The 132,817-nt window shown below is 43.0% G+C and overlaps 1 protein-coding gene across 4 annotated transcripts; it reads left to right on the forward strand.

Annotated features, from left to right (window-relative positions):
• The first annotated feature begins 28,801 nt into the window (after positions 1–28,801).
• On the forward strand, positions 28,802–120,668 carry sema3fb (sema domain, immunoglobulin domain (Ig), short basic domain, secreted, (semaphorin) 3Fb). Of its 4 annotated transcripts, none has more exons than XM_035796533.2 (19): positions 28,802–29,199; positions 31,730–31,885; positions 86,356–86,516; positions 86,957–87,019; positions 88,510–88,629; positions 95,961–96,050; positions 97,883–97,976; positions 103,687–103,803; positions 104,085–104,224; positions 105,597–105,711; positions 111,984–112,053; positions 112,201–112,345; positions 112,587–112,809; positions 113,791–113,879; positions 113,987–114,028; positions 114,790–114,947; positions 115,767–115,834; positions 116,039–116,172; positions 117,863–120,668. In XM_035796533.2, the coding sequence occupies exons 2-19, from the start codon at positions 31,768–31,770 to the stop codon at positions 118,295–118,297; spliced, it is 2,382 nt and encodes a 793-aa protein (XP_035652426.1). In that variant the 5' UTR covers positions 28,802–29,199; positions 31,730–31,767; the 3' UTR covers positions 118,298–120,668. The 4 variants fall into 4 exon arrangements, with proteins under 4 accessions (XP_035652426.1, XP_052329263.1, XP_035652428.1 ...); XM_052473303.1 differs by having other exon boundaries at positions 114,790–114,946; positions 115,751–115,834; XM_035796535.2 differs by lacking the exon at positions 95,961–96,050.
• The last annotated feature ends 12,149 nt before the right edge of the window (positions 120,669–132,817 follow it).

The following is a 132,817-nucleotide window of genomic DNA, read 5'->3' on the forward strand; positions in this document are numbered from 1 at the left end:
CGTCCCCGTGAACCTTCGGTCCTTCAGGAAGTTGACCTTTTTTTTTTGAGGGATTTAGTTCAAATGATATTGCAACAGCTGTACTTCACTTTCTTGTTAGGAGAATTATTGTAACTTGTGAAAGATGCGCTCCTTTGAAGTCTGAAGGGCAGGGCCAGTCAATCAATCTGTGGAGGACTAAGTAATTACAAGGCCAGAGGGGATGGAGCAGGGAGGGGGTGAGCTGTGTGTCTTCAAGACATTGAGGAATATTCTCAAACCATGGTCCAAAGGATTGTGTACACTTGCGACACACTTTGAGTTGACCTCTACAGTTGAATAGACTCTTCCACATAACTTTCCAAGGCTCTGACATTATTAATATAAGATGTCCATTATTATTTAGAATGTCCTACAGTAACCAAAATAGACAAGTTGTCCTGCGCTCCAGGAAAACATATCCTTCAGGTATGCAAAATAATCAGGAACGTTTCAATGTCAAATAAGGGATACAATATCTGGAGGCCCAAGCAAGCCAGCTAGTGATAACATGATTAAAATAATGAGTTTCCATTTAGGCTGTTTTGAAAATCTTGCTGCCCCTTGGGTGATGCGTGACAAGGATGTGTGAAGTATTTGGCCTATTTGTATCACATTGTCAGAGTCAGTCATTCAGGATGGGACACATCTGGGTCAATGTCAACTTGAAAATGGATCATGAGGAGGTATACCTCTTTAAAAGCACCTGATGTAATATACTTTGTTTATCAGTGCATGTTATGCATGATAATGATTTGGTGCCCACAGGCGTATTCATGTATTTATGAATGTTTGAATGAATATCCCATATTTGCATTGATCAATGTCATCTAGTCAATGCTAGAATCACTCTCGAGGTTGAAAAGATGGCACTCAGGTCAACGGACAGCTCAAGGCCGTTGTTAAGAGCAGTTCATTAATGTGGAGCACTCAAGACAGCTAGGGGTGGCGAGGTCACATCTTCTCTGGTGGTTTGGTTTGACACCCCTGACTGACAGAGCCAGACTGATGCTCCACTAATAATGCCTGCCTGCCTGGCTGGCCAGAGTGTTTGGGCTCAGGGACCTTGGATCTAGTGGCTGACAGGGGGAAACACAAGCACAGCAATCAATATCTGCACATCCAATTGACAGGTGGAGGTGTAACTTCATTTACGCCTGGCCCTGGCATTATTTATAGCCACCTCGTTGGTGTGTGGGGCCTGGTGATTAGTCATGTAGCTGGGATAGGGCTCGGCCATGAGTGTGACTGAGCTGCTGGCCCACAGCTGTCCTCTGGCTTTAAGTGACTGACAAAGCACTGTAATGAGCCTGCCCAGTGTGGTCCCAGGGCGTGGGAAAGCATGTCACAGTGGGTGTGAGGGTATATATGTGTGTGTGTGTGTGTGTGTGTGTGTGTGTGTGTGTGTGTGTGTGTGTGTGTGTGTGTGTGTGTGTGTGTGTGTGTGTGTGTGTGTGTGTGTGTGTGTGTGTGTGTGTGTGTGTGTGTGTGTGTGTGTGTGTGTGGCATGGCACCAAAGCGACCATACTTAGCAGCCGAGGTTAACCCCCTGTTCCATGATGGCTATGCGTGTGCTCTTTTTCAACCCGTTGTATTAGCAACAGCCTTCTAAATTGTTAAAAGGTTCTAATTACAAGTCTGATAAATGCAACAGTTGGACAATTGATGAAGATACTCAAGGTTTTCTATTTTTTTATCGATCATATATTGAGAGAATTATAGTATATCACAAAAAATATTGTACTGGCACATACAAATAATGGAGTATTTTCTTATAATCACTCCAATATATATATACAGTTGAAGTCAGAAGTTTACAGACACTTAGGTTGGAGTCGTAAAACTCGTTTCTCAACCACTCCACAAATTTCTTGTAAACAAACTATAGTTTTGGCAAGTCGGTTAGGACATCTACTTTGTGCATGACACAAGTGCTTTTTCCAACAATTGTTTACAGAAAGAATATTTCATTTATAATTCACTGTATCACAATTCCAGTGGGTCAGAAATGTACATACACTAAGTTGACTGTGCCTTTAAACAGCTTGGAAAATTCCAGAAAATTATGTAATGGCTTTAGAAGCTTCTGATATGATAATTGACATCATTTGAGTCAATTGGAGGTGTACATGTGGATGTATTTCAAGACCTACCTTCAACTCAGTGCCTCTTTGCTCCTACCTTCATGTGAAAATCAAAACAAATCATCCAAGACCTCAGAAAAAAATTGTAGACCTCCACAAGTCTGGTTCATCCTTGGGAGCAATTTCCATACTCCTGAAGGTACCACGTTCATCTGTACAAACAATAGTATGCAAGTATAAACACCATGGGACCACGCAGCTGTCATACTGCTCAGGAAGGAGATGCGTTCTGTCTCCTAGAGATGAACGTACTTTGGTGCGAAAAGGGAAAATCAATCCCAGAACAACAGCAAAGGACCTTGTGAAGATGCTGGAGGAAACAGGTACAAAGGTATCTATATCCACAGTAAAACGAGTCCTATATCAACATAACCTGAAAGGCCGCTCAGCAAGGAAGAATCTACTGTTCCAAAACCGCCATAAAAAAAGCCAGACTACGGTTTGCAATTGCACATGGGGACTAAGATCGTACTTTTTGGAGAAATGTCCTCTGGTCTGAGAAACAAAAATAGAACTGTTTGGCCATAATGACCATCATTGGAATGTTAGGAGGAAAAAGGGGGAGGCTTGAAAGTCGAAGAACACCATCTCAACTGTGAAGCACGGGGGTGGCAGCATCACTTTGTGGGGGTGCTTTGCTGCAGGGTGACTGGTGCACTTTACAAAATAGATGGCATCATGAGGGGGGGAAATGATGTTGATATATTGAAGCAACATCTCAAAAAATCAGTCAGGAAGTTAAAGCTTGGTCACAAATGGGTCTTCCAAATGGACAATGACCCCAAGCATACTTCCAAAGTTGTGGCAAAATTGTCTAAGGACAACATAGTCAAGGTATTGGAGTGGCCATCACAAACTCTGACCTCAATCCTATAGAACATTTGTGCGCAGAACTGAAAAAGTGTGTGCGAGCAAGGAGGCCTTTACAACCCTGACTCAGTTACACCAGCTCTGTCAGGAGGAATGGGCCAAAATTCACCCAACTTATTGTGGGAAGCTTGTGGAAGGCTACCCAAAACGTTTGACCCAAGTTAAACAATTTAAAGGCAATGCTACCAAATACTAATTGAGTGTACTCAAAACTTCTGACCCACTGGGAATGTGATGGAAGACATAAAAGCTGGAATAAATCATTAACTCTACTATACGTTATATATATATATATATATATATATATATATATATATATATGTTTGTTTTACTCCATGTGTAACTCTGTGTCGTTGTATGCGTCGTTGCTTTATCTTGGACAAGTCGCAATTGTAAATGAGAACTTGTTCTCAATTTGCCTACCTGGTTAAATAAAGGTGAAATAAATAAATACATTCTTAAAATAAAGTGGTGATCCTAACTCGGAATCCTAGCATCTCTGCATGTCTGGCAGACATATCAGTGTGGATGACGGATCACCACCTCAAGCTGAACCTCGGCAAGACGGAGCTGCTCTTCCTCCCGGGGCAGGACTGCCCGTTCCATGATCTCGCCATCACGGTTGACAACTCCATTGTGTCCTCCTCCCAGAGCGCTAAGAACCTTGGCGTGATCCTGGACAACACCCTGTCGTTCTCAACTAACATCAAGGCGGTGGCCCGTTCCTGTAGGTTCATGCTCTACAACATCCGCAGAGTTGCCTCACAAGGAAGTGGCGCAGAATCCAGGCACTTGTCATCTCCCGTCTGGATTACTGCAACTCGCTGTTGGCTGGGCTCCCTGCCTGTGCCATTAAATACAACTCATCCAGAACGTCTGGTGTTCAAATCAACTGGCTTCCAGTAAATCCGCTACAAGACCATGGTGCTTGCCTAAAGGGGAACGGCACCTCAGTACCTCCAGGCTCTGATCAGGCCCTACACCCAAACAAGGGCACTTTCATCCACCTCTGGCCTGCACCACTGAGAAAGTAGTTCCCGCTCAGCCCAGTCAAAACTGTTCGTTCTGGCTCCCCAATGGTGGAACACACTCCCTCACGTCAATCACCACCTTCCGGAGACACCTGAAACCCCACCTCTTTAAGGAATACCTAGGATAGGATAAAGTAATCCTTCTCCCCCCTTAAAAGATTTAGATGCACTATTGTAAAGTGGCTGTTCCACTGGATGTCATAAGGTGAATGCACCAATTTGTAAGTCGCTCTGGATAAGAGCGTCTGCTAAATGACTTAAATGTAATGTAATGTAAATGTATGTAACGTTACGACTTCAACTCTATAAACCCCAGTCCTTATTTATCAAAAGCCTTTTCAAAGTCAGCTATGAAAACCAGGCCAGGTTTCCCCAATTTTTCATAGTGTTCTATTGTTTCCAGTACTTGTCTTATATTATCTCCAATGTAGCGTCCATGTATGGATGATGAAAGGATGAAAATTATCTGACAAAACCTTTTTAAATCTATGCGCTAAGCATTTAGATAGAATTTTTGCATCACAACACTGAAGTTTAAGAGGCCTCCACTTTTTTGGGATCTTTATATACAGCACTTGGATCCTGTTTCAATATAGAGTATATTAAGGCGGTCAAAGTTGACGCAAAATTATTTTGATATACTCAGAGGACCATTATTAGCATAATAATATATAATAATATATAATAATAATATATGCCATTTAGGAGACGCTTTTATCCAAAGCGACTTACAGTCATGTGTGCATACATTCTACGTATGGGTGGTCCCGGGAATCGAACCCACTACCCTGGCGTTACAAGCGCCATGCTCTACCAACTGAGCTACAGAAGAACCACCAGCATGTTTTAACCACTCCTATATAAATGGTAGGTTATCGGAAACTCAACAAGAAGGTCAGATTTATTTATTACATACACCACCATTACTACGTTTGGGGTCACTTAGAAATGTCCTTGTGTTTGAAAGAAAAGCACATTTTTTGGTCCATTAAAATAACATAAAATTGATCAGAAATACAGTGTAGAAATTGTTCATGTTGTAAATGACTATTGTAGCTGGAAACGGCTGATTTAAAAAATATATATACATAGGCCTACAGAGGCCCATTATCAGCAACCATCACTCCTGTGTTCCAATGGCACTTTGTGTTAGCTAATCCAAGTCTATAATTTCAGAAGGCTAATTGATAATTCGAAAATCATTTTTCAATTATGCTTGCACAGCTAAAAAGTGTTGTTCTGATTAAAGAAGTAATAAAACGGTCCTTCTTTAAGCTGGTTGAGTATCTGGAGCGTCAGCATTTCTGGGTTCAATTACAGGCTCAAAATGGCCAGAAACAAAGACCTTTCTTCTAAAACTTGTCAGTCTATTCTTGTTCTGGGAAATGTAGGCTATTCCATGAGAGAAATTGCCAAGGAACTGACCAGAATAGACCAGAATAGAAAGAGAAGTGGAAGGCCCGGGTGCACAACTGAGCAAGAGGAAAAGTACATTAGAGTGTCTAGTTTGAGAAACAGATGCCTCACAAGTCCTCAACTGGCAGCTTCATTAAATAGTACCCGCAAAACACCAGTCTCAACGTCAACTGTGAAGCGGCAACTTTGGGATGCTGGCCTTCTAGGCAGGGTTGCAAAGAAAAAGCCATATTTCAGACTGGCCAATAAAAATATTAGATTAAGATGGACAAAATAACACAGACACTGGACAGAGGAAGATTGGAAAAAAGTGTTATGGACAGACGAATCTAAGTTCAAGGTGTTCGGATCACAAAGAAGAACATTCGTGAGAAGCAGAAAAAATGAAAAGATGCTGGAGAAGTGCTTGACGCCATCTGTCAAGCATGGTGGAGGCAATGTGATGGTCTGGGGGTCCCTTGGTGGTGGTAAAGTGGGAGATTTATACAGGGTAAAGGGATATTGAAGAAGGAAGGCTGTCACTCCATTTTGCAACGCCATGCCATACCCTGTGGACGGAGCTTAATTGGAGCCAATTTCCTCCTACAACAGGACAATGACCCAAAGCACAGCTCTAAACTATGCAAGAACTATTTAGGGAAGAAGCAGTCAGCTGGTATTATGTCTGTGCTTGTCACTCCATTATAGTCACCGGATCTCAACCCTATTGAGCTGTTGTGGGAGCAGCTTGACCGTATGGTACGTAAAAAGTACCCATCAGGCCAATCCAACTTGTGGGAGGTGCTTCAGGAAGCATGGGGTGAAATGTCTTCAGATTACCTCAGCAAATTGACTAGAGTGCCAATGGTCAGCAAGGCTGTAATTGCTGCAAATGAAGGATTCTTTGACGAAAGCAAAGTTTGAAGGACACAATTCAATTTTGTCAATTAAAAATCATTATTTATAAAATTGTCAACGTCTTGACTATATTTCCTATTCATTTTGCAACTAATTTCATGTATGTTTTCATGGAAAACAAGGACATTTCTAAGTGACCACAAACTTTTGAACGGTAGTGTATATTTGTGTATCAGCTATTGTTTTAATACTTTGTGATAAAATAAATAAAATGACTGCATATGTACCTCATTTGCGTATAGGTGTATTTGCATACATGAATACATGAATATAAAGGGGTGGGACAGGGCTGCAACCACCAAAAACCTCCAATCAAAACTGCGCTGTCTAGACTGCCTCATTAATTATTCATAACTGTTGTTTTCACCTTCTCTTGCATACTTCAACAAGTGTGTCAAGAGAAGGATACCTATGCGATTTAAAATCAAAATGTTTGGCTCGAGATTACACCTATCTATACATAATTTACATTGTTTGCAAGATCAGACATAATAATCTGAATGTTCCCTTTTCGGAAATTGCTTTCATTTCTATTTTGTAAACATTTCAACTGTATTAAATTATTTGTTTTTTTAATTGCACAAAATATCAACACCCACCAAAATAACGTTATTGTTCCTCTCTTTCATGTGATCTAAGTGTGATCTGCAACCAAGCGTTGACATTCTTATAGGGGCGACGGAAAGCCATTGTATTCCATCAAGCCCATTTCAGCCAATACCAGAGTGTGTTTGACAGACCATTACAAATGTTTCCGTGATCGTAACGTTAACGGGGAAAAAACGAATGCCGCACGAGTCACCATAGTAAAATGAAAGCAAGCGATCCAGCAAGGTTTTAAGTAATAAGTGGATCCCCCCCCCCTCAAACACAGGAAATAGATGGATGAAAAGGAGAGAACCTCAGGTGGGCGGAGCCCGCGTGCTGCTACTTTCCATAGAGCAGCACAATAGAGCTGGAGGCCATGCCTCTGTTTTGGGCAAAGCCACAAGGCATGTGAGGAAACAAAGGGTTTATCTTTTTTAGCCTTCCACAGCTGTCTTGGAACTCGTAGCTCTGGTTTAATGTACTGCATCTCTGCCAGGTAAGATAAGAAATGTGATACTGGACACTGAGGTGGGAAATATTCTGTGGGGACTTATTTTACCAATATGGAAAAACATCCTATTTTTAATAGAGACATATTCCTGGCAGGGACTTCCTTAATTAATGGAGTCGTCACCCATCAGATGATTAGATTAATTAGCACAGATTAGCTTTCGCACTGATTTCACAGCTATGTCCCTTCAGGGACAAGCGGAGGTGATATCATGCCTATCAACAAGTAATTACTTAAGAAAAGTGAAAAGGTGACTGATACTTTTTAATCCAGGTTGCCACACAGCTCAGATAACTGATATCATCAGAAAGCATTGCAAACACACTAGCAATCTACATCAATTCCGTATTTGTCTCCCACAGCCTCGCCAATCATACCCTGTGGTAGAAGAACACCTATAATCTCAGACTGGGCGAGGCAGGCAAGACAGAAAGACAATATATGGTGTCACTGGAGCCTTGCTGTTCAATCCCCCAGAATGGAAGCCCCTTTTCGCCAGTAACCTGGGCACATAAAAGGGAACGGCTGCAGGTCTGGCCTGAGATGAAAGGGGACGTCACTCAGCGTACCCAACAAGCCTGTCCACCTGTACCTGCCCTGAATACCTTCTAACCAGATAGCTAATGAGATGTCATATCAGAGTAGATTAAAAGCCGCTAAGGGACACAGAAATACAGTACCTCAACCAGGTCTATCTCCAGGCCCTTGCTCTCTGTGCTTTTCTGTCGTGGAGCAGTGGCCAGGTCATTGATACAGGACAATGATGGGATTATCTGTCACCCTCTAATGCTGCCAAATGCTGTGTTGTTGATTGACCCCTCATCTACTGCCATTCTCGATGGCTCTGGGGAACAGGTGCTACATTCTAATGAGTGGCCAGAGGTCCCTGCGCCCCGTCCTTTATATAGTCTACTGATGTTTCAGATTCTGTAGATCTGTAGATACTCACTTTGACGTTCACATTTTTGTATCCTTTCTTCCAGACAACATTGTTCATCAAACTTGCACTTGGCTTCAGGAAAGAATGTCCATTATCCATTCAGCTCTTTCTTAGCATTTTAAAATGTCTTCCGAGCTAATGATTCAACAAAACAAACGTTATGTAATTCATTCTTACGTAATGATGTGACTCAGGGCAAACATTTAAAATGGCCGAACTGGTATGAACTGTACTCCACACTCAATGGACTTCACATACAGCACGTTCAGCACTGTGTACATTCTAATATCAACAGGTTTTCTCTGCTGTAACGGAATCCAAGTCAGCACCCATCTAAGGTGCCTGATCTCACGCACGCACGCACGCACGCACGCACGCACGCACGCACGCACGCACACACACACACACACACACACACACACACACACACACACACACACACACACACACACACACACACACACACGCACACACTAAGTCAGGCTCCTTTGAGACATGTCTGCTCATGGTCAGGGGAGTGTTAGGCAGCTCCTAAGATGACAGTCCATGAATAATGGCAGTTTGAGGCAGAGAAAGATCACCTCTTTAACTCAAGAGACCGTGAATTATCTCCCATTAGGAAGTGAGTATAGCCACAGTTCCACTGAGCTGTGCTGAGGTGCTAAAAGTGTGATTTTCTTTTTGTATTTGTTACCTCTGCTGTGAGTTTGTAGTTTTTTGTTATTTGTCTTATTGGACTAGTAAAACATAATTCAGTAAGTGAACATATCATGTAATGTTAATAACAAACTTAAAGTTCAATTGTGTGTAGATGATTTATTTGAGAGCATCTGCAATGAACAGATTTATTCATACAATATGAATACTCTCTCTAACAGTAGCCCTTAACCTTCAGTAAGAGATGCCAGCTATGATTACATGTGTATTGTAGCTTGTCAGTCCAGAGGTTCCAAAATAGCAATGTAATGTCAAGGAATGTCAATCATTGCATTGACTCTCCAGACATTTTACTGCTGTGCGTTCTGGCATCATGTGATGGACTCTGGGCTCTGAATGTAGTGGCTTCTGTAGTGACTCGGCATCCCAAGGTCCTTAGGGACAGCATGTCTCTCATTTTGGTGGCAGGTAATAATTCAAATTTGCTTTCTAATAGAGCTCAGTAGTCTAATAGTTTGGCCACGCAGAGCAAGCATTCCAAATCAATCATTCCCTAATTTGCTTCTGTAATTATGGTCCTTCTAAAATGAAAAATGAAAACGTAAGCAGGTTTATGGCTCTGCTCCATGCGGCACCATTCTCTGTTGCCGTGGTAGATAGCCAACAGTGGTTGTGCAGTATCACCGGTTGCTATGGACACTTCAGAGTTAGAGCTGGGCTAAGCTCAGCAGTGCTAATACAAGGTATAAGAAATGTTAGCAAGCACATGAAATGGACACTCCCCTGCCTTGCCTTCGGCTTCACCCAGAACTACTGTAGATGCTTACTTACTTATTCTAGACAAACAATTCTCACTGGGGTCCCCTCTCACCCACATGGTATGGTCTCCATTGAGACACACCCCTACGCCCTGCCTTTCCCCATCATTTTGTCTGTCATGCCTTATGAGAGTCCACTAGCCAGTTCTCCATTCCCAGTAGTACTGTTAAACCAAGATGAGGTCTTTTACTGGTTTGATCTTCCACTGGGTTTTGTTTCTTCTTCCCGTGTGTTGTTAGCAGGAGTGATATTTTGACCGACGGCGTTAGGAAGTTGAAGGGATCATCAGTGGTGTGTTCGTTTTCACAACACTCTGGGAGCTCTTTCATGTGTACTAGCATTTTGGAGAGAAGCAGCATTCAAGATTCACATTTAACACACGCGCACGCACACAGACATACAGACACCATGCGCCCAAGCCGATACAGACTCAAATTACACTGATGCCTTAATAATTTACGACCTAAAGTTCAATCTGTTTCTCTCCGTTTTAACATTTTATTAGATATTCCTTTTGCTATCCCGTTCTCAAGAGAGAAACAGGGAAAGACTTCAGAATCTTATTGTGCTTTATTCATTTTTTTTCCCCCCAAGCTCCTTGTCAGTTTGGATCAAACGATGGCTTCTCCTCAGCTCACACTCTCAAAGCCTGGCATGTCCAAAGTTTTCAAGTACTTCAAGAAGTTCGTAATTCCTTTTAGAAAGTATGGGAAGTAAGATTCTAGCTTGGACTTTGAAGATATGTCAGGAGTTTACATTCAGATTCAGGGATCAAACGGACATATGTATGCAAATAATACTTGCCAATTGAGCTAATCTGTACAAATAGCCAACACTATTTTCATTACCCTACTCATAAACACAATTTCTTTCCAAAATGAAAACGTTGTGTCACGAGGGCAAAGGAGAAGTGGACTCTCTATGATGTTCCATAAGGGTAAGTAGAGTAGTTGGCCCAGAGTGATGGCAGTCCCTTTGTCAGTAGGTCGCAGGGTCACTGTAGACAACACAATAGATCAGATGTGGAGAAACACTACATTCCATTCTTAGTGTAAGCGGACAGATCCCCAGAGCTCTCCTGGATGACATGCCCTCAGGGCAGGCTGACTGAAGAATATAATGCTCCACTTAGCATCTCCTCATAGAGAAACTTGAAAAGATCTCTGTGTGAAGGTGTCAGTTATACATCATCTCCTGATGTCTTGTGTTACCTACATTTCCCAGTCAATAGACCACCTGCGTTGTCAAGGTGCTTGTGATGCAAATACCAACAGCAGGAAACAACAGGAATATATACCTTTTACTCTCTTATGGGCCTATAGTCACCCACTCTTTTATGCTAAGCATGTGTGTGTGTGTGTGTGTGTGTGTGTGTGTGTGTGTGTGTGTGTGTGTGTGTGTGTGTGTGTGTGTGTGTGTGTGTGTGTGTGTGTGTGTGTGCGTGCGTGCGTGCGTGCGTGCGTGCGTGCGTGCGTGCGTGCGTGCGTGCGTGCGTGCGTGCGTGCGTCTGTGTATGCATGTGTGTGTGCGCACGAATGTATGCATGTGTGTGCGCACACACGTGCGTGTGTGTACGCACAGATGTCCAAGAGATTTTGTGAGTCAATCAGTGAGTTAGTATGTGAGTGTGGAAGAGAGAAGGACAACAGTGAAAACAGAAGTCACGCCAATCATTCAGTTGATGGGTCATGCTACTCACGTTACTCGAGGTCAGAGTGGTCATGTCCACTCCTATGGCACTGATTGAGAATGGATGTTGTTGTGGTAATGTTGAACGATGACTGATGGGTCAGTTTGAGTGAAAGTTTAAATGTACTGCCAGACAGGAAGGCAGAGGGATTGTAGTCGTGGTTACTGAGGTGATTATATGTTTTACAAGATAGGGTTTGGCAGCACTGCACTGTATCAAAATATATTTGTTTTATATATCACCTTATAGAAGGATTCCTATAAATGTATTGATGTTGCTTATCCTGCTTCACTGCACATAACTAACTGTAAGCTGTACCGACAGTTTGTTTTTCTGGCATCATACCAAGAAGCACGCAATAATAGATGCAGGCATGATGATGGTTGGCTAGTGTTTGTGGGTGGGTATAGGGAGGAGAGACTGATACACCAGCCTCGTTAGCTTCTCATGGTTGTGGTGCAGTGGATGTTCCTCTGATAAGGAAGGGGAGGACCATCCTTTGTGAGTTCTATAAAAATGTAAATTGTGAAACATTTAAAAAGTTATCCGTTTTAAATAAAACTATTATAAATATATTCACATCACCAAATAATTTATTAAAACACACTGTTTTGCAATGAAGGTCTACAGTAGCCTCAACAGCACTCTGTAGGGTAGCACCATGGTGTAGCCAGAGGACAGCTAGCTTCCATCCTCCTCTAGTTATATTGACCTCAGTACAAAACCTAGGAGGTTCATGGTTCTCACCCACTCCAGAGGATTTCCTCCAACCTATCAGAGCTCTTGCAGCATGAACTGACATGTTTTCAACCCAATCAAAGGATCAGAGAAGGAATCTTGTACTGAAAGCAAAAGCTGCAGCTAACATGTGGTGAGAGGTTGAAGCTAACATGTGGTGAGTAGTTGACTCAAAGCAAGAGAAAGACAATAGTTGACATTTTTGAACAAATTAATTTATTCAAAAATCAAGGAAAAGCAATATATATATATGTACAGATATATATAAATATATATTTTACTTTCACTTTCACTTACTTAGCTAGCAAATGCAGCTAACTAGTTTAGCCTACTCAAACACCCAGCTCAAACAGAGGGATGCTATGTTAGCTAGCTGGCAATGACTATCCAACACTGAAACTCTTCCAAGTGAAGGTAAGCATTTGGTTTTACAAATGTATTGCCGGGGCCCGCCGGTGTAACTGCTAAACTGCTTACTGACTGTACACTGTACTTCATGATTGCAACATATTTACTAACGTGTTAGTTATATTAACTATATTGAATGTGACGTTACTTTAGCTAATATGGTGACAACGATGTAGGCTGTGTGCAGCGGTTATGATATGTTTTTTGTCACCTGGTCACATACAGCTGATGTGTTTTGCATTGTCCACAAGTGATGGGAAAAGGTGAGAGGAGGAGATACAATGTGGCTGCTATGAAGTGAACTGTGTTTACTTGTGATCAGGGAGTCTTCATTCCGCCGATTCTGTTGAAAAATATTTCTGAAACGGAAGCAAACAGAACGAAGTGGGGCGGGCTGGGCGCAGTGTGCCGACACTCCTGTGGCGGGCTGGGCGCAGTGTGCGCTAGCCAAGGTGGCCAGGTGCACGGTGTTTCCTCCGGCGCATTGGTGCGGCTGGCTTCCGGGTTGGATGCGTACTGTGTTAAGAAGCAGTGCGGCTTGGTTGGGTTGTGTATCAGAGGACGCATGACTTTCAACCTTCGTCTCTCCCGAGCCCGTACGGGAGTTGTAGCGAGGAGACAAGATAGTAGCTACTACAACAATTGGGTACCACGAAATTGGGGAGAAAAAGGGGTACATTTTTTTTTTAAACAAGAAAAAAAAAAATAACCATTTGTGCTTCTATGTTTTCATTCATAGTTTAGGCTGTACCAACTTCATGATGGGTATTGGGCAAATTTGAGTATCATGTAGGAGGCTAAACCTATTGATACATTGAGCTGGGTTAAAAAAATATATAAATATCAGTCATCCAATATGCTGTAATAGAAATAAGGCCATGCTCATGAAAAAATATATATTGTCCTCCCTCATCTTCTACCAAATACCAAATAATCCAGTTACCATGCCTCTCCCTTTCACAGTACCAATGTGGAGAATAACAATGCAAAGCATGCTTAACATACCAAACTAAGGCCATCTCTCTCTTAGTCTTTTGTTATGAGATATTATCGTTTCTCTCTGTGTTATCTCCGGCTCCCTTATCTGCTCTGAGTGGACACTGTGTCACTATTCTGATCTCTGTCTTCTAAACCTGAGTACTGGGCTCTGTGTCACTATTCTGACCTCTGTCTTCTAATGCCTCAGTACTGGGCTCTGTGTCACTATCCAGACCTCTGTCTTCTAAACCTGAGTCCTGGGCTCTGTGCCACTATCCAGACCTCCGTCTTCTAAACCTGAGTCCTGGGCTCTGTGCCACTATCCAGACCTCCGTCTTCTAAACCTGAGTACTGGGATCTGTGTCACTATCCGGACCTCCGTCTTCTAAACCTGAGTACTGGGCTCTGTGTCACTATCCAGACCTCCGTCTTCTAAACCTGAGTACTGGGCTCTGTGTCAGTATCCTGACCTCCATCTTCTAAACCTGAGTATTGGGCTCTGTGTCACTATCCTAACCTCCATCTTCTAATGCCTGAGTACTGGGCTCTGTGTCACTATCCAGACCTCTGTCTTCTAATGCCTGAGTGCTGGGCCCTTGGCTGTAAGGCTGCTGTGTGGAATAAAATCATTCTTTCTCACCTCCTAATTGAGGTGTCACCCCCAATTCCCAGGCTGTTGAAGGTCATTTGGTTCCAGTGTTATTCAATTGTCACACCCTGATCTGTTTCACCTGTCTTTGTGATTGTCTCCATCCACCTCCAGGTGTCGCCCATCTTCCCCATTACCCTGTCAGCACTCACCTCGCCCAAGGTTCCGTTCACGTGGTCTCCAGCTGCTGACCGGGCTTTCCGGGACCTCAAACATCACTTCACCATAGCTCCCAGCTTGGTTCATCCTGACCCATCCCGTCAGTTCGTGGTGGAGGCCGATGCTTCGGATGTCGGAGTGGGGACTGTCCTGTCCCAGGGTTCTGCCCTGAACCTCAAGCTACATCCCTGTGCCTTCTTCTCCCATCGCCTCAACGCCACGAAGAAGAACTACGACGTGGGGAATTGTGAGCTTCTCTCAGTGAAGATGGCGTTGGAGGAATGGAGGCACTGACTGAAGGTGGTGGAACACCCCGTTCATCATATGGACCGACCACAAGAACCTGGAGTATCTCCGCACCGCCAAGCGCCTCAATTCCAGGAAAGCTAGATGGACCCTGCTGTTCATATGGTTCAACTTCTAATCCAAGAATTTCAAGCCGGATGCGCTGTCACGCTGCTATAGCCCCACGACTACTACCCCGCAACCTAAGGCCATCCTTGTCAAGCTCCGGCTGGTCTCCTTCAACCTCTGCCTGTCCCTCACCATCCCACATCTCCCTGGACTTTGTCACGGGTCGTCCCCCGTCTGATGGCAACACCGCCATCCTGACCGTGGTGGATCTGTTTTCCAAAGCCGCCCACTTCACTCTTCTCCCCAAACTACCCTCTGCCAAAGAGGCAGCCCAGCTCATGGTGCAGCACGTCTGCAGCAGATCCATGGACTACTAGTGGTCATGGTATCCGACCGGTGGTCCTCAGTTCTTGTCCCAGTTCTGGAAGGCTTTCTGCACCCTCATTGCGTCGTTGGCCAGCCTGTCGTCCAGGTTCCACCCCCAGTCCAACTGTCACGATTTCCACCGAAGGTGGCTCCTCTCCCTGTTCGGGCGCTCGGCGGTCGTCGTCGCCGGCCTACTAGCTGCCACGGATCCTTTTTCCTTTTCTTTTGGTTATGTCTGTTTTGTTTTTCACCTGGTTTCATTTTGGTTAATTAGGGGAGGTATTATCTTGACATTTCCTTTGGGGTTTTGTGCAGGATTGTTTTCGTTTGACTGTCAGTGAGTTTGGGTTTCCTTTTCATTAGTTCATGTTTAACAGGTGTTTTTCTCTGGGCTGTGTCTGAGTGGGATTTCGTGGCTACTGCTGTAGTCAAGGTGTCCTGTTATTTTTTGAGCTGGTTGAATAAAACGCCCTTTTCTTCGGAACTTGTTTCTCCTACGCCTGACTCCACACCCACATCTCCTTGGGGAGATCTGACACCAACGGCCAGTCGGAGCGAGTCAAACAGGCCATAGAGACTACTCCGCTCTGCCTGGTCTCCGCCAAACCCACTACCTGGAGCCAGCAGCTTGTGTTGGTCGAATACACCCGCAACACCCTTCTCTGCTCTGCTACAGGTCTACCCCCTTTGAGTGTTCCACGCTCTTCCCTAAGCGGGAAGAAGAGGTCGGCATACGTTCTGCCCAGATGTTTGTCCTCCCGGGATCCGCCCCTCTGGGTAGATCCCTCAGTTTATCGGCCCATTTCCCATCTCCAAAGTCATTAACCCCTCTGCTGTTCATCTTCTGTTGTCCCGGACCCTTCGTATACATCCTACCTTTCACGTGTCCAGAGTTAAACCCGTGTCTCACAGCCCATTGTCTCTCGATTGTTCCTGTTTCCTAGTTTTCCCGGTGTTGACCATTCTACCTGCCCTGACCCTAAGCCTGCTTGCCGTCCTGTACCGTTGCCACACCTATCTGGATTGCCGACCTCTGCCTGCCCTTCACCTGTCTTTTTCTTGCCCCCGTTCGATTATTAAACTGTTGTTACTTCGACGTTGTCTGCATCTGGGTCTTACCTGAAGCGTGATAGTCTATATTAATGAAGACTTCAACATTGTACTAGTCCCTTTAAGTGCTTTGTTTTTATGGAGGACAGTTCTGCGGAAAGACTTTGTATTACTAATTTAGCAGGGCTAAAGAGTAACTAGACAATCAGATTTGTTACATATGTTTACCCCCTTCAATAATTATAACTTTTCTACTTGGTGTGCTGGTGCTTACCTACCCCCACACACACCGAGTCATTTTCCTATCGCCGCACATTTACAAGCCAACCAATAAACTCAGGTGGGTTCTATGCAGAGAGTTGCAAGTTCAGGTGACTGTAGTTACTGTTGCTGTAGGACACTCACAATGTCGGAGTCCCCTGTTTCACTGGAGACTCACTGGTGAAGTCAAGTGACGTGCAATATGTACACACCCCTGCCAAATAAAACATTTTAAATAAGTCACCGGGGGAATGAAATAACAAGATCGTGTGAATTATAAAAAGGTTTCAGTTTACTACATAGTTTAGTTATTGTCACACTGGGCTCTCTGGGTCTGGCAGAGGCATAGCCAGTGCTTGCCAGAAAAAAATGATGAACTCCAGCATAAATCACATCCAAATGACCTGTCTGTGTTGGTTGGACACTTGTGTGTGATTCCTCTAAGCTGTAGAAAGATAACGCATGTGGGAAGTTTAAACCCCAGAGAATCAGCTCCTGTTTATTTGAATTAGACCAGAAAACCAACACAGAGTGCTCTAATGTCTGTGTTTGGAGACCAATGATTGGCCAATGAGTTAAACTATGATGGTGCCCCAGTGACATTACAGTCCTGGGATGATGCCATGAGTCGAGTTCTGGGAGAGGTGCTCTCTGAGGAACGACCAATCCTTCAGCCATGGAGCACAAAGCAGAAAACAAATCTGAACCTCTACTTATGAAAACCAGGCCAGAATGCTTAGCTATTGGCTCCGGTCAGCACTGGATAGACCTACTCTACATCAGACACAATTACTCAAGCCTGGGAGGAGGACACATCTCTCTCTAGAGAAAAGGCTATGTTTTTTCCAATGAGAGGCGTTTTTCTCCTGTCATGCAGAGTTGCTCCATCCACACTGTAAATATAGACCCGAGGAGAACAGATAGAAATGGATCCGCCCTTGGAAGTAAGTGAGTTGTGTTTCTGGGTGCATTCCTTCTGTGGCCTATTTAATGATTTGACATGTGCACAACTGTGATATATGAAGTACATACATTGTCCTCAGAACTACCTCACACTATACTGTGGTTGCATAGTTTTTTCCAAAGACAATAGTTCAAAACAAATGAGGGCACATTGATGTTACAAGGAAAGTATTTTTATAATTGTGGATGAACACGGCTTTTGTAAGTGGAGTGTGATTCATGTTCATTTGTCCGAAGGTGCATTAGGCATGTTTGATGCTGAGGGCAGAACTGCCCTGTAAAAACTCTTGTATACATATTTTTCATTTCTACTTTGCACATTCTTCCACTGCAAATCTACCATTCCAGTGTTTTACTTGCTATATTGTATTTACTTTGCCACCATGGCCTTTTTTTTGCCTTTACCGCCCTTATCTCACCTCATTTGCTCACATCGTATATAGACTTGTTTATACTGTATTATTGACTGTATGTTTGTTTCACTCCATGTGTCGTTGTATGTGTCGAACTGCTTTGCTTTATCTTGGCCAGGTCGCAATTGTAAATGAGAACTTGTTCTCAACTTGCCTACCTGGTTAAATAAAGGTGAAATAAATAAATTAAATAAATATATAACAATGCCAATAGGGCATATAGGGAGTAAGCATGGTGATTCAGGGTAGACCAGAAATCCATCTGGATCTAAAATCAAGCTGTGATGTATGTCTTAATAACTGGGTGGTAGCTGAATTGATACTTACTTCAAACATATCAATGAACTTAAGTGACAGTCTCAGGGGAATTGTAGGTAGTCCCATTGGGAAGCATCTAAACTTTATTAAACAGTTCATAACTCAACTGCGTTCAAAGGGTGTTGGCTATGGCACACAGCACTGCTAGTCATTAGTAGGTTAACTCGTTTTTCACCTGGAGCCTATAGCCCAGGAACCCTAGATAGAACCTGTGGTTTAACACCACTACTGGGTGAGCTGGGCTGGGAAGACCCCCCCTGGGATCCAGACCCTCTTGGGATCTCTGTCTGTCTGTGTGGGATGACATTTGAGCTGGATGTGTTTTCCACCAGTGGGGTATAGAGGCACCACAGTTCCAAGCCATCCTTGATCAGCTATGTCCCCTACAGAATATCACAGGATGACCTCTCAACCTGATCAAGAGGTGTGCCATGCCTGTAATTTACTGAGGAGAGTCTTTACTCACAGATTTCATCCTGTGGAAGAGAACATGCTCCGCTGGCTGTTTCTGTCAAATCCACCTTCACTCGCAGTGTAACAAAACATAGGAGCCAGTGGCATATAGGGGAAGGCAGTGGGGTCTGGTCATCTCTAGTCGCTCATGTCTATTCGATGCTGAGTACTGTAGGTATGTCAATCATTTATTGCGTCAGACATGTTCTTGATTTCACTGGAATTAGTGTTTAAAACCCAGAAAGGATTCAGCAATCTCATTACTGAATCCTCCTCAGGGAGAGATGGTAATTCATCACCAGGTCAACAGATACATTAAGCGCTCCTAATAGCACCACAAACAGAGGGTTTACATTTGCTAAGTCCTGGCATTGCGCAGCAGCCATGTGTGTTTATTGCAGGGAATGAGGGAGTTATTGAAAACATCCAGGGGTCTCTCAGTGCTCAGCCCCAGAAATGAACTTTCTGCTAGGAACATCTCCTATGACATCATTCACTCCCCAAACTTGAACCAGGCCTGGCAAAAAAAGAGAACAAAAGCATTCAAGAATCACATTTCTGGTGTCAGTGAAGATTGAGAAACGAAGAGAACTGTTGGCGAGGCAGTTAAGTTACGTGTAACAACTGATGGCGCACAGTTTTTTTAGAAACAGCATGTCAGTGACAGGCAGAAGAAAAGTTCAAGTGTTCGAGACATTCTATGAGGTTGGTGTAGTCTACGCAGAGGAGCCCAGACATGCAGGTTCCACAGTCCCTCCAGCACAGACAAGACAAGGGCCTCTAATAGCGGCCAAGGCTTCTACCTTTCCTCAACACAATTTCACTAAGTCTCTGGCTGTCTGTCACCTAGACAACGCTCAGGCAGGTACTGTAGGTGTGTGTGTGTGTGTGTGTGTGTGTGTGTGTGTGTGTGTGTGTGTGTGTGTGTGTGTGTGTGTGTGTGTGTGTGTGTGTGTGTGTGTGTGTGTGTGTGTGTGTGTGTGTGTGTGTGTGTGTGTGTGTGTGTGTGTGTGTGTGTGTGTGTGTGTGTGTGTGTGTGTGAGTGTGAGTGTGTGTGTGCTCGCGTAGCTATGTATGTTGTCTCCTGTCCAACTACTGTAGCTTCTGGTGCTGAGGTGTTAATTATCCTGAAGCAGCTCTCACCACCCAGTCTTACTCCCCTCCCGACATCAAAGGCTGATTCACCAAGCAAACAAATGCTGTGGAGTTGTTCTAAGGGAATGTTTTCAGAAAGGACGAGATTCTCATTATTTGGTCGTTTGTACTGGGAGTAGGGCTGTCACGATACCAGTATTGCGAGTATCGCAAGTGTTGTGGCAAGGAAACAAAACATTAACCAGATTTTATTTATTGAGGGAAAAAATCATTATGTTGGGGGGACACTTTATGTTGGTTGACACCCTATTTTACATAAAGCAGGTTTTTAATGAAAGTTGTAATGAATACTCAGGGAGAAAAAGGTGTAGATTCACAAGCAGAGTGCAGCAGGTGTTTATTTCGCAGAAGGCAGGAATCGTGGTCACAGGCAGGCAATGGTCAAACACAAGTAGGCAAACAGGCAGGTGAATCAAAACTAGGACTGAAGGCTATAACTGGTTCTCACAAACGAGCTGGGAAAAGGCTTAGTAGAGTCAAAACGAACAATACCTCACAAAGGGACAAACAAAATGAACTGAACTAAATAAGGAGCTGATGAGACCAGGTGAGTAACTAACACAGGTGAAATCAAAGAACAAAAATGAGAGACAGGGCTATGTTCAAGAACACAACGAAACAGAACACAAGGTTGACTAAGAATATGAATACAGAACCTTACAAAGGACCATAGAGTTCAGTCTGCTTCATGTTTTCTTTTTTGCCATGGAAAAATGTGTATCAAAGTATTGCGATATTGAGAAAAAGCTGACTGTGAGGTGGTGGACACAAACACTTGTTCTGACAGTCCCTTTTCAGACAGCTTTTGTCAATTATCCTCTTGAAGGACCTGCGTCATACATCATGACTCCAGGTTAGGGTTAGAAACAGTATGAGTCAATTAATTATCTTGGCTCCAATTGGTCGGAAGCAAACAGGTGGTTTCAAGTTGCGATATCTCGACTACTCATCTTTCCTGTGAACGATATGAGAGTGAGTTTCCATGACTTCTGGGTGGTGTGTGCATGTGGGAGTTATGAGTTATGTCCTAGAGTGACGTCTGGAGAGCACACCATGGCACATTGGAACCCTGGGCTTTGCCTGGCTTCCTGTGGGCTGGCACAGGGGAAATAAGCAAGCATCAGCAGGGAAGGGAAACAGAAACTACATGGGAGAATGTTTCCTTTATTACGAAATGACGTGATGAGGAGTGCGCCACTGTCCTGAATGACTGTCGGACGCACGCCCTTTTTCCCGAAAATCCTCATGGTTAAACTCAGCCACTTGCGCTGTCTGCCACTCACACATTACCTGTACGAATCCCCATTGTAATGTGTTTATGAAGGTTTTGAACATCATGGATACTCACCCACCGTGTTGTAGTACATGAATAGGAAGGGGGACTGATACCTTCCTCTCATAGGTCTAATGTATTCTCCAACCAGCATCCAAAGACAGCAGACAGAGCAACCACAGTCTCAACACACCTCATTGACAGTGTGAATGTTGTCAGATGGTGTTTCATTCGGGTGTGGTACAACACAGTAGTGTGTACTGTTGGCTATCTCCCATATCTAATCTCTAGTCTACTCGATCATTGGGGGTGTCACCTCAATCAACGAGAGAAAGGGGAGTGCTCTGTTTCTGCTGCTGCATTAGCTGATAGGACAGCCAGTGAGATTCTCCCAGGCCTTTTTCACCCGATACCTCTCTAGACCCTTTACTCTAGCAACCGTCATAAGCCCAACTCACAGTGGCCAGAATGGATATGAAGACAGATTCCGCAAAACAGTCAACCCATTCCATTACTACCATGGCTGTACAGTATGCAGGAGATGTTTGCATTGGCAGAATTACATATTACATACATATTACACATCCCCAGTAGGATGTTGCGACAGGTGTCACAGCCCCACTGCCAAATAGGAAGACCAATTAGACAGAGGAACCCCTGCTCTCTTATCCAGTAGGAGCCTGCTACCTTCCCACAGTATCCTCATGAAGTATCAATGTACTGGGCAATGCCAAGCCTACAGCACAATAGACCAGCTGGGGAGAGAGGCCACTGAATGTCCCAACGGTAGCTGACTTCCTTTGGCACAAGAGAGGGACTAAGTAAAAGATGATACAGAACTTGACATATTTTTTTCTGTCACTTCAAGATGTGTATCATATAACTGGTAAAAAAAAACAGAGGGTAGACAAAAATACATCAAACATGTAGGGATATAGGTTATTGGTTGAGCACAAAGTGGAAGGAAAAGGTCCCAGTACAGCCTCGTGTAAGCAGATGGTGGTGAGAAGTGAACATGCACCCTGCCCGACGGAGTGCCTGCACGGTCTCAGTGACCCCACTGACATGACCGCCTGCTCCATGGGCTGTCCACTACATGAACATGATCATGATAAGTGATTCAATGTTGTCCTTGTGGTCGTTAGTGTTTACTGCCTATCTGTTACTCAATAATACGGAAGTCTATCTTTATGTAGTGGTATGCAACCATACAGGGTGATAGTGTTTACTGCCTAATGAGCACAAGGGACCACATTGAATCATTATCATGATCGTGTTCATATAGTGGACAGTGATGACAGAGACACTGGGTGTCTGTCATCACTGGGGCTGACAGGCCCATGTTGTCTCTACCTTCTTGCCCTTTGTGCTGTTGTCTGTGCCCAATAATGTTTGGACCATGTGTGTGCTGCCACCATGTTGTGATGCTGCCATGTTGTGTCGCTACCGTGTTGTCGTCATGTTGTGTTGCTACCATGCTATGTTGTCATGTGTTGCTGCCATGCTGTGTTGTTGTCTTTAGGTCTCTCTTTATGTAGTGTTGTGGTGTCTCTCTTGTCGTGTTTTGTGTGTTTTGTCCTACATTTTTAATCCCAGCCTCCGTCCCTGCAGGAGGCCTTTTGTCTTTTGGTAGGCCGTCCTTGTAAATAAGAATTTGCTCTTAACTGACTTGCTGAGTTAAATAAAGGTTACATAAATAAATAAAACCTTGTTGTAGAGATGAACCCTCGCATTCCTCTGGGGGAGATGCAGATGTGTCCTTACATGAACCACCACCGTAGCTGGAAGTGAGACTGCGTGGCATTGGCAATGTGGTGGGGGCAGCGATGAGAGAGAGACAGCTGCTGATATGTTTTTTAAACGTACCCATGCCTCTCAGTTCCCTTCCACGGTCTCCGTTTGTCTGATGGACACACCACAATGTCAGTGTAGCAATACGATACGATACAATACGATTTTCTTGTCCAATGTAACATCTTGATTGGTCGTTTTCATCATTGGGGACAGTAGAAAATGAAAAAGGCCTGGTGATATCACAATCAGATGTTGGATTTACAGTATATTGGTATTTGCAACCGTATGGAGATTTACTCTTATTCAAATGCACTTGTTGTAAATACTGTTGACACTCCTAACGATGCCTGCCTTCCAATAACAATGCAATAATTACATAAGAGAGCATTTGACTTCTCGCAAGGGTACCAGCCAGCACAAAGCACAAGTCCACACAGTACTTGCTCTTACCTCCCTGAAACTTCCCCTGGAATGTCATCAAAGAATGACCCACCTTCTAATTGTGCTTATTTCCTTTTAGCGAAACTGTTCCTTTTCCACAGAATGAATCACCACTCAGAGTTTGGACGGATTGTTTGTTTACATTTCTGCCCCTTGACTTTAGCAGCCAAGAATGGCCACAGAATTTGAAGTTGAGGTCCTGCCCTTAAGAACAGAGGTTTATTGCGGAACATTTAGTTTGTGGGCACTGATATGTTCTCCATCCTGGCACTGTAGAGTTGTGATTTTATTAAATGACAGACTATTTACTTTAGACATATTTCAACATTGATGTAGGGCAGTCCTGGGTAAAAATTAAGTCACCTCTTCCTACACACACACACAGACACACACACACACACACACACACACACACACACACACACACACACACACACACACACACACACACACACACACACACACACACACACACACACACACACACACACACACACACACACACACACACACACACACACACACACACACACACACACATTAGGAAGTGGTCTAGTAGTCTCACTGGGATACTGGTATATTTGTGCAGCTTAGACCAGAGCAGTTTATAGTGCTACTTCCCTATTTGATGTGTGAAAGGTGGAAGGAAATCAAAGCCATTCCTTCAAATGGTTCTGGCTACAGTGGGTTGTGGCTCCAATGAGAGACTGGCAGTAAGGAAACACGGGGGGGGCTGCATTCAGTCTGGGAGGGAGGGAGGGAGGGAGGGAGGGAGGGAGGGAGGGAGGGAGGGAGGGAGGGAGGGAGGGAGGGAGGGAGGGAGGGAGGAGGGAGGGAGGGAGGGAGGGAGGAGGGAGGGAAGGAGGTATGGAGATGTGCTGCATGCAGGGCTCAACCCTCTGCCAAAAACAACAGGGGAAACTGTGGCTCAAACCCTCCAACCACATGTATGGGAAAAGAAGGTGGCCCTGTAACGTTAGTGTTCTTGTGAGTACCATGCTATTACGAGCATTCAGAGAACATTATCAATACATATCATCTTTAAAATGTAGTTGATTTCTGGCACTGGTCAAGCTGAGGGGGCAGCTGTATAAACAGGCACAGTTATGTGGTAAGAGCTGCAGAGGGTTGTGGTCTGTTGCTAAAGGGGCCATCACACGGCCAGTCGGCTTGTTCAACACTGCTGCCAGGCCACACTCACTCACTCTCTCAGTCATTCGCTCGCTATCTTGCTCACTCACTCTCTCACTCACTCTTGCTCGCTCACTTGCTTCTATACATCATCTCAGGTGGATTCATAGTGAATGTGTGTTTAATTTGAAAATAATTTTCAGCTGAAGTACTTCTGACTGTCCTTCATTAGACCTGCGGCAGGTCTATAAGTGCATACCAACGAAAATATAAACACTTTTCCAAAAACTCTCACTCTAGACACGGGTCTTTCCTATAAGCAGTATAGGAAAAGGTTTCTTCCATGATCAAGGTGAGATGCTGTCTACTGCAATATCTTCTTTTCCCATTTAAATGCAAATAACTCTGAGAACATTGACTTCACACCAGCAAAGAGTCAGGCTTTTTGTCATATCTCGTCACACCATAAGGTTAAACCTTTTCTATGGAAGCTGAAAGATTACCACATGTGCAGTCCTGAAACTCAACAGGGCAATCTCTTTCTGTGTTTAGGGTCATGAGTAAAAATGCCCAGTTGCCCATTATTCTGGCCACCATGACTAGAAGAAGAGATCTCAGTGACTTTGAAAGAGGGGTCTTTAACGGAGCATGGGGGTGTTAAAGTGTGTGTGTGTGTGTGTGTGTGTGTGTGTGTGTGTGTGTGTGTGTGTGTGTGTGTGTGTGTGTGTGTGTGTGTGTGTGTGTGTGTGTGTGTGTGTGTGTGTGTGTGTGTGTGTGTGTGTGTGTGTGTGTGTGTGTGTGTGTGTGTGCATTTTTCCTTTTGACATTGTTTCTCCCTTGGTGATGTTTGTGATTATGCTTTACCTTTAGGCTTATTGAGAAGGACTTAAAACTCTCATGAGTTTCACAAACAGAGTGTTTGTGATTGGAATTCCCTTTGTTATGACCATGGAACAGGGTCAATATTGTCCTGTTGACTTCCTGTTTTCAGGGCAGAACAACCCATGGGGTTACGATATGTATCTTTCTCTGAACACAAAAGAGGAGAGCGGAGAGAAATGATCTCTGTATTAATTAACATCAACTCACAAAACATAGCAGGAGGGGTTGAAGACTTGAAGACTCAACAGCACTATGTACCAAGAAAACGTTCATTGAAATGGCAACACAGCAAGTTGAGACAGCATGTGCCAACACAGCACATCACAACCACATTATAACCAGGTTCATATGTGAATGACAGATATTGTAAAATACCAATGAGTTGGAATTTCCCCAAAATGAGAAAAACACCACTGCTAAGAAAATGTTCATTGACATGACAACACAGCATGTGGAAACTGCAATACCCATTTCCAGGACGAACAAAACACCTCATGTTTTTCTTACAAAATGGCGAAAACATGTCTCACAACTTGCCTGAAGCATTGAGCTTAGAGACAGAGTTCAGGGCTGACAACTACACCTTTCAGCTCAGCAGCACCGACTCGAGGTGGATTCTGAACCCTGCATTGCTCAGCAGAACGCCAGCAGCACTGGATCCCATGCAGTCACAAAGAGTGGAGAGTGAGACATGCACCAGGGGTGTTACATCTCCCTACACAATAAGCCTACACAATGTGGATGAACCCTGGAACTCTGCAGTGTGGTGTCCAATGCCAGCCCTCCATTTGAGCCCCAAAGGCAGTCAGTGGCCCTGAGCAGGTATTGCACACTCCATTTGGAATGCAGCGGATTCTGCAGAACACTAAAAACAACGTCAAACACCACTTAGATAGATGTCAACAGCATCATTAAATCGTGTGCTGGCAAGATTTTATCCAAAATATTATAGTTCAGGCCCACTTAAAAAGTCATGTTGGCGGCAAAATGTGCACATGTCATGTTGTATTTCTATCAAGGAGAAAAGCACAACTCCCATATGGGCAGAGTGGAACTAGATCTGACACCCCCAACGTTTGTCTTTAAGCGTGAAGACTGGATGGGGAGAAGAATGTAGAGATGGCTTTGCAGGACTCTCAGGCTTGCTTCTCATCTCAGCCAGCAAATCCATTCTCACCCTCAGCGAACAGATAACTTGTCGGACCTTGCCTGAAGAGATGGAGAGGAAAAAGTCAACTTGGAATCACCGGGGAGATCTTTTTCATTTGACCTCTGCCAAGTGGATTTGTAAAAGGACCTTTATGGAAGGCCAGAATAGATTGGAGATTCAGGAGTATAGAGTGAATGGCATGGCTTTGTATGTGTGAATACTTGGGAGGGACAGTTTCTTTTGACCACATTGATTCCATCCTGACACTTCCAGCTAACTTCTTTCAAGTCATTGGCAGGCTTTCTTGAGAACCTAATGCATGACATTTAAAGGGATGAGGTTGAATAAGGAACTGATAATGCAGGTAGGAAAGGACGGTGAAAAGAATGAGTCTCCTTTTGAAAATGAACAAGTCTTTATAAGCAATAACTCAATGAATATATTACGTTCTATCAGTTCGGAAGGGGGAAGTAACAATTTTAATGGTCATTTCCCAATCGCTGTTAAATAAATGACATCGGCTGCCCTCTGAAAAGTACTATTCAAATGATCATCATTAAGTACGTGACGAAGATAACACTTTGTAATTTCTGACATTTGCAATGGGGTTATTAATCAGCACCTGTTAAGGTGCTCTGTCTTCAGTCGCATTAGTGGAAGTGAAAGTCAAACAATTTTTGGAAAGAGATGTGAATGAGGTTTAAAGGCTTAAAGGTCAAGTTAGTATGTGATCTCACACAGTATTCATGGCCACAGAGGTAGCGAACTGAACGTACGCAACATGTGCATTACCAGTGATTTGCAATAGGTCTTCATTTGTCCATTTTTCTTCGTACATGAAGTTCCAGTGAAAACACACAGAAAAGTATATTTTATACCACTTGTGGATTGGACAAGCATTGAAATCCGTAGGAATACACAACACATTATTAGGAAGTGTATACTCAGCCAAATCCTGTTGAATATTTCCCGTCCACATTTCATGTGAGGGTGGCAGATGGTGCGTTGCTGGCTGTCGGTGAGACGGGAGATGGAAATAATACAGACAGGCAGTTGATTCAAAGCAAACAAACACCCTCTCAATAGTCAGATTCAGACATGGTCATATAAATTCCAAAGGAGGAAATAGAGTATGAATAACCGGATTTTGAGTCATTCCTATTCCCAAGTGCTGAAAACATAAAGACGTCAGAGGTTACTTTCTCTAACATATTTCTCATATCCATTACAGTTTTGAGAACTATTTTGTAACATTGGAATACATATTTCTGTGTTTACAGGATAAGTCACAGCTGTTCCATAAGCAAGTCTCTGATTTGTTGACAATTGAAAGGAGCCAATCAAAGGGGAATGTAGAATATTTGAAGGTGAATGTTTTGTTGACCTTTGTTTGAAGGTAATCTTGTCAGTTTGTCTCAGCTGTAATAGCAATGCAGTATGCTACTCCTGTTTTGTGTAATGAAATACTGCCTATAATATACAGACCTAATGTAAATCTACCAAAAGTCTGACGTTCGAGTCAAGCAACAATATCCATTTAACTGTGTTTGAACTTCCTTCTTGTTGACGTATGGCTAGATGTGTGCCTTCCTGCTATATTGTTAGTGGCTGTCTGTCTTCATTCGAGTCCATACACCACACCTGCATTCCAACATCAAAGAAATTGTTCATGGAAGCGTGTCAAAGACGAAGAAGATGTTATTGCTGTCAGGTACAGTATGTTCCATCATAGGTAAGTGATTTAATCTTCTTAATTCCGGATTCATCTCTGATATTTTCTTCTCATATCATTATCATACAGACTAAGGCAGTATGCCCTGTGAGCAGGTAAGGTCTACACGTAGGCTATAACAATGTGTAGGCTAGTAGGGGTGGCAGGTAGCCTAGCGATTAAGAGCGTTGGGGTGCTGGTTAGAATCTCTGAGCTGGCTAGGTGATGTGTCCTTGAGCAATGCACTTAACCCTAATTGCTCCTGTCGCAATTATAAGTGTTCACTGTAATTACAATAGACGTCGATAAGAGTTTATAATATAGGTTTAAGGTCATATACATTGGTAACACACTATCAAAGAAAAAAGCCTTAAACTTATGTGTTTTTCATAATTGTGGAAGCAATCTGGTTTGAGGGCCACTGTTGACCAGTTAGTCACCACAATACTCCGATATTTTCTAAAAGCCTGCTCATCGAGATGCTGGAGGAATGGGCGGTGGCAGCTAAGGTACTTCCCGCCTAGTGGGCGTGTTTTACGCAAATGACCATTGCATCCACCTGCCAGCGCGTTTCCCCAGCAGTCGGGAGCGAATACACTTTCACCAGTAACACTGGCTGCATGTTTAGCCGAGTTTCAGACGAGGAATTCTTTAAATTGACAATTTTGAAGGAGCTGTCACATTGGACTTGTCACAACTTCTGGTCATTAAATTTACACGAGATTTACTTGGAGAGACGATATTTTCAGCTGCCCCTCATGAGCATTGGATCGGGCAGCGGTAAACACACCGGGCTCCAGGTGTATCTCTATAAGGACTCCAGCAACGGGGCCACGGCACCCCGGATCTTATACATTTTAAACTTGGAGAATTGAGGCGAACGATTCCGTGGAATTCTGTTGGTTTCTTCGATGACTTGTAAGGTTGGACTTGGACTCAAAGTTATTTGTGTAGAGTAAAGTGACAATCAGGTATGCCTAATTATTTATAACGTTAATGATTTGCATTCAAACAGCCTGCAATTGGCTCGCACAGCACTGTCATTTTTAATGTACTTTATATTACCGTGAGAGGTATACCTATGCTGTTTACTTTACTGGTGTGTTCCATGGGACATTTGGTTACCTCAAAATAACTGTGACAAAATGTTTTTAATAAGTTCTATACTGGCATTGTAACCCGTAAACATGTTAATTCGATTAGGCTTAATTAGCCTTGTGAAAACCATCATGAGGCTATTTCAATTATAACAATGAACTTTCGCATTTGAAAGTATTTGGACACTTATACTTTGTTATAAACATCGAACAAAATATTATATTTCATGTCAGTGAGTTTTAACGTGCTTTAAATTAGTATTTTGATTTTATTATATGCACTCTTGCAAGTTGCGCATGAACTCCTAACAGGTTCAGATGGTTTACAGCATTAAAATCAGAAAAATGTATAGCTTTTATCTCTCGCAGTCCAACACCGATAGTGTTGATGTGAAATTGGGGAAATATTTCTCGATATGATTAAATTCAATTGCCAGACTACTTATTCATAGCCTATTGCTTTGTTCGCACTGGAATTTGAGTGTTTTCAAAATACCATAACAATTCAAAAATGGTTCAAAGTGGTTTTGTAACACCAGGTGTTTTCTTTTAGAATAAAAATACGGACGGGATGGATTTAGTAATCCACAAAGTTTATGTTGCTGCTGGTAAAAGCGCACAAATCATTAACAGCGCACACATGTCTCTAAGAAAAGCAATGCGGTATTTCGCCTACCCACGCCTGAAAGGGAAAAATAGCTAATTACCAAATAATTGGGAACATGAACAAATGTAGATTACTCTTGGAATACGATCCCCTATAGACCGTTGAATTTACAAGCGCGACTGGACCAAGCAGGGAGGGTGATTGGCTGAAAGCGCGTTATAATAGTGGTCTTTACCACCCTGCGCTTGTAAATCGTGCTCAACATGTCGATTGTCTTGACTCTTGACTCACAATATAGCAATAAGTTAAGTTTGGCTGTCTAAAACACATGCAAGAACTGCGAAAAGACAATTGGTCAACACTCACCTTTTATAGGAATGGTCTTGATAAAAGTAATACACGAGGTACGGTTCAAAATGCCAGTGAACCCATGGCGTGGGGGATACGTTGCCTTAATGTATATGTAATGTTTATTATACATGGTTGATCCTTTGATTAGAACTATGTCAAGGCTACTGACCTTGATTCCTGTATTTAGCGCCAAATATGTTTTAGCGTGACCCACGCTATTACACTGCAACTACACTTCTTGCACTTTCTTCAAGAATGTTAAGATGAATACATTAGATTGACCTGTTTAGATAATCAAATCAAGTGGAAAGTCATCCCTTTGTGTGTGTGTGTGACAGTGTGTGTGTGCGCCTGTATGTGTGTTTGTGTCTGCCTATGTGGTGTGTGTTGAAATGTAATTTGTAAATAGTCTGTTGTTTAATTTAATTGTGTAAATATATCTGCCCTTGACTTAGAATAAACAGCTGGCCAGTTAACAAATTGCCCATAAATAGCTGAGGTTTGTGCTGATGTTTATACTTGTAAATCGCCCCTAACCAACCCGTTTGGTTCGAGGATATATTTTGGACTGTAGGCTCTGGCTCCAGCTCTCCAGCAGTCTACATGTTGAGTTTGTGTTTGTGGTGGAAGTGCCCTTTAAAATGTGCCCTCTGGCAATCACATGCAGAGTGGTGAGATGGCCGTCAAGCCATGAAACAAGACCAATTTGTAGATTTGTTAAATAACGTTTCTAGGCAACCCTCTATACCTATAAAGAAGCATGCAGTATTCTGCTTACCCTTTATAACTTGAGTTTATTGCACATTCCTGTTTGATGTGGTTGGCTCCTTTACACAATTTAATTACAATGTTATATACAGCTTCAATCAACAGTCCCAAATGGTTCCCAAATGGTTCTGGCAAGATTTTATTTATCTTCAGTACCGTATTGTCCTTTGTAGAGATGAGATTACATCAGTGACCATTTGTCACACTGAATTGTGTGACAACAAGGTATATTGCGTGACGAAGGTACGTGACGAAGGTATTAGGTGACTACAGTACATAATTACAGAGTAGTGCACAGGGTTGGTGGTCATGCAAGAGGATTGTGTTTGGTGGGACTAGGAGACAACAGCATCTTCTTGCACAAGAGGCAGGGAACAGTGGAGGAGGCATCATTGTGTCACACATACATAAAGGTCAAATATGACTCTTGACAAAAGGAATTGTATAGAAAACTAAAAGGCTGGATTCTCTACGTACGAAAGGCATTAGGTCCCAATGGTCTGGTTATAATCCCTGAACATCAGTGATGTACTTCAGATGTTCACATCTCTCACAAAGAAGCTCTCACGAAGACCAATGTTTCGAGATCTACACTCAAGGATGCTGTGTTATAATGTGTATGGCTTTTCGCAGCGGAAGTTTTTAAATCTTTAATTGTTGACCTCTTCTTTCCTCCAGCATTCTGCGATCGTTCTATTCCTGGAGGTTGGTTTACCATGCTGTTGGACAGTCTGTGGACGGTCCACATGCTCTTGGCCCTGGTTGTCGGGGCTCTGTGCAATCACAACATCATCGACCCTCATGCTGCACCCCGCGTCTTCATCTCCTTCAAAGGTAAGAGGCAAACGTCTCTGGTCTATTTCTCCCCCAACCACATCCCTATCTGTTTAGTGTTTTGTGCTAATGGTTCCTACGTGGTGTCTTGAGTTCATGCAGTGCTCTCCTCTAATAGCTCGGTGTATCGTCTTTAAAATGTGCTCTTTTCTGCTACTCTGAAATGTGTGTGTGCACCCTTATGTGTGACTGAAGAGTTGATGATCAGATAAATGGGACGATTCTGGCTTTGATAAGTGCTCTAGATTCCATAGGAAGAACTCAGACTCTCAGGTTACACTGCAGACCCGTCCCAGTGACCACTAACAAATCATCCAATGCTAATTTGCTTCCCCTCTTAAACATCCTGGCATGGTAATTCTCAGCAGCTGCTTCCACTTGACTGTATGTACCAATAATTAAAAACATAAACAAAGATGAAAAAAATGGTTCAAATTGAGGTTAACAGAGACAACATTGTATTTTTGAGAAGCCTTTTGCGTCTGGTACAGAATGCTAGTTATAAGGTGTCCTTGAATCAACATGATTAGATTCTCTGATGTTTTTGAAATTGAAAAGGAACAATCTAAAAGTGAAAGTGATGCATTAAAAAGACGTCGCCTGCAGCATATTAGCATGTAATAATAACACTATCATGGTCATTATCAGATTGGGGGTCCCTCTACAGAACGACACATCTCAGGGCTTTGTTCATGCACTTCAGTGGTCATGTAGATGAGGTGGGGTAGGGAGGGAGCAGGTAGTGGGTATTACTGAGAGCAAATTGCCTGGTTCAGCCAAGCAGAGCGCTGTCTGTCCCTAAGGTCTGTCCCACTCTCAGATCTAGCTTGCGATTAGCAGCCGGAGCAGAGCTAAGGGACTGAGCAGTGCCCCTGTTTGCTTTGCCTTCCATTTCCCTGGGCTCTCTCCACGGCACCAGTTGACTTAATTAACTGGACAGGCACAGTTCACTACTAAAGGTTCTTTCCCTTTTTAATCAAGTCGGATTTTACATGTCACTGAGCACATATCCAGAGCTCAGCAATTCCTTCATGTTTTTTTCCAAAATATTATTTACCCAGTTCTCTAGTTTAATATCTGCAAATATATTGCTTTTACTCAACTGTAGGTTGGTCTTTTCATTTTTTTTTCTCAGTTCAATGCCTTTCTTAGAATGGATGACTTTTTATTCAAATCTTTTTCTCAGAAGTATGTAGTTGACATTTTTGCCAGTTCTTTATTCACCTGCAAGACTCTAAAAGAGTCATTCATTTTTGTTAAACCAGCTTACTATAGCAGTATTGTTTAGCTGACGAGAAGACGGAGGAGTCCCTTGCTCTCTTGCTTACCTGTTTGTTTTTCTCCCCAGTCAACATGCATGTCACGGTCGACTCTGCTTTTCTCCAAAGCTCTGGAGAGAGCATTTTGCCTTTAAATATTGTGAAATGCACTTAATTGTTTTTATAATCTCTTGGTAACCTCACCTATATATCATAGTGTTTTAATACGTTGACTATTGGCCAGCAATTTAGGTTACTAGATTGTTGGCAACAAGTTTTAGATCCTCTTTATAGCACCCTTAGATGTTTTGGCTATGGGCTTTGGCACAGCATAAAGTTGATAATGATATATTTTTTGCTAGAATATACTCGTTATGAACGTGCCGTATAAAGGTGCTGTATCATATTAAACATATCTCTAATTAAAAACTTTAAGCTTTACATCCCTCTCTTGGTTACCTGATGGTCCGGTCTCTCAATATTACAAAGTTGGCTGCCTGCCAAAAACTGATTAACTCTGTTTCTCCCGAGACGGTTTAAGGACCGTGACCTCTTACTCAAGAGGCCCTCACTTCCCCATTAAAACAGGTCGTACACATGTGGAGAGTAAATCAAGAACCTCTTAATTGTTTTTTTTCTTTCCCCTTTATTTTGTGCTTCACTTAAATGTTTCCCCGGGGAATACCATCTATGATCCACAGTCTGGTCTACTGACTGAGTGTCCATTAAATGCAGATATGTTAGTTAGTATGTCTCAAGATATTCACTCTAATGCTTGATAGTTAGAAATGCTTATGTACTGCACATACAGTATGTTTTGGGGCTAAATTATGTAACTGTTGATATGAACCACAGTGAGGAAGTGTAGCCATCAAAAGGATACTCCTCTGTAGCTCGCGAAAACATGAGGTAAGAGCCTTGGAAAAGTAGACTTTGGTCAGGCTTACAACTGTCTCCGGCCCTGCAGGATCACAGCCAGGGCGAAGGACTTTGATAGCCAGAGCTGTGAAGTCTGCTTCAGTTAGGAGAGCTTATAGGAATCTGTGTAATCAATACCGCACAGCTTGTTTAAATTGCCAACCTAACTTAGGCATAAAGAGAAGTGAGTCGCCATAGATAATCAATTGCACTCTATGGGTGTAGCTCAGACAAGACTGCTGTCTCCAGAAATCTCCAAGAAGGGAATGTCTCCTCCCCTCTTCGCACGTAAGTCAGAGGGCCTGGAAAGAAAATGGAAAAAAAAACAGTGAATTTGTTTGAGCCTTTCCCCAATGACCGTATTTTAAGGATCAAAGTTGAGTTCCGAGCCAGCGGGAATTCATAGGGAGTGAAATCTGTCGTAACTCTGTGTGCCTGAGCCCAAAAATAATATTCCTTCCTACGGAACTCGATGACCAACACAGTTCTATATTTATGTAATAAATGGAGTTAAAGGTATTATTCCAGATTGGGTTTATTGCCATGCAAAAGGATTGTGTGAGAGAATACAGACCTCCAATCTGACAACTACTAAGTTATTGTTTACATGCAAGGCCCCTTGTAAATCCATTTAAAGACTACAACAGATTTATCTGTGTACTTTTACAGATTACTCATTCCGTATCACACTTTGACAATAGCCATGGAGAATGACAAATCATTTGGATGAACAAATGCACTGCTAGGCATTGCTCCAGGGAAGTTTCTTCATTATGTTTTGGTATAGAATTCCCCTGCATCACAGATAAGTGTAACCTTACTATGCTGGCCCATATTCCCCCTCTGACACATTTCTGCTCATGCGTTACGGATCTAAATTCATGCTTATAGCTCTGCTTTTTGAGGTCTTAAACCACACGTGGACCCTGGCTACAGCTGTGCTGGTAAATACGTAGCTTACTATAACTGACTAAATGCTTATTGTACTCGTATAGAACGTCAGCTTTTGTTTAATGTTATTGTAATAGGCACAGGGTCAAGAGCCACTACAGTTGTAAATAACATGACCATGGCTGTGAAGGTGACATAGCCCTCCCCTGCAACCGCCATCACTCGATACGTGCTGATAAGACCACGGAGCACACTAGTGTGTATACTCGCATATAATTGGTTGTGTTTGGTGTTGTGTTTGCTGTTTCTAGCTTCCTATTAACTGCTACTGAGAAGTTTATTCATGCACCTTTACTCTCCCTTTCACCTTTTCCCTGACGGACTTAATGACATTTGAAACGGCTGTTCTCCAGTGTAGTCCCTGGAATTATGGACCATGGTGGGAATGCCGTGACATCACATTACTCCCCCATTGGCATACAGGACCAAATCCACTGGAAGGGGGTCACTGTTACCACCGTGGTTGTGGTCGGGAATGCCAGCGGTAGGTGTCTCAGAGTAGGAGGAAGCTTCACTGAATGATTGCCCCTGTCTTTCAATCACAGTTGTCATCTGCATCCTCCCCATCCATGCCGGGGGTAGCAGCAGACTCTATTTCGGGTGCTGTTGGGGTTAAAAACTCCCCTTCAGGGCTAAAAGCCCTGCACTCATGAATGTCAGTGCCCTTGAAGTACAGTATTAATTTATCTGTAATCTAAAGTGTTATTTGCCAGTGTTTTTCTGGGTTAACGCATTAGAACCTGCACAACAACAGAGAAGGATTTAAAAACCATGAATAAAAAGCAGCTTAATACTGTTAGTACATGCCGTTTAGCAATAGTTGTTTTCCTTTAAAAAAAATCTGAGTGCCAGTTCATCTTTCAGCTAATCCCCCAGTTGTGCCCTCTCAATGTTTAAAACATTACAACATTGATACAGAATACAGACAATAGCCCAAGTGTTCACTTAGGTTAGGAGTACATTAGACAGAGTTGTCTCATCCTGAACTCCTGAGTATGTTTGTTTACATGCACACTAGTAGTTTGATATTAAACTGATTATGGCAGTAGGTCGTACACATAGAAAAAGTGTGATTTATCAAACAATCCTATGAGTGTCATACAAACATGGAAACATGACTCTCGTGGGATATACTGTCCCTGTCCATACAGCCAGGCTTCTCAGTACATCGCGCAGTCAGGAATAAAGAAGTCTTCGGGAAGAATGGTGTGATTGTGATAACATACAGAAACTAAATTCATTTTGTTCACCACACCTAGAATACATCACAATCAAATGCCAACCATATTACCTTCAAAGAGAATTATCTTTGTTTATAGTCAGAGCCGTGTATATTCCCCCTCAAGCCGATACCACGACGGCCCTCAAAGAACTACACTGGACTTTATGCAAACTGGAAACCACATATCCTAAGGCAGCATTTATTGTATCTGGGGATTTTAACAAAGCAAATGTGAGGAAAACACTACCGAAGTTCTACCAATACATTGGCTGTAGTACTCGCGCTGGGAAAACATTGGACCACTGCTACTTTTCGAAATTCTTACAAGGCTCTCCCCCGCCCTCCCATTGGCAAATCTGATCATGACTCCATTTTGCTCATCCCTTCCTATAGGCAGAAACTCAAACAAGAAGTACCCATGCTCAGGTCTATTCAACGCTAGTCTGACCAATCCGAATTCATGCTTCAAGATTGTTTGATCACTCGGCCTGGGATATGTTCCGGGTAGCCTCTGAGAATAACAGCAACAAATATATGTATACGGTGACTGAGTTCATCAGGAAGTGTATAGGAGATGTTGTACCCACTGTGACCTACCCAGACCAGAAACCGTGGATAGATGGCAGCATTCGCGCAAAACTGAAAGTGCAAACCACTGCATTTAACCATGGCATGGTGACTGGCAATATGGCTGAATACGAACAGTGTGGTTATTCTCTCTGTTAGGCTATCAAACAGGCAATACGTCAATACAGAGACAAAGTGGAGTCGCAATTCAACGTCTTAGACACGAGACATGTGTGGCAGACAATTACTCACTACAATGGGAAAACCAGCCACGTCGCGGACACCAACGTCTTGCTACCGGACTAGCTAAACACATTCTTTGCCCGCTTTGACGATAACACAGTGCCACCAACGCGTCCCGTTATCAAAGACTGTGGGCTCTCCTTCTCCGTGGGTAAACGTGAGTAGGACATTTAAACGTGTTAACCCTCGCAATGCTGCCGGCCCAGATGGCATCCATACCCGCGTCCTCAGAGCATGCGAAGACCAGATGGCTGTAGTGTTTACAGACATTCAATCTCTTCCTATCCTAGTCTGCTGTCCCCACTTTCTTCAAGATGTCCACCATTGTTCCTGTACCCAAGAAAGCAAAGGTAACTGAACTAAATGACTATCGCCCCGTAGCACTCACTTCTGTCATGAAGTGCTTTTAGAGGCTAGTTAAAGATCATTTCACCTCTACTTTACCTGACACCCTAGACCCACTTCAATTTGCTTACCGCCCCAATAGATCCACAGACGATGCAATTGCCATCTCACTACAGACCGCTCTTTCCCATCTGGACAAGAGGAATACCTATGTAAGAATGCTGTTCATTGACTATAGCTCAGCATTCAACACCATAGTATCCTCCAAACTCATCATTAAGCTCGGGGCCTGTGCAACTGGATCCTGGACTTCATGACAGGCCTCCCCCAGGTGGTGAAGGTAGGAATCAACACTTCCACTTCGCTGATTCTCAACACAGGGGCCCAATCACACCTCCAACTCAATCATTAAGTTTACAGACAAATCAAAAGTAGTAGGCCTGATTACCAACAATGATGAGACAACCTACAGGGAGGAGGTGAGGGCCCTGGGAAAGTGGTACCATGAAAATAACCTCTCACTCAACGTCAATAAAACAAAATCAAGGAGCTGATTGTGGACTTCAGGAAACAACAGAGGGAGCACGCCCCTTTCCAGGATCGCAGTGGAGAAGGTGGAAAGCTTCAAGTTCCTCGACTTTGAATTTTTTTGGGCTTGGCCCCTAAAACCCTCACAAACTTTTATATATGCACAATTTAGAGCATCCTGTTGGGCTGTATCGCCGCCTGGTATGGCAACTGCACCGCCCGCAACTGCAGGGCTCTCCAGGGGGTGGTGTATCACCGGGGGCAACCTACCTGCACTCCAGGACACCTACAGCACAAGATTGTCATAGGAAGGCCAGGAAGATCATCAAGGACATCAACCACCCATAATGTGGTTTCCATATGAAGATCATTAATATAGGGACAATTGGCTGTGTGTATGAGGCTATTAGCTCCAGGACAGTTTCCATAGCTGTTTCTCCAACCTGCCCTGATTTTCATGGCACCTCAAGCGTACACATTTAGACACACCTTTACACCGAATACCTAGCTCATAACACTCCTATGGACCACAAGACGTGTTGAATCTATGACACCAAACCGCTGTCATCTGGCAGAGATGAAAATGTTTGGCTATGTTTTCTAATTACAGTTAGCAGGCCAGTGGTGGAGAGGTAATTACTGACAAAGCATTAAAAAATATATATTACATTGGCCCTGGCCCAGACCTCAGTTTCTCCCCATAGCAGCTATATTTAGTGAGAAATGCTGTGCTCCGCTAAGTGTCAGGCACATAGCGCTCATCTGTAATATAGTTGTTAACCAGAGACAGATGAAGGCCAGTGAATATGTGGAAACACTGCCTGGTTGTGCCTTTCTCTCTGGGTTTTGTATTCATGATGCACGTGTCAAGTGTGTCACTTCTGTCAGGCAAGCAAGTCTCACTCTGTCAGATGCATATTGTTTGTGTACAAAATTGTGTGTGTGTGTGTGTGTGCGCATGAGAGACAGAGAGAGAGAGATTGTTGAAGCTCTATGCTGTGAGGTCAGTAGATTGAGCTCTTGTGTTCCAAAACCAGTTTTGATCCTCCACTTTGGTCCACATGATAGGAGGGGGTGATGGGGAGGGGAAGGGAGTGGAAGGGAAGAGATGGGAGGGGAAGTGAGGGGGGGGGGTAGTGGAAGGGAGGTGAAGGTAAGGGTGTGTAAGGGGTGAAGGGGAGGGTGGCATGAGTCCCCCGCACTTAGTGAGTGGTTGGCTGGCATACCAGTATAGCTCCATGGATTAGTAATTAACCAAAACTATTTGTAAATCTGTTTACACAGTGTGAGAGCACTAAAGGCAGAGCTGTGTTTCCTACTTGACAGGATTAGTCATGTAGAAAGCTGCCTTCATCTTACACCTACCCCTACCCCTACCCCTCACCCTTACCCCCCCACCTCACCACCGCACCACCGCACCCCCTCACCCTTACCCCCTCACCCTCACCCACATCAGGTGGTGTGTTAGAGGGATTTGTGACCCCAGAAGGGTCACACATGGGGGAGTGGTTCTGCACATACTGTCCTAAATTCAGTTGTGATATTGTCTCACATCTTCATGTGTTGGTCAGTAAAGGCACACTGTAGGTTTTATGACAGCCCATGAATTGAGGTCATTGTAGTGATGGGTTATAGAATTGCTGTTACAGAATCTTGCCAGTTGGCACTTGAGTCTGCAGAAAGCTTACAGTACAGTACCTAAGGCCATGTGGCCATTTTATTTAGTTTTTAATTAACCTCTATCTAAGCAGGGAGTCATGCTGAGACCACGTTTTTATGCCATACTGAGACCACAGCCATGAAGTCTTTAAGAGAATATGTATCAAAAACCACTTGGGTGGTCCTCATTTTTTATGCTGATAAAGGGTTCGGGCTTCTCTCTGGAATCTATTGGGGTTAAATAAGAGTTAGTAGCATTGCTCAGTGTGTGCACATCTGGGCCCAGTTGCTGAAAGATAGATGTTGATAAAGTCTGTGCTTTCATGCTTTCATGAGGGATCTGTTGTGTGGTAGTGCGTGTGTGCGGAGTGCATATGTGTGTGTGTCATTAAGTGTGTAAACAGATTTTGTGGAGGAACAGGAGACACAGGCAGGTCCAATCCCCACTGTGCTCGGCAGGGACCCTAAGTGCAGCAGGCGGATTATTCTGGGGAGGGAAACTGAAGGTGACAGTGTGTCATCTAAACATAGCCCTCCCCATCTCAGCCGCTCAGTTTCCTGGTGCAGAGCCCTCTCTCCTTCTCCCTCTCCTACTCCCACTCCCTCTCCTACTCCCACTCCCTCGCTCCTTCTCCCACAACCTCTCTCCTACTCCCACTCCCTCTCTCCTACTCCCACTCCCTCTCTCCTACTCCCACTCCCTCTCTCCTACTCCCACTCCCTCTCTCCTACTCCCACTCCCTCTCTCCTATTCCCACTCCCTCTCTCCTACTCCCACTCCCTCTCTTCTTCTCAAACTCCCTCCCCCTTTCTCTCACTCCTTCTTTCTTCCTTCTCTCTTCAATTAACAAGGGAATGGCAGTAAATGCAAAGGGAGTGGAGTGTTTGGGATTCCTGGAGTGGCAGTGGTGATCTCTTTTAGCACACACAGGAACAGAGCTGCTGGCGTGTGCGTGTGTGTGCGTGTGTGTGCGTGTGTGTGTGTGTGTGTGTGTGGTGTTCCTACACTGCTCCAACTTTCACCTGTGGACATCCTCGCTGGACTCGGGTTCCTGATTCTTTTAGAGCCTTGTCTTCATTGAAACTGAGATCGTCCCAAAAAGACTTCTGTTTCGCAGCCATGTTGTTGCATCTGTTGCTCCCTCGCCATGCTGCAAAATCCAAATCATCCAGACACTATGAATAACTTCTTCCCTACTGTAGCAGACCAGCGGGGCCTGTACACATTTGTTTTTATATTGATATTGTGAAGGTTACACTGAAACTCTTACAGAGAACGTGTGCAGACATTTCCAGTCTACAAGCAAAGTCAGTCTTCTCTCCCATTGGTAAGGAATGACATTTAGTGAACTACATGCAGCTACAGTTACAGATGGCTTGTACAGTGCCTTGCAAAAGTATTCATCCCCCTTGGCATTTTTCCTATTTTGATGCATTACAACTTGTAATTTAAAAATATTTTGGGGGGATTTCATGTAATACACATACACAAAATAGTCCCAATTGGTGAAGTGAAATTAAACAAATAACTTCAAAAATTCAAAACAGAAAAGTGGTGCGTGCATATGTATTCACCCTCTTTGCTATGAGGCCCCTAAATAAGATATGGTGCAACCAATTACCTTCAGAAGTCACCTAATTGTTAAATAAAGTCCACCTGTGTGCAATCTAAGTGTCACATGATCTGTCACATAATCTCAGTATATATACACGTGTCCTGAAAGGCCCCAGAGTCTGCAACACCACTGAGCAAGTGGCACCACCAAGCAAGCAGCACCATGAAGACCAAGGAGCTCTCCAAACAGATCAGGGAGAAAGTTGTGGAGAAGTACAGATCAGGGTTGGGTTATAAAAAAAATATCAGAAACTTTGAACATCTCACGGAGCACCATTAAATCCATTATACATTTTTTTTAAAGAATATGGCACCACAACAAACCTGCCAAGAGAGGGCCGCACACCAAAACTCACAGACCAGGCAAGGAGGGCATTAATCAGAGAGGCAACAAAGAGACCCAAGATAACCCTGAAGGAGCTGCAAAACTCCACAGCGGACATTGGTGTATCTGTCCATAGAACCACTTTGAGCCATACACTCCACTGAGTTGGGCTTTATGGAAGAGTGGCCAGAAAAAAACATTGCTTAAAGAAAGAAATAAGCAAACACGCTTGGTGTTCGCCAAAAGGCTTGTGGGAGACTACCCAAACATATGGAAGAAGGTACTCTGGTCAGATGAGACTAAAATTTAGATTTTTGTCCATCAAGGAAAACGCTATGTCTGGCGCAAACCCAACACCTCTCCTCACCCCGAGAACACCATCCCCACATTGAAGCATGGTGGTGGCAGCATCATGCCTTGGGGATGTTTTACATTGGCAGGGACTGGGAAACTGGTCAGAATTGAAGAAAGGATGAATGATTCTAAATACAGTGAAATTCTTGAGGGAAACCTGTTTCAGTCTTCCAGAGATTTGAGACTGGGACCGAGGTTCACCTTCCAAAGGACCATAAGCATACTGTTAAAGCAACACTCGAGTGGTTTAATGGGAAACATTTAAATGTCTTGGAATGGCCTAGTCAAAGCCCAGACCTCAATCCAATTGAGAATCTTTGGTATGACTTAAAGATTGCTGTACACCAGCAGAACCCATCCAACTTGAAGGAGCTGGAGCAGTTTTGCCTTGAAGAATGGGCTAAATTCCCAGTGGCTAGATGTGCCAATCTTATAGAGACACACCCCAAGAGACATGCATTTGTAATTGCTGCAAAAGGTAATAGTATTGATTTTGTTGGGGTGAATAGTTATGCACACCCAGGTTTTCATTTTGTTGTCTTATTTCTTTTTGGTTTCACAATAAAACATATTTTGCATCTTCAAAATGGTAGGCATGTTGTGTAAATCAAATTATACAAACCCCCCCCCCCAAAAAAAAATATATATTTTAATTCCAGGTTGTAAGGCAGCATAATAGGAAATATGTTAGGGGTGAATACTTTCGCAAGCCACTGTATATGGACAAACTTAGAGAGCAAGATTATATTGTCACTTTGTCCAAAAATATGATACAAAAACTGATAGAGCAATACATGGTTCTCAGAAATGAGCTCTCTTTCAGAACAGGCTTGCCAGGTTCAACCGGAGCAGTGAAACTAACATGTTTCCCTCACCTGCAGGGTTTTACCCTTCAAGGTGACTCTTTTCTAGGTGGCACAATTGGCACATCCTGTGGGATTTGGTGGCTTTTCTCACCAGTCAAGACAGAGCATTAGTGCTACCTGGATAAACAGGTCTAGAATCCTGCCTGGCTTTGTCCTGTTGTACCCGTCACTCTCTGCTCTCAGTTTGAGACCTGAACCACAGTGTATTCTTAGATGTAGTACTAAGCCTGTGGAAGATACGATTAAGGTGTCAGTGAGAATGATAGTCCAGATGGATTAGATGCCTAATAATTAGTTACGTGTGCATGCATGGATGTATCCTCCCTAAACCTGAGCTGAGGCTGGAAGGCTACCTGAAAACAGAACCCTGGTGAAAGTGAGAGTATTATAACAGGACCAACTTAAAATGCTCTGATTTACTGGAGTGGTGGGAAAAAGAGAGAATGAGGGAGGGAGGGAGAGACAGAGAGAGAGCGAGAACCTGAATGCAGTGACCCACGCAGTGATCAAGTGCATTTTGACTGAGCCTTGACCTTGACAGGCTTCTTTGTTTTGTCATTTGGATACAGGGAGAACACAGCACCAGTGCTATTCTCGTTACCACAATGGCTCATGACAGGGGTGGCAACGTAGCCTAGTGGTTAGAGCGTTGGACTAGTAACTGGAAGGTTGCGAGTTCAAACCCCCGAGCTGACAAGGTGCAAATCTGTCATTCTGCCCATTGTTCCCAGGCTGTCATTGAAAATAAGAACGTGTTCTTAACTGACTTGCCTGGTTAAATAAAGGTAACAACAGCAGCACTTGGGAAAGTGTCTTTTAAGATACGAGGTGAACATGCCAACATTGGGGATGGGTGGTTGCACAGTACATTCATGTAGTTTTAATCATGTTTTGTCCTCCATCTGTTTAAGGAAATCTCTCTCAGGGTGTCAGGGTGGGAACAAGATGGTTGTGATGTCTGCTGTCTTTCATGGTAGCTACTGTTGTTTAGTAATTGGCTAAATCTCAAACGTGTCTCTCTCTCTCTCTCAGCAGTATGGGGAGCACGTTGAGGCACAACAACCATCCTCTGAAAATGTGTCCAGCTGGATAATCTATTTATTTAGTTGATGTTTGTTGGTATATCTCAGGAGTTATGCCACGTAACATGGGGTATGGACTTAACCCATACCCTATTTGTCTTAACCAGATAGACAGTAGCACTCTTACATGTATTCATGGACACTGCTCCTTTCTCCCAAGAGGTGAGCTATGTGGGAATTCCTCCAAAAGTTTGTGCCAGCAGGCCTTACTCTGACTGAGGAGGTCAAGGGCGCTCTTCCCCTCTGATCATTCCGCCCAACCATCATTTCTCACCCTTCTGTCAGTCGGAGATTCTGTTACCGTAGTCTCTCTCTCTCTGGGCTGACACTGGGAACACCATGCAGTCACCAAGCTGAGTTATGAGAGTGGGCGAGTAAAGTTTAGACCTGAACCAAATGGGCTCAACTGAGTTGGACCTCAGGAAGAAAAGGTCATATAAGTTGGCCATAGTACGATGTTGCAAACCAACTATTTAAAAAAGAAGACTCCATGCACCATGTCTGAACGTACAGTTCTGGGCATTAAAACATTCTGTTTTATCAAAATGCTAGCTACATCATTAACTTCAGGTAATTTTACATAAAGTACACCAACTAAGTGTTTTCCAATGCATGCAACAGATATAGACAACAAGCTGGAATAATATGGATAATATAACAATATCATTTCCAGAGGTACACCTCTAAACGTCAAGTACGTTTTCATTTTTTCTGATTTAGATTAAATTACCATCAGCATTTCACCCACTCTCTCTCGGTTCTCTTTATGACTGTCAAGTCCCCCCACTCCACCTCTTCAACTGGTCAGCTGTAGTCATATCCCCCGTTTGGAACAGGGGAAACTAAGCCCTTAGGAAGGCACAATGTATGGGAAGTGGCCCCAAAGAGCACTCAGGCGTAATAGGATGCGTGTTGCTTTGATGCTTTTGTGGTGGGGCGTTTTGAAATGCTGATTTCTACTTTTCCCTTTGCTGCCTCTTGCATGTTGGTGGAGTAGGTAGGTGTTGATTGCTATGTGAGGAGATGGACTCGCATCCACATCAATTGAGGCCATGCCAGGGCAGCTTTTACCCCCTCTGGTTTTGTTTGTGGCTCATCTTTTCAAGCCCCCCTCCTTGGTGGTGCCTCCTCTCCATTGGTGAGGGAGTGAAAGGGGGGACCCCGGCATGCATTCCCCTTGTTGTTGTTGTTGTTATGTGTCGCCCACACACTCTTCCCCCTGTGAAGGTCCCGCAGGCCTCTCAAGCCACAGGGGCGTTTGTATAGGTCTGCCTCCCATTCACAGAAGTTCATTCACATTCTGGGAGACCTGGGGGTGGGTGTCAAACTGGCATCAGGCCTTTTTGTCAATGAATGCCCCGCACCGCATCCCACAGGCCTCTCTCTGTGCTGCATGTACTCTATAGGTCGGCCCCAGAGAGGATCGCTTTGGAGATGCAAAGGGACGACAGCTGCTTTGAATATGGGTGAAAAATGAAGTCCTTGGCTGGACATGGGGGTGCTTGGATGGAGTCAGAGGAGCTGGGAGGATTGTTCACTCTCTCTCCTCTGGCTGGCCTATCGCCATGTCGACATGAGCCCGGTGTTGTAATCGGAAATATCTGTGGATATTATGGGTGTGGAGAGAAAAGAGAATGCTTTTTTAAATGCCTTGGTGAATGCGATGACATAATACTCCACTCAACCCTGGGAGATTTCATTCATCTGATTTAATTTCTATTTGTTCCAGCTCTGGAGTTCTCTTATTCTCTTACCCCCCTCAGGTGTACCCCAAACCTGAGCTCATCAATGGCTTCCCATTGTTTTACAAATCTAGAAGGGGGGGGGGGGTTACAATGTTAAGTCTCTGTTTGACTTATTAACTTGGCCGCTTGTTTCGCCCGCTTCCTCTCTGAATGGGGGTTAATGAATACTTTATTGCTACTTTACTGTGTGTATCTCAGTGAGCGTATTTAATCCCCCCCCCCCCAGAGACGTCCCACGGCGTTTCCCAGAGTATCACGACAGCCTCTTTTGCATTTCCTTTCTGTGGGAAGACAAACGAACCCAGAGTCTGAGAAAAAGCACTCGCTCATACACTCCGAGAGAGGGAGAGAGAGGCAGAGGATAGGATAGGATTACACTCTCCCACTCCTCCTCAGTTAGGCTCTCCATCGGTCCACAGACAATCTCTCTCTTGGGCTACAGCATGGATCACATTTCATCCACAGTTGTTCTCTTCCACTTGCCCAGTTTTGGCATGTTTGTGCTGTGTCTTCCAGGACATGAATAGAGCGTAAGAGCAAAAGAACGGGGTGAGAGAGGGAGAGACAAAAATTGTAGACTAGCGGAGGAGGATAGGGATGGAGTGAGTGAGCTGTTTGGGGGCAGAGCGTTGGGATTTGGCTGCAGCCCTGTCTGTAACTGTACACTGTGGGCCGTGGCGCCATGCGGGCACTTCCCTGGAGTTGAGAGCTACTAGTGAGTAGTCAGGCAGGGGTCCATGTGTTTGTCACCATTGAGGTTTTATTTCTAATCCTTTCGTGCCCGTATGAACCAACTACTCAACCTCACGCTTTTTCACTGTTGGATGACAGATATCATCAGCCCCTTTGTAACGTTGCTTTTTACTCTGTGGACTAAGAAAAGATACAGAGCATAACTCTGTCAGCTCAGGGTAAATGGCATGGCACGGCGGTGATGATGACACTTGGCTATTTTAATCTATGTTATTAAGTAAATGCACCTCCTCATTTTCTGCTACGGGTGAGGAGGGTGTGTGTGACCATGCAGAGGAGGGTGCCAGCCAGGGAGGGTCTCCCTCTGGATGCACCTCGGTCCACCCCAGGACCCCTGAGCGAGCTATGTCTATTTAATGGGACCTGCCTTCTCAGCAGAAATCAGGCTGAGCTGAGCTGTAGAAACAAAACAACCAACCCGGGGGAATGTTTAAGCGGTGGGCCAAAAGAGCAGCGGCACATAAGCACCTCTTCCTGTTGTGTTAGACATGAAAGCAGCATTGAGTAAATGTAATTGATCGTAACTAATTAGCGCAGCGCAGATAAACGATGCCGAGCGGATGAGATGCAGTGGTTTTAATGACACACTGGAGGATAGAATGCACTGTGGAATTAACTCTTCAACATCCGTCCTGACACGGCTTCAAGCACAAGATGACGCTTGGTGTGTGTGTGTGTGTGTGTGCATGAGTTTTTCTCATTGCTGGCCATGCTGGTGTATGGAAACCTATGCAGTTTAGATGATTTAATTGACAGATTTTTCCAGTCTCTAACATTTATACCCAAAAGCCTTTACAAAAAGGGTTTTGGTGGAAATAAATAGAAGGGGGTTTAATAGAGCTAGGGTTTATGTCCGCTCCAGGGAGAAGTAGTGACCTTGTTGGGCTAGTTTGGGTTGACTCTCTCTTCTCTCTTTACTCATCTTGGTTTCTGCTCTCTTTACTAATCAGCACTATACCAGGTTGACTCTCTCTTCTCTCTTTACTCATCTTGGCTCCTGCTGTCTTTACTAATCAGCACTATACAGGGTTGACTCTCTCTTCTCTCTTTACTCATCTTGGCTCCTGCTGTCTTTACTAATCAGCACTATACCAGGTTGACTCTCTTTACTCATCTTGGATCCTCCTCTCTTTACTAATCAGCACTATACAAGGATGATATTGCCATGGTGAAAGCGAGAGAGGGTGTGGTTCTGTACTGACCAGACCTGTTCTACTGTTCTACTGCTCCAACCCCATGCCAGTCCCTATAACAGCCACTCCTCTCCATGTCACATGTCAGCTGGCATTGCCAGGAAGGCCCATGCAGCACAGCTCTGGTTTTGTCTAGTAGCTGTAATAAAGAATGGGCCTTCCTGAAAAGAGAATCTGGCAAGACTGTGAAATCTCCCAAACAACTCAGAAGTGACTTTATTATGGTTCCACTTGTAATGATTTCTGTGGTTTGATTTGGAAAGAGAACGTGTCTTGTGGTGGTTAAGCTGACGCTTCAGTTTAGTGATTTTAGTGTCATAGATGCATTACCAATGGGAGCTTTTTTAACACACCGTAATTACATTTTAACAGCTACGAGGGACCTGTTAATTGGATTACCGTAGGACAGAGAGAGTAAATCAATACAAGATCATAATATTGCTCTCTGAGGCGTTCATGGCCTCCTTTCAAATAAGGTCCAGGAGATGTTTTGCAATTTGCTTTTGAGTTGTGTTACAAGAAGACTTTCTTATTGTTTCCAAAGGTGTATGTTGTCAACCCCTTAGCTACGTGTTTCTAGGTCAATAGTGAAACTGAGAGTTGGTTTTGGATCACTTGATTCGTTTTTTTCCACTGTCAGGCTTCTATCTCACCTCAGCTGTCATTGTCCTCTGTTCAAAAGAACCCCAATTCTCCTTCTCAGTAACATTCTTAATTTACCTGCCAATGGCTGCCATTTGAGATGGAGAGGAGATTCACGTCCATCAGTGAAAGACAAAATGCGGTACGCAACTGCCTGCCATATTTCCTGTCATAGAGTTTCATCTCCTACTTTCCTGTATCAAACACAAAAACGGTTGCCAGCAAGATATTTTCATGCCAGATATTTCCACATTTGATTAACATCATGTTGATCTGCATCAGTGCGATATACAGAAGGCCTATGGGCATTACTTGACTGTTTTTGTCTGTGCTCTAGGAGGCTGGCACAAGTTACTACAGCAGCTGCACCACGATCAAATGTGATTAGCTAAACAACACAGTTTTTCCTCTAATCAGTATATGAAGATGCTTGTCTTGTCAAAATGCCTCTCTGTGTACAACTATGCAGTGCTTGTGGTTTGAGTAATGGGAATATACAGGAGAGCAGATCTGAATCTTGTGATTGTAGGTGTAAGGTACTCAGTTTCAGAGTAACTTAGGTTCTCACTTCATTCTTCAGAAGCTTGTGAGGAAATAGAAACGGTCTGAAGGTCGATGGTGGTGTACATCATCGGTGAAAAGGAGTTTTCGAAGGTAATGTATCAATGTCAACACATTCTGGTTTGGAGTGCATGGATAATCCAAGTTGTTCTCTCTCCATTCTTCTCAGCTTCACAGTAAACCCGATCTGTGTCTCAACATTTTTTGAATGCTGTTGAAGTCCCCACACATGGAAATGTGTTTTAACTACAGCTAGGAATGACAAAAGAACATTGCAACAATTCAATGTTTCTTTCTCTACACCCAACAGCTCTCCCACATTATCACAGCTGAGACATTGTGGGGTTGATGGATAAAGCATCCGACAAGATTGATTTAGGACATGTTAGCTGTTGATGTACCCTTCAGTGCACTTTCTCTGGCTTTGATTCAAGCCAAAGATCTTCAACGGATATTCTGTATTCTCTCCGAGCGTTCTATGGAAGAGAAACTTGCCCGGGGAAGCAGATTACCTTCTACCTTACACAAAAGCTCCGTTTTGACTTGTCTTGCGTAATTGCCGTAGCAATTAAAACTGTTTTTCAGAAACATCACGACGGTGCGATAGAGGCCAGGCGAATCGCAGAAGGCTACATCTCGATCTTGTTCACAGCTGTGCAACGTCTCTAGTGTAGCTGCTGTAGAGAAGAAAAGCTGGCGAGCAGAAACAAACAGTGGGCCAAGAATCATATCTGTGGTCCAGTCCAAATCAGATGAACAATATTACTAAGATTCCAGTAAGTGAGAGGCACCTCCTTTATCATGATATACATGTGGTTCTTTCTGGAGCTCCTCTGATATCATCTGCATTGACCTGATGCAGATGGAAGGAGTGGAGCTTGGTTGGCAGTCGTGGTAAGAGATAAAAAAATGCCAAGAAAAATCTTCATTGTAGGTGGTTCCACCCTGTCAGCAGGGCTGGCAAAATGATTGTATAATCGTGTAACCAACAATTATGGACAACAATCCGTGAACAAAATCAAATTATCGTCATAATCATCTTAATACATTCATTTTAGGAGCAGTAAAGAATAAACTTTATATTAAAGTAAATCGATTTTACCCAATAGCAGGTTTCATATGAAGTGGGTAAAATGGGTAATTATTTTACGAGCAGAATGAATGGCATAGTTGGGAGAAGTTTCACTTCCAAAAGTTACAAGCGGTCAATACCATTCGTTTTTAAGACGGTGCCAGGGTTTTCGCTGCTGGTCATTCGAGTCAAGTGCAGGAGAGCAGAGATAGGTGATCAGGTGACTTTATTTGCCAAGAGCAATAACAGACGGGCGCAAACAGCTACAACTCAAGCCAACCGGAAAAAGTGACAAGCGCAAAATACCGTCAAGAATACAACCATAAGTTTCACCAACATTTCCCCAATAGGGTACAGGCAATGCCCAGGGTGAAAAAAAACAGACTGGCACTATACAATAAACACAAAACAAAAACAATTCCACACAAAGACTTGGGAGGAACAGAGGAATATATATATATATATGCAGTGTGATTATGGAATGTAAACCAGGTGTGCAGGGAACAAGACAAAACAAATGGAACAATGAAAAATGGAGCGGCGATGGCTAGAAGACCGGTGACGTCGATCGCCGAACACCGCCCGAACAAGAAGAGGAGCCAACTTCGGCGGAAGTCGTGACAGACAGAGGTGTCACCAAAGCTGTGTTGTATTCATTAGGGATGTCGTAGCTCATTTTCAAAGATGCATTACAAGCAACAACAACAAAAAATCTACTAAAATTACAATTATGACAACCGTGGTCATTTGCATGACAATTAAATATGACCCAAATTTCCATTATTGTAATAAGCCCTTACCGGTCAGTCTCTTGCTGTGACCTTCGCACATGGGAAGTGCTGAGACTGAGAGACAAACTGAACATGAATGTACATCAAAAGGAAACAGACAATTCAAACAAGAGAGAATTAAACCAAAGGAGAAAGACCCTCACAAGAGAACAACTTGGTCGCTGTTGTAATCGCAAACACTTAAAAAGGGTTTTGTGTTCATCTGTTTCGTTGTGCCTCTTCAATAGAAGAGCACTGGCACCAGAGATGGAAGACTACTGACCCTGTACAGAACACCCGGTACCCTCCCAGCATTCAATCCTGCCTCCTCCTCCTTTGTGTATTGTTAGGTCCTCATGCTGGGTGGTCGTGGTTCTACACCCCACACAGACATTACATTTGTGGAACACCCTTTTCGATCCACCCCCCCCCACTGGATCAAATCATCTGTTTGATGTTCAAAATCCTTCCCACAAAGCCCCTTCACTATACATTCTGATTTTTTGGAAGAGTATGACTTTGATTACTTTGTATAACTCAATATGAAGTCATTCTCATACTAAGTGGATAGTAAGCACTCTCGTAAAATGACTCTGGGGCCCCCTCGTTGTGAATGATGTAACTATTAGAGACGTGCCTTTCAGTGTATCCGTGTTTCCTTGCTTGAATAGAGCCAACAATAACATGCCATATTAATTGCTTACATACTGGGATTGGGTTTTGTTCCACTTGGCACAGCATGGGGAATCCATTAATCTCTTCCCTCAAACAAGGGGATGCTCTCCATCCATGGTTTGATGCCCAGTTGATGGTTAATTGCTGAGACATGGAGGCCACAAAGGAGTGCTGAGAAGTACTGGAGCATGCTGGGCTTTTACACAGGGCCAGGGCCAGACGGAGATCTCAGCTCCACAGAGCCGTTTGGGTGCATCAAAGCATAACACTGCTGCCTCGGAGGAAGAGGAAACGCTGTGATAACCCCAATTATAGACAGACCAAAATAAGTTAGTCGCTGGCTTCCATTGTACTTGTTCCTTTACTTTTCTCTCCATCTCTCTCTGCCTTGCTCCTTTTTATTTTATAACTTCAATTTCCCCTTTATCCATCTGTGTCCTTTCCACACGGCTACACCAACAGGCACTCTGTCTGCAACCAGGTGTGAGGTATCTCATCTGTGATTTGTATGACATTTAGAGAGCACCCTCTCATTGAGCTTGTACTTGGTCCCGTTGCCTCCTCCCAACCACATCATTGCCTTACTTGCTATCTAGAAATTCACTGAGAAAAGCAGTTGGAATATACACTTCTGACCTCACTCACTACCAAAACTCCTTCAGCGATGGGCTACAAGGTCATGGGGTAGAATGCCAATTAAACATTAATACTGTCAGTTTAGACTGCAGTTGAAGATTTAGTTCCTCTGGGAGAGACTACCTGGACAGTCACCGCTGGGGGAGAGGAAGAGCCTTTATTTCACTCTTTTGTCAACCTGTCTTTTATTTACGGTGCATTCAGAAAGTATTCAGACACCTTCCCTTTTTCCACATTTTGTTACATTACAGCCTTATTCTAAAATTGATTAAATACATTTTCCCCCTCATCAATCTACCAACAATACCCCATAATGACAAAGCGAAGTATTTAGACCCTTTGCTATGAGACTCAAAATTGAGCTCAGGTGAATCCTATTTCTATTGATCATTCTTGACATGTTTCTACAACTTGATTGTAGTCCACCTGTGGTAAATTCAATTGATTGGACAATATTTGGAAAGGAACACACCTGTCTATATAAGGTCCCACAGTTGACAGTGCGTGTCAATCAAGCAATGAGGTATAATGAATTGTCCGTAGAGCTCCAAGACAGGATTGCGTAGAGCCACAGATATTTCTGCAGCATTGAAGGTCCCCAAGTGGCTTCCTTCATTCTTAAATGGAAGAAGCTTGGAACTACCAAAACTCTTCCTAGAGCTGGCCGCTCGGCCAAACTGAGCAATCAGGGGAGAAGGGCCTTGGTCAGGGAGGTCACTCTGACAGAGCTCCAGAGTTCCTCTGGAGAACAACCATCTCTGCAGCACTCCACCAATCAGGCCTTTATGGTAGAGTGGCCAGACTCAAGCCACTCTTCAGTAAAAGGCACATAACAGCCCACTTGGAGTTTGTCAAAAGGTCCCTAAAGGACTCTCAGACCATGACAAACAAGATTCTCTGGTCTGATGAACTAGATTGAACTCTTTGGCCTGAATGCCAAGCATCACGTCTGAAGGAAACCTGGCACCATCCCCACAGTGAAGCATGGGGGTAGCAGCATCATGCTGTGTGGATGTTTTTCAGCAGCAGGGACTGGGAGACTAGTCAGGATCGGGGGAAAGATGAACAGAGAAATTCTTGATGAAAACCTGCTCCAGAGCTCACAAGACCTCAGACTGGGGTGAAGGTTCACCTTCCAACAGGACAACAACCATAAGCACACAGCCAAGATAATGCAGTAGTGGCTTTGGGACTAGTCTCTGAACGTCATTGAGTTGCCCAGCCAGAGCCAGGACTTGAACCCAATCAAACATCTCTGGAAAGACCTGAAAATAGCTGAGAGGATCTGAAGAGAAGAATGGGAGAAACTCCCCAAATACAGGTGTGCCAAGCTTGTAGCATCATACCCAAGAAGACTCAAGGCTGGATTCAGGTGCTTCAGCAAAGTACTGAGTAAAGGGTCTGAATACGTATGTAAATGTGATATTTCAGTGTTATATTTCTAATACATTTGCAAAAATGTCTAAAAACCTGTTTTTGCTATGTCATATGTCACTGACCTTGATTCGGTCTTACATAGCACAATTTGAAATTGTGTTTTTTGGATGAAAGCATAGACACAGAGCTACAAAATGGTATATCATACATTGCATTTGAGGAACAATGGGAAAGTATTTCTGCTTTGAAAGTTGATGGACTTGTTACCTCACTTTTGAAAAAAAAAAATGTTGGTACCTACTGGAGAGCTCTTCTTTGTCTACACCCATTCAGCATTGTCCCTACCCTCTTTAAGGGTTGATCCGAGTGTTCAGTCAACAGTCAAGCACCCAAGCTAACTGGCTAACATTGGCTAGTTTGCTAGCTACTTCCAGACACAAATTATAAAACAGCTCACTGACCATTTTACGCACCCTAGCAGAGCTGGTTTGACTGTTTTTATGTTATCCTGAGCGTTGGTGACTTCAACTGTACTGCTGGCAACAATTCACTCTTTTTTGGCAATGTTTACTGACACTGGCCATATTCAACAGGTGTTGAGCATTTGTAAATTCATCAGTTATTCTGCTCTCTGGCACACTCAAGATGAGAATGCTCTGATGAGAGTGCAATAAACCATAATCCTAACTCTTGACGTTACTACCGTCCATGAATCTGCAGGTAGCTAACCAACCAGATACGAATAATAAGATCATACATGTAATGTTAGCTAGTGAGCCAGCCAGCCAGCTAACGTTAGCTCGCTAGCTAACAGTACACTTTAACTTTAAATGAAAAATACTTTCTGTCAAAATTAGAAACGTGTAAAATCCAGAGACAGGTGTTTTCTCCATCTCCTTAGCTATCATACTCTAATTCCACTGATTTCAAAACTCAGTCCTTCAGAAAGTGGAGAGCAACACTTATGCGGTTCTACTATACAATACATTAAAATATACGCATTCGACAGGATTACCTACACATCCTGACCAGCTCAAAACAAATAGAAGTGTGCTATATGGCAGACCAATTCGAACTAATTTCTCGGCATGTTCAGCCCACTCATTATCTAGGATTGTAATTTAATATTTTTATTTGTATTTGCAGATGGCATATACATATGTTATTAATGCACATGAATGTTCTAGAAGGCATTTATGCTAAAAACACATTTTGGTTAAAAAACTAAAGTTTGTTCAAATGGCTCTCCTGTGAAGTAGTGACAGGCGACATGTGCCCAGTTTCCTGAAATGAGTCACATATGGGGTATTGTGTGTAGATTAATGAGGGGGAAAAAAACAATTTAATCAATTTTAGAATAAGACTGTAACGTAACAAAATATGATAAAAAGTAAAGGGGTCTGAACACTTTCCGAATGCAAGTGTAGCGAACACCTCACTGACCCCAGACATAAGAGTATGAAAACAGCGAGAGACCTTAGCTTTGGTGAATGGAGGTTACTGGTTGGGTCGTCTCTGGCTCTCACTAGATATTCTCATGCATCTGGCCCTGGCCTGACCCCCGTAGGGCTCAAATGAGATTAATGTCAGGGCCCCTGGATGCTAGAGGGCTGCAGAGAGCTTAGAAGTGCTTTATTCTCGTCTCTAAGAGTTGACCCATGGATTTAGAGTGCCTGATGTGGATGACCAATAGGGCTGCAACACAACTCGGACTCCCGAGTGGCGCAGCGGTCTAAGGCACTGAATCTCAGAGCTAGAGGTGTCACTACAGACACCCTGGTTACATCACACCCAGGCTGTATCACAACCGGCCGTGATTGGAGTCCCATAGGGCGGCGCACAATTGGCCCAGCGTTGTCCTGGTAGGACGTCATTGTAAATAAGAATTTGTTCTTAACTGACTTGCCTAGTGAAATAAAGGTTAAATAAATAAGTAAATAAAATAGGCTAGCTGGTATTTGACAGGCCTACTGTGTGTTAGAACGTAACGCTTAGACCTTGAGTGATGGACTTGATTCAGAACAATACAAAATCCATATTTTATTTGTTTTTAAAGAGTGCTCTTAGTGTAAAATCATCCATATAATAATATGAATATGAAAATATAATCTACATATACAGTGGGGCAAAAAAAGTATTTAGTCAGCCACCAATTGTGCAAGTTCTCCCACTAAAAAAGATGAGAGGCCTGTAATTTTCATCATAGGTACACTTCAACTATGACAGACAAAATGAGAAGAAAAAAAATCCAGAAAATCACATTGTAGTTTTTTTAATGAATTTATTTGCAAATTATGGTGGAAAATAAGTATTTGGTCAATAACAAAAGTTTACCTCAATACTTTGTTATATACCCTTTGTTTGCAATGACAGATGTCAAATGTTTTCTGTAAGTCTTCACAAGGTTTTCACACACTGTTGCTGGTATTTTTGCCCATTCCTCCATGCAGATCTCCTCTAGAGCAGTGATGTTTTGGGGCTGTTGCTGGGCAACACAGACTTTCAATTCCCTCCAAAGATTTTCTATGGGATTGAGATCTGGAGACTGGCTAGGCCACTCCGGGACCTTGAAATGCTTCTTACGAAGCCACTCCTTCGTTGCCCAGACTGTGTGTTTGGGATCAGTGTCATGCTGAAAGACCCAGCCATGTTTCATCTTCAATGCCCTTGCTGATGGAAGGAGGTTTTCACTCAGAATCTCACGATATATGGCCCCATTCATTCTTTCCTTTACACGGATCAGTCGTCCTGGTCCCTTTGCAGAAAAACAGCCACAAAGCATGATGTTTCCACCCCCATGCTTCACAGTAGGTATGGTGTTCTTTGGTGTTCAAATGCTCTCTAGCAAACTTCAGACGGGCCTGGACATGTACTGGCTTAAGCAGGGGGACACGTCTGGCACTGCAGGATTTGAGTCCCTGGCGGCGTAGTGTGTTACTGATGGTAGGCTTTGTTACTTTGGTCCCAGCTCTCTGCAGGTCATTCACTAGGTCCCCCCGTGTGGTTCTGGGATTTTTGCTCACCGTTCTTGTGATCATTTTGACCCCATGGGGTGAGATCTTGCGTGGAGCCCCAGATTGAGGGAGATTATCAGTGGTCTAGTATGTCTTCCATTTCCTAATAATTGCTCCCACAGTTGATTTCTTCAAACCAAGCTGCTTACCTATCGCAGATTCAGTCTTCCCAGCCTGGTGCAGGTCTACAATTTTGTTTCTGGTGTCCTTTGACAGCTCTTTGGTCTTGGCCATAGAGGTGTTTGGAGTGTGACTGTTTGAGGTTGTGGACAGGTGTCTTTTATACTGATAACAGGTTCAAACAGGTGTCATTAATACAGGTAACGAGTGGAGGACAGAGGAGCCTCTTAAAGAAGAAGTTACAGGTCTGTGAGAGCCAGAAATCTTGCTTGTTTGTAGGTGACCAAATACTTATTTTCCACCATAATTTGCAAATTAATTCATAAAAAAATCCTACAATGTGATTTTCTGGATTTTTTTTCTAATTTTGTCTGTCATAGTTGAAGTGTACCTATGATGAAAATTACAGGCCTCTCTCATCTTTAAGTGGGAGAACTTGCACAATTGGTGGCTAACTAAATACCTTTTTGCCCCACTGTATTTATATATATATATATATATATATATATATATATATATATATATATATATATAATATATATATATTACACTGATTGTACAAAATATTAGGAACACCTGCTCTTTCCATGACATAGACTGACCAGGTGAATCCAGGTAAAAGCTATGATCCCTTATTGATGTCACTTGTTAAATCCACTTCAATCAGTGTAGATGAAGGGGAAGAAACAGGTTAAATAAGGATTTTTAAGCCTTGAGACAATTGAGACATGGATTGTGCCATTGAGGGTGAATGGGCAAGTGCCTTTGAACGGGGTATGGTAGTAGGTGCCAGGCACACCGGTTTTCGTGTGTCAAGAACTGTAACGCTGCAGGGTTTTTCACACTCAACAGTTTCCTGTCTGTATCAAGAATGGTCCACCACCCAAAAGACATACAGTCAACTTGACACAACTGCGGGAAGCATTGGAGTCAACATGGGCCTGCATCCCTGGGGAATGTTTTCGACACCTTGTAGAGTCCATGCACAGACAAATTGAGGCTATTTCAAGGGAAAAGGGGGGTGCATCTCAATATTAGAAAGCTACTCCTAATGTTGTGTACACTCAGTGTGTATGTATGTATGTATGTATGTATGTATGTATGTATGTATGTATGTATGTATGTATGTATGTATGTATGTATGTATGTATGTATGTATGTATGTATGTATGTATGTATGTATGTATGTATGTATGTATGTATGTATGTCATCATGTTTTCATGTTAATAAAGGATTGTTGTTGAAATCTGTGCAGTTTAAGAATTTGAACTCTCGTTGTCCAAGTGAGAGTGAGGGTAGGCTCAACGAATCCAAACTGTTCAGAGGGAAGTTTATTGTATTTGTCATACAGTTTCTGCTCTTTCTTCTTCTACCATGTTTCCTTTACTCACAGCTTGACTCATAGCCTCCTCCTCCCATACCACTCTCTGCTGCTTTCTGTTGTCATGCCATCCCAAAAGTTATAACTGAATGTAAATGAGTAAGCCTGTCATGGGTGTGCAGAGGGAGTCCCATTGTGAGTTTCAAATGTTTGGGGTCAATAAGAGGCTATCGTACACTGGGAAGAGCTATGGATGTCACATCGTGTGAGATGCTAGTTTAGTGTTTGAGATGATAACAGGAAGTCCGAGTGATGCATGTTACCACTCTTACACTGGAAGACAAAAAGATTGGAGGAGATAGAGGGAGAAGGGAAGCCCTCTAATCAGGGGGGACGTACATTCCATCCAGAGAGATGGATGGAGCTTTTCTTCTACACACAGACTGAGTGCTCTGCTACCATAAGCAGCCGCAGCGCCTCCGCTGAGTTCTAAGTGCACTTAGCGGCGGTGGAGATTGGGGGTGGCTCGTGAGAGATATTGAGCTTGGACCACTAGCTCAGATAAGCCCGGCAGGGATTGAGACGCTTCGATCACTGAGTCATTATGGGGAGTCTATGGTTATAGCTCTCTGCCAATGTACAGAGCAGGATGCTTATGGTCCGGCTTAACAGGCACTGCAGCCCAGCATCCCCCTACAACCCACTCCCAGCCTGTAGGCAGGGCATTGTGGTTCAATAGGATCTCTCAGGGATTTACTACTGATTCTATGTAAGACTGGGAATTGAAAGGGACCTCATGATACAATATTATCATGATACGTAGATGCAGATAGGATATGTGTTGCGATTCTATATGTCTCAATTCTATACAGTGCCTTCAGAAAGTATTCACACCCCTTTACTTTTTCTACATTGTTGGTGGCATTAAGGTGGGATTAAAATTGCGTTAATTGTTGTTTTTTTTGTCAACGATCTACACAAAATAGTCTAATGTCAAAGTGGAAGAAGAATTCTACAATTTGTAAAACATTTGACATTTATTGTGCTGATAAGATTAAACTATAATTATGATACCAATTGAATTTGTATTGAACTTTTTCCATTGTTTTGAACTTGAAATGTAAACATTGTTTTTGTTTCTATTTATGTTTCTGTCATGTTTAATGATAAAAATTCAAATAAAATATTTGGTATGATTCCCTGGTGGGTGAGTGGATGGATTGGAAGGAAGGGTGGAGGGGAGGGTTTGGGGTTGTACTATTTTTCTGTTCTCATATCTGAAAATCTATAAATAAAGTACTACAAAAATGTAAAAATGTAACCCAAATATATCTTGATTACATAAGTATTTAACCCAATGAGTCAATACATGTTAGAATGACCATTTGGCAGTGGTTACAGCTGTGATTCCTTCTGGGTAAGTCTCTAAGATTTTTGCACACCTGGATTGTACAATATTTGCACATTATTCTTTAAAAAATATATAATGTAATTAGGCCACTCAGGAACATTCAATGTTGCCTTGGTAATCAACTCCAGTGAATATTTGGCCTTGTGTTTTAGGTTATTGTCCTGCTGAAAGGTGAATTTGTTTTCCAGTGTCTGTTGGAAAGCAGACTGAACCAGTTTTTCTTTTAGGATTTTGCCTGTGCTTTCAAATATTCCATTTATGTTTTATCCCCCACGAAAGCACCCTTGTCCTTGCTGATGACAAGCAAACCCATAACATGATGCAGCCACCACCATGCGTGAAAGTATGAAGAGTGGTACTCAGTGATGTGTTGTGTTGGATTTGCCCCAAACATAACGCTTTCTATTCAAAACATAAATTTAATATCTTAGCCAAATGTTTTGCTGTTTTACTGTAGTGCCTTATTGCAAACAGGATGCAAGTTTTAGAATATTTTTATTCTGGACATTTTTATTCTTTATTTTACTCTGTCATTGAGGTTAGTATTTTTTAGTAACTACAATGTTGTTGATCCATCCTCAGTTTTCTCCTATCACAGCCATTAAACTCTATAACTGTTTCAAAGTCACCATTAGCCTCATGGTGAAATCCCTGAGTGATTTCCTTCCTCTCCAGCAACTGAGTTAGGAAGGACACCTTCATCTTTATAATGACTGGTTGTATTGATACACCATCTAAAGTGTAATTAATAACTTCAACATGCTCAAAGTCAGCTTTTTTTTTTACCCATCTACCGATCAGTGCCCTTCTTTGTGAGGTATTGGAAAACCTCCCTGGTCTTTGTGGTTGAATCTGTGTTTGAAATTCAGTGCTCAACTGAGGGACATTGTATGTGTGAGGTAGAGAGATGAGGTAGTCATTCAAAAAACACTATTATTGCACACACAACCTTTCTAAAAACATAATTCCAATTTGACATTATGGGGTACTGTGTGTGGGCCAGTGACACAAAATCTCAGTTTAATCCATTTTATTAAGGCTGTAACACATCAAAATGTGGAAAAGGTCAAGGGGTGTGAATACTTTCTGATGTTTAGGTTGAGAAATTAGTTTTACTGCAGCTACAGCCAAATAGTGCTAGCTAACGTTTCTTGGCGTCACAGTATTGACATAAAATAGGCAAAATATATATTTCTATACTACACTTTCTCATTTTTTCCCCCCTTCCCTAATTCTATGTCAAATATACTCTCCAGGAATAATGAGCAACGTTTTCCATGTTTTAACAGGACACTTTCTAGGACTGTGAATGAGTTTAATAACCCAACGTGCTTTTTGTTTATTTCCAGTTATGGTCCCGGCTTTACTGTGGGATGCGCTGATGGTGTAGGACTTGTTGCTTCTACCTCAGACCATGCACCGTACACAGACCGAGGGCTCAGGTAGTGCTTTACTGGGATGTAGGCCTACAGTAGTGGGATTAAAGGCCCTGCTCATACAGGAACATTGAAATCCGCTACAGATGAAGAGCGCTGTTCTTTCGGTGGTTGTTTTCACAGGCCTGAGGCAAGGACTATTACTGATACGGATTCAGTGAAGTCTGTGATGCCAATGTAGAAATGTGTTTGTTTATGTGTACGGAGGACTTGTTTTCTCTAACATCAACAGGCTTTTCTCTCCTGCTCTGTGGCAGCGATTACATTTTCGTAACCAGGACACAAACTCTACTGTGGCAGCAGTACTAGTTTCATAGTGAGTGCTGTGTAGTGTTGAGAGGGCTGTACTGTTATGTTATCTCTCTAAAAGAGCAATTCACCTGATGTTCACTGCTTTTCTGACCTCAGTCATACCGCCTCATTATGTTCCCTAAAAGGGGATATTTCATAACATTATGCGTGATTAAGAGTGTTGAGCAAAATGTTGATGCTCCCAAGTAGTGAAAAGGAGCATCCAGTCTTCCTGGTGATGTCATTGTTTGAAAGGACAGTAGCCTTTTGTTTGTATATGTCATGCATGTCCAATGACATTATGGTCAGAAGCTAGCCTGGCATGCTATGTCTCTGTATTGGCACTATCTTAGTAGAGAGGGTGACTTCTCTTTCATACCTGGGGATCAAGTGTAGGCAGGTCGGATGTAGGAACTGTTGTGGGGTTTGGTATGCTTTGGTCACATGTCTGCCTTTCCCTCTCTCTCTCTCTCTCTCTCTCTCTCTCTCTCTCTCTCTCTCTCTCTCTCTCTCTCTCTCTCTCTCTCTCTCTCTCTCTCTCTCTCTCTCTCTCTCTCTCTCTCTCTCTCTCTCTCTCTCTCTCTCTAACTAATTACCCCTCTTCTTCCATGGCCCAGTGTCCTGTTGGCTGATTGATCAATGTTGAAAGGGGATCCCTTAAGTGAAAGTGTAAAAACTCTGCAATCAATGATTGACAGTTTGGTTTTCGTCTATTAAGGTCACCCAGGCAGACAATATTAGCCTGTCAGAGCTGTAGGCCAATCAAGTAATGAGTGGAAATGAAGGTTTGTTTTGTCTCTTCTGATTCTCCCCACTGGGCACACATGAGTTGAATCAACGTTGTTTACACATCATTTAAATGAAATTACGTTGAGCCAACGTGGAATAGAGGTTGAATTGACGTCTGTGCGAAGTTGGTCTAGTACCTGAGGGAAGTAGAGAGGTGGGGGATGCAGTCAAGCAGACTAGGATTTAGTGCTATGAGCAGGACAGAACAGAACCAAGAGGGAAGAATGATTTTGTGTTGCTGTCATCTCTGCTCCCTACAAATGCAATTCAGCTTTAGGCTACAGTACTTGTTTAATATGCCATAGGCCTGATAGATTAGCTGGTTAAATATACAGCTACATGTGGTCATATACTGTATCTGATCAGTATGAGTAAATCCTAATCCCAAAGTATGTTGTGTTTAGTCATCTGAGTCATGAAATTGTACAGTTTGGCATGAAAACATGCAGAGGTACACACCAAAAAGCTATTTGCATATCACGGCTAAAACAGCTTGCACCTGCAGTTGGTAAATGCATTTCGACGTAATTCACTTTTCATTTAGTGAAATTGAGGAAATTAATCTGGGTGTTCCAGTTGAGGATCTGTTGGCCTGTCATGCTAGCAGCTCACACATGACTTTATTTAGAATAATATCCCTGTGTTTCCCCTTCAACAAAGGAGACTTGGCTGTAATTGGCTCGGCTCACGGACAGGCAGAATGAAGACGTTTTCACATAGGCCCCCATCTCTCTCTCACTCTGGGGTGGAGATGGGGTGTTTCTTAATTCAGAAAGCATATTGTCAGAGGTGCGAGGTCTCGGTGAGATGACGGGTGTACGGCGTGTGGGGGTATGGGGAGGTCACGCTGTGGTGTTTTAAGGGAAGGGAATGAGGGATACTTTGGTTTCGTAGCTAGCTGAGGTCCTAAGCACAGCCAAACTAAACACCTCACGAACCGGCCTGATACGAACGTTGCCTCGTTCACACGCTTCTTGCTTTACACTCTTTCTCTGACCTTGGTCTTTGATTATCTCATTCTTTCAATTCTAAAAGCAAGAATCATTCATTGAAACAATAACAAAGCGGCACCCTGCCTCTGTTTTGGGAAAAAGCTGAGGGGAAACCTGAGGGGTGGGCATGGAGAAATGTAACCACACTCAAATTCATAGACAGAGCTATGGATGCGAGGATTGACCATCCATGATATAGAAATAATGTCTTGATTTCAGCGAATAGGCAGAACTTAACACACTGGATTTTTTTTTAAACGCTGCTAGCTTGATTGCAAATGGAAAAACCTACAAGAATTAACCAGCCGACCAGTTGATCTCTTGTTGTCACCGTGTCAAGTGATGATGATACCAGACAGTTGGTCTAGATTCACTACTAACCCTGATCTTGATAAGAAATGATCATTCAGATCATTTTATTTTCAAGTATTTAATGGATTACATAAATTAGAAACAAATTAAATAATAACAGTAGGCTACACCAACATTAGTTTTCCATTCATACGTGTCAGGTAAATTCCCACACAGTAGATTTGCCTGGTTTAAAACGAGGAAATACTGTATTTCAGTTGTATGGACTGATTGTCAAATAGATGAATCGCCCCTTAGTCTGCTCAAAGTAGGACTAATTTATTCGCTGGGCAATGTTGGTTGCAATTTAAATCAGCTTTTTGGGGTTCTTAATTAAGTAGTACAACAGTTAAACTAAGCTCATGAGGCATTTATACGTTTTGTTCTTCAAGAATCAATGAGTATATAAAAATGGATGTAGCAACTAAGGATTCTAGCTTTAACCATTGCCCTCTCAATTTTGCCCTTTAAGCTGTTAAGAAACATGAGGAATGTTGGGGATTATTTTGGTCTGAACGAATGTGTGTGTGTGTGTGTGTGTGTGTATGTGTGTGTCAGAGAGGGAGAGTTGAAATCAGAGAAATCTTGTCCTCATCAGCTTAAAGTACTTCCCACCCCCTGTCTCGTCCTGTCTCGTCCTGTTAGCTGCAGAGAGATTACCAGTGACAAACTGGGAGGACCAAATCGGCTTGGCCAACTCCAACTCGCTGACCCTGGCTCCCATTCCCCTTATCCTGTATCTTCTTTACACCTCCACCTCACATGGACTGGGAGTAGAGCAGGTGTAGAGTAGAGCAGTTAAGTCCGATAAAGCTCTGGGGACTGCAGGAAGCCATCTGAACCATTTGTGACAGTTGTGTGTACATTTTTAAGTAGGCCTACCAACTTGTGGTCATTATTCCATACAATCCATACAGTGAAGTGGAATAATTGAGATTGTTTTAGCAATTCTGTCATTATTTATGTTATGAATTATTATTGTAATGGACATTGAGTATTGTACAGACGTAAACCACTGTCCAATAATGTGAAGGGACAAGAGCATTGACGCAAACATGACAAATGGAAAGACAGGATTTTTCTGACCAGATAGAATGCTAGTGTCTTAAGGGAGACTATTACCTCTTTCTGGTTCCCGAAGCGGATCAGACAGCCAAGGCTAGAAAGGCCCTTTAAAACTGCCATGCAGGTTTAAAGGACTGTCACACAGTCACAAACCACCATGGCTTGAGGTCAGTGACTTCTGCTCTCTGCTCCCTGAGGCTAGCTGTCTGATAGTGTTGTGCTGGTGGGGTTAACGCTGTGGACTCTCGTTCCCATGGGAGCAAGTGTTGGGGATGTAGGGTACTTCAGCACACTGCTTGGAGAGGTGGCAGCGGACCAAAAACACCATGCTGTTGGTGATGGACTAATCACCCTTATTTCAGATGAGTGCCCTCTCAAAAGAGAAAGAAAATGATGAGGCAAAATGCATGACCCTGCTGACATAAGCGTGAGAAAACACCCGCTTTGACTCCTAATCCCATTTCCTGTCCTTCCGGCATGGGAAACGGGGCACCTGCCTGGGGACTGAGCCGGGTCCGTTGCTATAGGAGGGGCTGACTGGGCCACCCGCTGGCCCAACCCCCATAACTAACCCTATCTCCCCTAACCAAACTCCATGTAAGGGGTGCAGGCTGCAACTGTTGGACACTTGGGAAGGGGATGCTGATAAAGCAATTAGTGTATCCTCCTTCATTCCTCCATCCCTAAAAACAGAACACACTCACACAAAGGGCCACACAATGCCATTCCCCTCACACTACATCCCTCCCACAGGTCAGGAAGATAAACGCTGAGGTGGCGCTGTGCAGTGGAGGCCAGGCCCAAAGTGAAGCAGCAGCAGGCTGGTGGGAGGAAGAGCCCCGTCACAATGGCCTCTGTCACATTCTGTCTGCTCTTCCTGTCCTCCACAGGATGAGGAGAAACAATAATGCTGTCCAACACTGTGACCCCACACTGGTGTACAAATAGGTCGGAAGTTTACATACACTTAGGTTGTAGTCATTAAAACTTGTTTTTCAACCACTACGCAAATTGCTTGTTAACAAACTATAATTTTGGCAAGTCGGTTAGGACATCTACTTTATGCATGACACAAGTAATTTTTCCAACAATTCTTTACAAGCAGATTATTTCACTTATAATTCACTGTATCACAATTCCAGTTTAATACACTAAATTGACTGTACCTTTAAACACCTTGGAAAATTCCAGAAAATTATGTCATGGCTTTAGAAGTTTCTGATAGGCTAATTTTAAAGTCTACCTTCAAACTCAGTGCCTCTTTTCTTGACATCATGGGAAAGTCAAAAGAAATCAGCCAAGACCTCAGAAATAAAATTGTAGACCTCCACAAGTCTGGTTCATCCTTGGGAGCAATTTCCAAATGCCTGAAGGTACCATGTTCATCTGTACAAACAATAGTACTCAAGTATAAACACCATGGGACCACGCAGCTGTCCTACCACTCAGGAAGGAGACGCATTCTGCCTCCTAGAGATTAACGTACTTTGGTGCAAAAAGTGCAAATCAATCCCAGAACAACAGCAAAGGACCTTGTGAAGATGCTGGAGGAAACAGGTACAAAAGTACATATATCCACAGTAAAAACGAATCCAATATCGACATAACCTGATAGGCCGCTCAGCAAGGAAGAAGCCACTGCTCCAAAACCGCCATAAAAAAAGCCAGACTACGGTTTGCAACTAGACATTGAGACAAAGATCGTACTTTTTGGAGAAATGTCCTCTGGTCTGATGAAACAAAAATAGAACTGTTTGGCCATAATGACCATTGTTGTTATGTTAGGAGGAAAAAGGGGGAGGCTTGCAAGCCAGGGAACACCATCCCAACCAAGAAGCACAGGGCTGGCAGCGTCATGTTGTGGGGGTGCTTTGCTGCAGGAGGGACTGGTGCACTTCACAAAATAGATGGCATTATGAGGAGGAAAATTATGTGGATATATTGAAGCAACATCAAGACATCCGTCAGGAAGTTATAGCTTGGTCGCAAATGGGTCTTCCGACTGGACAATGACCCCAAGCACACTTCCAAAGTTGTGGCAAAATGGCTTAAGGACAACAAAGTCAAGGTAGTGGAGTGGCCATCACAAAGCCCTGACCTCAATCCCATAGAAAATGTGTGGGCAGAAGTGAAAAAGCGTGTGCGAGCAAGGAGGCCTACAAACCTGACTCAGTTACACCAGCTCTGTCAGGAGGAATGGGCCAAAATTCACCCAACTTATTGTGGGAAGCTTGTGGAAGGCTACCCGAAACGTTTGACCCAAGTTAAACAATTTAAAGGCAATGCTACCAAATACTAATTGAGTGTATGTAAACTTCTGACCCACTGGGAATGTGATGAAAGAAATAAAAGCTGAAATAAATCATTCTCTCTACTATTATTCTGACATTTCACATTCTTAAAATAAAGTGGTGATCCTAACTGACCTAAAACAGGGAATTTTTACTAGGATTAAATGTCAGGAATTGTGAAAAACTGAGTTTAAATGTATTTGGCTAAGGCCTATGTAATCTTCCGACTTCAACTGTACATTTAGGGGTCATCATATGGGGTCACATTAGGGGTCACCATCCTCTTTCCTCTGGTTTGTAAATCAACTGCAGACTTGAGGATACAGCTTAAATGTTAGAGAGAGAGATATGTCCCCATGACCCTCATTCTCTTACTCAGTTGAAACCCCTGTCTCTTCTTACTTTCCTTCAGTGGTGGAAAAAGTACTAAATTGTCATTCTTGAGTAAAAGTAAAGATACCTTAATAGAAAATGACTCAAGGGACAGCATACTGTATCAGTTTTCAGGTAAGACCCAAGGGCCTACTGTGTTGAAGTAATTTATTGCAACAGGGGCAGGCAAATAACAGGTCAAGGCAGGCAGGGGTCGGTAATCCAGAGTAGTGGGGCCAAGGTACAGGACGGCAGGCAGGCCCAGGGTCAGGTCAGGCAAAGGTCGGTAATCCAGAGTAGGTGCAAAGGCACAGGACGGCAGGCAGGCTCCGAGTCAGGCAACGGTCAAAACCAGGAGGACAAGAAAAGCGAGACTGGGGAAAGCAGGAGCTGAGACAAAACACTGGTTGACTTGAACAAATTAGACAAACTGGCAAAGACAGACAGAAACCGCAGGTATAAATACCCAGGGGATAAGTGAAGATGGGCGACACCTGGAGGGGGTGGAGACAAGCACAAGGACAGGTGAAAAAGATCAGGGCGTGACATACTGTAAGTCACCAAGTAAAATACTGCTTGAGTAAAACTCTAAAAGTCTCTGGTTTCAAATGTACTTAAGTACAGTGGTGGAAAAATTACTCAATTGTCATACTTGAGTAACATTTTAAGTAAATGCTGTACATCAAATTCCTTATAAACCAAACCAGATGCCACGATTACGTGGCATCCAACACTCAGACATCTTTTAAAACTGAGTATTTGAGTTGAGTGAGTGCAAATGTACTCTTTACATTTGGAATGCTTAGCAGCAAATGGTCCCGTTCACCACTTATCAAGAGAACATCCCTGGTCATCCTTAATGCCTCTGATCTGCCGGACTCACTGAACACAAATCTTTCATTTGTAAATGATGTCAGAGGGTTGGAGTGTGCCCCTGGCTATTCGTAAAAAACAACAACATTTGTGCCGTCTAATTTGCTTAATATAAGCAATTTTTAAATGATTTATTATTTTACTTTTGATACTTAAGTATATTTAAAACCAATTACTTTTAGGCTTTTACTCAAGTAGTATTTTACTGGGTGACTTTCACTTTTACTTGAGTCATTTTCTAATAAGGTATCTTTTACTTTTACTCAAGTATGACAATTGGATACTTTTGTCTTTACCACTGTGTGTGATAGTTGTGTTGGATAAATAAGATACATGATGGCTAACGAAAATACACACGGGACCCTTTAACTCCACAAATTATGCAAATTGCCCTGTAGACTGATGAGCATTATGGTCAAATGTATTTCCATCGACTGGTATATCCATCAATGAATAAAAAGCGTTATTTTGCTATGTTTTTTTTTTTCAACGGTCATTTTGGCCGGCAACTTTTTTATTTATAATATTTTTTTGTGGAGCTGAAAGCCAGAAATTGCAAAACATGTGGCTAGACACATACTGTTAATGCATGTGATTAATAGGTAGACAAGGCATAGTAATTCATAGTCACACATTGTCTTCCAGTGAGTGGAACCTAATGGAAGACTGTTTCAAAGTGATGGCAGGGGTCACGACCCTGGGCTCAGTGAAACATGGATGAGCTTATTTCTGCCCATTCTTCTCTGTGTGTTTGGTCTCTGCATCTCTCCTCCTCTCCTGGTGAACACAGGCTCATTTGGATTCTGTGCACTGTGCAGTAATGCCACTTCACCCCAGGACAATCCCTGTTTCCTGATTCCTCTCAGGCCGGGGGGAGATAACCCTGACAATGAGTTAATCCCAGATTATACTGGAGCATGGCCGGCCACTGCTGACCACTGCTGACCTTTCACCTCTCGGTCTCAGAGCTGATGCTGGAGCATGCTCAGCACTGCTGAACAGCACTCAAAACACTGTGAGATGGAAACCAGGTCAAAGCCGGTCGACCAGAGACACAAGCCATGTCATCTCTCCAAGCATTAAAATCCACTGAGTGCCTACAACACAGATACAACACAGGAGTGTGTCTGCAATAATCATCTTAACTTTGGTTTCAAACCCCCAGAGAAAGAGATGGTGGAGGACTTGATCCAGAATGCACCTGATTAACAGCAGACTGTGGTGTAGACACACTGATGGGCTCGCAGTCCGATGGGGAAGATGTGGGGAGGGGACGTATGAGATAGGAGCAGGGTTGAGATTTGTCACTGTTGAAAAGGAGATAAAGCACATGACCACAGAGAGAGAGAGAGAGAGAGAGAGAGAGAGAGAGAGAGAGAGACGTTTTTACCCAGAGAGGATCTCCTTCTCTCTCATTCACCTTCTCCTTTTCCTCACTCTTTCTTTTGCACCCTTTCTTAAGCTGTTTCTCTGTATGAGATGGTGCTTGGACAGTGCTCGGGCAAACAAAGCAATTCCTTCCCATTTCTGCTTGTTTCAAAACAAACTGTTCTAATTACATTTAGCCTCCCCCTACCTTCTGAACAAGACGAAACATTAGAAGAGGAGAGTGTCTTCTTCATGAGAAACGACTCCCTTAGAAATCCATCATCTCCTCCCACCCATGTTGACACTGAAGTAGGCCACAGCTGTCTGCGGCTGCAACATTTAGAATGACGATAGAGACAGACATACAGTATGCCTCTCCCCATATACCTTCCCAGCCTGTATCCTCTCTCACCAAGCCTGTCCATCACTGGTATGGGGCTGGCTGGCTGCAGGAGAGGAGAGGGCTTAGGCGACAGTAATCAGAGGCCCCAGTGAAGGGCCATCACTCCACATGACAGCCCATCAGAGCTGACAGTGAATACAAATTAGTGCCTTTAGCTGGAAGGGAGCAGCCATGAGTGGGTCCTAATTATAGGGTAGGTGAGTCCCGGGGTCGGGGGTGATAATGAGGTGGCGATGGTGGTAAACAGAGATGTGTCAGAGGCATAGAGGGACATCACAGCACAACCTCTGAACTCTGTGGGGTCAGAGCTACACACTAATGATCTTCATCTGGTAATGCACATTCATGTGACACACACACACTCACACACCATGCTTTGAGACATTCTTAAGCAGTTTTGGGTTCACACCTTTTTAATATTAAGGGAGCTCTATGCAAGAAACTATCAACAGCATGCCGTGAATGCCTGGGTATGTATGCATTATTGAGGGACAGCTGGCGAGATGGGGTGGGATGATATAGTAAGTACCCTGTGCAGTTGTCAAATCAAAGATGCCTGAGGATTCGCTTTAGCATGGCTTTCTTGCTGTATATACAGGTTTCGTGCAGGAGAAGCTAGAAATTAAGTAGAGCATTGGTATTCGCACAGGCCACTAATAAAATGAAATTGCAAAGGTTTTGGTTCTAGCTCCACATGTAAGAGACAGCAGTTAGGTAACACACACAGCACAGGACACAGGCATGCTGTCATGTCTCTATTTGTTTGCTTCTCCAGCAACAAGGCGCCGGGCTGTCTCTACACTTAGATACTAAAATACAGTGTGCAGGGAAACGTGACCACACCACTGAGAAACAAAAACATGAGTTTACCACCCCCTTTACATTGGCCTCTAAGGCATCACCAAGGAAGACTGATCATACAGTATCTCCTCATTCTAACCATGAAGCCGTGCTCTTGTATCTTCATTATTTGGTGATTCATATTTGCTGTCTGATCTGACACTGCCAGCCATTCTGACCCTGTCCATTATGCTTTAACCCTCAGTGGTTTTCTAGAAGCACTAGCTCAGTAAGCAGCAGCTGCTGTATTTCCATGTCCCATGCTCTTATCATCATTCCTTTTCATTTAAGTAGCACAGCTACTCAAACCAGTGGCGGTCGGTGCTGTTTAAGAGTAGGGAGGACATTTTTGTTTTATGAGAATGATCTTATTTCTATAATCATCATATCATATTGGATGACTGTCATTCATATTCCATTAAATGTAACATCGATAGGTTTAGACTACTACGAAATACAGTTTTTAACAAATTGGAGTAATCGAAGTGACAGAGTGATTAGTCCAAAAAGTTGCAAATTCATTCAGGTTTTTATTGGAGTTTCTATTGGACAAATTCAGATTTTTATCTGTGGGTTTATCCCCACTTCATTCTGTTTGCTTCCAGTTAAGAAACATTTTTCAACAGAATTGGCAGAATGAATATGCCCCTGATCACCTGCACACAAAGTTCACTTTCATAGCAGCCACATACAAACAGCGTCATCACTTTGCTCGTTGTATAATTCCTTCTCGCATCTACACGCTTTCCTCTCACCTTTACCCATTAGTTTGTGGACTTCAGTGCACAACACAATGGCTGTCTGTGACAAGGTGAAAAAACCTTTCCAAGCCAAACCATAGTCAACTTAACTACTAGAACTAACGCGCTAGTAAACCCACTACAATCACGCAGTACAATGTACATCAAACAGTTTAGCAGTTACATCATCAATGAAACATTTGATTTCAATTCAGTTTTTTTGTTCCCAAAACTAGAATCTGTTATGAACAGAGTGGACTAAGTTTTGTAGATTTTACCCTTTGCCAAAGTAAAACAAAAAGTTTTGTTTAGAAGGAGTGCAATGGCGAATTGACTTAATGCATCTCTCACTTCACAGAGTAGGTGTTCCCGAACAGAAACATGCAAATACATGCTAGAACGCTAGCTCTTGCTTGGCTCTACACCTCTCATTGCATGTTCTGTGACTAATTTGTTCCCATTGGAGATGACAGACTGTGGTCTATCTTGGGTTAGTTATAAAAATCTTTGGTTCCAGTGTTGGATAGCCTTAGCCAGCTAGCTAACATTATTCTCAGAGTAGTTAGCTTGCTGCATTAGATAGCTAAGTAAGTGAATGTGTAAAATATACAACAGAATATAGCTAGCTCTCTCTCTCGCTCTGCTGCTTCTTCTTATTTTTTTTATAGATTTTTTTTTTTTTACTGTTCAACTATTGTCTTTCTCCCTCTGAGTCAATTACTCGCCACATGTTATGCCCTGCAGTGCTAGCTATGCTTTCAGTACTATATTCATTCTCTGATCCTTTAATTGGATGGACAATATGTCAGTTCATTCTGCAAGAGCTCTGATAGGACGTTGTCATAATTACTGTGTAAGTCTATGGAAGGGGGGTGAGAACCGTAAGCCTCGTAGGTTTTCTATTGAAGTCAATATATATAGGGGAGGATGGAAAATAGATGTCCTCCGGCTACACAATTTTGCTTCCCAGAGAGTGCTGTTGAGGCAACAAAACATTGGGTTTCAATCACTTATTTATTGACGTGATTATATTTAGAATGATTTTTATCTAAAAAGGATAACATTTTTAATGTATCACTATTTAAATTGTTCTGAAATTCACTGAGTAGGATGGTCCTTCCCTTCCTCCTCTGAGGAGCCTCCACTAACTCATACTCTCTACAGTACCAACCTCCAGCAATCACACGGGCATTCTTTTTACATGTGTCACCTCGCATGCAGCCAACTCAAAGCCAAATAACTCCTGTTAATGTTTGACATGAAGAGAAGTCGTGTTGAAAGGAGCTGTTAAAGGCTAATCAAAGACCCTGTAGGCTCTGGGCTGCTGATTAGAAGAGGCTCCCCTGTGGCTCATGTGTGAAAACTGGGACTGAGGGGATGTCAGTGGTGGTGTCAGGCTTAATCTTGTTCCACTGTAGTGGAGATCAAATCAAATCAAAGTTTATTTGTCACGTGCGCCGAATACATCAGGTGTAGTAGACCTTACAGTGAAATGCTTACTTAGAGGCTCTAACCAATAGTGCAAAAAAGGTGTTAGGTGAACAATAGGTAAGTAAAGAAATAAAACAGCAGTAAAAAGACAGGCTATATACAGTAGCGAGGCTATATACAGTAGTGAGGCTACATACAGACATCGGTTAGTCAGGCTGATTGAGGTGGTATGTACATGTAGATATGGTTAAAGTGACTATGCATATATGATGAACAGAGAGTAGTCGTAGTGTAAAAGAGGGGTTGGTGGGTGGTGGGACACAATGCAGATAGCCCGGTTAGCCAATGTGCGGGAGCACTGGTTGGTCGGCCCAATTGAGGTAGTATGTACATGAATGTATAGTTAAAGTGACTATGCATATAAGATAGATAGAGAGTAGCAGCAGCATAAAAAGAGGGGTTTGGGGGGAGGCACACAATGCAAATAGTCCGGGTAACCATTTGATTACCTGTTCAGGTGTCTTACGGCTTGGGGGTAAAAACTGTTGAGAAGCCTTTTTGTCCTAGACGTGGCACTCCGGTACCGCTTGCCATGAGGTAGTAGACAGAACAGTCTATGACTGGGGTGGCTGGGGTATATGACAATTTTTAGGGCCTTCCTCTGACACCGCCTGGTGTAGAGGTCCTGGATGGCAGGCAGCTTAGCCCCAGTGATGTACTGGGCCGTACGCACTACCCTCTGTAGTGCCTTGCTGTAGAACCTTTTGGGGATCTCAGGACCCATGCCAAATCTTTTTAGTTTCCTGAGGGGGAATGCCCTCTTCACGATTGTCTTGGTGTGTTTCTAGTTTGTTGTTGATGTGGACACCAAGAAACTTGAAACTCTCAACCTGCTCCACTACAGCCCCGTCGATGAGAATGGGGGCCTGCTCGGTCCTCCTTTTCCTGTAGTCCACAATCATCTCCTTTGTCTTGGCTACGCTGAGGGATAGGTTGTTATTCTGGCACCACCCGGCCAGGTCTCTGACCTCCTCCCTATAGGCTGTCTCGTCATTGTCGGTGATAAGGCCTACCACTGTTCTGTCGTCTGCAAACTTAATGATAGTGTTGGAGTCGTGCCTGGCTATGCAGTCGTGGGTGAACAGAGAGTACAGGAGGGGACTGAGCACGCACCCCTGTGGAGCTCCAGTGTTGAGGATCAGCGTGGCAGATGTGTTGCTACCTACCCTCACCACTTGGGTCCGGCCCGTCAGGAAGTCCAGGATCCAGTTACAGAGGGAGGTGATAAGTCCCAGGATCCTTAGCTTAGTGATGAGTTTTGAACGCACTATGGTGTTGAACGCTGAGCTGTAGTAAATAAATATAATTCTCAAATAAGTGTTCCTTTTGTCCAGGTGGGAAAGGGCAGTATGGAGTGCAATAGAGATTGCGTCATCTGTGGATCTATTTGGGCGGTATGCAAATTGGAGTAGGTCTAGGGTTTCTTGGATAATGGTGTTAATGTGAGCCATTACCAACCTTTCAAAGCACTTCATGGCTACGGACGTGAGTACTACGGGTCTGTAGTCATTTAGGCAGGTTGCCTTTGTGTTCTGGGGCACAGTGACTATGGTGGTCTGCTTGAAACATATTGGTATTACAGACTTAATCAGGGACATGTTGAAAATGTCAGTGAAGACACGTGCCAGTTGGTCAGCACATGCCCGGAGCACACGTCCTGATAATCCTTCTGGCCTCGCAGCCTTGTGTATGTTGACCTGTTTAAAGGTCTTACTCACGTCGGCTACGGAGAACGTGATCACACAGTCGTCCGGAACAGCTTATGCTCTCATGCATGCCTCAGTGTTGCTTGCCTCGAAGCGAGCATAGAAGTGATTTAGCTCATCTGGTAGGCTCGTGTCACTGGGCAGCTCGCAGATGTGCTTCCCTTTCCACATCAGAGAAGCACCTAGCTGGGTTAAAGGTCAAATCAGGGTACTGTATATACAGTGGAAGCTGGAAGTTTACATACACCTTAGCCAAATACATTTAAACTCAGTTTTTCACAATTCCTGACATTTAATCAGAGTTAAGATTCCCTGTTTTAGGTCAGTTAGGATCACCACTTTATTTTAAGAATGTGAAATGTCAGAATAATAGTAGAGGGAATGATTTATTTCAGCTTTTTTTTCTTTCATCACGTTTCCAGTGGGTCAGAAGTTTACATACACTCAATTAGTATTTGGTAGGATTTCCTTCAAATGGTTTAACTTGGGCAAAATGTTTCAAGGTAGCCTTTCACAAGCTTCCCACAATAAGTTGGGTGAATTTTGGCCCATTCCTCCTGACAGAGCTGGTGTAACTGAGTCAGGTTTGTAGGCCTCCTTGCTCGCACACACTTTTTCAGTTCTGCCCACACATTTTCTATAGGATTGAGGTCAGGACTTTGTGATGGCCACTCCAACACCTTGATTTTGTTGTCCTTAAGCCATTTTGACACAACTTTGGAAGTATGCTTGGGGTCATTGTCCATTTGGACCCATTTGCGTCCAAGCTTTAACTTCCTGAATGACGTCTTGAGATGTTGCTTCAAAATATCCACATCATTTTCCTACCTCATGTTGCCATCTATTTTGTGAAGTGCACCAGTCCCTCCTGCAGCAAAGCACCACCACAACATGACGCTGCCACCTCCGTGCTTCACGGTTGGGATGGTGTTCTTCGACTTACAAGTTTCCTCCAAACATAACGATGGTCATTATGGCCAAACAGTTCTATTTTTGTTTCATTAGACCAGAGGACGTTTCTCCAAAAAGTATGATCTTTGTCTCCATGTGCAGTTGCAAACCATAGTCTGGCTTTTTTATGGTGATTTTTGAGCAATGGTGTCTTCCTTGCTGAACGGCTGTAACGGCCATTGTTGGTGGAAGAAGGTAAGGACCAAGGTGCAGCATGGTACGTGTCCATGAACACGGAAATAACAAAATCAAATGAACACGGAAATAACAAAATAACAAAGAGAAACAACCGAAAACAGTTCTGGCTGGTGCAGACACACAACAGAAAACAATCACCCACGAAACACAATAGAAAACTGGCTACCTAAATATGGTTCTCAATCAGGGACAAAGATTGACAGCTGTCTCTGACTGAGAACCATACCAGGCCAAACACATAGCTAATCATAGAAAAATTAACATAGACAACCCACCCAGCTCATGCCCTGACCATACTAAAACAAAGACATAACAAAAGAACTAAGGTCAGAACGTGACAGCAGCCTTTCAGGTTATGTCGATATAGGACTTGTTTTACTGTGGATATAGATACTTTTGTGCCTGTTTCCTCCAGCATCTTCACAAGGTCCTTTGCTGTTGTTCTGGGTTTTATTTGAACTTTACGCACAAAAGTACGTTCATCTCTCGGCGACAGAACGCGTCTCCTTCCAAAGTGGTATGAAAGCTGTGTCCCATGGTGTTAATACTTGCATAATATTGTTTGTACAGATGAACGTGGTATCTTCAGGCATTTGGAAATTGCTCCCACGGATGAACCAGACTTTTGGAGGTCTACACAATTTTTTTCTGAAGTCTTGGCTGATTTCTTTTGATTTTCCCATGATGTCAAGCAAAGAGGCACTGAGTTTGAAGGTAGGCCCAAGCATACTTCCAACGTTGTGGCAAAATGGTTTAAGGACAACATAGTCAAGGTATTGGACTGGCCATCACAAAGCCCTGACCTCAATCCCATAGATTTATGGGCAGAACTGAAAAAGCGTGTGCGTGCAAGGAGGCCTACAAACCTGACTCAGTTACACCAGCTCTGTCAGGAGGAATGGGCCAAAATTCATCCAACTTATTGTGGGAAGCTTGTGTAAGGCTACCTGAAGCGTTTGACCCAAGTTATACATTTTAAAGGCAATGCTACCAAACACTAATTGAGTGTATGCAAACTTCTGACCCACTGGGAATGTGATGAAAGAAATAAAAGCTGAAAGAAATAATTCTCTCTACTATTATTCTGACATTTCACATTCTTAAAATAAAGTGGTGATCATAACTAACGCCTGCTACATTAGGTTAGATTTACAAAGACTGTATAGACCACATGAGGGAGGAATGTGCACAACACAACAACGAGAGGGATATAGACAGTTTGTGAATATATATTCCTTATCTACTTTGAAGAACTAGTAAAATGATTTAGTTAGACAGTTCTGCAGCATACTTAGTCAGGCTAGCCTAGCTAAATAGGATGACTAATGACAGTACAGTATGGGGATGGTTTGGCTGGCTGGCTGCTACTGCCTGAGCAGGAATGAGATGATGACTTAAAAAATAATAAAGTATTCAAATAAAAACTAAATGTAAATATTGAATGATTTCAATATTAATTTCTTATTTTTCTATTGATGTCTATCCATTTTCAATGTTTTGGCAATTTCATGTTCCCTATTGCCTTTGGAATTGCCATTAAAAAGCTCTAAAAACATTTTAATGGGATTATTTCATAAAGCTTTTAATGTTGAAATGTTGTTTTTGAAACAAATCAAAAACCGTGTTTCTTTAAAAAAATAATCGAACCGAATCCAAATCGAGCTCAAAAAGCACTAATCGCTCAGCACTAACAGGAATTCACTGTGAGAAAGTTAACAACCGGTCGTAGACATGCAGGTATCTGGAGATGGACCATATCTGTGTAACTAAACTACACTGGATTCCCCACGGTTATGGTTATGGTGGCCTCTTACCCTGGTAGGACGAGGTCACATACTCCGATAACGCTCTTAGAGTATCGCTGTGGTTGATTCAGAGGGTGTACCAGTTAACTGCCTCATCACATTTACTTTTACTGCTTTGTCCTGACACTTGGTAGTGAGGTGCAAATTCATTCACGCCCAACCGCTAAATATCACACTGCATTTCCAGAGTTAAACACAAGCTGGCTCATTAACAGCTGATTACCTCTTCCTGAAAAACTCTGATTACATACAAATCTCTCACATTATTTGAGTGGCTATGATGATTAGATTCATCTATTATTAGATGATAAATCAACCAAAACGCTGCATGCAGAATTTTCTCATATTTTTCCTTAAACTAGTTGAAGCATGTTTACAGTAGAACCGTGAAGGAGAACCTTCTTGGCAGCATTAAGCTGCCACATCATGTTTTTCTCTTACAGTTTGGACTAGACGGTGACAGAATGGCACAGTGAATGGTTGTAGCTCTGATCTCCAGATAGCAGAGCCTGAGCGCCGAGCCCATTCCCAGGTCCATCCTACCCCTGGCAGGCCTAACCAACCACTGACATTTACTCTGCCTGAGAACAACTGAGCCTTTCTTATATGTACAGGGCTACAGGCAGCAGACACTTCCTAATTATGGCAGGGAGAGAAGAATAACAGAGACGTTAATGAGAATGTCTGACTTAGACTTCCATAAGGTAATGGATGACGGGTAAATCTGTTAAACCTGTGGCACCGTTGCCTGGTTGACACATTACTGCACCTCGTAAAAATTGGACAGAACTGCCAACACGGCAGCTCATTCTGCCCTTCCTATTGGCGTTCGTTTTTTCCTTAGGTCCTAAATCTATAGGGGTTGAGACACCAGTCCACTGGTGTTGAAACAGAGTGGGCGTAAAGGAGTAGTGTTGACCACTTTGCCATTTCTATTCACGACATTGACAGCTTTAAAAAAAATATTCAACCCCAGTTTCTGACATGCACATCCTTTCATGTGAGTGAGCATGCCACTTCTCCCGCCCCCCTCTTAAACACCCTAATTATCACTACTGCCACTCCAGTGTGTGTGAACTCACACACCTCGCCTCGCTCCAAGGAGCTGAAAACGGCCTCAGGCCTCTAGTAGTAGTAGTACAGGCTTGTGTTAGTGTATCCAAATCGCATTGTTTGTTTTTCAATAAATTTGTCCCAGTGAATGAATATGGTTTAACTGGATATACTGATGTTACTGCATGTATTCTAGCCTTAAAACTCACTACAATTCCACTAAGGAGAGACTGTCATTTTTAAAACGGAAACCACAGAACCTAGATGGCTCATGTGGTATAAAACCAGATATTTTTGCAATCCCTGCCCTTATCTTCAATCTGGCAGCCCCCCCAACTATTCAGCCCCCCCCAACCCTGTTTCACTCCACTCTGCCACCCTCCCCTTCCTCCAGGCCTCTGCAGAGACACAGGCAGTCTTCATGCAGCAACATGCCCTGTTCTGTCGTTCTTTGGCAGGGCCCACACTTTTAATTTACCCAATTCGAAACCAGAGAAACACTGTATGTAGCTGGGTGGAACACACCCACATCAGGTTCATGTAGCTAATGTGAGCCGCACAGTTGGGTGCCAGAAGTATTTTTCTCCCCCTTTGTTGTGTTTAACCATACAGTCAAACATTTTCCATTATTCAATCATTCGCCTCATTCATCTTGTAGATTTGCCAGGAAAGTAAATATACTCTTAAATCATGGTAGATGCGGTAATCTGTCCTTAATGAGAGGAAGTGCTCATGTTTCTAAACCCACCACAAAACATGATTCATGAATACAGTCTAAATTATAAATCTACAAGTTCTGGTTATTTTGGTTATTTGAGTGGATTGTGCATTTATATACTTAACAAAAATATAAACGCAACATGACAAGTGTTGGTCGCATGTTTATTGAGATGAATAAAAAGATCTCAGATATTTTTCATACCCACAAAAAGCTATTTCTCTCATATTTTGTGCACAAATTTGATTACATCCCTGTTAGTGAGCATTCCTTTGCCAAGATAATCCATCCACCTGACAGGTGTGGCATATCAAGAAGCTGATTAAACAGCATGGTCATTACATAGGTGCACCTTGTGCTTGGGGACAATATAAAATGTGCAGTTTTGTCACAACGCAACGGCCACAGATGTCTCACGTTTTGAGGAAGCATGCAATTCAAATCAAATTTTATTTGCCACATGCGCCGAATACAACAGGTGTAGTAGACCTTACAGTGAAATGCTAACGTACAAGCCCTTATCAAACAATGCAGTTTTAAGAAAAATACCAACGAAAAAAATAAGAAATAAAATTAACAAATAATTAAAGAGCAGCAGTAAAATAACAATAGTGGGTACCGGTACAGAGTCAATGTGTGGGGGCACCGGATAGTCAAGGTAATTGAGGTAATATGTACATATAGGTAGAGTTATTAAAGTGACTATGCATAGATAATAACAGAGAGTAGCAGCAGCATAAAATAGGGTAGGGGAAGCTGTTTAGAAGCCTCTTGGACTTAGACTTGGTGCTACGGTACCGCTTGCCATGCGGTAGCAGAGAGAACTGTCAATGACTAGGGTGGCTGGAATATTTGACCATTTTTAGGGTCTTCCTCTGACACCCCCTGGTATAGAGGTCCTGGATGGCAGGATACTTGGTCCCAGTGATGTACTGGGCCGTGCGCACTACCCTCTGTAGTGCCTTGCGGTCAAAGGCCGAGCAGTTGTCATACCAGGCAGTGATGCAACCCGTCAGGATGCTCTCGATGGTGCAGCTGGAGAAACTTTTGATGATCTGTGGACCCATGCCAAATCTTTTCAGTCTGACCTCCTCCATATTGACTGTCTCGTCATTGTCGGTGATCAGGCCTACCACTGTTGTGTCATCGGCAAACTTAATAATGGTGTTTGAGTCGTGCCCGGCCGTGCAGTCTTGAGTGAAAAGGGAGTACAGGAGGGGACTGAGCATGCGCCCCTGAGGGGCTCTGTGTTGAGGATCAGTGTAGCACATGTGTTGTTACCTACCCTTACCACCTGTGGGCGGGCCGTCAGGAAGTCCAACATCCAGTTGCAGAGTGAGGTGTTTAGTCCCAGGGTCCTTAGCTTAGTGATGAGCTTTGAGGGCTGTGAGCCGATTGGCATCCTGACTTCAGGAATGTCCAACGGAGCTGTTGCCAGAGAATGTAATGTTAATTTCTCAACCATTAGCAACCTCATATCGTTCTAGAGAATTTCCACTTCCAGCTTCTTCACCTGACACCAGCTGTCTGACACCAGCCACCCAGACAGCTGATGAAAACTGAGGATTGTTTCTGTCTGTAATAAAGCCCTTTTATGGGGGAAAACTCATTCAGATTGGCTGGGCCTGGCTCCCAAGTGGGTGGGCCTATGCCCTCCCAAGCTCATCCATGGCTGAGCTTCTGCCCAGTCATGTTAAATCCATAGATTAGTGATTAATGTATTTATTTAAATGTACTAATTTCCTTTTATGTACTGTAACTCAGAAAAATTCGAAATTGTTGCATGTTGAGTATATAGTTTTCTTCAGTATATTATATAAGACAGCTTTAACCTGTATAAATATACAAAAGCTTGAAATGGAGATGTCCAGTTTTGCCAGGGGATCTCAAGAATATATGCCCTTGAACTCAGCATTTTCATGCTCAAAAAAAATAAAAAAGTTATCTAAACCCATGGGCAATTAACTGAAGATGGTGAGTTATAGGTAACTGTCAAAATAAAGGAAACACCAACATAAAATGTCTTAATAGGGTATTGGGCCACCACGAGCGGCTAGGACAGCTTTAATGCGCCTCTGCAAAGATTCTACAAGTGTCTGGAACTCTATTCGATGGTTCTTCCATGAGAAATTCCATAATTTGTTGATGGTGGTAGAACATGCTGTCTCAGGCTCCACTCTAGAATCTCCCATAAGTGTTCAATTCGGGCGAGATCTGGTGACTGACACCCTCATTTACTCAAGTGTTTCCTTTATTTTGCCAGTTACCTGTATGTGGTAACATGCGTGCCTGCAGCCATGGGATCTCATTGTCAGTGGCCAAGTATTCTCTCAGGAGGACTGATCCTGTTTGACTGTGGGGCTTCTGAGTTCACCCTTTGATTTCTGCCTCCCTCCTTTAGCCACCAGAAACATGGATTGGCTCTCTGGCCCGTTTCTGTGTAATCCCAGAGGAAGTCCTTATGGCTTAACCTGAACCATTAGAGATGGGGAAATCAAATCTGTGGTCATTTCACAACATAGTGAAGTGCACATATGCATTTGAACCTGTTGCTCCCTCTTAACATGTGTCAATGTGTCATGTGTGACCGTGAGCTTGAGTTTGAGCTGTATGGTGGCTGGCTCAGGAGTTAGGGACTTGGGGCATCGGCCAGAGAATAGGCTATTAAGAAACAGTGGGTTTGGGCTTCATCTTACATGACTCCAAGCTACATCCACTGACAACCTTTTCTGCTAATAGAATGGGAAGCGGGCACCATCTAGAGATATCCAGACGGCGGGAAGAGGATTGTCCCTGTTCAGTAGACTAGAGAGGAAGGACAGGACCGCCACCAACGACTTTACTGACAATTCTCAGCTCAAGCTACAACGGGATCACCTTCCTCTCTGTGCACCATTACTCCTGGGAGTAACGTTCATTTCAGTGTGTGTGTTTGAGGGATCAGGAGTACACGGATCAGGTTCCCTCGCCAGCAACAGGAAGTCTAACTTTCCCCACTAATAGAGCCATTGCCATTCAACTGGGGGAACTTGTCCACTCCCGAAACAAAGCCCCCCTCTGTCCTACAGGCCCCCCAGAGAGAGCTAAAAACCCACACGCAGTAATGGACTACTTTAAGAGCTGATCTGCCTCTAATATATACGCTCTTATGTTGCTCCAGGTCTCCAAAACTCCAAGTCTGTGTGGTGAAAATGGCATCCTGCCCTAATGCGGATGACTCACAGAGCTCAGAGGAGTTCAGGTTTTGAGCCTCTTCCTGTACTAAAACTCCCCTGACCTGCCCTGCAGAGGGCAAATTCCTGCTGCTTCACTCCCTATACTGTTGGGGATCGTGCACCTGTCCTGTAATATAGAGAGAACCAGCACTTCTTGGAATAGGCCTTAGATTGGCTATATACATGGTAGTCTTGAATGAAGTAAGAAAAAATAAGAAAAATAATAATGTGGTATGAGGCACCCTGTTCCCTCCAAACTCAACCAAATCTCTCATTCTGCTTGTCAAATGGTTTGACAGCAAATGAAGTAGCCTGGTTAAAAATCTTGATCATGCACGTTTTCCCCTCTGTCGTTGTGTGCCTTAGCTTGCTGATGGTGTCTCAGTGTTTGTCCAGTCCCTCTCCAGGCCTCCTGGGCTTGTTTCCACAGGTGGCCTGACCTCTGAGGCAGGGTGGCGTAGCTGAGCCCAGTCTCCTGCCATTATGAGCCCTGGATCAACATTTAATATGAGCACACTCCCCAGTGCTTCTGTCTGTCTGAGCAGAGGGTCGAGCAGGGGATAGGATGGGAGAGGAGAGCAGGGGATAATGTACAGTAGCTGGTAGACTTCTCCTTTCAGATTTCCTCTTCTTTTTTTCCTTGTGTATTTACCCCCAACGAGACCCAACGAAAGTTCAATTTCTGTGACTGATACGACAAGATCCCTAAGTGGCATGTTGGGTTTACAATATGAGCTCAATGCCAAATCACCGGGAAAATGGTCTCGAATGCTAGTATAGGAACAGTAGTTTCCTCTTAGTAATGCTTTAACTGCAGTGCCACAGGATCATTAAGGAACAGATGGAATATGATTTTCTACGCAGCCTAGTAAACGTTCTGTATTTGTTTAGAGAACGTTATTTCACTAACAAGGGGAGGGAGGGAGTTATTATCTTAATATGTATATCTAATGCATAACAGTATTATTATCTAAATCTGTATATCTAATGCATAACAGTATTATTATGTAGATATGCATAGCTAATGTATGACAATATTATCTAAAGATGCATATCTAATATATAACAATATCATCCAAATATGCATATCTAATGTATAACATTATTTATTTCAAGTGTTATGGATGTTTAAGGTTTTTGGTTTGTGGAAAATGAACATATGGCTAGCTAGCTATAGATGTTTAAAAGGGTCATATGTTTGGTTTGTCACCACGCTTTAGTGTACATAATGCTCCATTATCCGTCCATTGTCAGATGATTATGGGCTTCGATTACATATGTTTTGGAGCTGGATACGGAGAGCTCTATAGAGTCTGTTGTTGCTCTGTAGTGCTCTGACTCCCTCCTCACCAAACAGATGGTTACATTCAGCTACTCTCTGAAAACAAACATACGCTGAGGAGTTGCTGACAAACTGGTTCAGAAAGGGCTTAAACTGGCCCCTGGAGTGTCTCCCTGTCTGTCTGTCTGTCTGTCTGTCTGTCTGTCTGTCTGTCTGTCTGTCTGTCTGTCTGTCTGTCTGTCTGTCTGTCTGTCTGTCTGTGTGCAAGTATATCATTGGCTGTGTGCAAGTGTGCAAGTGTGCAAGTGTGCAAGTGTATGTATGTTAAACTTCACATCCAGTAGCACACAGCCAATGATATACAGAGGGGTGTAGTTTGGGGACTCATCATTCAACCCAACTCTCAAACACAAATAATCACGGGGTGAGACCACATGTCGCAGCTCTTATGCATAGGGCCTCGACAGCTGTCAATCACACAGATGACCTATAAACAGACCCTTGGCAGACACTCTTATTAAATCAAACTGTACAAATATAGCAAATCTAATGCTATGAATCGTTGATTATTGACGTAACCCAGAGTTAAATTTAGATACGGTATGGAAGACTGGTAATATTAGATTCCATGGTAAGTATGTTGAGAAACGTCTGTGGATGGAGTTTATTTTAAGGTCCTGTGGTTTGATGGGGGACATTGGGATGGCTTTCGTCTTGTCTTGGTATTCAGATAACTTCCTAAGAGACAGTCAGACAACCAGATAGGAATGTATTTTTCACCCTGTTCAAACAGGGATTGAATATAAACCAGCACACACCTTCTTTGGCTTTATGGAGGCATGTTTTTTTTCCCAGAGTAGGGTGACCAGTTTAGAAACAGGTCCTGCATAAACATGGATATTAATAAACTTATTTTTACCCTTTTGCTATATCAGAAGGATTTGTTATTTGAAACTATGTTGTGCAGGTTTTGACTTTGAAGCTACAACAGGACCATTTGAAGCTGTGATACAACAGGACCATTTGAAGCTGTGATACAACAGGACCATTTGAAGCTGTGATACAACAGGACCATTTGAAGCTGTGATACAACAGGACCATTAGAAGCTGTGATACAACAGGACCATTAGAAGCTGTGATACAACAGGACCATTAGAAGCTGTGATACAACAGGACCATTTGAAGCTGTGATACAACAGGACCATTTGAAGCTGTGATACAACAGGACCATTTGAAGCTGTGATACAACAGGACCATTAGAAGCTGTGATACAACAGGACCATTAGAAGCTGTGATACAACAGGACCATTAGAAGCTGTGATACAACAGGACCATTAGAAGCTGTGATACAACAGGACCATTAGAAGCTGTGATACAACAGGACCATTAGAAGCTGTGATACAACAGGACCATTTGAAGCTGTGATACAACAGGACCATTAGAAGCTGTGATACAACAGGACCATTTGAAGCTGTGATACAACAGGACCATTAGAAGCTGTGATACAACAGGACCATTAGAAGCTGTGATACAACAGGACCATTAGAAGCTGTGATACAACAGGACCATTAGAAGCTGTGATACAACAGGACCATTAGAAGCTGTGATACAACAGGACCATTAGAAGCTGTGATACAACAGGACCATTAGAAGCTGTGATACAACAGGACCATTAGAAGCTGTGATACAACAGGACCATTAGAAGCTGTGATACAACAGGACCATTTGAAGCTGTGATACAACAGGACCATTAGAAGCTGTGATACAACAGGACCAGTAGAAGCTGTGATACAACAGGACCATTAGAAGCTGTGATACAACAGGACCATTAGAAGCTGTGATACAACAGGACCATTAGAAGCTGTGATACAACAGGACCATTAGAAGCTGTGATACAACAGGACCATTTGAAGCTGTGATACAACAGGACCATTAGAAGCTGTGATACAACAGGACCATTAGAAGCTGTGATACAACAGGACCATTAGAAGCTGTGATACAACAGGACCATTAGAAGCTGTGATACAACAGGACCATTAGAAGCTGTGATACAACAGGACCATTAGAAGCTGTGATACAACAGGACCATTAGAAGCTGTGATACAACAGGACCATTAGAAGCTGTGATACAACAGGACCATTAGAAGCTGTGATACAACAGGACCATTAGAAGCTGTGATACAACAGGACCATTAGAAGCTGTGATACAACAGGACCATTTCATTTGAAGTTGATCCTCTGATTATGTGCAGACATACCTTAGTTCTGATATATAGTATGTAAACAGTAAAATACTTGAATTAGATCTCCATCCTTCCTATCTGTCATCGACTATTTTTTCCTGACCACAATTTAACCACTACAATTACCATAGTTGTGGCATTGTGGAGATGTTGTTTTTTGGTGGACTCCTAAATGAGTTCAGTAGAAGCTTATTGAGTAAAACTGCAATGTTTGTCAAGCAGCAGTATATGATTGCCACCCTGCTAAGCCCTACACTGTAGGGTCCCATTGATTGTTTGTCTTTGGTGTCGGGCCCGAGCAGCGGAGAGACAGTGGGCCTCTCAAACAGCACTGCCCTGTCTGTACATGGCTGCTGAACCGTGGAGAACGTATCAAACACAGTCTCACAGGGGAGGGTCCTGTTACTCTTGACACAGGAATGTCTGTCAAACTGCATTCTTAATGTAGCCGCAGAAGACCCACTCAGACCTTCAGATGACCAGAGAAAAGCATCCTTGGCAGATGTCCATGCCGGTATTTAACAGAGATATGGGGGAAAGACAGTATTGAGATGGCAACACAATGAGACGCTCTCTAGCACTTGTCACTGACCGACTGTATTGGGTTTCAGTGTTGATTAAAAAAAACATCTCATAACCCCACATGGGTATGCAGTACAGGGGTGGAATGTCCCAGTTGAGCCTGCATGTGTGTGTTAATCTGTTGGTGTACAGCAGCTGTCTTTCCCTAATGGATATTTTTGCTCTCTTGTTCCCCCTCTCCTCTCTGCAGAGCTGAGGTCCACCGGCACTGCCCAACACTTTGCCTACCTGCTCAACACGTCTGACTACCGTATCCTGCGTATGGACGAGGACCACGACCGCATGTACGTTGGCAGTAAGGACTACATCTTGTCCCTGGACCTGCATGACATCAACAAGGAGCCGCTCATTGTAAGACCTTACAGTTACTAACCCTGTATCTCTTCACCTTCCCTTACCTACTCTCACCTCTTCTCCCCTCACCTTTCTCCCCTCACCTCTCCTCCCCCCTCTCCCCTCTCTCATCTCCAGAGGTCTATGATCCGGGGTGAGGCTAACCCTTTGCCTCAGCTCTCAAAAATGGCCCCCGAGGGTCATATGTCTCATTTCGCAGCCCTGTGTCTGACATTTTGATTAGCTCGCCTACAGTTTGTATTGGACTGCACTATTTTCTGGAGACAGGGGTTGTAAAACACTGTAAAAACAAAATCTGGATATGACCATTCCAAGGGGGCTAATAGTACCCTGTGGCAGGTTTAGCCCCACATCTATAAAGTCCAGTGATGTTGAACGGGTTGTGAGATGTGTTGGGTTATTGCTATAAAATGACCTTTGTTCCCCCCTGCCTTCAGCTCCACTGGCCTGTCTCTCAGCAGAGGAAGACTGAGTGTGTTCTAAGTGGGAAGGACACCAATGTAAGTATTTCTGTTGACTTTCGATCTCCACACAACTAATTCAGGATTTATGTTTCAGATCAGGTGACTTTGTGCCACCTGTAATATGTAGTAATGTATTTTCTATATTTATCTATCTATATATATATATACATATACATTTCCCGTCAAAAGTTTGGACAACACCTACTCATTTCTACATTGTAGAATAATAGTGAAGACATCAAAACTATGAAATAGCACATATGGAATCATGTAGTAACCAAAAAAGTGTTATTTTTTTTATTTGATATTCTTCAAAGTAGCCACCCTTTGCCTTGACAAGAGCTTTGCACACTCTTGGCAATCTCTCAACCAGCTTCATGAGGTAGTCACCAGTAATGCATTTAAATTAACAGGTGTACCTTTAAAAAAATATACTTGGGGGATTTATTTTGTTCTTAATGCGTTTGATACAATCAGTTGTGCTGTGACGAGGTAGGGGTGGTATACAGAAGACAGCTTTATTTATTAAGTCCATATTAAGGCAAGAATAAGAAAAACGACAGTCCAACATTACTTTATGTCACGTTTGTCATAATGATGAGACCAAGGCGCAGCGTGAGTAGAGTTCCACATAATTTGAATAAACTGAAACTCACCTAACAAAACAACAAACGAAACTTGAATCTACTGATGGACACCAAGGCAATTATACATAGGCAAGATCCCACAACACAAATGAGGAAAATGGCTACCTAAATATGATCCCCAATCAGAGACCACGATAAACAGCTGTCTCTGATTGGGAACCATATCAGGCCAACATAGATATACAAAAACCCTAGACATACAAAAACTAGAGTACCCACCCTAGTCACACACTGACCTAACCAAAATATATAGAAAAACAGAGATATTTAAGGTCAGGGCTTGACACTTTAAGACATGAAGGTCAGTCAATACGGAACATTTCAAGAACTTAAAAAGTTTCTTCAAGCGCAGTCGCAAAAACCATCAAGCGCTATTATGAAGCCCAGTTGAAGGGCATATTTCTTTCCTTTATTTAACTAGGCAAGTCAGTTAAAAACAAATTCTTATTTTCAATGACAGCCTAGGAACAATGGGTTAACTACCTTGTTCAGGGGAAGAATTACAGATTTTTACCTTTTCAGCTCAGGGATTCAATTTTGCAACCTTTCGGTTACTAGCCCAATGCTCTAAACACTAGGCTACCTGCCGCCCCATATACCTACGGGGATTTAATTTGGCCCTGTAAAATCCTGGTTCCGCTCTGTCTGGACAAACAGTCAGGGCAGGACTGGCACCAGGACTAGTCTCACTCTTCCCCATCTGCCAGTGTAGGGTGTGGATAAATAGATTATACTGACATTATACTGGCACACTAATATATTGACATTTCCATTGATGTTAAAGATAATTGCCTCTTGTAATATGCTTTATGTTGTATATAGGTATTATCATACATGTTGATAATCCATTCATGTCTGTCTATGTTCGTTCCCATGCAGGGCGAGTGTGGGAACTTCATCCGTCTGATTGAGCCGTGGAACAGGACCCACTTGTATGTCTGTGGTACTGGGGCCTACAACCCCATCTGCACCTACGTCAACCGTGGACGCAAACCGCAGGTTAGAGCTCCACACCTTATTGAATACATTGAGTCTGTGTTCACATAATGAAGAGGTGAGGGAGCATATGGCTCTGTCTGTAAAATCAAATCAAATGTATATTCATCACATGCTGTGTAAACAGCAGGTGTAGACTGTGAAATGCTGATTTATGGGCCCTTTTCCAGCAATGCAGAGTTAAAGATCAAAATGTCACACAAAATTGAAATAGTGACACGAGGAAAACAGTCGACGTCAGAAGTTTACATAGACCTCAGCCAAATACATTTAAACTCAGTTTTTCACAATTCCTGACATTTAATCCGAGTACAAATTCCCTGTTTTAGGTCAGTTAGGATCACCACTTTATTTTAAGAATGTGAAATGTCACAATAATAGTAGAGAGAGTAATTTATTTCAGCTTGTATTTCTTTCATCACGTTCCCAGTGGTTCAAAAGTTTACATACACTCAATTAGTATTTGATAGCATTGCCTTTAAATTGTTTAACTTGGGTCAAACGTTTCAGTTAGCCTTCCACAAACTTCCCACAATAAGTTGGATGAATTTTGGCCCATTCCTCCTGACAGAGCTGGTGTAAAATGAATCAGGTTTGTAGGCCTCCTTGTTTCGCACAAGCTTTTTCAGTTCTGCCCACAAATTTTCTATAGGATTGAGGTCAGGGCTTTGTGATGGCCACTCCACTACCTTGACTTTGCTGTCCTTAAGCATTTTGCCACAACTTTGGAAGTGTGCTTGGGGTCATTGTCCATTTGGAAGACCCAGGATTTCACTTCCTGACTGATGTCTTGAGATGTTGCTTCAATATTTCCACATAATTTTCCTACCTCACGATGCCAACTATTTTGTGAATTGCACCAGTCCCTCCTGCAGCAAATCACCCCCACAACATGATGCTGCCACCCCGTGCTTCACGGTTGGGATGGTGTTCTTTGGCTTGCAAGCCTCCCCCTTTTCCTCTAAACACAACAATTGTGATTATGGCCAAACAGTTCTATTTTTGTGTCATCAGACCAGAGGACATTCATCCAAAAGTATGATCTTTGTCCCCATGTGCACTTGCAAACCGTAGTCTGGCTTTTTTATGGCGGTTTTGTAGCAGTGGCTTCTTCCTTTCTGAGCAGCCTTTCAGGTTATGTTGATATAGGACTCATTTTATTGTGGATATAGATACTTTTGTACTTGTGTTCTCCAGCATCTTCACAAGGTCCTTTGCTGTTGTTCTGGGATTGATTTTAACTTTTCACACCAAAGTACGTTCATCTCTAGGAGACAGAACGCATCTCCTTCCTGAGCGGTATGGCTAAGTGAAATGGTCATGGGACCACGCAGCCGGAGATTGCTCCGAAAGATGAACAAGACTTGTGGAGGTCTACAAAATCAGGCTGATTTCTTTAGATTTTCCCACGTGGTCAAGCAAAGAGGCACTGAGTTTGAAGATAGGCCTTGAAATACATCCACAGGTACACCTCAAATTGACTCAAATTATATCAATTAGCCTTTCAGAAGCTTCTAGAGCCGTGACTTAATTTTCTGGGATTTTCCAAGCTGTTTAAAGGCACAGTCAACTTAGTGTATGTAAACTTCTGACCCACTGGAATTGTGATACAGGGAAGTATAAAGTATAAAAATGACTTGTGTTATGAACAAAGTAGATGTCCTAACCGACTTGCCAAAACTACAGTTTGTTAACAAAAAAAAACGGTGGAGTGGTTGAAAACGAGTTTTAATGACTCCAACCCAAGTGTATGTAAACTTCCCGACTTCAACTGTATATTGTGAATAACAGTTCCTCTCTCATCGCGAAACATCTTTCAAACACTCGCCCTCGATAACCGCCAAGCCTTGGTATGAAATAGATCATTGTCCTTCTCTGATCCCACATTTCCACATAGTTTTGCGTGAGCACAGTGGGTGTGGTTTGATGTAGTTTACAATTTAAGTTATCTGCTACAGTATATTTCCTAGTTCTGTGCTCAGCTCTTTTGCCACCAGTTGCTCTCGGTGTATCATACAATGCATCCATTGGTCAGAGGAAGACATATTCATAACTAGAGTGCAGAGGCCTGCCCACCATCCCACCGTAGATGGAGCCACATCTGTGTAAAAGCACACCATTCGATCCCATAGAATCTGTTTTTCGTCAACATAGCACACTGAACATCCCATGCCATTTAATTCTCGGGAATCGTGAGAAAGAACTATATGTCTTCGTGAATAGCATCCCCCGACATATATATCGAACAAAACTCAATGCCACCGGGGTCTGACAATCTGGATGGAAAATTACTGAAGATAATAGCAGATGATTTTGCCACTCCTATTTGTCACATCTTCGATTTAAACCTACTAGAGAGCATGTGCCCTCAGGCCTGGAGGGAAGCTAAAGTCCTTCTGCTACCCAAGAATAGTAAATCCCCCTTTACTGGCTCAAATAGCTGACCAGTCTCTCAAATATAATCCAGTTAGAACCAGGAATTCCCCAAGGTAGCTGTTTAGGCCCCTTGCTTTTTTCAATTTTTACTAACAACATGCCACTAACTTTGAGTAAAGCCAGTTTGTCTATGTATGCGGATGACTCAACACTATTCATGTCAGCTACGACAGTGACTGAAATGACTGCAACACACAAAGAGCTGCAGTTAGTTTCAGATTGGGTGGCAAGTAATAAGTTATCCCTAAATATTTCGAAAACTAAAAGCATTGTATTTGGAACAAAACACTCACTAAACCCTAAACCTCAACTAAACTTTGTAATAAATAATGTGGAAATTGAGCAAGTTGAGATGACTAAACTGCTTGGAGTAACCCTAGATTGTAAACAGTTATGGTCAAAACATATTGATGCAGTAGTAGCTAAAATGGGGAGAAGTCTGTCTATAATAAAGCAATGCTCTGCCTTCTTAACAACACTATCAACAAGGCAGGTCCTACAGGCCCTAGTTTTGTCGCACCTTGACTTCTGTTCAGTTGTGTGGTCAGGTGCCACAAAAAAAGGATTAGGACAATTGCAATTGGCTCAGAACAGGGCAGCACAGCTGGCCCTTGGATGTACACAGAGAGCTAATATTAATAATATGCATGTCATTCTCTTCTGGTTTATAGTGGAGGAATAGATTGGACTTCATCACTACTTTTATTTATGAGAGGTATTGACATGTTGAATGCACCGAGCTGTCTGTCTAAACTATTGGCACACAGCTTGGACACCCATGCATACTAGAGGTCGACCTCTAATGCCTACCCCACAAGACATGCCACCAGAGGTCTCTTCACAGTCCCCAAGTCCAGAAACAGCCTATGGGAGGAGCACAGTACTACATAGAGCCCTGACTACATGGAACTCTATTCCGCATCAACTAACTGACGCAAGCAGCAGGACTGTGAAGCAACACAAACATTGGCACACACACACACACACACACACACACACACACACACACACACACACACACACACACACACACACACACACACACACACACACACACACACACACACACACACACATTTAGTAATGTAGATATGTGGTAGTGGTGGAGTAGGGGCCTGAGGGTACACAGTGTGTTGTAGATATGTGGTAGTGGTGGAGTAGGGAGCCTGAGGGCACACAGTGTGTTGTAGATATGTGGTAGTGGTGGAGTAGGGGCCTGAGGGCACACAGTGTGTTGTAGATATGTGGTAGTGGTGGAGTAGGGGCCTGAGGGCACACAGTGTGTTGTAGATATGTGGTAGTGGTGGAGTAGGGGCCTGAGGGCACACAGTGTGTTGTAGATATGTGGTAGTGGTGGAGTAGGGGCCTGAGGGCACACAGTGTGTTGTAGATATGTGGTAGTGGTGGAGTAGGGGCCTGAGGGCACACAGTGTGTTGTAGATATGTGGTAGTGGTGGAGTAGGGGCCTGAGGGCACACAGTGTGTTGTAGATATGTGGTAGTGGTGGAGTAGGGGCCTGAGGGCACACAGTGTGTTGTAGATATGTGGTAGTGGTGGAGTAGGGGCCTGAGGGCACACAGTGTGTTGTAGATATGTGGTAGTGGTGGAGTAGGGGCCTGAGGGCACACAGTGTGTTGTAGATATGTGGTAGTGGTGGAGTAGGGGCCTGAGGGCACACAGTGTGTTGTAGATATGTGGTAGTGGTGGAGTAGGGGCCTGAGGGAACACAGTGTGTTGTAGATATGTGGTAGTGGTGGAGTAGGGGCCTGAGGGCACACAGTGTGTTGTAGATATGTGGTAGTGGTGGAGTAGGGGCCTGAGGGCACACAGTGTGTTGTAGATATGTGGTAGTGGTGGAGTAGGGGCCTGAGGGCACACAGTGTGTTGTAGATATGTGGTAGTGGTGGAGTAGGGGCCTGAGGGCACACAGTGTGTTGTAGATATGTGGTAGTGGTGGAGTAGGGGCCTGAGGGCACACAGTGTGTTGTAGATATGTGGTAGTGGTGGAGTAGGGGCCTGAGGGCACACAGTGTGTTGTAGATATGTGGTAGTAGTGGAGTAGGGGCCTGAGGGAACACAGTGTGTTGTAGATATGTGGTAGTGGTGGAGTAGGGGCCTGAGGGCACACAGTGTGTTGTGAAATCTGGGAATGTATTGTAATGTTTTTAAAATTGTATAAACTGCCTTAATGTTGCTGGACCCCAGGAAGAGCAGGTGCCTCTTTGGCAGCAGCTAATGGAGATCCATAGTAAATACAAATACAAATGCATGGGCATCTCGGCCCTCACAGCTAACATCCATTTGGAGAGCATGAGCTGGGGAGTTTGAGTTGTTCAGTCAGTTTCCTCTTGATTGCAATAGCATAAATTCTGTGTTTAACAGTGTTCTCAGAATGATATTGATGTGAGTTTCTGTGCCTCTGCTTCCGCACACATTGTTTTCACCATATCAATTGCGTCCGGTAATATCAAAGTCCCTGCAATAGTGTGTGGCTTCATAGCGTAGCTGGCCTAGCCATTCACCGTGGGAATGATTCAAGTGCAACAAGTGAGGCCTTTTCCTATAAAGGCACAAGGTGAGACCCAGATGCAGACACAGGAGGCAGATGGTTAGAGTCCAAGATGTTTATTAACAATCCAAAAGGGGTAGGCAAGAGAATGGTTGTGGACAGGCAAAAGGTCAAAACCAGTTCAGAGTTCTTAGAGGTACAGAATGGCAGGCAGGCTCGAGGTCAGGGCAGGCAGAATGGTGAGGTAGGTGAGAATGGAGTCCAGAAAAACAAGCAAAGGTCAAAACCGGGAGGACTAGTAGAAGAGAATAGAAAAGCAGGAGCACTGGAAAACACGCTGGTTGACTTGAAATTACAAGATAAACTGGCACAGAGAGACAGGAAACACAGGGATAAATACACGGACAGGTGAAACAGATCAGGGTGTGACATTCCCCATGATATAAGGGCGCTCTCTGATTGTCTGATTGTCTTTTAGATTTGAATGGTTTGGATTTTTAAGGTTAGGCACATTACAATGATTTTTAGATACAAAGACAATATTATAATATATGTATTTTTTGGGGGTAGATTTTGGAAATTCACCCATGACCCCATTTTCATATCAGGTGACACCACATTGGGTCGCGATCTCTAGTTTGGGAACCACTGCTGTAATCCATGGCTTCTGGTTGGGATATGTACAGTCACTGTGGGGACGACCTTGTCAATGCACTTATTAATGAAGCCAGTGACTGATGTGGTAAACTCCTCAATGTTATCAGATGAATCCTGGAACATATTCTAAGTCTGTGCTTCTGAAACAGTTCTGTAGTTTAGCATCCGCTTCATTAAACCATTTCCATATTGAGTACTTCCTGTTAAGAGTTTTTCATGTAAGCAGGACGCAGTATATAGTTATGGTCTGATTTTCAGTTTCCCTGGATTAAAATCACCAGCCAAGTGAAAAGTCGCCTCTGAGCTGTAGAGATCATCTCCACATTTACCCTCCTTTCTCTCTCTCTCTCTCTCTCTCTCTCTCTCTCTCTCTCTCTCTCTCTCTCTCTCTAGCTGGCCTGTTTCATTCACAAAGACTCTCTCTCTCTCTCTCTCTGCTCTCTCTCTCTCTCTCTCTCTCTCTCTTTCTCTCTCTCTCTCTCTGGTCTCTCTCTCTCTCTCTCTCTTCATAGAGCCAGGCATCACCACCATGGAACTTTAAGTCTCTCTGCTATTTAATGTGGATCCATATGACCCTGTTACTAACAAAGGGCATCCATCCCTACATCTATCCATCCATCCGTCTATCCAATCATAGCTCTAGAAGCCCTGTGTGATTCTCAGTTGGCCTGCTCCCGCTATGCTCCCTCAGCCTCCAGTCCTCACCATATGAGAAGTTGAGAGCTCCCGTTATGGGGTGCCAGTGGAATGTTCTAGTTATAGTACATTAATGAGATGGCTTTTATTTTCCCCTTCATATTAAACAGACAGGTCAGACTCTTCCCATGAGTCCCCTCTCTCTCTCTCTCTGCTGGTCTGGAGTTAAGTATGGGAGCAGAGATGTGAAATGGTACACCACCATACACACAGCTTTTCCAGACAGGAAGCCAGGAGAAGGCGAAATGCTGCTCATTGCCAGAAATCTACTGTTCTCATTGTCTCATGTAGATGTATACACACACACACACACACACACACACACACACACACACACACACACACACACACACACACACACACACACACACACACACACACACACACACACACACACACACACACACACACACACACACACACACACACACACACACACACACACACACACACACACACACACACACACACACACACACACACACACACACTCATTCTCACACGTCAGGAACCTGCTTTGACATTTGTAACCAAAGACCTCCAGATATATTGTTATCAGCTTGCCAGATACCATCATTCTTTCATTTTCATGAGTTATTCAGACTCATACTATTCACTCAGTTGCAGATCATTTCCTTTCTAAATGCCTAAAGGATATATATTAGCCGACACGGGGCTATGATAGCAAGTATTGTCTTAAAAGCAAAATGTTGGTTCTTGGTGGTGGCTCAGGCCAGGATTTAATGTATGTACCATACTGTGAGAGACTGTATTGACTCAACCACATGGTACAGAACTAATATTGATGATTTTCACACCATCTGGTGAAGTTGAGCCACACAGGCATTCCTTGCACAGAGAATGTAGAGGATAAGATGTCCACACATTTTACCCACAGGTTTTCGAAATTACATTATTGAAACAGTCATGTAGTCGCATCAGTCCCAGACCAGTTTGCAGAGTTACTGAGCTCACGTCAGGTCCCACCTACTGCAGGTGCGTAACATCTAGAATGTGTCGCTGTCTCCTGTTTTAGGCCGCCATGCACCTGCAGATGCCCCAGACCGGAGGGAGGGCTAGCCGCGCGGCCCAACCAAACGATGTGTCCGAAACACTGGGACTAAAGGTGGGACGTGGGTCTGGGTCAGGTGCCCATCACTAGCATGGGCACGTCTGCCTGCCTGCCTGCCTGCCTACCCCTGAGACTTACGTTTATGTGCTGGGGAGACCCACTATGGGACGTGCCATGCCAACATGCCATGCCTCTGTCTCTCACTCTCTCTGTCTCCCTGTAGGGGAGGGCTGTGCATGTCTCCCGACCCCTCAGTTCTGTCTGTGCTCATTCTGTGTCTTGAAGCATTTCTGTTCTGTCTTTATCAGTTGAATTGTCCCACTCTGTTGGGTGTCTAGTGAAGTGGATCGCTTATCTCCTCATGGCTACGCATCTCTTCTCTAGACACTGTCCATTTTAAGTTTCATCCATCATGTTTGTGTTATCCGTTGCTCTCGTTGTTCATCTGTCCATTTTTGTGTAAGCCTCACTTTCTGAGCGCTCTCTCCCTCTCTTTCTCGTTCTCTCTCTGTGTGTGTGTTTGTTGAACTGATTTGTCAGTATTTGCGTTGCCTGCTTCTTATGCATGAGAGAGATGGAAGCCCAGCATTTTGTGATTTGCTACACAAGGTCACAGAACATGTTGATACAGTACACAATCAAATATACATGTTTCATTTGTGATAGATAAATGAGTAACTTTCCTCTCCTCCTCACATTGTCTTGTCACTTGTCTTAGAGGGCACAGAATGCCCCACCCTCCATTCCTTTACCCCCCCACCCGTCCTCCCTCTGTAGGAATGCGGGCCAACCCCTCTCACAGGTCTCACACGGTTAATGTCTGACCCTCTCACACTACCGTTGGTTCAGGACAAACACCAGTCGACTGTGTCCAACTACTAAAGCAGAAAGGAAATAATAGACCCACATAGCTGAGCATTACTTGAATGTTTGTGCTCTCCCACCATTCGCAGCACAGGAAGGAACTCTGAACCCTTTGAATGACAGGGCCATTATGTTTTCAGCCTTGTGTTTTGAATGTGTTGCATGCAACACTTAATCCTCTGTAGGGTCAAATCTTTCATAAAGGTTTAAAAACATGTTGAGAGAATATCCCTTGGCACATGTAACCGTTGGTGACTTGGTGCATGTCAACATCTGGCATCTCTTGCAGGGAGCTGCCAACACCTTCAGATTTACATGTGCGGTTGATTTTAATCAAAGGTGAGAGGGAGTCTCATAAAGGTGCACGTAGGAGCCAATGGAGAATGACTTTGGCAAGCACCTCACTTTCTCCTGCTCGGTTGTTGACGGACAAGGACAGAGATGTCTTCGTCTCTGCTCCCCTTCTTCCTCGATTGAAGAGCGAGGGTTTGGGGGATTTGTTTTGTTCTGGCTTGTGGCAAGGCTATGTCATTGCATGCCATTGGCTGGTCCCACCCGCAAATCCAAATACCTGCCAATCACCTTTCAGTGCTGCGTCTAGAGATACCAGGAGTCATGAGCAACAGTCATCCAGCCTCCATCCAGGAAGTGTTTTCACTGAGTAGGATTGCAGGTGTCAGCAGCAGTAGGGGTACATAAACAGTTATAATCAAGAGGGGATGAGAGACATTTGGCATAAGAGACATTTCTGTGCAGAAAGAACAGCCTTTTACACATTATTCCCCCAGTCCTTCTAGTGCTCTATGGATGGATTTAGAAGAGTTGCATTTACATTTTTTCTATATGAAGGAACTCTCATTATTCTATGTTTCATCCTCTGAAACCACAATGCCTTATAGGCCCCAGAGGACCTACTGGAAACATATTGCACTGCCTCATTTCCCCTCCACTAGGGAATTACTGTGACATGATGAAGAGCACTATGAATGTATCGCATCTTTCTTATGATTTTTCTATTTCAGGAATACATATGGCATTTGGAGCCGGGCAAAGTGGAGTCTGGGAAAGGAAAGTGCTCCTACGACCCAAAGCTCAACAGCGTCTCAGCTTTGATCAGTGAGTATCATCTACACTCGGCCACATGGCTGGAGAATGGCTGGAGAGGTCCCCAGTCCAGTCCCAGATCATCCAGTTCGTCCCCTTGGCTCTCTCAGTGACTCTGAGGGACCTTGAGGCCATGTCCCCTGTGTACGCCTCCTTTTATTTCCCACTGCTAGAAATGGCCACCTCCTCTATCCTCAACTTAATGGCCAATTTTGTTTTTGGCACACTTAAAAAATGTTTCAATGCCTAAGTTATGTCCAGACAGTGTCCTTTTCCATTCTGTGCCTATTTCCCACGAGATAGATCAGAGTGGAATGGTCATCTCATCTCTCATGATAAAATCCGAAGGCATTTTGCTTAGTTAGGATTGAAAGAGCTGTGGGCAGTCTGGACACATACCACTGGGTTCACTGTTTTAATAAGCCAATCCTTTCCATCCTGGTTTCGTGACTTCCAATGGAAAAATACCAAGAACATATTCACATGATTTGTTGTGGTCATTTACCTTCATGAGAAATCCAATATTTTGCTTACCTGGCCCAAGTTCGAGGAGCAATCACATGACACTTTGCAACATGTTTGGTTTCTGGTAACTTCACAATGTAATGTTTATGATATTGATGTTTATGAGGTAGTAGAGCGTTCTCCGCCTGCCACTCAAGGTCAGTCAGCCAGGGCCAGACCTCACAGTTGCCACCAATGTAAGTTGATTCTGACTCTGTGGGGTGGAATAGTCAGTATAAATTGTCAGTGTAGCATACTGCCAGCTGACCAGGGCGGAACCAGGAAACCAAGGGACTGTTGTCTTCTGAGACCAATTACCCCGCCGCCCCACCCCCCATCTCCACCAGTTAGCATCAGCTATGGGTGACTGATGGCAGGAATTGAGAACTGGAGACTACTTTGTATTAAAAATGTTTTATTGATACCAATCAGGAGAAACATTTGAGTATATATTGTCATAGTTTGGGCCATTTTTTTAAGGTTACAAATGGTCAAATGTAGTCATAGAATATGTGAAAAAAATAAGAAAATATTGTGGATGACCATAAAAAGACTTTCCTTCCCACTATTCCAGCCCAACCCCACATCCCCAGTTCCCACCCACCGGGAAGATAGTAAGACCCTTCCGGGCTGTCACTTCAGTCCCACGGTTCACCCTCCCTCCACCCTTTAGAGAGAACATAACGTCTCTCAACCACCACACATGAGAGGGTGGGGCAGTCTCCTTCCAATTCGGCAACAACAACAAAAACATGAACGCGCCAGAACGGAGGCAAAGGTTCTTGTGTCTCATTGTAGTTTTGGGAAACACAACTCTTCTGGGGTGACGCCAAAAAGATCAATCAACAGGTTTGGTGAGGTGAGGTTGTGAGTGTCCAGAATTTTTTTGGGGTGGTCAGCGTCATTATCAGCTGATTTACATGGCATTATCACAACACACAATTAATGAGTATTGTCAAAAAGAAAGAGTATTAATTAGCCATTTGGGTACAGCGATTGGATGTAACTACATAGTCATAGTCAGTCAGGCCAATACAAGGGGAAAACAACAACAATCAAACCTAATGTACAGTGGCAAGAAAAAGTATGTGAACCCTTTGGAAATACCTGGATTTCTGCATAAATTGGTCATAAAATTTTATCGGATCTTCATCAAGGTCACAACTATAGACAAACACAGTCTGCTGAAACTAATAACACACAAATAATGATCATGTCTTTATTGAACAAACCGTGTAAACATTCACAGTGCAGGGTGTAAAAAGTATGTGTACCCTTGCATTCAATAACTGGTTGATCCTCCTTTTGGCAGAAATGTCCTCAACCAAATGTTTTCTGTAGTTGCGGATCAAACCTGCACAATGGGCAGGAGGAATTTTGGACCATTCCTCTTTACAAAACTATTTCAGTTCAGCAATGTTCTTGGGATGTTTGGTGTGAACTGCTCTCTTGAGGTCATGCCACAGCATCTCAATCGGTTTGAGGTCAGGACTCTGACTGGGCCCAGGTAATTTGCAAAGGGTTCACATACCTTTTCTTACCACTGTAGATTAGCCAAAATAAAAGGTGCTTAAATGGGAACGATTACAACTTAGTGCTTGACATTGTCACAACGCACAATTAGAACGATTACGCATGTTTTAGTTGCGGACAGTGTCAGCGGCACTGTATTGTCCTCAAAGCGGGCAATAAAGTTATTTAGTCTGCCTGGGAGCAAGACATTCTGGTCCGTGACGGTGCTGGTTTTCTTTTTGTAATCCGTGATTGACTGTAGACCTTGCCACATACCTTTTGTGTCTGAGCCGTTGAATTGAGATTCTACTTTGTCTCTATACTGACGCTTAGCTTGTTTGATTGCCTTGCGGAGGGAATAGTTACACTGTTTGTATTCGGTCATGTTTCCAGTCACCTTCGCCCTGATTAAAAGCAGTTGTTCGCGCTTTCAGTTTCACGCAAATGCTGCCATCAATCCACGGTTTCTGGTTTGGGAATGTTTTAATCGTTGCTATGGGAACGACATCTTCAACGCACGTTCTAATGAACTCGCACACCGAATCAACGTATTCGTCAATGTTGTCGTCTGACGCAATACGGATCATATCCCAGTCCACGTGATGAAAGCAGTCTTGGAGTGTGGAATGAGATCGGTCGGACCAGCGTTGAACAGACCTCAGCGCGGGAGCTTCTTGTTTTAGTTTCTGTCTGTAGGCACGGATCAACAAAATGGAGTCGTGGTCAGCTTTCCCGAAAGGAGGGCGGGGCAGGGCCTTATATGCGTCGCGGAAGTTGGAATAGCAATGATCCAAGGTCTTTCCTGCCCTGGTTGCGCAATCGATATGCTGATAAGATTTAGGGAGTCTTGTTTTCAGATTAGCCTTGTTAAAATCCCCAGCTACAATGAATGCAGCCTCCGGATATATGGATTCCAGTTTGCAAAGAGCGGCCTACATTTGATTGTGAGGAATTCTAAATCAGGTGAACAGAAGGACTTGAGTTCCTGTATGTTGTTGTGGCCACACCACGTCACGTTAACCATAAAGCATACGCCCCCGCCCCTCTTCTTACCAGAAAGATGTTTGTTTCTGTCGGCGCGATGCGTGGAGAAACCAGCTGGCTGCACCGTCTCCGATAGCGTCTCTCCAGTGAGCCATGTTTCCGTGAAGCAAAGAACATTACAGTCTCTGATGTCCCTCTGAAATGCTACCCTTGCTCCGTCTCCGGAGTCTGACCAGAAGACCGCCTCGTTTCCCTCTTTTTCGAAGTCGTTTTTTGGGGTCGCCGGCTGGGATCCATTCCGTTGTCCTGGGTGAAAGGCAGAACGCAGGATCCGCTTCGCGAAAGTCATATTCTTGGTCGTACTGATGGTGAGTTGACGCTGATCTTATATTCAGTAGTTCATCTCGGCTGTATGTAATGAAACCTAAGATGACCTGAGATGACAATGTAGATGACAATGTAAGAAATAACACGTAAAAAAAAAAAAAAAAAAACTGCATAGTTTCCTAGGAACGCGAAGCGAGGCGGCCATCTCTGTCGGTGCCGGAAGTACTGTACTATGTCATCAAATAGTGTGCTTAAAGAATCAGACAAGCTCAGTGCATATAGTTGATTTGATTAAAACATATATGGAAAAATACACATTTAAACATTTTGACCAATCGATTGGTCGAAAGAATAGATGACTCCTGGACGACCAATATTTTTTTTAGTCGGGGAAAGGCCTACATCCATTAGTTTAAACAGACAATAATGAACTGAAGGTCCCATACTTTTGTCTACAAAACGTTTTGTGGTTTGCTAGCAAAGCCAGTCTCAGCCAAACTAGCCAGTGTTGTAGCGCAGCTAGTCGGTGGCAACTCAGGGCAAACTTTTTTGGCCATAGATTTCCAAGTCTTCTACTCCCCAGTGGATTTTTCTGCAAGTTCCATGAATCTGTCGGACTCCAGGGCAGAGTGCAGCCACACCACTTCTCCGTTTTGGGTGATTCTCAACTGGGCAGGGTAGAGGAGGGAGGGTCGGAGGCCACGTTCGTAGAGCTTGGACATGGCATCTTTGAGCTCAGCCCTCCTATTATTGGCTGTAGTTCTCATAGAAGCGTACAGTGTGCCCATGGTATTTCAGGGGCCCCTTCACCCGTGCAGTCAACAACACAAGGTCCTTAGTTTGGTAACGGTGGAAGCAAACAATGACAGCACGAGGATTCTGGCCTGGTCCAGGCTTCTGAATGCGGCTGTGGTGGGCCCTGTCTAGCTCCGGAGGAGAGGGGAAAACATCTTCCCCTAGGACCTCCACGAAGAACTTGGAGAAAAAAGCAGTGGGATGTGTGTCTATTTCTTTCTTTCCGGGTAAATTCACAATCCTCACATTCTGGTTCCTACTGCGCCCGTCTAGGTCCATTACCCTCACCATTAGAGTAGTGGAGTGTTGCAGTGGTCTAAGATACTGCATCCCAGTGCAAGAGGTGTCAGTGCAGTACCTGGTTCAAATCCAGACAGCATAATATCCGGCTGTGATTGGGAGTTCCATAGGGCGGTGCACAATTGGCCCAGCGTCTGCCTCGTTTGGCTGGGGTAGGCTGTCATTGTAGATAAGAATTTGTTGTTAACTGACTTGCCTAGTTAAATAAAGATTATATATTTTTAAATTGCATTTCAATGTCTCTCTTCAGCTTGACGTTTCTAGTGTTTAGACCCAGGTATTTTCAGCAGCTGCTTCAAGGTCGACGATCCGCCTTGAGAAGTAACTAGAGTGTGGTTGTTGTCCAGTTTCGCATCCATTCTAGCAAATTAAGTCTTGAATCCCTCAGCTATTACGACAAAATTGGCGGGCGGTGCCCGCCATTGTTGCCTGCCAATGCGGTTTCTCTCGCACGGCAAAGTTAGATCTTAGTGAGGTGGCCTCTGGTTTGTCAGGTTTTGGCAGTTTAGGTGTTTTCGAATTGCCACAGGTATTACAAAACTGCCTGTACTAACTGCTAGTTAGTACATACTAGTAGTTTAGTTGTTTGCCCTGAGCCCCTGTTGTCCTGATAACCCCACCCAACCAGCCAGGTAGGCTGGTTGAGAACAGGTTCTCCTTTGCAACTGTGACCTGGCCAAGATAAAGCAAAGCAATTCGACACATACAACAACACAACGTTACACATGGAATAAACAAAACATACAGCCAATAATACAGTAGAACAAAAGAAAACAATATGAGGCCCAACCAGCAACTGAAGGACCAACACCCAGCCTCCCCACTGACTAACAAGACTATGGTCCTCCTTCTCTGTACATAACTTTAAAAGGCCTGGTTAGTGGCAAACCGTGCAATCTTCCTTATGTATGATTGTGTAATATAATGTGTGTTGTTCATCTGTCTTTATCCACATTATGTGTTAAAGATGTCTTTTACACAGGCACCGTGATGATGACAGTCTAAAGATATGTATCTGGACGTAGGGGATGGAAAGCCCTGAGGTATTGGGTACTAGGGTCCTGTCAGGGGACCTGCCGGGGACTAAAGGTTTAATTATGGGGATGGGGGGTTCTGCGTAGGAGGAGAGCCTCAGTCCTTCATGCCAAGGGTGTGGCTGGCTTGATATCAAAGAGTCAAAAGTATTTGGCTCAGCCGATTTAATCTCTCTCTCTCTCTCTCTCTCTCTCTCTCTCTCTCTCTCTCTCTCTCTCTCTCTCTCTCTCTCTGTCCTTCCGTCTCTCTTTTCCTTTTCTCTCAGACGGTGAACTCTATGCTGGGGTCTACATTGACTTCATGGGAACAGACTCTGCCATCTTCCGTACTGGGAAACAGACCGCCATGCGTACAGACCAGTATAACTCCAGATGGTTAAATGGTAAATAAATGGCTTCTTTGGCACTTGAGATACAAGAGCTTGTCTATGCTATTAAGACGACTGTGCTGTAATTTATGCATAGGATGGCACGGATTTGAAAGTGCCATTTGTCAACATGTGAAACAAAACTATTGAAAAGTTTAATTATGTTTATGTTTACAAAATCTAATCCTTTATTAAACACGAAATGCAGACGGTTTGTAAATGATATTAACCAGACGTTCAGTGAAATGTATCTCCTCCTAAGCTTCCCGCACTCCTTCTCTCTCTCCTTCTTCCAGACCCGTCCTTTGTCCATGTGCAGCTCATCCCTGACAGTGCAGAGAGGAATGATGACAAGCTTTACTTCTTCTTCCGTGAGACGTCTGCTGAGGTGGGCCAGAGTCCCGTGACTCAGGCCCGCATCGGTCGGATCTGCCTGGTGAGCACAGCCTCAGAATGGAGTGTATTAATAATGAGGCCACGTTCACCTCAGAACTGTCAAATAACAATACATATGACATGCACAACATGACAAATAAACACTAGTTTCTTTAAGAAAGGGAAAGGAACCAGTTTTGTCGGGACTTCCTGGGTGTGGAACTACTTGTGTTAGTCTAACACTAACTCGCTGAAATCCACATGTCTATTTAACCTTCCTGTGTACAATGCATGCCTCTGTCCATGAGATGGTACTCTGACCTAAGACCCCATGATCCTCTGACCTTTCCTGACTGGTAGTCTTAAAAAACTCTAAAGGATGTAGTATATTAGGTATTCAGTTAACAGCTTGGTAAAGTCCAGAGCCTCTAAACCAGCCCAGCAGCCCTTCGACATCATTATTCTCTAGTGCCTGTGGTAATTAACCACACACTGTCTTAATAAAAAGCACGGCCCTGACCTTCTACCCCCAGAGCTACAAATTGAGAAGAACAGCAAAAACGAATAACAGGGAATGTGTTTGTCCCCTGTCGGGTATACTTGGAGCTTAGGATGCGTCTTTCTGGGCTTAGCTTACAAACATGGAGAGCGTAGTGTTTATTCAGTTAGTCACCATGCTCCAGTTCTTCCACAGCTCACCACTGTGTTTATTTGAATGGGTGAGGCAGTGACCCTGCACACAAACACTCATTCCCCTCTCAATGTTTTTTACACTGGTCCCCAGGGATGCTGTTCTATCATTCTCACTTCCATACACATCTGGATGCTCTTAATGCCATTCACTTTATTGGCTCTATACACTCCTCATACCCCAAAACATGAACAACTGTACAGCGTAGTTGCTCGAAAAATGGAGTACAAAGTTTGTGAAAACAATTTCAAATCCCATTTAGGGATTCATTCCAAATACATGTGTGTAGAAGGTAGTGTGCAGTATGTACAGGCCTACAACCGTCATGTGGGTATTAAAATGCTATATGTGGTGAAAACAATTTGCTACAGCAATATTTTTTAAATATATGACACGGCAGTGTGTTTTCCCCATCAAAGTGGAACGTGCTTTAAGGAGAATGTGTTGGTTAAGGAGGAGGAAACCTCTAAATCACATCTACTGGGTTTGACTGTCCCTCACTAGACTGGAATTTGTCCCTGCTCCATGACAGATGGGAGAGGCTCTAAATAAGAGGAGACAGTGTTTACCATCTCATCCCCCCACAACTAAGCATTTCTCAACGTTTTGCAGGGCTGCTCTCAAAACCGGCCTGCTTTTTAAAAGATGTACAATGTATGTGGGTGGCTCCACCTGTTTGTTTTTGGACAGAGGATGTGAGTGCGTGTGTGATGAAGACTGTGTTTTCTCCCTCTCTCTGCAGAATGATGATGGTGGACACTGCTGCCTGGTCAACAAGTGGAGCACTTTCCTGAAGGCACGGCTCATCTGCTCAGTGCCGGGGGCCGACGGGATTGAGACGCACTTCGACGAGCTCCGTGAGTTCTCCTTCGTCCCCTTTACTGTGGTTTCATCCACTATCCACATCAAAGTAAGGAACGAGGAACCAGACAGCCTGTTGAATATCTTGAGGTTTCTCATCTGTATTAAAACTGTGTCAAATAGAGACCAGTTAAAGATGATGGTGGTGGAACTGACTCCAGACCAGTTGCAGGGGTGGGCAACTCCAGTCCTTGGGTGCCTGAATGGTGTCACACTTTTTCTCCATTCCCTAAAGCTGATTAATCATATTGCATTCTAAACTGAAGACCATGATTAGGTGATTATTGGAGTCAGGTGTGTTAGCTGGGGCTGGGGCAAAACTGTGACACTAATCAGGCCCCTGAGGACTGGAAATGCCCACCCTTGATAGAGGAACTAGTTGGTGTTGCCTGTCTTTTATAACCCTGCTTGCACTATCCAACCAGGCTCATCTAAGGCCAGTTTTAGCTCTGCATACCACCACCTGACAAGTGCCTGACTACACTGCGCTGCACTGCACACAGCCCCGTCTCTGCACCATATGGCAGCCTCTTCCATTACACAACCTCCTCTCAATCCTCCCGTGGCCCATACGGCATGCTGTAATGGGAATTGCGCACACTCCGGTACTATAGTTGTTATTTTCTTTCAAGATGTCTCAAACAAAAGGCTCCTTTTTCCTTGCTGTGCAGTAAAAGGTGTGGGAAGCACTCCCATCCTGTCATAGACTGGATATGAGGGGCTTGCTGCCTCGTGGCAGACAGATCAAGTAGCCAGGCAGGACTGTCAAGCACATTACCATGTCTTCCTATCTCTGTCTCACTGCTTCCAAATAGAATGTTGGAATGATAAGAGTTCTGATTATTCTACGACCGAGCCTACAGTAGACACGTTCTAACCTCAAGAATGAAAAGCTTGTGTTACTTTCTATTTGACCTCTGTTTATAGTCCCAGAGTGCGCTCTTGCATTGTGCCTAATTGAACTACAGTGTAGGTTATGGTTGATTCATTCTGCTTGCGTGTGCATTAGTCTTGCAAGTTTTTTTTCTCTCTCAGTAACGTTTCCACCCAAAGTTTTTATGCGAGTTAAGTCATACCGTATATTAAAATAAAATCACGAAAGCTGCGATGGAAACAGTACGTTTCGGTACAACTTTATAAATGCCGACAGACCATTTGTTAGTTCAACATGGTCGGTGAAATTAAATACGCGAGAAATGGCGATGGAAATGCCTTTATATTGATATAACAACTATCATATCGAAGTCAACTTGGAGCAATACAGTCAACTCTGTATTCCTCCCACTACGACTCGGGAAACCATGCAGCCTATTAGGCTAAATATGAAATAAGTTACAGAGAGGAAAGTGCACAGTGATCTTGATCTCCTTTCCAATAATGGGGGGGGGGCCTGGGCAATTGCGCACATGCCTCGCCAGTAGGCACATTTCTATTTAATGCAACGTTTTAATGCAACAGTAACAGTTTTGTGCAACAGTGACTAAACTATTGGTAGAGTTGAAAATGCGATGGAAACACATTGAACTTTAGATTTGTATTAAGTACAATGGAAGCGAAGAAGTACATTTCGTTTTCACTACGTCATCACACACTGATTCTTTATCTGCAACAAGTCAGTTTGGTGGAAACACGCCACTGGTTGGAAAATGCACAGATTTTTAGAATGTTTGCATGAAAATCTGCGGCAATTGTATGTAAACCTAGCTGCTATAAAACCATTTTGCCCAAGTAAATGAAAGGATATCCAAACCGTGAGCAGCGTACTCTACGGTTATAAACTACTTTGTGTCTTTATTAGTCGGCTCAGTGTTGACACAGGCATGCCGTGCACACTGGGTTTAGAGGAGTGTGGAGGGCTGGCACTGGTTCACATGTACAGTGCACCGTTCAGAATAGTACTTTAATAAAGCTGTAAATGTGTAAAGACACGGGCTGTTGCAGTCTCCTAATGAACAGTGCAGACTCAGCTTAGCAACAGGCTGTCCATACAGTACATCCATACAGTATGTCCCGAACTAGGAAGCAAAGGTCAGACAGACCTGATGCCAGTGGCCACTGCCCACTCCTGCCAGGCACTGTACCCCCAGGAAGTGCATGTGTTTAACTGGGTATAGGTGAGCTCCATGCCAAGTCTCCAGTTTACTGATGGGTTATAATGTCTGGTCTAAATACAGGTGTAGGACCTTTATTTGAGCCAGTTTGCTACAGCAGGAAAGTAATCCTGCGGCAACAGGAAATATGAATTATTTTGTGGATTATATATGTACACTACCATTCAAACGTTTGGGGTCAATTAGAAATGTCCTTGTTTTTGAAAGAAAAGCACTTGTCCATTAAAATAACATCAAATTGATCAGTAATACAGTGTAGACATTGTTAATGTTGTAAATGACTATTGTAGCTGGAAACACCTGATTTTTAGTGGAATATCTACATAGGGGTACAGAGGCCCATTATCAGCAACCAACACTCCTGTGTTCCAATGGCACGTTGTGTTAGCTAATCCAAGTTTATCATTTTAAAAGGCTAATTGATCATTCGAAAACCTTTTTGCAATTATGTTAGCACAGCTGAAAACTGTTGATCTGATTAAAGAAGCAATAAAACTGGCCTTCTTTAGACTAGTTGATGATCTGGAGCATCAGCATTTGTGGGTTCAATTACAGGTGCAAAATGGCCAGAAAAGAATAACTTTCTTATGAAACCCGTCAGTCTATTCTTGTTCTGAGAAATGAAGGCTATTCCATGCGAGAAATTGCCAAGAAACTGAAGATCTCGTACAACGCTGTGTACTACTCCCTTCACAAAACAGACAACAAAGGAGTGATCCAATGAAGATCCTACATCTGTCGGTCCATGCTCAGGTTGTGGTGTTGACAGGGGAGAATAAGGATGGAAGGCTTACTCCAGTACTGCAGGGCAACAAGTTCTATGTGCCTTCTACACTGAACAAAAATATACATGCAACGTGATGGTCTCACCCATGTTTCATGAGCTGCAATAAAAGATCCCAGAAATGTTCCATATGCACAAAAAGCTTATTTCTCTCAAATGTTTTGCACAAATGTGTTTACATCCCTGTTAGTGAGACAAAATAATCCAACGACCTGACAGGTCTAACACATCAAGAATTAGTTGATTAAACAGCATTATCATTGCACAGGTGCACATTGTGCTTTGCACAATAAAGCCCACTCTAAAGTGTGCAGTTTTGTCACACAACACAATGCCACACATGTCTCAAGTTTTGAGGGAGTGTGCTATTCACATGCTGACTGCAGGAATATCCACCAGAGCTGTTGCCAGAGAATTGAATGTTCATTTCTCTACCATAAGCCTCCTCCAACATTGTTTTAGAGAATTGGTCAGTACGTCCAACAGGCCTCACAACCGCAGACCACAGTGTCGTATGGAGGTTGGCTGATGTAAACGTTTTCAACAGAGTGCCCCATGGTGGCGGTGGAGTTATGGTATGTGCCTGGATAAAGAGAACAGATGAACTTACATTTTCACTCTCTATTACTGTAGTAGTAAAGTAAAGAGGACCTTGGGGTAATTATTGTGAACTTTGATGAGCCTTCCAGCCCAGCTGTATTCCTTGTGTGGCAACAGTTTTATGTGTGACTGCTGTTAGCTTCGGACGCCAGAGACCCAGAGAGTTTTACAGTTGAGAAGAGTTAAAGATTTGGCTCTACTTGAGAACTTGCACCCAAATGACCCCCAGTAAATTGAAACACAAGGTAGAGGCCCTTATCCAGGCACATGTGCTTGTATTTTATGTCAAAATTAATAATGCAAAGCAATTATAGAAATTGATACTGTAAAGGTTTAGATTGTATGGTTTTATATAAATAAGGAAGTGGATTGCATTAAATAATATTTACACTTTTGAAGCTACTCTAATCAATCTCACTGCTTCAACAATCCGCAGGTACCTGCGCATGGACTTTATGAGAGATGAACAAGAGTGGTAGAGGGAAAGAAAGACTGAAAGAGAAGGGGGAGAGGTAGAGGGCAATATCACGCTAAGCTCTAGGAAAAACACATTCATACTTTTGAGGAAACGAAAAATGTTAAGACAGGATTTTTATTGCCTTGCAAAAGTAGGAAGGTGAAAGGGCAGTTTGGAGTCTGGATTCACTCACAGCTCTTACTAACGTGCACGTGAGAAGCCTTCCTGTTGCCAACTCTTCTCTGCCTTGTCAGAATATTTCAATTTCAAATCAAGTAACTTTTTTCATAATAATAACAACATTTTTGGGAGACAACAGACTCGAACAGCCAACTGTATTGAGCTAATGATAGCTCTGGTTTTCTGGCTGTTTGTGATTGCAGTGTAGTCTACGGTATCTGATTCATCACTTCCTGTAGTGGAACAGCTGTGTTTCTTGCTGGGGCTCATCTGTTATATGACAACCCAGACAGCCTTTCTCTCTGTATTCTATTAAGTATGTCGAATTGCTAATCCTAGTGAATAACAATGTGCCCAGTCTACGCAAAAGGAAGAATTGTAGATCAGTAGAATTTATCATACGTCTCATTGGAGTCCATTGCATGATGGTGCTTTCAATTTGAGTTATCACAGGCTCGTCACAGGCAGTGTCTTTATCCTCTGGCCAATGGCCATTCCCCTACTGCACACAAGTAGTCTGACTTACTATTGAGTTCTGTTCTGTGAGGTGGATGTGACTCCTGAGAGGAGAATGTGGGCCAGTCAGAAAGCAGGCCAGCGAGGAGAGACTATCACTATTGGCCGGAGGCCAATCAGATCTAAAGTAGGTCTCCTTCTGCAGCCACCTGGGCTCCAACCAGAAATAAACTGGTTGGAGTTTCTCTCTGGGACCCCCAGAGGCATGTGAGGTATGATTTCATCTTCCTCTAAGGCACGTGTCAAACTCATTCCACGGGGGGAATGTCTGCAGATTTTCGCTCCTCCAATGTACTTGATTTGATTAATTAAGGTCACTGATTAGTAAAGAACTACCCTCACCTGGTTGTGTAGGGCTTAATTGAAAGGAAAAACCAAAAACCAGCAGACACTAGGATTGAGTTTGACACCCCTGCTCTAGGGCTTAGAACAAACCCCAACTGCCACCCCTCCCAACCTTGGACACCGGAAGTGGACAGTGTCTGTTCGTCACGTTTTAAATAACTCAGATTCCGGAGAAAACTCTCAGGTGACACAGCAATTATGTTGTCTCACTCAAGCCTAGACACCTCAGGCGACTGTGTGGGTTTCATTGCTATATATCTTTACATGGTGTCCCAGTTTGGTCTTTTTTATTAATTGTTCTGCATACATAGATGCTCAATAATGAGTTTCATTACCCTCTGGGTTCAGTTGGGAATATCTGCTACTGGATAGAATGCTTACTGTTCAAGGGTGTGGTCTCTGAAGTGCTTTGTCTTTGTTTTATCATATTGTGTACTGTACAGACAGTACTGTAGCCTTCATCTTGGCCTAGGGAGGAATCCTGTGGATGTTTGTCTCTGTTAGTTTCCTGTTGCTCTGTAAAGATGTGTCATGGGCTTACCCTTCCTGTTTCTGTCAGCAGTATGATGGATGTCAGTCGTACAGCCCTGGAGGAAAAAGCTAGCCACATCTTCTCCTCCTTTCATTTTGACCCCATCCTCACTGCTAGGCTAGTTTATCTCCAATTCCATCAAGCCCACCACATTTTTTATTTAACTAGGCAAGTCAGTTCAGAACAAAATTCTTGTTTACAATAATGGCCTTGGAACAGTGGGTTAACTGCCTTGTTCAGGGGCAGAACGACAGATTTTTTCCCTTGTCAGCTCGGGGATTCGATCTAGCAACCTTTACGGTTACTGGCCCAACACTCTAACCACCTGCCTCCCCTGCATGATTGTGGTCCGGTCACACAACGTCTTCAAGCAACACAAAGCTTGACATTAGATTTAGATTAGAAGTTGAATCGCTACATGTAGTGTTGCAGGTCTAATCACAGGGTACAGTGAACATGTTAAGCTCCGAGCTCCAGCAATGCAGGTCAAAGTGAAATAGAAATGATTCACGTGATGATAAAGAGAAATGAAATGCATGTCTCTGAGCTGCCCTCTAAAAGAGGAGAGGAGAGACACTGTGTGCATTTGCTCCTCCTGTTTGACATCCCTAAGAGCAGAGCTGTTCTGATGGGAATTCAGGTTTTGCCAAAAGGTGTGAACAGCGAAAGGTGGATTGACTGGACCTCTGTAAATACTACCTTCTCTTTGCACTGACGTGATTCTTGCTGTGTATCTCTTTAAGGAGACGTTTACATACAGCCGACCCAGGACACCAAGAATCCTGTTATCTACGGAGTCTTTTCCGTCTCAGGGTGAGTGGTCAAACTTGTTTTCAGAAACTTTTATGAGAAACATTGAAGAATAATTATTTAAATACACTTTCGTTGTCATATGATGTCCCTATTAGTTGTTTCAGTTCTTAACCCGATGAGCTGTCTGTCTCTCCCCTCTCCACACAGCTCAGTGTTTAGGGGCTCAGCAGTGTGTGTCTACTCCATGGCAGACATCCGCCAGGTCTTCAATGGGCCCTTCGCCCACAAAGAAGGGCCCAACTACCAGTGGGTCGCCTACACTGGGAAGATCCCCTACCCTCGACCTGGGACGGTGAGCCTCACCCTCCCATGGCCATGAGTGTTAATACCAAACCACGCTGGCATAAGAGACACTCAGACTTTAAATAGGAACCGTCTGTCTGTCAAGCAGGACACAAACATTAGCCTCCATAGCCGTGTTCTCCTGCTATAAGAGTCCTCATGTCTCCCATGTTGATGCTGTGGATAAGTGGTCGTTGTTGTTTCTGTGGTGAGAGGCAAAGTTTTAATGCTCGTTTCATTTTCAACCACAGTGCCCAGGTGGAACGTTCACCCCGAACATGAAGTCCACCAAAGACTACCCAGACGAAGTCATCAACTTCATGAGGAACCACCCCAACATGTACAATGCAGTGTACCCAATGCACAAGCGCCCCCTGGTGGTCCGGACCAACGTGGACTACGAGTTCACCACCATCACTGTGGACCAGGTGGCCGCCGCAGACGGGAACTATGAAGTGCTGTTCCTGGGAACTGGTGAGTCGTCACTAGTCTATATTCACGTGAAATAAAGTAGGCCTACATAAAGTCACATTAGCTTTACTTTCTATAACTCTTTGTACAATGTCCAAGGATGCTCAACCAAACCTCCGCCAGATGGACCTGGTGTCTTTCTCATGATCATTTATCACCAGGAGAAAAGCTTCTGACCCCCTTTTTGTCATAATGAATGTTTAACCAATAAACAGGGTCGTCCTTTGCGTCATTCACTTGAAGTAGAAGCTTTTGAGGTCTCTGCCTGCAGGTCAGGGGGAATGGGTGAGAGGAGGGGGAATGGAGGTGGGGGGTTACAGTAATGAAATCCATTATACTAATCTCACCACCAGCATAGTGAGGCAGTAGAGATTTTCCGGGTTTTTTTCCTCCCACACGCGCATTATCCCTTTAGTGTGCCGTCTTTGTTCTGCTCTGCGTCTCTTGGAGACTAGAGGGTTTTTATACGAGTGCACCATGCTCCACTGTGCCCGGAGTCAGTGGAATGTCTCTCCTTTGAGCTGCCGTCAGGAGCACGCATTCATCGCTGCGTTGGGGCACATTGAGAGTCATAATAAATCTCAGGTATCCTGCACTCAGGAATGCCTGGGTGCAGAAATCAAACATGCCATTCTGTTGGGGCGCGGCTGGGCTGTCTGGGGGGAAATTCCTACCTCCTGTCTCCTGTAGAACGGGGCGCAGGGAGGAAGAGGAGAACGTTATGCCAGTTGACATGCGGTACTAAGCAAGTGAAAGAGATGATGTTCATATAGGGGAGCACAAAGGTGAACACTGAGAGAGAGCTGTCTGAAAGAAGTGAAGAGTAATGAAGTGTAAAGCCTGATGGAATGAGCAGTGAGGATGAACCTTTACATAAGCAGACTGTGAGGGCTGTTTGATTGACACGCAGCAAGGCAGGGTAGTGTCAAGCCACAGTAGGTGTGTGTAGTAATATTAACTCTCAGGTGTTTCCCTGGGCCACAGACAGGGGGACGGTTCAGAAGGTGATTGTTCTGCCCAAAGACGACCTGCAGACTGAAGAACTGGTCCTGGAGGAGGTTGAGGTGTTCAAGGTGAGAACTCACTGTCTTTCTTCTGTCTCTCTCTCTGCCTATATCCACGTCTATTTTCAATAAAGATACTTTAGAAGACTCATCAATGCATTGTCTCCACATTCCAGGTTCCAACTCCAATTATAACCATGAAGATTTCGTCCAAAAGGGTAAGCATGTCTGTATAAACTTACCTAATAGACTTAGAAATCACTGAGAAATGTCCTTTTTTTTTTTTTAAAGAAAAACACTTTTTTTGTCCACTAAAATAACGTCAAATTCATCAGAAATACAAGTGTAGACATTGTTAATGTTAAAATAAGGACATTTCTAAGTGACCCCAAGCTTTTAAAAGGTAGTGTATATTTCATAGGATAAAGAGGAGGGAGTGAATTAAATGAAGGGAAATTATTTAAGAATGCCATGAGCTACCTATATGAAGCTGTGGAACTAATGTTTCCCTTCACAATTCATAGAATGCCTGCAGTCTGGTCGAAACAATAAAAAGAGAAATATGGTAAACGCATTAAGTTAGTGTTGTCTTTCGCTGTGGTTAAAATAGTTGGCCTTGGATACTTGACATGACATGACATCCTTCTTAGAAAGGGTTACAATTTTACACAGGCTGACAAGAATGATCAATTCAAAACAGCTGATCGTAAAAGCTGAAGGTGCATTGTCCTGGGACAATGGAAATCTTAGTTATACAGTAAAGATGAGCTCTCCCAGTGTGCTCGCAACTCTTCCAAGTAGCAAACTATATTTACATGTGTTTTAATAGTTATATTATCACATTACATTGTTATAGCTTTGACCGACTCTTGGCCACTGTGACCCTCTGCACTGTGACTTGATCTTTGGTAAATATTGGATATTCCCCTACTTTATCCAGCTGGGATCTCACATCCTCCTTTGCGTTCTACTCTCACAGCAACAGCTCTACGTGTCTTCTGAGCTTGGTGTGACCCACCTGGCCCTCCACCGCTGTGATGTGTATGGGGAGGCGTGTGCTGACTGCTGCCTGGCCCGGGACCCCTACTGCGCCTGGGACGGAAAGTCCTGCTCCCGCTACTCCACCTCGCAGAAGAGGTGAGCATCAGCATGAGCTGCTCAGAATGGCTCTATAGATTGTAAATGGCTTTATACTGTAGATTGTTGAATGGCTCTATAGATTATAAATGGCTTTATACTGTAGATTGTTGAATGGCTCTATAGATTATAAATGGCTTTATACTGTAGATTGTTGAATGGCTCTATAGATTGTAAATGGCTTTATACTGTAGATTGTTGAATGGCTCTATAGATTATAAATGGCTTTATACTGTAGATTGTCGAATGCCTCTATAGATTGTAAATGGCTTCATCCTGTAGATTGTTGAATGTCTCTATAGATTGTTGAATGGCCCTATAGAATGTTGAATGGCTCTATGGAATGTTGAATGGCTCTATAGATTGTTGAACGGCTCTATAGATTGTTGAACGGCTCTATAGAATGTTGAATGGCTCTATAGATTGTTGAACGGCTCTATAGAATGTTGAATGGCTCTATAGATTGTTGAACGGCTCTATAGATTTTTGAACGGCTCTATAGATTGTTGAACGGCTCTATAGATTGTTGAACGGCTCTATAGATTGTTGAATGGCTCTTTAGAATGTTGAATTGTTTCTATAGATTTGGATGGTTGATGTATATGGATTGTTTGCTGGCTCTATAGATTGTTGAATGGCTTCCGGTATATGGATTGTTGAATGGTTGAAAAGCTCTATACTATAGGCCGTTGAATGACTACTGCATGCAATGTTTTATGGCAGATTGTTGACTGACTCTATGGAATGTTGAATGGCTTTGCATTTGCATGGTAATTTATTCTCTTCTCTTATTCGGGAATACTGGTCTGACCCCTTTAGACGCAGCCGGAGGCAGGACGTGAAGTACGGGAACCCCATCCGTCAGTGCAGGGGCTTCAACTCCAATGGTAAGACCAGTGTGTGCCAGAGGGTGGATGGAGTAGAGATTTTCAGTGGCAGGGAATACATCTCATCCATTCATTGACTTTATTTATGCCATCACACGGCAACATTTTCATCAAATAGATATGAAATAAAACATTGCTCTTCTGGATTTTTGGTCTTTGTGGAACATGATACTGAATCTATGATTGCCATGGTGTCTTTCTCAGCTAATAAGAACACCTTGGAGATGGTGCAGTATGGGGTGGAGGGCAGCAGCACCTTCCTGGAGTGCCAGGCCCGTTCTCCCCACGCCGCCATCAAGTGGCACCTGCAGAGGGACAACAGTGACCGCCGGAAAGAGGTGAGTGGCCATCTATGACACACACAATATCACTCAAACTAGTATTCTTCCCAAAACACTGTTGCGCTCTACACTCTCTGCCCATTGAGCCCAGACGTATTATATATTATATATATATATGCCACCACTGCGACTTGTATGCTCTAGTCGGCTGGCCCTCGCGACATATTCGTCGCTAGACCCATTGGCTCCAGGTCATCTATAAGTCTATGCTAGGTAAAGCTCCGACCTTATCTCAGCTCACTGGTCACGATAACAACACCCACCCGTAGCACGCGCTCCAGCATGTATATCTCACTGGTCATCCCCAAAGCCAACACCTCCTTTGGCCGCCTTTCCTTCCAGTTCTCTGCTGGCAATGACAGGAACGAATTGCAAAATTCGCTGAAGCTGGAGACTTATATTTCCCTCACTAACTTTAAACATCAGCTATCTGAGCAGCTAATTGATCGCTGCAGTTGTACATAGCCCATCTTTAAATAGCCCACCCAAATACCTACCTCATCCCCATATTGTTTTTACTTTTCTGCTCTTTTGCACACCAGTATTTCTACTTGCACATCACCATCTGCTCATCTATCACTCCAGTGTTAATTTGCTAAATTGTAATTACTTGCTACTATGGCCTATTTATTTCCTTACCTCCTCACGCCATTTGCACAAACTGTATATAGACTTTCTTTTTTTCTATTGTGTTATTGACTGTACACTTGTTAATTCCATGTGTAACTCTGTGTTGTTGTTTGTGTCGCACTGCTATGCTTTATCTTGCCCAGGTCGCAGTTGTAAATGAGAACTTGTTCTCAACTAGCTTACCTGGTTAAAAAGGTGAAATAAAATGTTTAAAATAAAAATAAAAAAAAATATATGGGTTTTTGGTATACTATGACCTAAGGTAATTCAAACCATACATCAACTGTGTGACAGGGGATGTGATCTTGTTCAGATAAAGTGGGATTAGTTTAGGAGTAAATCTCCCAGGAAGGACATGATGTTCCCCTCTGTCTACTGCACTTCTCATTCTGTTACATAATGATGCCGAAGGGTCTTCCTCAGGCTACAGTATGTTTCATCTGAAAGCTGAAGTTGTCAGTCTATTGATGTATTACTGTTGTCAGTGTATTGATGTAATACTGTAATAAAGAGATAACAGCCATACAGATATGATAACCAGGTGGTTGGTTTTCAACCTGAAGGGATAAAGCCCAAACTGTCCCAGTACCCAAAGGGAGGGCCCATCCATAAAACAACATAAGACCTGCTCATAGTTTCTCCCCCTGAGGCTATTCTTGAAGTTTACTGTGAAGCTATAGTGTAACGTCTGTTTTATTTGGCTTTTCGGTTGGATACTGCCTTTCCCCATTGGCATGGCTCAATTGGCTCGGCTGTTGCTCAACCCATCTGATTCTGGGTATAAAAGCTGTCAGCAGCTATTCAAACTCTTGGATATGTTTCAGGAGTTACATCGAGAGACAATGGAAAACATCACTAGAGCACTTTTATTGAAGTGTAATTGACTGTCGTATTTAACTGCAAATCAATGTGGATCATGTTAGTGGAAGAATGTACAGGTAGACATAACACTGATATATTGATACAGCTTGGCCTCTCCACTGATGTTACTATCCTGGCTTGACATCGTGGCTCATTTCATCATTGTAGATTCAAGTCATAACTCTCTCTCTCTCAGATGCGCTCTGACGGGCGGGTACTGAAGACAGAGCAAGGTCTGCTGCTGCGTTCTCTCCAGCCCTCAGACTCCGGGGTCTACCAGTGCACGGCCACAGAGAAGAACTTCAAACACACGCTGGTCAAGCTGCAGCTGGTGGTCCTGTCCGGCCGAGCCATCAACAACGTCCTGGTGGAGGGTGGGGGACTGGGGCCATCTGCTCTCCAGTCCAGCGCTTGGACGCCCAGCGCGGGTCAGTACAAGGACCTGCTGACCATCCTGAGCCAGCCAGAGATGGGCCTGATCAACCAGTACTGTCAGGACTACTGGCAGCTGGGAGATCCCATGATGGGAGCCATCAAGGCCAATGACATGAAAGAGCTCAAGGAGCAGAAGAAACCACGCAACCGCCGACATCACGGTGAGGGAGAGGACGAAGAGGAGGTGGAGACATGAGGGGTCCCTCAAGTCTCCCAAACTTCAACCGCACCCCAGGGAAACTGGGAAAGACTCAATTCAGGAGACTGACAAGGTGAAAGAAAATCAAAACCCACAAATAAAAGAAACGGAAGTGGAAAAAAAACAAGTCATACAAACAAACACAGCCCACATCCCTTTCAACAATAAAGTATATGATACACAGTATTTATTGTAGGTTGTATATAGTATCATTCTGTGGATTTCTTTGTACTTATAGAAAAATGCTCTTTGTGTATAGGTACCTTTTGGGTAAATGTTATTGTATTATTGTTATTAATTGTATTATTGTTGTTACTGTCATTACATAAATCTTCATCTTTCCATCTTTCGACATTGACAGCTCTGTTTGGAATGTAAACTCTGTTGGTAGTAAGCTGAAATGGGTCATTGTGTAAACAGATACGTTTAACCGAGGGTTGGGGTAGATGGGGATATAATGGTTTCCTGTTTGCTTTGACTGAATGTCAATACTCATATTCTCAGCTCACCAGGAAGTGTTTGAACATGCAGTAACCTCACAATCAGTGCATAAGGACAAAGACTCCTGACTCCAATTTCAGAGGATGCACAAATGGCCCCACTCATTGGCTAGCTGTCCATTCTCCCGGTGAACCTGTTGTCTAAATGACTATGTTGAATACTGTTGCTGCTAAGCATAATTGGCTCCCCTAATAGGTTGATGCTATTTATTTTCGGCTTCATTGGTTATTCCTCACTGTACAGTATGTGCCTTTAACTCAGGCAAACCAATTGTTAAAAATACAGTGTTGCCATGTAGCCTATGCATGAAATCATCTCTAGATTACCAGAGTCCGTGAAGGGGGGGGGGGTTATTATTGAATGGCCAGGTCAATCGAATAGATTGTTTAACAAAGAATGAAAAAAGGATTAAAACCTTACCTTTCAGCAGCTAAATTGTGGTAAATGACATTGTGAGTCTCAGAAAGTAAACTTACTCAGAAGAGAAAAAAAACACTGTAGATACTTATCAAATAAATATTTTAAGGACGTCTACGAGCTTTGTTTGGTATATTTTGCAATCTAAACATGTGTGTGAGGTACAGTAAAGGGTCACGGTTGTACACAAAGGGCATTATTCTCTTATCTTCAAATTATTCAATTGAATCTTATGGAAGGTATAAGATATTCAAAACATTGGCCAGGGCCAAACCTAGCACACTTTGGCCAAATACATTTCCTTTTGGTCAACAAAAACAAAGCAGAATTCAGTTTGAGATCAAGCGATGCTAGAGCGGAAGAGGCGAAGCGAGGGGGATAACTGGGCCCAAAATCTGTCTTCACCTGCCATTTTTTCTTGTTTTTTTCCTCTCACCAAGCAGAGTTTTTGTATGGAGGTCAAAGAAAGTGTAGAATTTGGTTAACAAAAAATGTAATGGCTTATTTGCTACTTGTGGCTTATTTGATCGAACAGAAGAAGTTACGAATGTACTAATAGAAGAAGGACATGTCACCTCCCGGCAACTTTGAGAAAAAACACTTTGTATCTGAGTTGTGCCTTTTATCACAATCGTATCTGCCTTCTCATTGGCTAGAATGGTCCCACCTGATATTGCCTCCTACCAACTAGCTTCCATTTTTGAAGGCATTTATTTTCATTGTTAGAGAGGTCAATGGAGTATCTGATCAATATAATGGATAATCTATGGCAATGCCCAGATCACTTTCACTCAGCAGCCATGTTGGTTCAAACTAAGAGCCATCTCTTTTCATTTACCGGTGCATTTGGATTCTTCGACTTTACATGTGAAAAAAAAAAGTCCTCCTTACACAACAAATCATTGTAACAACGTTGTGACAATAACCAAAATATTCATTGTGTGCATGAATATGTATTTGTACTGTAATTATGAAACAAAAAAAACTGTTGTAGTTTTTCTGTTCTTCAAGTGTACAGTATGGTCAAACGTCAGCGAAGACATGAGGGACAGCCTCAGTGCAGCATAAAACAGGATGGAGGAGAATTACTATGTGTAATGTACCAGCAGATATTGATAGGCTCTCTTTTCCACGCTTCACTATGGGATAGTATTCATTCCCAGAATAAAACCAGACGGCCCCTGTTACTCTCCTCCAGTTGAAAACAGGGTGTTACAGCAAAAAAATGATTGTACAATTTCTTGGTATTTTTACGGTGTCTTTTTTTTCTTTTGGTTTTGTATTTCTGTTTTTGTGTTCTTTTTTGCTATCAGTTAAGATTCAATGCACAGAGGTGATGTTATTGTAATTACTTGTGTAAATTACTTTCTCTTCCCTTTCCATTGTTGTTGCTGACTAATAAATTAAAGCTCTATATTTTATAAAATATAATGCTCTGCTTTTATTCTGATGTACGGTGTGATGTTTCCATATTATATTTTGTGTATCACTCAGAACTTTTGGGAATAAATGTTCCAAGCTACCATAGAGAGAGAAAGATGAGCTACCAGCCATTTATGGCAGACAAGGTCATCATTGGCAGCTTGACTGACAGTGACGCTCTGTTATTATCCAAGATGGAACCCTGGGAGGAAATAGATGCTTAGAGCTTTTCTTCAGCCTTAACATTTTTATCATCTCCTCTCATATTTCAATACGGAATCACATGGCCTATACCCTCATTGCTAGTAGATATCATGATCAAATGGACTGTATGATTTGTTGTGGTCGTCAAGTAACTCCAACAGCACACATTGTTGTTGTAATCCCGGACAAAAACACCTGACAAAAACTAACCATCAAGTTGAAAAGTAGAATCAGATGTGCTTGTCCGGGGCCACACACAAAAATGTGATCTGTTGGAGGTACTCGATGACCGGAGTTGGGAAACACTGCCTTAGAGGATGGCGCTGACAACAAGGCCATGGGAGACTGCATGGTTAACCTGTTGCGACGAGCGTAAACCTGTATCCGGGAGCATAATTATAGCCTCAAGCTCATTACCATAACGCAACGTTAACTATTCATGAAAATCGCAAATGAAATTAAATAAATATATTGGCTCACAAGCTTAGCCTTTTGTTAACAACACCGTCATCTCAGATTTTCAAAAAATGCTTTTCAACCATAGCTACACAAGCATTTGTGTAAGAGTATTGATAGCAAGCATAGCATTAAGCCTAGCATTCAGCAGGCAACATTTTCACAAAAACAAGAAAAGCATTCAAATAAAATCATTTACCTTTGAAGAACTTTGGATGTTTTCAATGAGGAGACTCTCAGTTAGAAAGCAAATGTTCAGTTTTTCCCAAAATATTATTTGTCTAGGAGAAATCGCTCCGTTTTGTTCATCACGTTTGGCTAAGAAAAAAAACAGAAAATTCAGTCATTACAACGCAAACTTTTTTCCAAATTAACTCCATAATATCGACAGAAACATGGCAAACGTTGTTTAGAATCAATCCTCAAGGTGATTTTCACATATCTATTCGATGATAAGTCACTCGTGGCAGTTTGGTTTCTCCTCTGTTCAAAATTGAAAAATGCACGCACCTGGAGATTACACAATAGTTTCGACGGAGGACACAGAGCGGACACCTGGTAAATGTAGTCTCTTATGGTCAATTTTCCAATGATATGCCTACAAATACGTCACAATGCTGCAAACACCTTGGGGAAACAACAGAAAGTGTAGGCTCATTCCTTACGCATTCACAGCCATATAAGGAGACATTGGAACACAGCGCCTCAAAAATCTGTCTCACTTCCTGTATGAAATGTCATCTTGGTTTCGCCTGTAGCATTAGTTCTGTGACACTCACAGACAACACTCACAGTGTTTTCTTTCCAAAGCTGTCAATTATATGCATAGTCGAGCATCTTTTCGTGACAAAATATCTTGTTTAAAACGGGAACGTTTTTCATCCAAAAATGAAATACTGCCCCCAGAGGTTCAAGAAGGGCCTTGAGGATTTCCACACCTTGTAAAGCCAAGACAGCGGGTTAGAAATGACCCTTTCCAGACAGCACCAGACTGAGTCGCTTTCTCCATGACCGATCTAGCTCATGGCCAAACTGACACAGTAGCCCCTATTATACCTTGTTCTAACATGTGTCTGTTGTGCTGATCTTGTCCACATTCTGATTGAGCCCACATTTGTCGACAGGTGTAGACAATCAAAAGTCTCTTTGTGATTAGATCTTCCTGACCGCCTCTGGAGGTAGTCGAAGGCGCATGTTGTGCGGATTTAAAAATAAAAAAAATTGATTTTACTAGGCAAGTCAGTTAAGAACAAACTCTTATTTTCAATGACGGCCTAGGAACAGCGGGTTAACTGCCTGTTCAGGGGCAGAACGACAGATTTGTACCGTGTCAGCTCGGGGATTCAAACTTGCAACCTTTCGGTTACTAGTCCAACGCTCTAACCACTAGGCTACCCAGGCGGATGTCTTTGAAGTGTAAACAAATCCGGACAACAAAAGCGTATCCATTTGGCCTGAAACAAATCACAATGGCCAGCTGAATTAAGATCATGGTCTTCATTTGAAACCAATGGATCGTATGCGGTTTGCTACAACCAAATACCGCATACAGCTCTGAATAAAATGGCCATATAGAGATAAAGATATTTATGAAGAGATATCGTCAATCCAGATGCTCAGATATTTATAAGTGGGGACACGATCAATGTGGGCACCATCCAATGCATAAATCATCAGATACATTTTTAAGTGTTTTGGGAAAATAAAATATACTTGGATTTACCTGCACTAAGTACCAGTTTCAGTTCAACAAAGGCAGATTGTAGCTCCAAAAGAGCCTTGTAAACCGTGGGGGCAACAGCGTACACAACAGTGTCAGCTGCATACAGGTGTATGCACTTTTTTAGTAAATAGACCAATATTGTTTATATACACAGTAAAAAGTACAGGACCTAACAGATCAATGAAGAGGGCAACACAGTGTTTCCTTTTGTCCACACAATTTACCACATCAATTAAAGTGATGCATTGGAGATGGTGTTATGACCTGACCTGAAAGCAGATTGTGACGCACTGTGTTTATAAACACTTAGAATACAGTTCGTAGCAGATTGATAAACACTTAGAATACAGTTCGTAGCAGAATGATAAACACTTAGAATACAGTTCATAGCAGATTGATAAACACTTAGAATACAGTTCATAGCAGATTGATAAACACTTAGAATACAGTTCATAGCAGATTGATAAACACTTAGAATACAGTTCATAGCAGATTGATAAACACTTAGAATACAGTTTGTAGCAGATTGATAAACACTTAGAATACAGTTCGTAGCAGATTGATAAACACTTAGAATACAGTTCATAGCAGATTGATAAACACTTAGAATACAGTTTGTAGCAGATTGATAAACACTTAGAATACAGTTCGTAGCAGATTGATAAACACTTAGAATACAGTTCGTAGCAGATTGATAAACACTTAGAATACAGTTCATAGCAGATTGATAAACACTTAGAATACAGTTCGTAGCAGATTGATAAACACTTAGAATACAGTTCGTAGCAGATTGATAAACACTTAGAATACAGTTCATAGCAGATTGATAAACACTTAGAATACAGTTCGTAGCTAGGAAAGATCTAAGCTGAGAGTTGATCAAAGAGTAAAAAAATATATATTCACAAGAGATTGGCCGATAATTATTTAGGTCGGAGGGATCACCTCGTTTGCGGAGATGGAGCACATGGGCCGCCTTCCAAACCCTGGGGAAAGTACCTGAGATAATTGTCAGGTTAAAAACATGTGTCAATAATTCTGCAATCAGGGGAGCAGAAAGCTGCAGTAAGAAAGGAGCAAGCAGATCAGCCCCAGTGGATTTATTTATTTATTTTTTTTACATCAATCTTAATCAAGGCGTCTAACACATCACAAGTAGAAAGTTGTTGAAATGAAAACAAATATTAACTATAAATTGACAGGTATTCCATCGAGCTAGCTAGAGGGTGGGAGATACATTGAAGTAGACCAATGTTACTTTAAAGACAGCTATAACAACAGGATGTGTAGCCTACAAGGCCTAATCATGGTAAAAGTAATACTTATTATTGTAATGATAATAATAGTAAGGGCAAAAATAATTAGAACAACAACGCCAAGATGAAGTGTCAACATTCTCTTCTGTCTCTCCCACAGCACACAACAGAGATGCCCAGAATCACAAATGGCTTTGTTGGGCCAGGGAGATTGATTCTGAACTGGGAGCAGTGAGAGGCAGCAGTTTGGCATCCCATGAAACTGCTTGATTGTTCTGATTTGACCTTCAGAAGATCCTCAGTCAGTGATTGGTCTTTTCCAGTCAGTCACACCCACTCCGTTACTCAGAACTGTTAATCCACTGACATCATCAGTGTCCTAACCTGGGGTGGTTGCCTGGTGGGAATTTGAGCAGATCAACTGTTCTTATACCAATTACAATTGCAATGTACTGCATGGAATACTGTATATAGGGTTAGGGTCACATTTAGGTTTATTTACAAATTCCCAGGTCTTGGCTGAAAAAAACTCTTACCTACTTACTACCTGACCAAGAAAAACTCTAGGCTCTACTTATCAACACAACACAATATTGGGTTAGCAAGGACAGACAGTCTAGAAGGGTAGAATCATTGGGCAACTCTGCAGTGACTTGACCTGGGTAGGCAAAGCAGATAAAAAAAAAGCGGGCAATGCTGCTCCCTGCTGGACATTTATAGCATAAACCATGTCATTGGTGGACTAACATTTTTTTTTTCAAGCATTTTAAAGCACAATTTAATTTGTATCGCTGAAGAGTAATTTCCGATAGAGCCCACGTGTGCAGCGTTTACGGGAATGCAGTCACCTCTGCCGCGGGAAGATTGTCTTTAAACTTATATCACGCTGTAAGGCAGAACTTCCTAGATAAAGATTGAATTAGAGTCCTTAGCATAATTGTTCATACACATTAGTTATCCAATTTATTAATTTAACCATCTGCAAACACCTGAATGGTAATGTCTGTTAGTTATACAGTTATCTTATACTCTTGTTCTTCTACCCCTACCAAAACGCATACAGTTGAAGTCGGAAGTTTACATACACTTAGGTGGGAGTCATTAAAAGTAGTTTTTTAACCACTCCACAAATGTATTGTTAACAAACTGTAGTTTTGGCAATTCGGTTAGGACATCTAATATGTACATGAAACAAGTAATTTGTCCAACAATTGATTGCAGACAGATTATTTCACTTATAATTCCAGTGGGTCAGAAGTTTACATACACTAAGTTGACTGTGCCTTTAAACAGCTTGGAAAATTCAAGAATATGATATCATGGCTTTGAAGCTTCTGATAGGCTAATTGACATCATTTGAGCCAATTGGAGGTGGACCTGTGGATGTATTTCAAGGCCTTCAAACTCAGTGCCTCGTTGCTTGACATCATGGGTAAATCAAAAGAAATCAGCGAAGACCTCAGAAAAAAAATGGTAGACCTTCACAAGTCTGGTTCGTCCGTGGAAGCAAGTTCCAAACGCCTGAAGGTTCCACATGGATCTGTATAAACAATAGTACACAAGTATAAACACCATGGGACCACGCAGCCGTCATACCACTCAGGAAGGAGACGCGTTCTGCAAATCAATCCCAGAACATCAGCAAAGGACCTTGTGAAGATGCTGGAGGAAACAGGTAGGAAAGTATCTATATACACAGTAAAACGAGTCCTATATCGACATAACCTGAAAGGCCGCTCAGCAAGGAAGAAGCCACTGCTCCAAAACCGCCATAAAAAAGCCAGACTACGGTTTGTAACTGCACATGGGGACAAAGATCGTACTTTTTGGAGAAATGTCCTCTGGTCTGATGAAAAAAAAAATAGAACTGTTTGGCCATAATGACCATCGTTATGTTTGGAGGAAAAAGGGGAAGGCTTGCAAGCCGAAGAACACCATACCAAACGTGAATCACAGGGGTGGCAGCATCATGTTGTGGGGGTGCTTTGCTGCAGGAGGGTCTGGTGCACTTCACAAAATAGATTATGTAGATATTTTGAAGTAACATCTCAAGACATCAGCTTCATGAGGCAGGAAAATGATGTGGATATATTGAAGCAACATCTCAAGTCAGGAAGTTAAATGGGTCTTCCAAATGGACAATGACACCAAGCATACTTCCAAAGTTGTGGCAAAATGGCTTAAGGTCAACAGAGTCAAGGTATTGAAGTGGCCAACACAAAGCCCTGACCTCAATCCCATGGACAATTTGTAGGCAGAACTGAAAAAGCGTGTGTGAGAAAGGAGGTCTACAAACCTGACTCAGTTGCACCAGCTCCGTCAGGAGGAATGGGCCAAAATTCACCCAAAATATTGTGGGAAGCTTGTGGAAGGCAACCCAAAATGTTTGACCCAAGTTAAACAATTTAAAGGCAATGCTACCAAATACTAATTGAGTGTATGTACACTTCTGACCCCCTGGGAATGTGATGAAGAAATTAAAAGCTGAAATAAATCATTCTCTCAACTATTATTCTGACATTTCACATTCTTAAAATAAAGCGGTGATCCTAACTGACCTAAGGCAGGACATTTTTACTTGGATTAAATGTCAGGAATTGTGAAAAACTGAGTAATCTGGCTAAGGTGTATGTAAACCTACGACTTCAACTGTACATACTTTCCTCTGGAGGAAAAACCTCCACCTACAAACTGCATTGTAGCATTTCACCCAGTAGATGGCAGGGCACACCAATGGCTATGATGAAAACAAAATGCTATGATGTACGAATGCTTGAATGTCGTTCATGCCTTTGTAATGCGTCTGGGTTCAACTGCCAATAAATCAATGAGACAAACTGCACATATTCATCGTCTTTATAATCTTTGTCCACTGGGAATGTACTCAGTCACTCGGATGATGACGGATGAAGTCACTTCAGTGTCACAGGAAACAGAGGCATCCATAGTAAATGGTAAAGCTGAGTGTATTATTAAGAGGAAGGCAGAGCGACATTCCATGCCTGAATTTGAATTTAAGAATCATGTCAATTTATACTCGTCGCATCAATTACAGATACACACATTCTCTTCATCTAACGGAAGAATGTCTCATTGATTCCATGACCATTTCCTCCAAGCATATGTCAATCTGCCTTCAGGAAAGACCTTACTGTTCAATAACATGTTTAGTGCTATACCATTGCGTGTTGCATGTTTGTAATCTCCTTTTTTTAAATCATAATCCAGACAGCAATGTGCATGTTTGTTTGTCATTCCAACATTTCTTAATTTCTTAATTTTTACATTTTGGATTATGTGTGTCCAGTGGCAATTTTAGCATGTCAATCTTGGTGTGGAAAACTCATTTTATTTTATGCATGCCAGAAAAGCCACTACACAACACAACGCTAAACAATACATTACTTGCACTATAACGGTGAAAAACGGTGCCCGCAAACTGTTAGGGCCTACATAAAGCTGTCCCAACAGTAGAGATTTATTTTCAGCACAATGGAGTGAATCCTTACCATCGCTAGCTACACCTGGCTATCAGCGAAGCCTTGTATGGCAGCGAAAAAGTATATTTAGCCTAATTTACTGCCTTTTTAAAAACATAGCTGATAGGGCTGACTTGCTTTAGAAAATGTGGTTTCTACTGACAATTGAGATGAACAAACTACGGCATAAAGGGATGATAAGGGGATAAGAGGCAATACGTAATTTGATTAAGACATTAATGAGCAAGCTAAGATGGACGTAGTTTACTTTTTAATGTACAACGACAGAATTCAGAACCTTTACTGGCCCATGGTGTTGCATGTGAATATTTATCCTTTATAGCTTGGAAAAGAGACACTTAAACCCAGACTTGGACCCACAACCTCTCCACCTAATAACAGGCAGGGGAAGCAAAACAGTGATTGCTTTGCAACTGATTCCTTCCAAATCACTCATTGTTGAATTTGCAATCTCCAACATTTTGTGTAATGTTTATATCCAATGGCTGACAAGCACCAATCTATAATTTAGCTTCATATTTTTACATTTCAGTCATTTAGCAGACACTCTTATCCAGAGCAATTAGGGTTAAGTGCCTTGCTCAAGGGCACATCAACAGATTTTTCACCTAGTCGGCTTGGGGGTTTTATCCAGCGACCTTTCAGTTAATGGCCCAACGCTCTTAACCTCTAGGCTACCTGCCACCCTATGTCAAGGATCTGCATATGACAAGGATTGAAAAGCATTTGCCAGTAGATTGTCGAAGTGATTCATGATGATGACTGCTTGTTTAGCTTGTAAAGCTACAGTAGATATGTGAGTTGACGTCATTTTATTTGTGGCCAATGACCTTGAGCCTTCTTGGATGGCAGCACCCAAGTGGGCTTGAACTTTGGAGGCAGCACCCAAGTGGGCTTGAACTTGAACTTTCTAGCTCTCCCTATAGATTTTGCTGTGACAGAACACTGAGCCAATCACTGCGCAATTAGAGAAGATTACCAAACACTACACTCTGTATTTTCTGCTGGCTGCCCCTCCACCACATAAATCACTGAGCTAGGCTGAAACACCTGCATTTTGAAGCTGCCTTACTCAAGAAAGCAAAAAATAGACCAGATTTGTATGTGGCTTTATTAACTCAATATATATATTAGCTATACAGGTGGGGCTCAAAACAGGAGGGGCTCTGTGTGAGTATTGTTTTGTATTAATAGCTATTGCTGCACTGTTGGAGCTAGAAACATTAGCATTTAGTTGCACTTGCGACAACATGTGCAAGTCTGTGTACACGACCAATACATTTTGATTAGATTTTTTCCGTCTTTTATCTAATCAATTATTCAGTGAAATCTAACTGGAAACTAAGTGAAAGGCATGTTAAAGTCCCATGTCCCACTGGGTAAGGAATAGCTGTTATTACTGGCTTTTAATCTCAGCGACCGACCAGTTTAAAGAGGGGCAGGAAACGGACTCTCATTCCTCCCACTACAATACAGATGAACAGAAGGCATGAGACATGGCAAGCCTCTCTAAAGGAAGGATATCCCATTCCCATCTCAGCCGTCTTTATCCAATTAACATTCAGAGACCAATCTGAATTCATTCCAAGTATCCTGGAGAGTCACTCGAATTGTGTCCGTTTTGGCATAGCATACTTAGGGATTGTTCTTGCTTAACATCATACTAGAATATGAGTTAAAGTTAAATTGAAAAAGTTATTCACTTACAGTGCATTCGGAAAGTCTTCAGAGCCCTTCCCTTTTTCCACATTTTGTCACGTTACAGTCATATTCTCAATTGATTTTTAAATTAAATCAATGTTCCCACAATACCCCAGTGAAAACAGGTTGACATCTTTGCAAATGTATTTTAAAAATAGAAATATCTTATTTACATAAGTATTCAGACCCTTTGCTATGAGACTTGAAATTGAGATCAGGTGCATTCTGTTTCCATTGAACACAGTGGCCTACATCATTCTTAAATGGAAGAAGTTTGGAATCACCTAGACTCCTCCTAGAGCTAGCCGGGGGGCCAAACTGAGCAATCTAGGGAGAAGGGCCTTGGTCAGGGAGGTGACCAAGAACCTAATAGTCACTCTGACAGAGCTCCAGAATTACTCTATGGATGGGAGAACCTTCCAGAAGGACAACCATCTCTGCAGCATTCCACCAATCAGGCCGTTATGGTAGAGTGGCCAGACTGAAGCCACTCTTCAGTAAAAGGCACATGACAGCCCGCTTGGAGTTTGCCTAAAGGCACCTAAAGGGCTCTCTCACCACGAGAAACAGGATTCTCTGGTCTGATGAAACCAAGATTGAACTCTTTGGCCTGAATGCCAAATATCACATCTGGAGGATGAAGTGAAGCATGGTGGTGGCAGCATCATGTTGTGGGGATGATATTTAGCAGCAGGGACTAGGAGACTTGTCAGAATCGAGGGAAATATGAATGGAGCAAAGTACAGAGATCGTTGATGAAAGCCTGCTCCAGAGCGCTCAGGACCTCAAACTGGGGCGAAGGTTCACCTTCCAACAGGACAACAACCACACAGCCAAGACAACGCAGGAGTGACTTTGGGACAAGTTTCTGAATGTCCTTGAGCCAGAGTCCGGACTTGAACCCGATCTAACATCTCTGGAGAGACCTGAAAATAGCTGCGCAGCAAAGCTGCCCATTCAACCTGACGGAGCTGGAGAGGATCTTCAAAGTATGACAAAGTACTGAGTAAAGGGTTTGAATACTTATGTAAGTGTGATATTTCAGTTGAAATGTTTTTTTTTTAAATAAATGTGCAAAAATGTATACAAATCTGTTTTTGCTTTCTCATTATGGGGTATTGTGTGTAAATTGACGAGGAAAAAGGCTGTAACGTAACAAAATGTCCCGAATGCACTGTATGCTCTACTGTTTAGAGAGGCTACTGTCAACACGTACATAACACATGACAGAGGGCACGATATGATGAGCCTGCTTATGAGTTACTGGTGATTCTGTCCATATAAGCTTTAAAATTAAGCTTGATCATGTCATTTCATGTACAAGCTGCTTTTATGAGTCAGCTTTCAATTGCAACATTAACTGAAGGCTCAATTCAATCCGTAGAGCTGAAGATATGAGGTCGTGTTTGAAATGTAAAGGCAACGTTCGCGCATCGGCGGAGACTGCATGAAGGTAAGTGCTGCATATGTCATTCCAATCACGCTGTATCTTCCGCGATACGGATTGAATTCGAGCCATGAGCGTTTTACCTGTATTGGATGGTTGCTTGCCGTTCCAGGTAAAAACTCCAGGTAAAAATGTTCTAGCCGTGTACAGCACATCTCAGAAAGGTAAGCGGCTGAGAAGAATAAGTGAGATGGACATAGCAGCCTGGCCTCAAAGCCATACGTAACATACATTATGTATTTCTGAGCACCTCCAAGATGTATGATATCTACTAATGGTCTAGTTACTTTAGACATAAATAAAAGTAGGGACGTTGGTCAGGGAGGATGGGTGGGCGTAATCTGCGACGGTATAGCAATCTAAAGGTTGCCTGTTTGAGTGGCGTAAGGTACAACTGTAGCATGTTAGCTAACCTTTCCCCTATAATCCTTATTTTAATATTGACTTAATCTTTCATATAAATGATCCTAACCTTTGTCGTTAGTTCACCTAACCATCAACGTAAATCCTCCCCTTTATTCTCCTTCGTACTGTAGTTACGAAGCAACAAGCAACTTGGTCTCAGAAAGACATATAATACTATACATCTTTCAAAACGGAGGGAGCCATAGGGACTCGTGACCACATATTCCATGAGTATACTTTTATTACCATCAAAGTCATGAACTCAGTCAAGGAGTACAGTGCAGAGCCTACAGATGAGAGACAGTCAGGACCTACAGGTGACCACTGGTCAAGATGATCATTAAATTGAGAAATAAAAGGTACATCAGAAAGAGCATGAAATGAACAGACATGGAATACTAAATACAGTGGCACTGAAACAAAGCATTGCTTAAGATTGTGTAACAGTATTTATTTGCGGTCATAAGTAAGAGGATGGTATATTCTCACACATGTTTTTAAATATTGCTGTTAAGCTTTTCATGGAAATCAAAATGTTCTGGCAAAATGAAGACATTGTGTGATGCTATATCTCAATAATGTATTTGAATATGCATATCAATCAATCAGTATATATATATATATACACACACACACCGTACCAGTCAAAGTTTGGACACAGCTACTCATGCAATGTTTTTATTTAAAACATTTTTTAAAACTATTTTCTAGACACCAAGACATCAAAACTATGGAATAACACAAATGGATTCATGTAGTAACCAAAAACATGTTAAACAGATCAAAATATATTTTAAATCTGAGATTCTTCAAAGTATCCACCCTTTATCTTGATGACAGCTTTGCACACTCTTGGCATTCTTTCAACCAGCTTCATGAGGTAGTCACCTGCAATGCATTTCAATTAACAGGTGTGCCTTGTTAATTTTTTTGATTTTTTTTTCCTTAATCCGTTTGAGCCAATCAGTTGTGTTGTGAAAAGGTAGGGGTGGTATACAGAAGATAGGCCTATTTGGTAAAATATCAAGTCCATATTATGGCAATAACAGCTCAAATAAACAAAGAAATGACAGTCCATCATTACTTTAAGACAAAGTGCAGTCGCAAAAACCATAAACCGCTATAGTGAAACTGGCTTTCATGAGGACCACCACAGGAAAGTAAGACTCAAAGTTACCTCTGCTGCAAAGAAACCACTAAAAAAGGAATCCAATAAGAAGAAGATACTTGCTTGGGCCATGAAACACGAGCAATAGACATCTGACCAGTGGAAATCTGTTGTTTGGTCTGATGAGTCCAAATTTGAGATTTTTGGTTCCAATGGTCGTGGGTTTGTGAGGCGCAGAGTAGGTGAACAGATGATCTCTGCATGTGGTTCCCATTGTGAAGCACGGAGGAGGAGGTGTGATGGTGTGGAGTTGCTTTGCTGGTGACACCATCTGTGATTTATTTAAAATTCACGGCACACTTAACCAGCATGGTTAC

This window comes from Oncorhynchus keta, chromosome 21 (assembly GCF_023373465.1).
Source record: "Oncorhynchus keta strain PuntledgeMale-10-30-2019 chromosome 21, Oket_V2, whole genome shotgun sequence".
NCBI lineage: Eukaryota > Metazoa > Chordata > Actinopteri > Salmoniformes > Salmonidae > Oncorhynchus > Oncorhynchus keta.

What these genes read in the sequence shown, in the direction of transcription:
- sema3fb (XM_052473303.1), top strand. Translation starts at nt 31,768, where the DNA reads ATGCTGTTGGACAGTCTGTGGACGGTCCACATGCTCTTGGCCCTGGTT. An exon ending in TAACTCCAGATGGTTAAATG is followed by an intron (nt 103,804 to 104,084) that starts GTAAATAAATGG and finishes TCCTTCTTCCAG; the next exon opens with ACCCGTCCTTTGTCCATGTG. An exon ending in AGGAGGTTGAGGTGTTCAAG is followed by an intron (nt 113,880 to 113,986) that starts GTGAGAACTCAC and finishes TCCACATTCCAG; the next exon opens with GTTCCAACTCCAATTATAAC.